Here is a 112,830-nt window from a genome sequence, read left to right on the forward strand (position 1 = left end):
GGAATTTAGCAGGAACTGGGTGCCTAAATCCCTCTAAGAATTTGGGCCTAAGTTCCTAAGGGATCACTGAAAAGTCTCAGCCAAGGTATCAACTTATTTACAAGTCACTGAGAGGTTCTCACATATTCCTTTTACTCAGGATTCAATCACCACTGATCTTCCTTCAAAGGAAATCCCAGCAAGCCAGGCTGCAAACTCATTAGACCTCTGCTACTTGTTAGCAGAAGGTCCGACAGCTCAAGAAATTCCTTAGTGTATTTTCCATCCTCTCAGTAAGTCTTAGAAAAGGCTACAATGATAACTCTCCAGAAAAAAAAAAAAAAAAAAAAATTTTGCATTGAGAATAGAGTAAGTGTGTTCAAACAGTCAGGAAGAAAAAATCCCTTGGAAAACAGAATCCTGTATTATCTCCTGATCATCTAAATGCAAATACTTGCCTAGCATTGTGAAGACATTAACCTTTATACAATTAATAATATTTAGAGTTTATGTTAATTTTCAATTTAAAAACCACTGCTAACAATAAAAACCAAGGATTTTGTCACTGGGCTGTATGTCAGTAGACAAGTTACATTAGAACTTCCTGGAGAGCTAAATGAATATAACAAGCTTCAGGTCTGTTTAACATTAGTTCTTCAGTCCCTTAAAAACTAAAGTTATCATACTGCTGCTCTATTTCAAAACAGTGAAAAGCGGTTTGTGGTGTCATAAATGAAATGAGGTGGTTATTTCCTTGAACAGATGAGCATGGCTTGGGATGCAGAAACCCCACCATCAACGCAGTAAGTAGTCTGTAGAAGCTGTTTATCACCTACAGGAACACACCACCATGAAACATTGATAAAAAAAGATAATGTAGCAAATACTCTTCCACAAAAATACCTCCATTGTGTATCGGGCAAAATATCATCACAAAACACGTTCTCAAGAACTAGAAGGTTAACTCATGAATAGTATCCTCAGAAAATCTTCTGGGGAACACTGTTCTGTCTGGATTCTTATCTGTCATACTTCAGGAGTTTTATCTCAGCATTAAGCAACAAAACAACATGTAATACACCATTACATTAAAAAAGCTATATAATATTCTACTTGAATTTTATTAGATTTAGTTCCAGCTTGTTACGGAAGGGTTTCACTAAACAGTCCTGATGCTGAGCTTCTTAGTAACGAGTCTTGAATTTAAAGCACAAACCAGTCTTTTTATACTGTAATTCTTCCTACAGCAGACAGAGTTTTGGTGTAATGCCACTAAACTGAAGACAGGCAACAAATAAGATCTAGAAGTTAACCAAAAACTAGGATTTTATTTAATAACCTACAGAACAGTAAATTTGAAGACATGCATATTTCTCTGGACCACGCTGAGATTACTCCTGTTGACAAACTGTAGGTATATTTGGATACAAAGATGGTAACACCATCAGAAATAGAAGGCTATATATCTAGGAAGTTACTGCGTGCAATATATGCAAAGTTGAGTTTTCTGTTTGACATTCAAATCAAGAATTAATGAAGTATACATGAATCTGTATGAACAACTGAATTTGAAGGTTCATCTAGGCTTCACACCCCAAGATTATTTTTGATACATTGTTTAAGTTTTCTTACCATGCTTAAAACCTACCAAGAGATTTTATTCTATTCAGTACAAACACAGAGTCATTTTACATTGGACTTGTGGCTAATCATCTAATCTTCAAAAAAAGGGAGGTAGCAAGTATGGGAATAAACATGTGTCTCTGGGAAGCTAGGTCTTATTTTCAAGCAACATTGGTATTCCCGAATTCCTGGTCATAATCTGTCCCTTCTGTTCAACTTTATTGACTTTAAGCTTGGAAAAGAAAATCAGAGGATAATATCAATATTTTAGTGCGTATTCCTCTATTAGAGAGAAACACATAAAGATGTATAAGTATTAAGAGAAAATGACATTGCAGTTTAAGGACAAAACTGGAATAAGGGTTGCTGTTACTGACAAAGAAATTCTACCAAGGTTTCAAGCACAGATTATACAATTCAATAAGCCACATCACATTAAAAACAGCCTCTTACCCTCTACCTCTAAAATATTGCCTCAGGAGAGGGAACACAGTTTTTTACTTCCATTATCTTTCAGCCTGCAGTAAGGAAGTGCCTTGGTCCTGAATCAGAACCCACAGGAATTTAGCAAGTGCTATTTCTGCTTGTAGTAAAGTCTTCAATATGCAATTTACATCTTGATATGTCATCATTTCTTAGTATTTAACTCAGTAACAGCTTCTCTAAAGTAGAGATTTTATTACATAAATTACGGAAGTAGCAGACTGGGTGTAGTGGAGACAGCATAAATTCCTGAATCAATACAAAATATGTCCCTGGTAGTAGTTGTTATTCTATGCAGGTGTGTTATTGATTACAGTCATAATGATCTCACTTTAGCTGCTGTCAATAACTCACTACTTGTATTGTCACACTGAATTAAAGAAGAACCAGTCTAAAAATACGTGGAGAAGTTATACCAGCATGGCATGACCCATCCTGTGGCACAAAGAAGCAGAACACTGCCAGTTTAAGTTAGGATTCATATTTGAGACTTCACTTGACATTACGTTGATAAAATAAAGTCAAATGTGATATTTATTCAGACAGAAGAGATTATGTCTTAAACATACTGGAAAAGTCTTAAATTTATAGCTACTGCATACAATAAAACTATACTTTCAATTCCTTGGGCTACTATTGATGTGCACTTACTGATATGCAAAATTGAATCAAAGTTTCACGGAGGGTTACTGTCATTTTACTGATCAACATGACTACAGCTTCCTTGCATAAGATTAAGAATTGTAGAAGGAATGTTACGACTATTTCACTTTTTTAAATAGAGCTCATTTCTAAATCAAAACTTGATAGCAATGTACAACAGCAGAATATTAACCATAAGCCAAAGATTTGTGCCATATTGAAAAGTTAAGTATAGATAATGTTATTATCACAGTTGTATGAAACACTTCATTAATATTAGCATATATAAGCATTTTTCTTTTAAGTAATTCAGAACAGACACATAGCAAAACAGAAATACTCATTGTCACTGGCCTATCAAAATGGATAAACAGATCCAGACATGAGCAACAGAAGACTTCCTACTTCCAGCAATCTGATCTTTATACCATTTTAACCCATTATAGAGGATTAACAAAATATTAGGATTGTATCTCAAAGGAAAGAGCAGAATATTATTAAAAAAGTCTACACCGTTAACTATTCTGTGCACATTCTAGAGAAGCACTGCAACATTTAACAAAACTTGCACTTCGTTTAAAAAAAAAAACATGACACAACATTTTAAAAGAAGATTGTTTTTAAGAGACACTTCTTTAACTGCATTTCCCATGTGTCTCCTGTTGATACTAGAGGGATTCTCCTTGACAAACCCCAATATAACACCGTAAGTCATGCTCATGCCCACCTTTCTCTCCATAGGCAGTGTTATCTAAGGTTTCCTTCTCTTTCCCAGGGACAGCAAAACAGAAACTCTTGCAGTATCAAGCTTATGTGTTCTACTAGACTGCTATGAGTGATGTTACGTCAATACACATCACAAGAAACTCAAACAACCATCAACAGAATTTTTTCAAAGTTCTGACAACTGCACAAAATGACCAAAATTATTTTGTTCCCTTCAACCTCATACACTTAACCTCATAGGCAAGGTGTATGAATAGTTGTCCAAAAAAAATTCAATCCATCAATGAGCAATTAAAATACTCACCATGTGAAAGTTCTTCAAAGTTTTGATGTATTCGTTAACAAGAATAATATTCATGCTGTCTCACTTTCAGCACCTGACATACATGCTTAATTTAGGAAGCTAGTCTCCATGTACTATCCACATTTGCTACTCCGGGGAGAGAGAGCCAGAGGCTCCTTCAAAGTGCCAGTTAAAACACTTGATTCAAACTCATAGACTGAATCAACCTCCAGAGAAGTCCATCTGTCTCTATCCATTGTTTTTATTTGCAGCCAGAAGTGGCTGCCCTTTCTAACTCAGGCATCGATTTGACATGCCTGAAGCTATTGTAACTGCCCCAACTTAAGCGTCACATTCTCAGATTCTCCTTCCCCAAGATAGTCCACACTTTATGAACCATATTTGAAGTTGCTCTGCAAATCACTTTCGTCTGGGGAACCTCTGCAACCTTTGCTACTCTACACACTGTCAAAAAAGATTATTATTTTTTCGTTTAAAACCTGCAAAAATAAGTCTACCCAATACCACTACATACATTCAGCTCTCATCAAGCTGTGAATCCAGTAGACGTGGACACTCTCGATTAGCCATAGGAATAATCCAGTAAAAGTCTGTGCAATTGCTACTGTCACTGTTCTGGATAGCAGTTACTTAAAATTTTATCACTACATAACCCAAATTAAATAGAGAATGTTTACTGTAATTAAAAGGTCCCATGGAGGAATTGGGCTGCTATACTTCCAACTCATGGGTAGAAATTATACCGCCAGAGCTGATAAGAACAGGCAATTAAATTACTGGAAGCAGTAGCTCTAGTTTCACTAACTTTACATTGCAACAAATGTAGATCAATTAAGAAAAGACTTTCTTAGAGCAACAAGTTAAGGTAGCATTATTCTGTACAAAAAAAACCCACGATCATTCCTTTTATGATAGCAAAAATAAGAGGGGAAATAAATAAGCTTAGAAAAGAAAAAAGGCATATATGACACACAGCCCAGATCCTGTAAAGATATTTTTTCTGGCCAGTACTCCAAATTAAGCCACTGCTCAAGACCTCAAAGTGAGTCGATACTACTGTACCTGTAAGAATTCTTACAGGGATTACTTCATTAGATAATTCCAAACATCCAATTAAGAATGCAGAAAGAATCCCCCAGAAAGTCCACTCTCAAGGATGACTGTGCAAAGGAAGCATTGATACCTAATTCCATATTCCCGAATTATTAAATTCTGAAAGAAATAAGGAAAAGAAGAAATATTTTGAGTTTACCAAAACTATACAGCATCAGGACAGGCCCCAAACTGATTTACTGACTTCTACTCTCTCACTGGCTTGCAACATTTAAGCTGTAACTCTTCAGTAATGTATTTCAGAAGACAGTAAATGCTTCACAACTCTTAAATAAACCATAAGCAGCTAAACAGTAACTGTTCTGGAGGACAAAGGCCTGTTGGCAAGGCACTAGACTTCAAGCTTCCAATGGCTTATGACAGCAATAATAAGGCAAACAAAATAAATAATAAAAATGAAATTGTGAAAGATACCTTGACAGTGTCCTTTTAATCTTCAGCCAAGTTGAGATGTCATGTAAGCACTGAAGCAGCAAAGAGATGATACTGCTTAGATAGCAAAATACCCCAATTTCTCCCTGACCTACAAATCATAAGCTAATACATTAGTGGTGCGCTGGCATATATCTGCACAGTAGCTCACAGAAACCCTGCTAAAGCTCCTGAGACAAAATGCATGTGCTCTGAGATGCAGAAAAACCATAATTATAAACAATATCAGCAGAAGCATTCACACAAGATTTTGACACTGCAGTCAAGGACCTTACGGAACAAAGATCCTAAACTGTCCAAGAAAGCCATCATATCTGCAGAGCATACTGCATGTAATTCAGAAACAGAAAGGTCTTCCCAGGGCAATATAAACTGGAGAGCACAGCAGAGAAGCACAATCCTGCCCATGTGTTCTTAACGTATCTTAGTATCTTATGGTAACTGCCACCAGCAGTATCACTGTTAGACAAGTGCTGGATGAAAATTACTTTCTTGAGCTACTCAGCCTGGAATCTGTGATCCAAACACTGCAGTTTTGCTCTTTCTAAATATACTCTATATTCAAAATCACTCAACTTGTCTCATGGTAATTAATATCAGCTGATTACAAAGGATTGAGTCTTGCAAAATCAGACCAAGAGATCCTTCGCAAAGGTACTGGAGGGATACAGAACTGCACATGCTCAGGCTCAAAGGTTCTTTCCTCAGTGTACTATTGCTAGTAAACATTTTCCATCCTGTGCAAGAAGTCTACACTTGAGAAAACACAGATTTAGATATCTACAAAAGTACCCACTGATTTTGTTTTTCTAGGTTAACTCCTCAGAGGGCCTGATTTTGAAAGATATGATTAAGCAGATCCCTTGACTTCATTGTGGCCAGCCTCTTAAAACGAACTTTAGATGGCTCTTTCTTGAAACCAACAGCATTTCTATCAATTTTCATCTAGATTGGACAACAAAAATATAAGTACATAGCAAAATATGAGAATATAAACACAGTATCAACTTTCACAGAATCTGATGAAGTAATCAGTTAAAAAGAAATCAATAAAGCCAATCATTTCAGGGTGCCTTACTTAGTTAAGATTCATTATTTTCAGAAAGAGGCCATTTGTTTCAATAGTGGTATGCTTCCAGTAATGACAACTATGGTAAGAAAATATATTCAGTCATGTTCTTTGTAAGAATGAGTAGTGACTATATATGACTTTCATTAACTAAATTGAAGTGTTCTCTACAAGAGATTAAAATAGTTAAAAATGCCACCCATATATACATCCCTATTTGGTCTCTCCGACATTTTTTTTACCCCCAAGATTAACTGATGTTCCAAGAAAGGCATGTATTTTGGTGGGTCAGAATGTCAAACTATCCTGAAAAACAGTGGCAATCAATGAGTCTCACCAGGACTCTAAAATGCTGGAGGTTTTTTGAGGTAGTGTGTATAAATTAATGATGAATAATAGATGCTGCCCACTTACTATTAAATTATCAGCCATTTACACACCAAAGATACTACTTCTTGAAAACGTGACTGTTAAGAGGGTTGATTGCCAGCCTTTCACAGGTTTATATATTACTAAATTGAGCTGCCTGTTCTTACAACATTGCAGAAAAGCAGACACATAGAAAGAATCTGATTCACTAGAATTAGTTATTTGTCTTATGTACTATTGAACATCCTAAGCTAATGCAGACGATCTAGATCTCTAGACCTCTAGAATCAGAAGCAGCTTTACAGCTTGTTTTGGATTGCCTGTGAAATGCAAAGGTAAGAGCGAAAAGGGCAAACAAGGAACAAAAAACTTGCACCACAGTTTTTCAGTTTTGGGTTTGTTTTACACAAGTTAGCTGAGGGAAATAAAAAACACTTCATTATGTAAGACAGTTGCTAGTTTTTTCAGATGTTGAGATAGGTGGGTAACCTTCTTGTTTCAGCACACATGTAGACCACATCCTACCTGGAATTTAAAAGAATACTTCAAGATCTCCTTGTTTTTATTTTAATGCTTAAACCCATATTGCTAATGCCCTTTTCTGAAGAAAATATGTTTGCCAAGTTACTTGTATACTCTAAATGTTTTGCATTATGGAAAGAACACTTTTTCTAAAAATACGTGGATTTTTAACTTAAAAAAAAAAATCTCATTGCTAATTTCCAGGCGACTCATATGAAGTCTGAATAAGGTAACTGAATGCAACACATCTGAAAAATACTTTCCCTATCCATATCGGTGTAACCCTAGAGTTGGTCTTTTTCCTCCTCTTCTGTAGAAACAGGCAATAAAGTAAAAAACATTACTTAACCTTTCTGCTTTGAAGATTACTATGATGGCTATTAGGAATAGAATGTTCTCACACTAGACAAGATACTGTCATACACTGGTTAAACTGTAAAGACATAAGCTAAATGTAATCTCACACTTAGCTGCTACAGCATTTGTTTACGATGTTTGTGTCAATGATTTATACTCACACAATAAAATATTAAGAGCAACGAATTATAAACCTGGTAGCACAAGAATTCTAACAGGTTTTCCTCGCAGTGTATCAGTTCTGACGCTAACCAAGATCCACCAAAAGCACCACAGAAATAATGTGTTGCATTACATAAAATCAAATACAGAAGCTTAGTTTTATATAACTGTAATATGCATGCAGATGGTCTTCAGGATAAGGTATCTTCTATAAACAGCAGTTTGTACAAAATTTGAAGTAGAAGCAAAAGGCGAGAATTCTACCGTTTCTAGTGCAGTGTCCTAACTCAATATCATGGAAAACTCTATTTGTAACTCCTACCAGTTCTTCCAATATTAAAGAATTGCTGACACTGAAATCCATTGCAGAGATTTTGAATGAATAGATTAAAATCAAAGAAGGGAATGATTTTTCACCCATTCTAGCTAAATAGCAGGTCAAATCTATGGTTATAATAACTGAAATCGAGTTATTTATGTTGACAGCAAGTATGGCATAAAAATAAAATCAGCAAAGTCAACTTTATAAAGATCACCAATGTCAAATAAAATGCATCTCTGAACAATACACGAGGACAAACTATGCAGTGAAACTATGCAGTCACACTGTATTGTTCTTCTAAACCTTGCCCTCCCAATACATTCCTTTAGCCAAACAATGGGAAGATAAACCCATTTGCCTAATGGGGCATATAATTTAAATATTTCAGACAAGCATTTACAGAGATGTTGCTTAAAATAAATTTAACAGCCATCCATCCAAATATCTTGCATGACAAAGACCATAGCATAGTTCACAAATTATTTTTTCTGTAGAAACTCCAAACTATCCAGCCCTTTCAGTTACTTTAGTCATCATGTATATATATCCTGTATTACATTATTATAACAAATCTTTTCCTTTCCACAACAGATATAATAGGAAGCTACAATATTTCTCTTTTGCAGTGCTTTGCAACATTTCTAAAGCCACTAAAATTTCAGATTTTACTACTGCACCATGCAGTCCTGCACAATTTTGTAAACAAAATATGTTTAAATTTATAGAACCTTAAAGGGCTAATGTACTTAATACAGACTGCAGCACTTCATCCACAGGAAGATGCAATCAGCTGATGTCAATATTCTCTCATTTAGAATCAGGATTTTTACCATAAAGTATTCTCTTTAATACAAAACAGCAGGGTTTTTTCCCCACAAATGTGTACCTAGTGTTTAAGATCTTATTGGTATAAAAATAGGTCTTCACTTGATGTAAGAAAAATCTGCTTAGTGTTTTTTTTTTTTTTTAACATGCTAAGAATTACATTTCATATTTTGACCTACCTAAGGCACAACACTACACTGTAAAAAGCAAAGTACACGTTATAAGAATTCCTCTTTCCACATACACAAGCAAGTGCCTACATTTAAAAAAATAAAAAAAGGGGGGCGGGGGGGGAGAAAGACGGTCTTTACTATCTGAATGCTAGAAGTGAACCTTTTAAAGAGTTGATCAAGTTTTGCAAGCATTAGATTTTAATCATGTACAGCAATACTGCAGAGAAAATAAAATAAAAAAATAACTAACTTTGGCTTTTAAGTCTAATAAATTTCACGTTTGTGAAAAAACAGGTTAGTTTTGTTTGGTCTTTGCTACAATGAGACTCATTTCCTATGCAAGCCACAAATAACCTGAGCAATGACTTCCCTCCATGACAAGAGCTGCCCATCATATTGCAGGATTTATACAATGTTGGTTTGTTTAGGGGCTGCTTGCGTATGTAATTTGAGCCATTCGTATACATCAACTCCTCGTTGCGTATCTCACGATAAACTGATGAACGCTGTTAAACCTTCAACAGCAATCTTTAGCAAACAAAGAAGGTTACTCTGCAACCGTGATGCAAAATCATCCCAAACCTGCGACACCCCGCAAGAACCTCTCCCAGAAAATAGCCCGGCAACCTCATTCATTCCCCCCAACCCAACGGTCTGCTCACCATCTCCTCCGTCTTCTCTGATTTCTCTGTCCTCAGCTTTTTTCCTTTCCTTCTGCTGGCTTCGAGGAGGCGGGTGTACCAAAAAAAAAAAAAAAAAAAAAAAAAAGGGGAGGTGGGGGTGGGTGGAGAAAACCCCCCCAACTCTTCAGTCGAGCACTCGGCAACCGCCGGGCAGCACATCAACGAAAGCCCCTCGTCTCCCTCTGCCCGCCCCGCCCGCCGCGGCCCCGCCGGTGCCCGGCTCCCCCGCTCCCCCGCGCATTCTCCCGGCAGAGCTGCCGGGCTGCGGCCGCCTCGCCGCCGTCTCTCTCTCTCCCTCCCTCCCTCCCTGCCCACCGAGGCGAGGCGGCCCACGGGGTCGGGCCGGTTTTCCCCTCCCACCTCCACATTCCTATTTACAAAGGGTATCCAAGACCATCTTTGCCCAGCCGGGGGGGAAGGAGGGTGTAGCAGTCATTAACCCTTTTCTTGCATTTATCTCTCCTACTATGATTTGGGGCTGCGTTTTTAAGGCACGCGGGGGGGGGAGGCGGGGGTCTCCTCTCTACAGACCCTTTTCCCGCGCACGCCACGCGTAACCCGAGCGGTGACTCCCCTCACGCACCCGCTGCCGCCGGACCCGGACCCGGGCCCGCTCCCGCGCCTCAGCCTGCCGGCTCCCCCCGCCGGGGCAGCCCCCGAGGCCGCTCGGAACGAAGGTCCGAGGCCAACGCTGAAAAATGCGTGCTCTTCCCAAACCACAGCTACAAAAAACCAACCGCCCCGCCCGAGCGCCCCTCAGGAGCGGCCCAGCGGGCGCGGGCACAGCACTTCCCAGTCAGCCGGTGTCTGTACCGTCTTTCCAACTCTTTTCTTTTTCTTTTTTCTTTTTTTTTTTTAAGTGGGGCGTTATCATTCCTCAACATTCACACCTCGGGCGCGGAGGGAGGTACGAGCGGAAGGGAAGAGGCGCCCGCCCCATCACCACAGCCCCCGGCGGGCTCGGAAAGGTACCGCAGTCGCTGCCCTCTCCCGCCGCCGACCCATGCCTCGCGCTGCCCGCCTGCGGCCGGCACACAAACCAGCGCGCTGCTGCCGCGCCGCGAATTTTCCTATTGGTTAGTTCCTCTGCCATCGCGCCTAGCAACCAAAGCCTCGTTGGTGCGTTTCCGCCTCCCCCCGATCCGCTGACTGGCTGGTCGCTCGGCGCGGCATTGGCCGGCGGGACTGTCCGTCCGAGCGGGGGGGGGCTGGCGGTGGGGAGGGACGCGGCACGGAGACAGGGCAGCAGGGAGCTTTCTGTCCCGTTACGGGCTGTTGTGGCTTGGGCGGCACAGGGTTAATTTCTCTTTCAGTAATTTGCAGTAAGGTCTCTTCCAACGCTTGGGAAAACTGCATTTTTAGAAGACCCCAGTGTCTGAATTTGTGAAGATGTTTCCTTTATGGCCAGTTATGGTGTGCGGGTTTCAACGCCTCCGTGTTGTCGAGCTCTCCAGGTGCCGGGATGGGGAGGAGCGAGACCGGGCACTTGACCCAAGCTGGCCAGCAGGATTATTTCATACCGTGAACATCACATTCAATATAAATTAGAAAGCTTGCTGAGGAGTTCTCTCTCTTCTTTGATAGAATAATTGTCTCTTTTGGAGAGAACTTTTCACAAGGGCATGTAGTGATAGGACGAGGGGGAATGGCTTCAAACTGGAAGAGGGGAGATACAGATTAGATCTCAGGAAGAAGTTTCTCACTCTGAGGATGGTGAGCCCCTGGCCCAGGTTGCCCAGGGAAGCTGTGGCTACCCCATCCCTGGAGGTGTTCAAGGCCAGGTTGGACGAGGCTGTGAGCAACCTGGGCTGGTGGGAGGTGTCCCTGCCCATGGCAGAGGGGTTGGAACTAGATGATCTTCAAGGTCCCTTCCAACCCAAACCATTCTATGGTTCTATGATGGCTGCCATCCTGAGAACTTCTTGCCCCAGTGCCAGAGCCCTGAGCCCTTCCCTTGCTCCCAAAGCCATAACGTGCAGTGTCCAACATTTGCAGTCCGCTGCTGGGAGTGCACAACTTCTACTGATAGATTTGCCTGAGTATAATCCCTGTATATTTTATATTGTTATTGGGATCAATATGGGTTCTTGAGTATTATTAATGTTAATTATCTAGTCTTATTCTATTAAATCTGTTTATATTTCAACCCTTGGGTTTCCTTGTTTTTCCGAGTTCCCCTTCCCAGGTGGGGAGGGATCATCAGGTGATAGAATAATTGTCTAAACAATAAATTGTTGTGGGTTCTTCAAACCATAACACAGGGTGGGTACACAAACCCGCACAGGGCAGCCTGCAGGACAGCTGGAGGTGCTGTGTTCTGGGGAAACCAAACGGTGCTCTGCTCGGCTGTAGGCTGGGAGGTTCCAGGCCCAGCTCGGGTCTGAAATGACAGCTGGGACAGAAGGCTGGGCAGGTGCGCTGCTACCAGGTAGCACTGGCCCATGATCCCTATGGATCTGCCTAGCTTGACCTCTTCGCCATTTGCAGTGGTCTGTCATCCCTCAGCCTTCTTTTTGAATAGCTTGAGCTTCCTAAACCGCTGTTTTATGTCTTGGCATCTATCCCTTTTATTATTTTTATGTTCCTCCTTCAAATTATTTCTAGTGTTTCCCCAACTGTGGATGCCACAAGCAGTGTGGTGTTCCAGCACGACTCTCACCAGTGCCATGGACAGAGAGGGTATCGGTCCTCTGTCTTCCCTATATATTCTGTATTTTATACATTAAGGGATTACATTAGTCCAGTTTACCACAGTATTACCCTGAGAGGTCATGTCGAAACATTTATATATAGTAACAGCTAAATTCTTTTCTGAAGTACTTCCTGCCAAGCTAGCCCCCAGCCCCACATTCTTTATTTCCAGCTGTGTTTGCTAGCATTTTCTGACATTAAAAATGCATTTTAGTGGACTGGGATAGTTTAATTTGGCACATCAGATGATTCTGTAACTAATCAGTTGTGAATTATCCACTCATCTACTCAGCTACAGATTTTACTAGTAAAGACCTTGCATCATCTAGACAATTGATACCGACATCAAATAGGGTCAGAACAAGAACTGATCTCTAGAAAACTCTGCCTGGGTCACTGATGTCTCCTCTTTAGCAACTACTTTTTGAGGGCTCTCAGGGAGAAGATTTAATCAATTTAAGGTGTGCTTTACACATTCCATATAGCACGCCTTCCAGCACTTAAAAGGTAGAACAAAGTTTTTAAACAGATGTCAGGGCCATTTTAGTTTTTGAGACGAACTCAGGACAATTCTACAAGCTTTTCACCAAGCTCCTTGTTTTCTAGTTGATAGCCAGTACCACTCTCTTTACTGAAGATACTTAAAGTAGATACAGAATCACTGCCTACTTGGGATCAGACTACGCGAGTTTGACAAACAATGGGAGCTATACACAGATCCTCTAGGACAAGGTCGAAAAGGGACAACAATAACAAGCTGGTTTAAGCAGATAGGCAGAACAAAAAGTAGACACAGGACACACAAGGAAGAGTCTGAATGGCCACCAAATGCAGTATTCACAAATCCCTGCAGCAGGCTGTTTTTGTGAAGCCTCCTAAAAAACATTTTTAAATGACTCTGAGTTATTCTAACTTCCCATATGTATTAAAAATAATGAAAAAAAAATCAGTAAAAACTAATACCATCAAGTTTTAAGCCTATGGACAGTTTTCCTTTTCTTCTTCCCATGGACATAACTGCTACTGAAGGTATGCAGACCTGTTATCTGAATGGGTATTTTAATGGGTATCAAGCATAGAAGCTAAATAATCTTTGGTCACAGTGATGAATCTATAATCTGAGAAATAGAGTGACAGCAAAGAACAATAAATTACATTTAATGTGCATGCATTTTACCAATTTTAACGTAATGGAGAATAGTAGAGTCTTATAATTTGTCTACTTATTCATCAGATAACTGTTTCAAATAACAGCTCTGTACCTGAAAACATAAATATATTTTAGCTTTGTGCGTGTCAAGGTTGATATATGTAATAACTACATATATATTATTATGTTTCAAAAGCAATAGTACAAATAGTGATAATAATATTCTCACCCAGCAATTTTCATCAGTAGATCTCAAAAGACCTTGCGAAGGTCAACGATATCATCCTGTTGTTGACAATGGAGAAAGAAAGTATTAAGATGAACTTGTTCAATGTCATACGTGAGACCAGTGGTAAAGCTAACAACTGACTTCAGGTTTTCTGCATCCAGGATGAAAGGTTTTGCCTTGCAAGCCACGTTGCACTCTCGTATACCCCGGAAGTTCTTTTCGTTAGTGTTCCGTATCTTGTGTGTACTGTGTTCATCAGTGTTAGAATTTAGAAGAGCAGTCGAGGCTTTTCTGTCTTCCCTTAGAAGCTTCACCATAAAACATTTTTAATTTACAGGGTCCAGTGAAACCCTTTATTGCCACCTGTAAAAAAAAGTCAGAAATAAAGTTTGAAATCTTGTTTGAAAAACCCACGATTAAGTTAATATGTCAGTATGAAAGGACAAAGAGGTGGCACAGATCCAATCCCAGCCTAAGTCTGCAGATCTAAGTAAAATTACTAAATGTTTAATTATCAGCTCTGAACATGCTGTGCTTAATAACTGAAAGCAAATTTGACTTTGTCACTGTTTTCCTCAATCCTCAGGAAAGCTGTCCTGGCCTGAATTCATACCATTGTAAATTCAGCACTCAACAATTTTGAGGCCTTCCTGGAAGCAGTCTCTCCTGAAGGTCGTCACGTTAACATGCATCCCACACAGTGACCTTACCTACAACCAAACTCACTAAGATTGTCAACAACCCAGTGCTGGGTGTATGAGCCCTGAGGTATGAGCCCTTCAAAGCTCAGATCAGGCCTTTTATATTATTATGTCATACATTGAAACAAAACATACTGGAAACGGGCTGAGGCAGCTAAGCAGCAGCCCATGTACTATACAGTACCAGAGTGGACTTCTCCAATCCACTGTGGCGGACACGGATACAGGCCTGTGGTGAAGGTGACGTGCCTTCAGCACCCAGTACCGCCTCCTCTCCAGACACCCCAGGCCAGCTCCTCCTCACGCCCGGCGGCAGGCTTCGGGGCCGGCCAGGAGCAGGAGGCCGCGGCCCCTCTCATGGCGCCCCGCGACGCCCGGGACAAGGCGGGGAAAGCGAGCGAGAGATGCCCACCGGGCACCTGTGTGAGAGCCAGCCAATCACAGCTTGAGGAGAAGAGGCGGGGGAGCAGTCCGCCAATAGAACGCGGGGAGGCGGGGCGCCCAGAACCAATAGGGGCGGGCGTTGTTTTGAACTGGCTGCGCTCCCGGAAGTGGTGCGGTGGGGATGTGGTGGTGTCGGCGGTGCGCGCTGGGTGAGTGGGGAGAGCGCGCGCTCGGGCTTCCTCTGAGGGGCCGGCGGGGTCCTGTGGCTCGGGCCCATTCTCCTTTGCGGTCATGGCCGAGTCACCTCAGTCGGGCGCCCCTTCCGCTTAGCGCTTGGATGGGTGGGGTAGGGGCCGGGGTCAGAAATGCCCTTGAGTCGCCTCAGCTGTCACGAGTGGAGAGCCCGAGACCGCAGCGCTCCCTTCCCCCCCCCCCTTTTTTAGGGCTGCGCCCCTACCCTCACCCTACCCGGTTTAGGGCTGCCCCCCCCCCCCCCCCCCCCCCCCCCCCTTTAGGGCCGGTCGTCGTCGTCCTCCCCCTTTTTAGGGCTGGTCGTGTCGTGTCCGTCCCCCCGTCCCCCTCCGCCGCCCTTTTAGAACAGTGTTGTCGTCGTCGTCGTCGTGTCGTCGTCCCCCCCCCCCCCCCTTTAGCGCCATCGTTATGGCACGAAGGAAGACTCTGCTCCCGAGTGCTTTTTGCGCAATAAACTTTTTGTCGTGAGTTTATTCAACAGAACTACTGCAATATTTTAAAGTGTCAACTAACACTTGTTTTCTTTGGTTATGTGGTGGCATTTCATTGTTTTTCATTCTTGCGCTGGTGGTGGCCAGGTGGTACTTGTGTCACATATAACAGTTTGATAAAGCAATCGTTTTAACATAGGGTGACCCTTTGGTGGCAGTTTGTCAAGAAATAGTCATGGAAAGACACTGAAAACTACTGAAATTTCAGTTTGTAGGTATTGAAAACACTTGGTTGGATGGAGTTTTTTTGGGGAGAGATTTGTTTTGTGATTATATGTGTCCAAGAGGGCACAGGCTGCTCTGAGACACGTTTGATTACTAGCTTGCTCTCCTCTATGTATTGTGCTGCTTTTAAAAGTTAAAGTATGTAGCAGAAACTTGACTTTTCTTCAGTTAAATTCAGTAACTTCTAGTTGAGTTGTTTTCAGGTTTCCCATAGTTCTTAGCAGCAGTTTGACTGACTTGATTCTGGCTATGCAGAGATTCAAGTATCTCGGGTCTAACTGAAGCCAACTTGCAATCTATTTTCATTAGAAATACTCAGTTAATATTTTAAATGAAGTGGCTAAAGGGTGGGCTACTATTTTTCTCTGTAACTGTTCTGGTATGTTTGGCAATGCTTTGGTGCAGTTATGCACCTCTCTTGTTAACTACTTAACACTTGTTCCAGATTCAGAAATAGGATGTTTACCATCACAGCAACTATGATTGTGAAAGTGGAGAGGGCCAGACATATAATCTACCTGCAGTAACGTAGGTAGATTCGGACACTGGTGTTGCCCTTTTGAGAGTAATTCCAAGTGAACCTGCTGAAGGCCGATAATGAGCAGTCAAATTACTTATGGGTGTGTTTTTTTTTTAAAGAGCACATTCAAATTACAATTAAATAAGGAACTTTAACAGCAGAACTAACAAAATTCTGTTGTCTTTGCCTTCTGTCTCCTAGAAGGATTATTTGAACTCAAAGCTTTGGTTGAAGCTCCTCTTGTGTTGGCAATGTTCATTTTGTATCTGCTGTCCTGAAGGAAATGAATGTGTTTTTTCTTAAGTAAGGATACTTGCAGGACTTCTTTCATCTCCTTAACCACTGTGGGTTTGTGTTTTTTCTTGATCTCTTCCTCCCCCCAAGTCTGCAGTTTGTCTGTAACCCCACGGCCCCTCCAAGTTTTGTTCAGGGGAGGTAGTAAACTCAGAGTTACTGTAGATGAGGTGGGAAGAGTGGGAATAAAACCACACTTATATAAGTGATGATTGCAGCCCTTCTGTCACAGGAAGTTAAGCTTGAGAATATAAGACCAGCTATACTGGGTCAGGTGCAAGGTCCATACAGACGGGTATTCTTTCTCTGGGAGGGTCTAGAGGGAAGGATGTAAGAAAAGAGCAAGTATACATGATTCTTCCACTAAGTATTTCCTCCAACTACTTGTAACATTGGCTTTCTATGAATAAGAAATGGAAAACAGATTTTCTTGCCCTAAAAAAGTATTCCTAGGTGGTTCCTCACTGAAGAAAATCTAAGAATAGTGAAAGCTGAAAATAAGTCTTTGCCTGAAAGAAGACATCTAACAAAATACTCTGGGTCTGCAGGTCTGTGGCAGAAGAGAAGCTAGCACACTTGAGAAACTGGGGGAAAGTCTGTCTTACTCCATCCCTTGCAAATGTTTTTAAAACTTAGTGTTGTGAAAGGTGATGTTTACTGGCCTTTGTTTCCCTTGGGAGCTGTACAGTGGACTTAATCTAGTAAGATGCCAGAGAGAAATTGAGGACGTAAAAATAAAATCAGCTCATTAAACTTGGGAATGGCATGCACATTACATGCTGTTTTCTGTGTTTTCATAAGTGTTCTGCTTTGCATTGCTGTCTCTTGCAGTGAAGACTGACTCTTCACCTTGCTAGGGTTACAAACCTTAGGTTATTTACAAATCGTCTTTGTATAAAGCAACCTGAAAGGCATCAGATTATGGATCTATCTGTTCCCTCTCATCTTTATCTTTAATGCTTAGTATGAGTACACAAAGCAAGTGCAAAAGCAAGTCAGTAAAATACTTTAAAAAATGTGGCTGTGATACACTTTTCTGGGGGAAAAAAGTGGATTACTTTTAAAAACTAATCAAGTATCTCTTATTTTCTGTGATTTTAAAGTTCAGTGTAAAAAAAAAAAAAAAAAATCTCATTCCACTACTGAAAGAAAATGCATCCAATTTTATTCTTTTATGGGCATTTGAGGAGTGTAGTTCTTGGTTTCCTTTGGACAAATTCAAAAGAAACAGTAAAATAGTTTTAGATTCCACTGACCACAAGTTGTTGCTGTGGTACATAAAACTATCAGAATCCAGTGACTAATGATCTTTAGCTGTCTCTTAGGCTGCATCTAAACAACAGTTTTGGATCAGTTGAGAAGCAATGGAGATCGCTGTGGTAACTGACAGATGTTATTTATGATGCTTCATTTGTGAAAACAAAATACATAACAAATGGCTTCATTTTTCAAAGGCTGCTACTGGGAGTTCTTAAGGGTAGAATGGTTTTATGCCAAATTGTGAACTGATTGCTTCTAATCAACCAGATGATGGTAGAACCCTATGAAAAGAACATACACAATCTATCATGTTTTGGTCTCTTGATAGTCTCTCTAAACGCTACCTTATGCTGGCATGTATCCACTCAGGCTTTTAACAGATCGTTAAAACGAGCAAAACAACACACTGTACTGTCTAACAGAGTACAGAAGCACAGAATAAGAACGTTAGTTACTTTAATGTTATTTCCAAATCAGCAGTGCCATTTGGTTAATTACAGGATGTTTGTAATTCTTGTCAAGCTGGTTTGTATGTATTAGGCATAAGTTAGTCAGCAAACTAGAAACATATTACAGAAAAAGGAGATTGTTGCTATCATTTTATCCTCGATAACTGTTGTCTTATTGACTAGGAATAATCAAACTAGACTTTATAAAAGCTTATTATCCAGAGAGCATTAAGTCTTCACTGTCTCCACCTTACAGTAAGTTTTTTTTCCACCATTCTGCAGACCTTGTCATGTTGCATGGTATGCATATTCTGGCTTGTATTGTCTTCAAAAAAGAAAACCAGAGGGCATGTGTTGTGCCACAACTTAGTTTGTTTTGTTTTGTTTTGTTTTTAAACTAAACCACCTGCTGTGTCTCCAAGGGTAGTTCTGAAGACACATTTTCTGCTGAAATGGAGCTAGAAAGTCATCGAAGCTTTTGATCAATCTTTGTCCTTGCTGTAGGATCAAGTTGCAAGCATGGAAGCCAGTGCTGACCTAATCTTTTTCATCTTCTCGATTTGTGGAAGACTAGCTGAATGACGAGCAGGCTAGGAGTTCAGCACATCTGCTTTGGAATGGCAGCTCTGTGCACTATGCCTGTCTCATCCTCATAGTTGCAGCACGCTCTTTTATGTGATGGTGAGCTTGAAAGAATGACACTTGTATGAAGATTTTTTGATTAAATGATTGTGTACTTATCATGTCTATGACAGCCCCTCTTCAGTTCTTTTTCCCCTTCTTAATGTTTGTTAATTGTCTCAAATTTCAGAATATCCAAATTTGAGTCTGACTCGAAATTCTTCAATAAGAACACACTAAGGCTCCCATCCAGCCCTGAGTATAAAAACACAACAGGTGTTGCAAATGCAGTGTCAGCTTTGATCAGAGCAGATACCAAAATACATTGGTTGCCTCCTTTGTCAATGAAGTATCACTGCTATTTTAAGGGGTAGCTCTGTTTTAGCTGGCTTAAACACTTCTGTCTGAGTAACAAAAAAGGTTGGACTGTTTATATAGGACCTAGGAACACTTACACTTGTTTCAAGGCTGGCAGGTGCAGCCCAAGATAAATATTACTGTTTTGATATTTGGAGTTACTAAAAGCACAAATATAACTGTAATAACATCAGGCAGAGTTGATGGGGTGACAGAAGGATACTTCTGTCAAAGCAGTAGCACCAAATAATAACAAATACGGATTCTAGAAAGGCATCAAAGGGTTGAAAATATTTGTTGCCCTAGATAACGGTGGTGGCGAGTGTTACAAACATTCTGCTGCTGGTTTCTGACTGGCAATTTTTGTGTAAGCTTTATGTTGACCAGTAACTTTGCACAAACAGCTGTACTGCATTGATTATTTGAAGGGAACTCAATAAATCCGCTAATGGAACCTGAAATCTGTTTATTAAAATAGTAGTCTTATGAGTGATTGTCAACAGTTTTTTATTGAGTAATCCATTTAATTATTTGAAAGGACACCTAATGAATACTGGGAGCCATATCTCCATAGTCAGCAAGAGTAGTCAGTGACAGTTACCCATTAAAATTGTATTTTATATCCCTGCTTTCACCAAGTGCGTTTCTTTGCACTTTACAAAGAAAAAAAAAAAAAGGTTTAAGGACTACCTACTGTATTCATGCTGATGCTATAAATGGGTACCTCTCAATGGAAGATTTGAAGGGAATCTCTTCTGAGCTATGAGTGTTGTTTCTGAAATAGTCTGGCATGGCTTAATATTTATAAATGTCAATCTTGATGCTTACACTGAGGAAAAGGTGAAAAGAATGAAGCTATCATATGTCTGTCTTTGTGAAGTAGGGACCAGTGAACAATAATGTACGCTGCTATTCTAGTGTATTGCTTGTGCCATGAACCACTCTGTTAATGCATTTTATTGAATGTGTTTTATGGACATAAGTTCATTCTGATGGGCAGCCAGTAATATAGCTTTGATAGCAGAAGCTGTAGCCCTTTACCTTCCGAAGGATATGCAAAATTGTAATTACAGTGGAACTCTTTATTAAACAGAATTGCAAGTCACTACCTTAATTTTATAACAAGTTGCTCAACAAACAGGCAAGAAATTGCTCAATCAAGATTTATTTTTTTATATAGCTTTTTGGTACACTTCTTAAAGACAAAGTAAAGCTCTTTGAGATTATCTGTCCTTTATTTTAACAAACATAATCTGTCCATTTATTTGTGGGATTCCACAGAAGATTTTGCAATGTGAATTCTCAGAGCCATGCTTAGGATCAGTCTTGTGCTGCTGCTTCTTTTGCAAAGGCTTTTCCATTACTAATTCATATCCTTTTGCCATCATCTACGTGCCACATGAGTCACTGGCTAATGCTTGGCTCCGGTGGCTTTCTGGTTCAGAGTCAGAAAGTTTTTTTTCCCCTGTAGGCTGCAGTTTGGGGAGAAAAGGAAAAGATAAGATAAAACAAAGATTTGAACTGTAAAATTGAAATCTGCATAATTGAAATCACTAGCATGTGATAAACTTGCTTTTTTTGGTAGAAGTGCAACTAGCAGTAGCAGATCTGAGAATGTATGTTAGAGTTTACATGTTCAAAAATGTGACTAACATGAAAGAGTGCCTCTTCAAAATGCTCTTACCAGGTTTAGCTTTCCTAACAGCTGATGTTAAATATGTCTGTTAACAGAAAACTCGTTGCTTTTCCTTTTTGGTGCAGCAGTTTATTTGCATCTTTACAGTGTGGCTTATAAACCCAGCCTGCGACTCTGGGTGGGATACTGGGGGCTGAGGAGAGGGGAGAGCAGTTCTCTACAGAGCTCCCCATCTGCAGACCCTGGACTGGGAAGGAGGACGTCTCACCCAGCATTGAGCCTGGTGCAGCACAGTTGTTCATTGACATTCCTCCTGCTCCCAATTTTACGTTCAGTCAAGTTGTTGTCAAGGACGGAGCGCAGTTTCCATTTACTCGCGGAGCTGTCTGTGAGAAGATTGCCTGAGGAACACTACAGCAGCAATCAGTCAGCTAAAATAAACCTTTGCTCTCAGTTTGACATTTATTGCAGTGTTCTAAGTGTAATGTTGGGAGTGGGGGTTGAAAGGTCTCATCTGTCCTAATTTGAGTCTTTCATCAGTAATGACTTCAGCAAAAAGATTCTCTTTTTGAAGGGGGGGGGAATCTGCTGTTTGGTTTCTGTGTAGCCTGTGCACTGAGTTACACGAACAGTAACTGCTGTGAGATTTGCATCGTTTGGGAAAGAGGGGCAACTGTTATATGCCCCAACCTTGCTGAAGGCTTATGTTACATAGGATTGTGTGACCTTGAGAAGATTATTTGGGAGCCCAGTCTTCTAACGGGGAAAATCTGCCAGACGTAATGATAGCCCAAGTTCCTACAGTGAGCCAAGGTGTAGTTCATCCGCTGGGCTGGTTGGCTTGACAAGTGTTTGGTAGAGACCTGTTTGGAAGGTGCCGTAGAATGAAAAGAAGTGAATAATCCTCATGACTATGTTCTGTCTACACAATAAGCATGCTGCAGAGCCTGAGTCATTGAAGAAACCCGTCTTCGTGTTCTTCTGGGGAGAGAAAAATTACCAAACAGAAAAATAAAATTCCAATGAGAAGGCAAGTATCAAGAGGCACAGTAGGTCTGAAGGTGAGAGAAGGACGTAAAGCAAGACAAGAAGATTCTGGACTGAGACAAGATAAGGTTAAAAGAAAGGTAGCTGGTGCAGAATAAAGAATGATGTAATGTTCCAGAGGAGAAATCATGAATAAGAAGATCTGCAATTTAAATCTCTTCTGGAAGAAGAAATGGTATCCCGAATAAAGAAACTGAGGTAGGGTATGGCATACAGATGCTGCAAGGTTATCTGGACAGCAGCAGAAATTTAAAGTAAAAAAATGAGTAGAAAAGGTTTCAGAAATACCTAGAGTTGTGTTATGTTATCTGGAAATGGCACTGTGCTCTAGTTCATAAGCTGTCTGTTGCTCTAGGAAATTTCTGCTCTGTGATTTGAACTGTGACTGTAATTTTGTTTTGCTTCGGTTTCTTTTTAAGAGTTAGAGTTTAAAGCATGAACAGGTCAGTGTTATTTATGCTTGGTGACATAAAGCAGCTGGGGTACAAGATCCTGAGTTTTGTGAAAAGCTAACAAGATCTGTATGTAGATGGTCCAAGTCTTCCAGAACTGGTAGTTTGGTTGTACAAATCCAGTATAATTGCAGTCTATTGAAATTTCAACAATAGGCGTCTGAGAAGGGTAATAACACCTTCTTAAAACTGACTAGGTTTTCTAAATAAAGCTGGCTATGGATCTTTTTAAACACCTGGCTAGTAAATCAGTTATCCAAAATTCAAGTCTGCATTTTCAGTTTATGATTAATTTTTAAACTAGTTATTTTGGGCTTGACTTGTTAGAGGCGATGAAAGCTTACGGTGTGATTTAATTCTGTTTTCCTTTTGTCACAGAACAGAATTTGAAATATTTTGTAAGACAGAGGTATGCACACACACACTCCCTTTCACTAATTTGTGCCTCAGCGAGGTGTCAGGAGCGTTGCACCTATTTTGGAGTTCTTTCATTTCCTGCAACAGAAGAGTCTCTTTGCAGAATATGAGCTTGCAAGACTGAACTACTTGTGCCATGACAGCAACAGCAGGCTAAATAACTAGTAGTGCTGAACTGTGACTTAACAGGAGCCAGCAGCTCCTGGCAAGCTATTAATTAAAAAAAAAATCTGTATAAATGCTGTACTTGTAGCTCTGGTAATATGAAATGTAGTCAAGATCATCTGTTTCCAGGTATCTCTTAAGGTAAATGATGTGGAAATGTAAGAGCAAGAGGGATATTTTTTACATTTCTGGAAGTATAGTTAAAAATCTAACTTTTTGTACAGAGGTTGCTTCAGTCACTGGGTTGCTCAGATGGCCTTAGAGTTGTGGTGTTGAATTCTGCCTGTCCCCCTCCCCTCTTCGCCTACCTTGAAAACTCTTGCATGGAAAAAAAAGCTCTCAGTAGCAATAAAACATGGGTTTGTGTGGTTGGTTGATAACTTTCTTATAATTGCTTTAGTGGCCACAAAAAGTAAAAATCAAGCTGCAGTTTTATTACCAGAAAAAATTTAATTGGGGCAACACAAAATATTTGAAAGCTGTTGATGTGGTTTTGAAATAGAAAGCACATCTGTCATACCATCTGAGCGTGGCCAGAATTTTAAACATACCACAAGTGATGGAAACTAGTCATCAAAATGTACACTCTGGTCCAGTATATTTTTGTCTGTACCTGATGTTTTTCTTGATGGTAAACAATAATACTTTCTCCTGGACTTTCGTAATTGGTTTTCCTAAAGTATACTTTATTTACAGGTTTGGGAGTGTCTTTGGTTAGGCTTTTTCCAGCTTCTGGAACAGTTTGAGTTTTGTTTTCTCCTTTATTCTAACAGAAGCATTTTGCCTTACTTAAAATGGGGGGAAAAAAATAGTGGTACTTTATTGGTAATGAACAGATAATTACATAATATTCTTTCTTTCATGTATGTCTAGACTTTGTCAGTATTTGCCTGATGCTTGTTTCTTTCCTAAAAGTCTGAATTAGACAAGCATAACTTTGAAAGAAGTACCATAAGAATTTTGGTAGTAAACCATTCATTTAAACAAATCTGTTTTGGAAGTCCTGTTTTATTTATTTATTTTTATTGTGAGCTATTAGTGAGAACATTACAATCTTTAAGCTTCAGCTTAGAAGCAAGGTTATCTTTTTATAATTTGTGGTGTAATAGATAATCTTTATTTACTTTGTAGGCTATTACAGAATGACCTTGCACTGAGCCATTGTGGAAGAAGCAAGATTTAAACATCAGTTCTTCAATGTGTATCCTTCTATTCAAATTTGACCCCCGACCAGTTTCAAAAAATGCATACAGGTAAACATGGTTCTAGTAAAACCAGATTTGTTTCTATAATTTTTTTATACAATTTATTTTTGTAGCCAATGTTTGAATTACAAACTCAAGTCAGTATTACGTGTTCAATTATGCTTTTATAATGTTTAACTTCATGACTTTCCCCATCGGAGGAGTTACTGCAACCTTTTGAGAACATACTGTCTTTAGACTATGTCAGAAGACTTGAACTTTGTAATCATGGACTTTTTGCTGGTGATCTATCATGTGCTGTAGGATAAATCCCTTAAATATTGTAATACAGAGTTTGAAAGTCCTGCCTTCTACTGTATCATTTAAGCTAATGGGAATCGTGTTTGGAGCATCACAGCTGTAGCTGTACCCTTCTTTCAGTAGGGTAGTTACGTTTAGGGCTTTCAGTTTGAAACCGACAGTTTGAATTTAGCCTGGAGAGTAATGGGCAGACAGTAGAGCAAAAGTGTTGCAGTTATTAACCACTGTATTAACTTCTCCTCTGTTAATATGTGCTGGTCCAGTCTTGTAAGTCTAGAGAGCAGTACACTATGAGTCCAAAAGGTACTAATACTGAAATTTAACTGCTTATGTAGCTTCTGAGCTTCTGGTTAACTTTGAATTGCCACTTTGTCCTGTTTCCTCCAAAGGACAGTACCTTCTTTTTCAGAGCGTAGTTCACTGCTCTGCTCCATGTTACATCACAGCAACCACTGCTCATTCTTCCACTGCGTTTTTGACAGAACTGGCTAGCTTACAAATAGGTGCAGTTGCTTTTTAAAAGATGGCTAGATGAAGTCAAACTACCATAGAATCATGGAATGGTTTGGGTTGGAAGGGACCTTAAAGATCATCGAGTTCTAACACCCTGCTGTGCGCAGGAACGCCTCCCACTAGACCAGGTTGCTCCAAGCCCCGGCCAGCCTGGCCTTGAACACCTCCAGGGCTGGGGCATCCACAGCTTCTCTGGGCAACCTGGGCCAGTGCCTCACCAGCCTCAGAGTAAAGAATTTCTTCCTAATATCTAATATCCTCATATTTATTTATGCCTAGCAGTTTGCTTTTGGGACAAGGTGTACTTAAAGATCTTCAGTTGCTGTTTGTTCTATAATTAAGTACTTACAATTTCAGAAAATTCTGGAAATCAAATCTCACTGCTTTCAAATTGGTTATACTCCTGTATCAATGTAAAACAAGTAGTGCTGTGAACTGGAGAATAAGGAACTTTTAGTAAGTGTCCTACCCTTTCTGCTCCCCCAAATCTGCTTGCAATTAAAATTTTAGGTAATAAACTAACAGTCATATTAAAATTTTAGGTAATTAAAAATAAAATTTAATTAAAATTTTAGGTAATAAACTAATAGTCATTTGTATGAAATCTTTAGCCAAAAGCTGAAGACATAGTAAGCATCCATGCTTCTAGGTAAGTTTTACTGGATGTGTTGATGTCATACAGTGAGTTTCCCAAACTTTAAACTTCTGTAATAATTTTCTGTCTCATTACAGCCCTTATTTTTAAAAGTTCATACCCAACATCAGTATCTTTGTGTACATTCTGTATGTAATAGAAAGATAACGCTTCGAGGCAGTAAGAAGACTAGAGTTCTATTGGTTTCTGTATTTTTACGTACTGTATAGGTTCCATATTACTTTGTGGGGTACAAGTATTGGTATTCATCCAGAAACATCAGAGTCTGTGTGCTCAGTAAATCATTCTGCCTTTCATTGACTTGTTTTTCTGCCTTTTTGTATTGAGAAGCAGATGCCATTCTATAGAAAGAAAGGAAATGGGAACCGAAAAGTCAATTGTCCATAGAGTGCATTCCTTTCTGCATCTGGAATCTGCCTAAAAAGGGGTTTTGTTTATGATGTGACTGGTGCTGAATTAATATATCCATTTATTTGGTCTAACTTTCTTTGTGTTGCTAGTTAGCAAAAGACAGATTCATCAATTTGATGCCTCTTGGGAAAATTCTTTGGATGTAAACTGTAGTTGCTTGCCAAGTGCACTTTCTGCCATGATCAATATTTAAAAGTAAAACTTACAGCAGTTTGCTTGCTATAAAAAATTGCATCAAGATTGAAATTATTGATTTATAGCAGAAAACAACTTGCTATCAGTGTCAAAACAGGAAAACACTTTTGAGATGCTCTGGCCCAAATTCAGGAATATTTAATTGTATTTAACTTTCTCAGTACCTTTTGTTAAGCGATGTCTTGTTCTATACCTCTGAGAGAAATTACTCGGAGCCATCTGTTTTGTTGATAAGTGCCAGACCACAGTGTTCCTGGTGTCAGATTTTTAACATCGGATACATAACTCTAGTCCCCTTTTTTCCTTAACACACCATAACTAAATCTTTTTGCTTTTCTTTATTAGGGAAAATGTTGAAGTTCTTTCTTCTTAACTTGTTCCCAAGGATTTTTCTCCTCTGCCTTAGCTTTCTGAAGGACGTAGGTCTGAGTATCAGTTGGGAATGGTAGCCAGCCCTCCTAATTCTCTGAACAGTATTCGAGCCATTAGACCAAGCTGGACCTCTCGATACTAGTCTCTTGCTAAGTGCAATTTCTCGTGACACCTCAGGTGTGTTACACTGTGCTATAGCTCTGTTTATTTCACGGTGAGGTATTGGAGCAGTTTTCCCAAGCAAAAGGGGATTCCTGCAGACATACTATGCATGCATACAGGCATCTACAATTACTTTTTTACTATTCTCTACTTTGCTTTCTGAACTTCCCTGCAAAATCATCTCTTCATTAACACAATGTTTTAAAATGTGATCATGAGGTGGCAGTTGCACATTAGAAATACTACAGATAAAGCATGGTAATCAGCTATAGAGAAAATAAAGGCTGACACAGAATCGCAGAATGGTCAGGGTTGGAAGGGACACTTCAATGCATCCTTCCTTTAAGGAAGATGCTTAGTATTTTGCCCAACAAAGTCAGCATCTGTTGGAAAGCACATCTCTAACTAAAAGAAATTGTCTAGGCATTAAAAGTTGAAAAAACAAACTGCATATCATTGGCGATTTTCTTGTAACCAATAAACTTTCTCAAACTAAAACATGTTCTCTGTAACGCTTAGGAGAATTTTCCATCCAGGTGTACTTTGGTTCCTAGAGTAGTACACTGGCCAGTTTTCATGAGCACCTAATTAAGCAAAAAGCTTACAGTTCGCCTTTGTGATACACTGATGAATCTACCTTCCTGTACCCTTACAACTTGCTGTTCTTCCCTTTTTCTCTGTGTTGTCTCCACAGGCTTATTTGTAGTAAAGTTTAGTGCAGTGTAACAAGCACTTTACTGTAGCCCATTATTATTGTCAAAGGTAACATTCTGCCTTTACATATTTCTGAACTATACTGTGCTTGTCTTACAAATAAATACATGTTTCAAGCTTCAAAGCTATAATCACAGAGTCTTTTTTTTATGGAACTGAATTACATTGTAGGAAATTGCTTTAATGGAATGATTTCTCATGTTTTCATCTCTCTGCCTCAACATTAAAATAAATCTCAATATGTAAATCCTAATATAGTTGAATTATTTTAGCTATAAAAATAGCTGAATAGGCTTTTTGCAATTTATTAGAGGATGAGGGTCACTTAATATTGCTCCTTTTCAGTATGATTATGTTTAATAAAAGACAAAATGAAGATGTTTTGATTATAGCAGTCCTGTATACTAGCCTTGTGCTAAATTTAGGAGTCTGTGTATTAAACTCGAGATGGGAAATGTTCAATCACACCAGAAAGGCTTTGCTTATTTTTAGTTTTTAGATACTATAAACAAAACGTGGTTTCACGTCAAGAATTATTGAAGGCAAAATATAATCAGAGCTTCAGGAAATGAGAAATGCACTTCAGCCAAACTATTTTTTAACAGTGGAGATGTTTATTTAAATAAAAAGCTGTAAAAGGAGGATGCGTGCTGTAAATGGAGAATATTCAAGCAAGATGGCAGAAATTTGGTAAGCGAGCTGAAAGCTTGTAGATTGTAGACTAGAATCGGCTACAAGAAGAGAAATAATGCAAGTCTGAAAGACCGATATTATGATTATTTGGCATTGGAAAGATAAAAATCTACACATGCTGTGCTTTCCAACAGATGCTATCTTTGTTTGGCAAAATACTAAGTATCTTCCTTACAGGAAGGATGCCGTTGAAGGGTTCGCCTTTTCTATTTTCTCTATAGCTGATTACAATTACAAAAGGGAGTACGCCCAACAAGTTGCTTTGTTATAATAACTTCTGCTGGATGAAATGGACAGAGAAATAGCTTTTGCTTTTCAAAGGCCAAGAACTGAGACTGTTCTGAATTCCTCAGAAGCTGTCTGGCAGTACTGACTCTTTAAATCTTACCTGCTTTACATTCACAGCCTGACTGGCTTGAACTGGTGTTACTGTTGAATTTGACTGATCTGTATTGCTGCCAAGCCTGGAACTTTTCAGGGAGACCTTTCCTATCTTGTATGTCCGCTGCTTTTTAAGCATCTTGTCAAACTTGGTCTTTCAATTCTGCAGGTGCCACTTACGATAATTATTAAAGTACAGAGCAGAGGGAACCAGGCATAGCTAGCAGAATTTTCTGTCGCTGCCGTTTCCTAATAGTGCCTGGTGGTTTTAGATATCTGTTTGTTTTCTAAAATAATCACATTTTAGATGGCACGTGAAGAGCTGCTGCAACACGCTTTTTGTTAGGACAGCCCTTGGTCTAGCAGAGTGATGCGTTTATTTCTAACTATAAATCATGGATTTCATCCAGCAGCATTTTTCAATTGCATATTATTTTTCATAACTTCTTCCTACCTCCTGAATGTGTATCCTCCAGGGCTGCTTGTAGTTTCTCTGCTTCGAGGGCTGACTCTCATTAACTGTTCAGCTATTTTGTCCTACTGTTCTGGTAGAACTCAGATTATGCCAGCAACTACACATGCGCAAAAAAAAAAAAAAAAAAAAAAACAACAAAACAAAACCAAAAAACAAACAAAAAAGTAACCCCAAACCAATAAAAAAATGGGGTAAAAAACCCCACCAAAATACTTCGATTGTTACAAAACCCCATGCCTTTCCCCTTTACTTCTCTGCCTCCTTCAGCATGCTGTCATTTCTTCAAACGAATTTCAGTGGTGCTGGACCTTTGAGACTGTCGCAAATTTGTCTCTGTTCTGGGTACTTGCAGACAAAAACATCTGACTTGTATCTTTGAACCACATAAATAGAGTTTTAGGTGTTAGATTAAAAAATACCATGACTTCATGATCCTAAGTAGTGATCCAATAAAAACACTCTCATGCTTCAGATACTTTTTTTTTTGTTACCTGTAAATCTGTGGGTTACCTTTACGTTTTCTTTAATTAAGCTGTAATTTCACATGCTGAGGAATCTTAAGATTGCTAATGCAATCTTAATCTCTTGCATTGGAAGTATTCTTTGAAAATGACAGCTGCCTCGTTCATGTAACAAGATAGACTTGCTGAATGTCTCAAGACAAAGAGAGAGAAGGCTGCTGTCAGATGTCGTTCGACCTTTACACTGAGTGATAAAGGTGAGATGAGAGGATAAAGGATGGTTTCATACTTAATGCTGTGGCAAGAATTGGATTCTGTTCCTTCCTGCACTGTGAGTTCCTATTTGTAAGTAATAGTATCCTTTTCCTCTTGTGTTCTACAGGCTTATTCTAGCAGCTAACAGGGATGAATTTTACCACAGACCATCCAAATCGGCAGATTTTTGGGACAGCAGCAATGAGATCCTTAGTGGTATGTATGTCGTCTTGGTTTGAGTGGTTTTCGTACAATTTATAAGGGAATTATTGCCTGGATTTTTTGTTATTGGGTGGTGGAGTTGCATTTCTAATAAGTATATACTTCTTCCCTGTACTTCTGGGGAAACCATGTCAAAAGTTTGAAAGATGAGTTGTGCTATTATTGTCTTATTTGAGTTTTAATATCTCGTGAGTTTTTTCCCGGTTTAAGTTCTTTAACTGATTTCAGTCCAAGCAGTGCAGTTAATTTGTCCATCACAAACGATTACTTTGTCAGATGCACTGAAATACTGTGGAATTAGTTATTCCACAGACTCATTGTCTGTAATAGTGACTTGAAATCATTAAACCGAGCCTCTAGAAGGCGAAAACTTTCTCATTTCATATCGGTTAATAGTTTATAGGCTACAGAATAATTTTAGTTATTGATCCATCAGTTTATTAGCTTTTGTGTCTACGTTTTGCTAAACTGATAGTACGGTCACTCAGCTGTCTGGTTCCCCTTTGTAGGGAATGTATCTGTCGTCGTTTTTAAGTATAATGAATACTTCTGCATTTTTTCAGACACAGAAATGAAGCTCTGGAAGACAAAACATTGTTTAAATGCAAAATTTTGACTTTGCAAATACTCTTTGCTGATGCCGTGTGTTACTGTCATTGGCAAGGAGGGCTGTGAGGACAAGTTGCTTGCACTGCGCTTCAACTCCTTTGCTTCTGAAGTTCTGGCTGACGTTTCTGTGTTGTGCCAGACTTTCTGGATGCTGCTTCCCCTGCTTATGTAGCAGTTCAAAACAAACAAACAAAAAGCTATCCTGAAAACTGAAGGGCCCTGAATTTTTGCCTTTTGTAGCCTTTCCAGCTCTGTCCATATTTGGCATAAGAAACTGGTATCTTCTCCATCTGGGGGTGTGTCTGTGGAGATCCCATGAATAGATGCCTTTGAGTTAGTAAAGTTATCTCAAATGAAAGCAGCAAGTTGAACCAAAATAAATCAAATTTATTCTTTGTGTGACTTAAAAATGAAAAAAATATTTTGTGCTTACAGCAGTTTTGGAAAACATGACTTGCTATATGTTAATCATTGGGCATTGGTCAACAAAGCTGTATGTTTTTCTTTTGTGTCGCTTTCAGTTAAGGTAGAGAACGGTAGTAAAATTGTTGTGTAAAGATGTGATATGGCTAAATTTGGTATTGAAGTTTTGGATAACAAAGAAAGAAAGAAGTTCCTGAATGAGGATCCAAAACCTGTTCTTTTGATTTTCTAATGAAAGTTATCTTATTACATAATGATTCAGAATTAAAACAGTGTACCTGTTCTATTTTTGCCATTAAATGCTTGCTGGTTAACATGAGCTCATTACAAATAGGTAGCAGGGATGTTTTTTTAAATTGTACTGTCTTTCAAGAGATTTGGTTGTGGGCTTCACTTTTGTGGGTAAATTACTGTTACCGGAGTCCAAGATCTTTGTCAGTTACCTGCCCTATTGTAAATTTTTCTGGTTACCTGTGAACTTAAACTTCCAAATAACATTAATCTGAGATTTGCTTTTGAGCTAACAAGTATTCTGAGCTCACGTAAAGTTTTATATGTATTTTAGCATATAGGCAAAGGTTATAATTTTGCTTTTACATTTAATTTTCTCATTATCTCTCATCTGTTATTGCAGCAGCTTGGGAAATATTTGATAGTGCAGAGTTGGAGGGTGGGTAATTTAAGTGGGCTTACCTCACTTGTCCAGGAAGACAGTCTTTTACGTACTGTGTTTTATCCAGCCTGACCAAGACTCAGGACTTGCATTAAGAAATTATGATTTAAGCTTGAGATTTTTTTTAAATTAATCTAATAGCCTAACTCTTACTTATTCCATTAGGTCTGGATATGGAGGAAGGAAAAGAAGGTGGGACGTGGCTGGGAATCAGTAAGAAAGGCAAGATGGCAGCCCTGACAAACTATTTGCAGACAAAGATTGATAAAAATGCAAAAGGAAGAGGTATGAAGGAGTAAAAATAAAAAAAGAAGAAAACAGACAAACAAGCCCTGGTGGCCCAGTAAAATAGTGATGATTGCAGTATTCTTTTTTTTTTTTTTTTTTTTTTTTAACACCACTTTATGGACAAATTAAATGGTTACATGCTGTAAACAGAATTTGTGAATTGATGAGTTTGAATACCTGTGTGGGGAGCTTGACTTGGATAGTGATTTCTAATGAAGCAGGTGAAAGTAAAACAAGATGCAGTGCTGAGAGCCTGAAGTTACGTTCAGACAAGAAATGCAGCACTAACTGTCTTCTCTTGAAAGTAATTCTAATTAACAGTCAGAACAACTAGACAAGCATCGAGATAGATTTAGATTACAGTAGACTTTTTAAAATGTGTATGTTCTTGTACAAACACCTAAGTCAGGGAAACAATGCAACTTGGATTATGCTGGAGGTTAACCTAAAAGATCATTGTAGTCTCCTCTCCCCTACACACTGATAAATCAGAGGAGCAGAAATAATAGGAAAAAAGCTCTTCAGAAAGAGCACATCTGTGGGGTTGGTTTTTTTAGTAAAAATAGGTCTGTTTGTAACTGTCATATGGTACTGCATTGGGAATACATTGCAATGGCAAAACATGTTATACAGAGAAACAAATGAACCATGTAATTTGTATTTCATTTTATGGTCATATATCAGGGAAATGAAGCAAGACAAGAAATAGTTCAGCAAGGTGGGAGGAGAGGAAAGGCACATCCAGTATAGAATAGTTAGTAAATATGAATTCAGTAGAAACTTTGATCAAGAGCTTTTGACTGAGTTCTTCAGTGTAAAAGACAAGCTCTTAATATGAACGAGATACAATGCTGTAAGGCTTTTAAAGACTGGCTGGTTGTTTGGTTGATCTTTTTATTTATCCCCCTCCCTCCCCGTTATACCCTGTTGGTAACAGGAATCTTGTGTCTTACTGTTTGTTTTACCAAACCTGTCAGAATAGTGAGTTCACGCATACAAGTTGCTCTATGTACTTCTCTTTCTTAGGTGCTCTTGTAACAAACTTCTTGACTGCAGATCTGGACAGCTACTCTTACTTGAAGAAAGTTTCAGTAGAAGGACATCTTTACAATGGATTTAATTTATTAGCAGCTGACTTGAAGTAAGTCTACAAAACATCACAGTTCAAATGTCAAAGGGAGAAAGATAACAGCAGTGACATACCTATGCTGCTTAGCACAGAAGTGTAACAGTATAGAAGCCTGTCACAAACTAAAGCTAGAGCTCTTTTTTGTGCTAATTGGCATGTAAGGTCCTAATGTTGCTCTAGTCATAATTTCCTTTGTTATTTTTTTCATCTTCCAAACACTGGAGAGCTATCTTGTATTCTAATCATTGCTTCCCGCAAAACATCTTGCGACTCTTTCCCTAATAGGTCATAGTCAATCTTTACCCTGAAGGCTATGTGGCTTGTGTTTTGGAGAAAACAAAACTTTGGCTCTATAATTTTTCAGAATTTGTTTTTTTCCTCTGAGAGGTGGCATGCTGTGGCAGGATTAGAGCAGCTGAAAGCTTTCAGGCTATTATTTCTGTCAGAGCGGCTGTATCATTAATCGTTGCTTAATCTTTGCTGCAACATTAAAAAAAAAAAATCAGTATGTAACAAATACCTTATTTTCTTCAAGTTTCTGTAGCTGAAGAAAGAACCTCAGATACTTGATTATAGCCAGTGAAGTTGGCACAATCCTTTCCACTGCACATGCATGTGTGCGTGCACAAGTATATATGCAGATTTTTCCTTGCATTATACCTGATCCAGAAGAATGGAAATCCAGGGCTAAGTTATCTCCAGACTATGTATCAATTCTCAGCTAGATGCATACTTCATGACCATAAGCAGGTATAAATTGCCAAGAGCGAGCACACTACTGCTTTGGCACACCTTCTGCAGAAGCATTAATCTTATTAGACAACCTGATAGTGCAGGGCTTTCCCCAGTCAGATTTTCTGCATGTTTCTGGGAAACCACATACACTTAAATCAGAAGGTCACAGTGTTTACTGTTTTCAGTGAAAATAATTTCTAGCACTCTATCACTAACTGGCCCTATGTTTATATTTTTCACTTTCTGTATTAGACCACTTTCATCTGGTGGTTCAGACTTATCAGTCATTTCTGCCCTACTCTCCCACTTTCCAGCAAGTGTTTTGTCATCTTTTTTTTTTTTTCCTGCCAGGCTATTGGTTTTCATTTTTTTAATTTGGTATGTTATGGTGGGATAGTGAAACGAGACATGATTTAAGTCTAAAAGGATGAATACAGAAAGGCAGACATGTGCTACCTGTTGAAGATACCAGGAGTGTATTTCTGCTTGGTCTGCCTGCTTAGAAGTAAACACATAGGTTATGTTTCCAGAAGTTTAATCCAGCAGCAGGTTAGGCAATTACAGGGTTTTCTGCTTTTCTGTTATTTTTACTCTATACTTTACTTTAAGTTTATTATAGCATCAGAGACTTTCCAAAATTTTCCTGCTGCTTAAATTAATTTTTACCATGGTCAGAGGATTTGACTTCTTGTGCTCTCTGCTGGTAGAATGGTTTGGGTTGGAAGGGACCTTGAAGATCATCGAGTTCCAACCATCGAGTGGCTTAGCAATTTTATCCGCCAGTTCCCTCAGGACCCACGCACATGTCTCATTAGGTCCCATGGATTTGTGCACCTTCAGGTTCCTTAAATGGTCTCAAACCTGGACTTCTCCTACAGTGGGTGGTCATTCTCCCAGTCCCTGCCCTTTCCCTCTGTGACTTGGGCGGTGCGGCTAGAGCCCTTGCCGGTGAAGACTGAGGCAAAGAACTTGTTGAGTTCTTTGGAGACTTCTCCATATCCTGGGTAAGCAGGTCTCCTGTTTCCTTGGGAGAGGGCCCGTGTTTTCCCTAGTCTTCCTTTTATCACTGATATACCTGTAAAAGCTTTCCTTGTTGCTCTTGATGTCCTTGGCCAGGTTTAATTCTATCTAGGCTTTAGCTTTCCTAGCCTAATACCTGGCTGCTTGGACAATTTCTCTGTATTCCTCACAGGCTGCCTGTCCTTGCTTCCACCCTCTATGGGGCTTCCTTTTCCTTTGAGATTGTCCAGGAGCTCCTTGTTTATCCATGCAGGCCTCCTGGTGGTTTTGCCTGACTTTCCCTTTGTTGGGATGCATCACTCCTGAGCTTGGAGGAGGTGATCCTTGAACATTAATTCATGTTGCTGCCTGGCTAGCTTTCATGAATTAGAAGGCTATCTGTAACTGAAAAGATAACAGAAGAAATAGTCTTGCTGTGTTTTCAAGCAAACATGATATTCAAGGTGTGGCCTAGCAAGCAGTAAGTAAGTTTGAGGGTTTGTTCTGATTTAGGTAAATAGAATAGTCATAACGGCTGCTAGTATAATGATATTAAAGTAGACTCAATTGACATTATTTGTTAAGGCAATCATTCATGTCTTGTTTTTGTTTGTTTTATTCCTCCATGCAAGGCTGATAGGGAATTGTATGCTCAATTGAATAGTCTTTCTGTGGTGGTGAAGGCCCTAATTCCTTGCTCAGTATCACTCTGAAAGCTGTATGTATTGATTAACTTTTCCATTTTGATGTGTCCTTAGCCTTGGGTACTCTGATGAAATGAAATTCTTGGCAAGCTAATGATGCAGAGCAATTTCTATAAGATATGTAAACTTGTCATTTTAGGAAATTAGAAGTAGTCCTGAGAGAAATATAGTATATAAATGGAAGCTACTTTTCTTATGTAAATAGAAAATGTTATTGTAGTTGATGCTATTTTGTTGGGTCATGTTACTGTTCAAAGTAAAGATTGAAGACTATTCTTAACATGTTCTTCTATTGTGCAACAAATAGCGATTGGCTCTGTCAGAGTGGTGTGAAATGGAGAGGAAACTCAAATTGAAAGTGTAAATGAAGCCCTGTTGGGGAAGGGTATATCTGAGCACAGGATACTGCTGACTGTAAGGAGCACGTTTAGAGAGAGATTTACGATGTTTGAGTTTTCAGGTACACATTTTGGGAAAAAAAAACCCTCTTATCGTCTCTCTGTATTATGATGGCAGTATGCTAGATGATACAGGTGCAGTGATGTGCGAAGGAGAGCTGGAAGCCACCATACAGGTTGTAAAATCTTGTTTATTTCCACAGCTTTGTGTGACTTTATTTTAAACATGCATGGGTTTTGACACTTCCAGTGTAATCTGTTTGCTTTGTGGCATCTCATGATGTCAATTTAAATGCTATTCATTTTTTTTTTTCAATAAGAGTACTGTATTGGAAAAAATACTTGTACTTTTAGTTTTCTGATCTCTTCAGCTTATCTTCCTGTACCTGCTGAGTATGAAAGTCATGAATACTTATCCTGTTATGCTAAATGTACTTTTATGTTGAATGTATGGCATATGGCAAACAGTGTCTGTTTGGAGTCTTGTGTGGCTGCAAAATTAGCTTCTAAGAAGGCAGTATTGCTACTCCTCCAATTTTGACTATCAGTAGGTCTGGTTAGAGAGGAACAAGGTTATTGGAGGCTGGACTGATCTCGAAGAAAATGTCTGCTTAAGATGCAGAGCAATCTTCCTTCTTTCTCCCTTTGTGATCATATCTGAAGTAATATAGTGAGCTGCTTTTGTTGATGATTGAGACGGCATTTCTGTCTTGAGGAAACCTGTGTTTATGTCCAACAAATCTAGTTGCTACAGTTGCTCAGGTTTTCATGGGTATCTCAGACTCATTAGGGCTGTTGTGGCAGCATCTCACTTGCGTTCCATACTGCCAAGTGTGTAATACTGCCCTGAAGGACAAACTGAAGTGGCAGCTTCTTGTCACTCTCCCAGCAAGTTTAGAGTCTCTGACAGGTTGTCAGTTAGAGCCCGTATTCTTTATGTGCAATAAGATCCCTGTGTAATAGGAGTGAAACACTTTCTCCATGAGGAATAGATGAATTGTCCCTTACAAAACAAGTCAAATGGAAGGAGAAAAAGGCCTTTCATGGAAGCTTTTCTGCTCTCCGCTGTGACAGGCAGTTTTCAACCCCTCCAGGGGAAATGTAGTAAACTATAGCATCACCTGCATTGACTAATTTGGTAATGTATTGAAAAGAGAGATTATGTTCTGGAATATATTCTTCATTTGATTTGATTTGACCCTTGATGTGATGATGGATAGGACTGAGTTCCAGTTGAAAATGCAGATCCACAAAACAATGGAGTTAGAGTGTGTGGGGGGGAAATAGATAAACAAATATGAAAGATCTGTTTAAAAGTGTTTATATATATAAATTTTATATATACTTTATATATGTTTTCTTTTTTAATGTGGAAATCTACATCTGGCTAGTTATGTAGCAACATCATTGATGAAGTAAAAAAAGCAAACTGAAGAAAAGGTGTTTGGGTGAAGACTTAACTGATAGTTCAGGGCTTCATAACATTAGATCTTCACCTGAACAGTGTGACCAGGTTTTAGAAACATGGGTTGTCTTGTTCAGTATGGTTATCAAGACAAGGCTACGTGGGAGGGATTTGATTGCTCTCCAGAGGTTAGACTTAGGAGCCTTTCCAGTGAGCAGTGAGGTAGGGTCAGACTGCTGGTGTGGAAAGAATGTAGATGGGCAAGTTGTCATGATTGCTCTGTAAGCTCACTTACATTTCTTCTCATGCATTGTCTGTCCTAATACCACCTTCTACAGAGTACAGCTGTCTTGCAGCTTATGACTTCCTCATGAAAATGAGGTGTCCGGGTACTTTTCTAAAGTGTTCCATACTACCACCTTTGAAATAGTTCTGCATAGATTCTCAGTCATTTGCAAGTCTAATGAGATGGACAGTCCAATGTGAAGAGAAGGAAAACTGCTTCTGAAAAAACTTTATTTTTTGTCCTTCTGGTGTCAATTTCTGCCTGGCTCAAAAAAATTAGGACAACGCCAAAGAAACGTTCAGACACTGACAACAAAATCAGAGTAGTGTTTTAAAGCAGACTCTGTATGCTCTGAGTATCCAGCAGTATTCTTTTCACGATGTTATTTGATGGTAGGTGGTATATGTACAGAAAAGTTCAGGCTTTGTAGTTGGTGGTTTGGTGCTTGTTTTTTAGCTTCAGAACAGAAAGTTTTCTGATTAGTTCATGAACATTGAAGAAAAGAAAATTAATCTGTGAACCATACTATTCAGTTGAGACTACTGTTCAGCATTTCAAGCTGCTAATTTCACCTTTTCTCCTTGTGCAAAAAATACGTGCACATGTTATTCATTAAACAATCCCATGTCCTTGTTTGTGAAATACTCACCCTGTTGGAAGATTAGAGCTCAGCGCCCAGGGGAATGGTCACTTGGTGATAACCACACCCTGTGGAACTTTACTGCCTTGTTACTTTTTTTCTTTTCTTTTCTGTATGTATTTTTGTTGAGCATGACTTGGAGCCGTCTTGAATTTGAAGCAGGGCAAGGGTGCGAAAGGACATTGCTTATATTTCATCAGCATTAAGAAGTCATTCTGGCAAACTCTGGATGGCTTTCATGTTGCTGTGAAGCATCTATTATTACTGAGATTTATGCTGCCTAGAATATTTTCTAGACTATTTATTAGTGCTTACTTTTATAGTCATCACTCTAATTACGCCTTTATTAATTCTCCAGTGAAATCGGTGTCCATACTTGTAAAGCTGGGAGGGAAGAGAACCGAGTCCAGGCCAGGAGTTTGAGGCTCTTGCTGTGATCAAGCTTACAGTAATTTTTTTCATCTTGGCTTCTGCCTTTATGTTCAGTACTGAGTATCTGTAAACAGTAGGAAGAGAATAGGCAGAGCCAAATGATAAAAGAAAGAGTAGCTGACTGGCACACTGAACTAGATTTTGGAAGTATCCCCATTTCAGAAGTCTCTTGGAAGGCTTCAATCTTCTTTTTGACAGAAGACAGCAGCAGTGTTGCAGTGGAGGTAAGTGTAATGGAAAACACACATCTGGGGGAATGTGGAATGTAGAAACAATAAGATACAGATGTCCTGAATTAGTGACCCTGCAGTTTGTATGTATTCCCCATCTTTTTGTTAAACTCCAGGGGATCTTGTTACTGAATTTCTCAGTCCCGAGAATCTCTGAACAGATGCTACATGATAATATTCTTTCACATAAAAAGCCATTGCTAGAGGAAGTCAGTAGTGCCTACTTATTCAGCATGTGGTCTCATTTATGACAGCACTTGTCTTACATCTGTGTTCAAGGGCTTGCTTGGGCCATTTGTCTACCTTTCCATCTAAAAATCTGTCTTTTGAGACATTGGTGATAACAATTGCTCTGATCTTTTTTCTTCATAGACCTTCCACAGCAGATACGGTTCAACAATTTGAAAAGAGAGAATTTAATGCGCCAATAAAACAGTTTGTGTAATTGCCGTTGTCTTAACTGAAAAAAAAAAAAAAAAAAAAAAAAAAACAAAACCCACAACCCTATAATGACTTGATTTTTGTAGTATTTGCTTAATTCATAAAATTCTTGTAGTACATTTATAATTGCTACTGTAGGTTTATTTTTTTAATTACCCAAGTGTTAATGTTAAAATAGGTCATTAGCAGCCAACTTTTCTCCTGTTTGTTAACTTTGGTTTACTTGTTCTCCCTGTGCTTAGTCATTGTCTGTATTGTATTAATTCTTACTTGTGGATTATATTTTTCAAAGTACTGCTTGTTGCTTTTGAGGTACAATAGAAATTGTTTGCTCCATGAAACACACCAATTCAGTAACTTGAGGTGACCTAAAATACTTTATTCGCACATTGCTTTTTCTATGCCCCCATTCATGGAAAATGCCATGTGCCAGTGTTATGGGGATATGACTTCTGGTATCCTAGTTTGTGACTGGGGCCAAGAAGTCAGACTGGTCTATGAATGACAGCTCAGCTCAATGCTCTCCTTTTTCAGCTGCCAAGGGATTCCTTCTGGTATTAGTACTAACTGTGTGCCAATTCCAAATGTACCCATCGAAACCAGGCTTGTAGGAACCAGGCTTGTAGGAAGGTGTCTAACCCCAGGTGGGATAGACAGGCATCATACACGTTAACATCACTTTATGCTAGCCGTTAACTGGCCATAAAGATAACACAAAGAATGCTGAGGAGAGGAAAGACCTGACATTGCTAAAATGGCCAGCTGGTCCTAACCTAACATTAATAAACAAGGACTTGAGAACATTAAGTGTAACTTCAATTCAGTTTTCAGCCTGGGCCTAGACTTTGTTTATGTAACGCTTTTCAAGGGCCATAACATGCTTTGAGCAAGATAATTAACATCATCCTGTTTTCAAAGGTTTCGGGTTTTGAATAACTGAACTCAAACACCCAGATCTCCTCATAGAAGGTCTGTTGGTCCTTTGAACACCATTCCTTTTTTTACTCCTGGAAGGTCCCAGGCGTCTCAGATACGTAGCTTAGTATTTGCAGCCAAATAAAGTATGGCTCAGCTTCTCTGGCTATGTCAGGGTTTTCCTGTCCCCTTGAAGACCTGGCAGAATCCAGTTAAGGGAAGAATGTATTGGAGTCTTGTATTTGAAATTTTAGAAAATTTGCAATAGTGTCCATCTAACTTAAACGCAAAGTATCTTGGTAGCTTACTTGAAGGAGCTGGAAAAAAAGTCAAAGACTTCTCATTGTATCTGATGTGACTATAAAAATAGCTTCAGGAAATACATCTCTTGCTCACTTTTCTCATACAAATGTTTCTGCAGATGAGTATACTGGCAAAAAAAAATTGCTGAACCAGTATATAGGTGAATATTTCATTAGAGTTTTTTCCCACTCTTCGAGTAATTTATTTATAATACTTAAGCTTACTCAACAAAGAAAACATTGTGTGTCCGGTAAAAACAGCTTTTCTTTTGATTGCTATGTCTACCTGCTTGTGAACAGACTATACCTGTTTTCTGTGTAACTTCTAATTCAGAACTTGTTTGTACCTGAAGGATTCTCAAGAAATAGAAGGGAAGTTCAAGTTGTTACTAATAACTTTTTTTTTCTTCACGTACTTTTCAGCAGCACTTTCTCATATTTATTGAAAATGCTATATTCTCTGCCTCAGTGTGTTTAAAAATAATCCTTTAGAACTCCCTTTTGTCTCTGATTAAGAAAATACAACTCTTTTAACAGATTCTGTAAATGGGTCAAATACACAAGTTAATCTGTGGTAGTGGAACATAAATTTGCATTCCAAGAAATTAAGGCAATTCAAGAAAATCCTGCTCACTTACTGTGCTTTGCTTTGCTTCAACTGCTTTTGTTATCGACTATGTAGGTATTCCCAATGCAAATAATCCAAATAGGATAAAGAAACAAATGGCCTTTTTACTAACATGCTTTTTTTATTGTTATTGATGGATAAGAATATTTTTACTGAATCACACGCAGTGCATTGACATGAGAACTCTAGCAGAGACTAACAGAAATCTTCAGTGCATAAGAATTAGGGCCACAACAGGAAGGCAGTGATCAATATTCAGTGCCTTGCTGAAAGTAAAGCATAGTACTTGTCACGATTCCGATGTGGGCAATTGTCTGGAGAGTTGGGGTGGTCAATAGGGAGTCCTGAGATCAGTATAAGGTAAATTTGAACAAGGATCTTAATGTTGAAAAGAAAATCAAGGGTAAGGAAAATAAATGTCTTTTAAGCCACTAGAAGAAAGTCCAAAAAATGCCCCATTTCTTTTAATAATAGGTGAATTGTAAATTGAATAACTGAGAGCTGCTTATGTGATATTTAATAATAAAATCAACAATACACAAATATCACCTGTTATAATTACTGCCTTCTAACTATGCCAAAAAACTTGGATGTCTTTCTATAAGGTACCAGAAGTGTCTCATGGGTTTAGGAGGAGGAAGAGTTGTGTGCAGTAGAGGAAAGGCAGTTTTATTTTTGCTTTATGTGGGTTTTTTTTGGTTTTGGTTTTTTTTTTTTGTAATCCTCCTCTTGCCTCTTCTGACTTGTATAATTAATAAGTTAATGTTTCCCTCTGCATTTGGCTGTCTTGCAAAGGATGCTCTAGAATGTCTTTCAGAATGGCTTTTTAAGAAGAATGTAAACAGCTAAATCAAGACTGTTTTGCTTGTTATTAAGGTTTGAGTAGCGGATGCTAACTTATGCAGAGCAATTTAACTTCCAGTACATCATTAATGAGATTGCATTCTATATACTCTTATTTGCATCAAGGCACAGATATATCTTTCTATCTTAGGAAAAAATGAGGAGCTGGAAATGGTTTCTCTACTGTATGATGTTTTATGCTACTCAATCCAAATCCAATCTTAACTGCAAGTTTTGTGCGTGTTTGGTTGCTTGTTGTTTTTTTTTATTATTATTTTTTTTAATTCAAAAAGTCTCTCTGCTGCGTAAGGAGCTAGAGCTTGAGGGACAAATTAAAAGCTGAACTAGGCAGAATGTATTTGTTGGTAACTGGAATAATACTCTCTTCCACAAGTAAGAACAAGTAAATCACTAGAGTGAAATACAGAATTATATGATCTCATGGCTGTGTCCTGGCAAATTAAAAAAAAAAAAAAAAAAGGCAATCTGAGGAATCACTATTTCTTGTCAGTGGATGGGATTGAGGGTTGTTGAGAGTGAACCATCTCATGGCAATCCATTCCCCACCCTCCATTTCCCACACAATACATAAGGCTTATTTATGACTTACTTTATTTTTCTTTACTTATCAGTTGATTTGGTATTTGCGTTGTCAGTATCAGTACAACTACTTAAAAATCTCTGTTATTCAGATGTGCTGATATCTTCTCTGCCAAGTGAGAGTTATTTGCAATGTTGGAAGCTGTCTTTGAATGTTATGTGAGATCCCCTTGCTAAACTGTGCACAACAGAGAGTGAGTGCTGAAGCCAGAGAGGGTGCTTACAAGCAGTAACTACAATTATCTGAAAATGGCCTGAAAATACATATCTGTCACTTAAAGGACTCAACATGCCTTACAACATTGCCATAAGTGGGCCTAAAAATTTACTTCTGCCAGATAAAATAGCCCACAGTAGTCAGCCTCTTAGAATGCAGTAGCGATTCAAAAGAGATGATGGGAAAACATTACTTGCTGTGATGGATGGATTGTCCTTTTGTTTTAATGTGCCCCCTTCCCCCACGTAACTAAATCTCCAGTTATTCAAAGCCATACAGATTTTTGCTATTAAGCCTGGCTACTTTCCATGCAGCCGTTCTGCGTTTTTACTGAATTTTATTACAGTTATGCTTAAAAAAGATAATGGTGCTATTTGACAGTGCTACAGCTAATACAGTATTTTGAGAGGAGAGTAATAGAACTCATCAATTAATCTCTGGGCTGTGGTGTCATAGTAGTAACAGTGGGAGAAACATCTTGCTGTGTTTGAAGATTGCATGAAATTAGAGCGTAATCAAATATAGAAGCTGATGGGTTTTCAAGGAGAAATTCTTATTTATATTTTTCAGTACCACCAAAGGAGATGTAATTTGCTACTATGGAAACAAAGGAGAATCAGAACCTGTTTTCCTAAGTCCTGGTAGGTTTTCTTTAACAAGGTCTGAATTTTACTCTGTTATTTTAAGGGAGTCAGAATGTAGCTGTATTGCTCTAGTAATTTAGCTATTTAAGCATTGTCTTTATTAACTTATTCTTTGCATTCTTTAAAAAAAAAAAAAATGATTAAATGTCCTTAAATACATTTAAGTATTTACTAATAAATTTCAGTAAAGAATCAATAGTTCATTAAAAGTTTCTATCTATGTCAGCGTACCTACCTGCACTGCAGTTATTAGGATCCTCCCTAGGTGACCGTGACTGAAGTACAGAAGTCTGTCTTGAGGAATGACATTTTCAGAGGTTCGTGTACTTGATCCCAACTCTTCTTACCCAGCATTGTTAAGGGCATAGTGTGACTATGCTTCCGTAGGGACAAAGTTAGCTTAAAATTATTTAAAAATGTCTGTCTTATCAAGTGGCTTGATTTAACATATTTAAAATCTAGTCCTTTGCTAGCCGACTGCATAGATCAATATTCCAGATTCACGGAATTTTCAGAGTTGGAAGGGACCTCTAGAGATCATCTAGTCCAACTCCCCTGCTAAAGCAGGATTGCCCAGAGCACATCACTCAGGACTGCATCCAGGCGGGTCTTGAAAATCTCCAGGGAAGGGGACTCCACAACCTCCCTGGGCAGCCTGTGCCAGTGCTCTGTCACCCTCACCGTAAAGAACTGTTTCCGTGTATTTGAAAGGAACTTCCTATGTTCTAACTTGTGCCCATTGCCCCTCATCCTGTCACTTGGAACCACTGAAAAGAGCCTGGCTCCATCCTCCTTCAACCCACCCCTTAGATACTTGTATGCCATAATAAGGTCTCCCCTCAGCCTTCTCTTCTCCAGGCTAAAGAGTCCCAGCGCTCTCAGCCTTTCCTCATAAGGCAGATGCTCCAAGCCCTTAATCATCTTAGTTGCCCTTCACTGGACTCACTCCAGCAGTTCCCTGTCCCTCTTGAACTGGGGAGCCCAAAACTGGACACAGTATTCCAGTTGTGGCCTCACCAGTGCAGAGTAGAGGGGGAGAATGACCTCCCTCGACCTACTGGCCACACTCTTCCCTATGCAGCCCAGGATTCCATTGGCCTTTTTGGCAACAAGGGCACATTGCTGGGCCATGGATAATTTACTGTCTACATGGATAATTTACTGTCTACAGAATTCATCACCAAAAAGCCTATTTAAATGGACAAGGACACATAGAAGGCTCTGAGCAATGTAGCTGGTTGATAACAGTTAATGACAGTGGCTCATTTTGCCTGCTTAGGTTAATGGTCAAAATGTTGCTGCGAGTATGCAAATAGGTACTGTAGCAATTGCGGCATAAATTCTTGGAAATAGCTGTTAGATTTTGTACAGCTGCAAGCACAAAATAGGGTTTAATACAAACAAACAAAAAAAACCCTTAAAAATCTGGCCGCTTGTTGTAATGAGAAACTGAATCACAAATTTTAGGTATGTGCAGACTGTAGCAAAGGTAATGCTGGTCTCCACGCTTCAACATCATTTTCAGTGTACGTGCCTGTCTTTAGGGAGAGCCAAGGTTTGGTAATCTTTGTGCTTATTTGTTTGGATTGTGATGAGAAATATAGGGTAGCTCTAAAAAGAAAGCTCCTTCTTGTCATCAAATGTTGCTTTGCAGTGTTTTTCAAGACTGAAATCAGAGGCGAAACCAAATTATGATTAATATAGCTAAACTGGAAAAGAGTAGACTGCGAAAACTATATAATTCTGTTGTAGCTTTTTCATAGTTTAGTAAATGAGAGGTTAAAAGTAACTGCTGCAAATATGGATTAGAGTAAAACTGTCAACCAAAGTACTGTGTATTATTAGCAGCAGAGTCCTGAAGCACAGGCGAGTGTAAGATTCACGCCCGCTGTAGTCTCCTCTTTAGGAATGGGGCATGTGTTTTATAGCATACCTGCTGATAAAGGTTAGCTGGGGAAACACTTAAGTTGTATTAAAATTTGTGAAGTCTGTAACGACAGCTGCAAATCACCACAATACTATTTCCAATTAAATTGATTTATTCCCCCCTCCTGAACATTATTAAGCATGTAGATACTCTGCAGCTAGAAGTGGCCCACAGGGGCTGGTCTGTAAACACTTGATTGTTATTGCTTTTAAATTTTAAACTTATCACATAACCTCCTCGCCACAGATGTCATGAAATTAATGAAATGTAAAGCTTGAAGGGTTAAAGTTGCTTCACAGAAATAAACTCAACATCATGATTACGAGTTATTTTGTGCTTAGGTTATGTAATGCCCTCATGTTTCTTTCTACTAGTGCTGTGTTCTGGAGGAAAAAAAAAAAAGGCTTTGATATTTCACCCGATTTCACACCACATTGTGTTAATAACAGCGTCGAAAATCTTAAATTCAGCTAATTTTAGTAAGCTTAAAGAAATGGTGCTCTGAGTCGGTTGTTTTGGAGGGGTATTTTTGTGGTTGTATATTGGTTTTGTGGGTGTTTTTTCCCCCTAATAAAACAGTCAGAAATAGTGGTCCAGAAGAGTTGTTGAGAAATAGTTAGGTTATTTTATTATGAGTTAAACACCTAGGGGATTCTTACTATCTGAAAATGTGTTGTATTTATTGTATCACATTATATACATCTTTGATACATAGTTTAATGACCTAATTTATTTTTGAAGCAAAATGAAAACTGGCAATAGGATGAATAAGCAAATTATTGTAAGAGATTCACGATGAATTTGCTGCCAGCATTTGTTTCTGTCCCTTAGACCATGTGGGATAAGATAATTATGACGGGTTTTTTTGCATAGTACATATGTTAATTTTCTTTGCTCCGGAGCTTGGTAAGTTGCTTAGATGTGTTGGTTTTGTTTGTTTGTTTTTTTTTTTTATGTATAGGAATATATGGATTGAGTAATTCTTTGTTGGATACACCATGGAAGAAACTTCAATATGGGAAGCAGCTTTTCACAGAAGTGGTCAAGAGAAGTCAAGACCTTAGCAAAGACGACTTGGTGCAGGAGCTTCTTACAGTGATGAATAATCAAGAGCCGTAAGAACATGATAGCCAGAGTTTACTCAAAATGCAATATGACCAGTTTAAAAATTGCATGTAGAAACTACTTTGACAGAAAAGAAACTTTTGCCTTATATTAATTGACTAGAGCTGGCTAACGAAGGGCAAAAGTAGTGTTCTTTCTCTCCACAGAGACTGACTTTCAACAATATTGATTTTTTTTAAGCAGCAAACACAGTAAACATTATTACTGCGGTCTTAGTACTCCTGGACTGTACACTGATTTCTCTGTGCCCTTTTCTTTTACAGATTGCACTGCTCTTAGTAAGGGTAATGAGAGCAAGACAAGGGATGTGTAAGTTGCTTGCCGTAAGCTTTGTGGAAGCTCCCTGTAGGATAAGGTTCAGTTCCTTACTGCACACAGAGTAAGCACGTGTTTACACGCGCAGGTTCATGTTAGTAGCTGCTAGCTATTCTGTATTGCTGCCCAGAGTAGACACAGAAGGTAGAGAAGTAAGCTGTTTTCCAAGTAGAACCAGCTGCCTTCCTCAAAAGTGCAATTATTTTAGGCTAAGTGAGGGAAGGAGGCAAGGGAGTATTTGCACAGTTCAGCTGTAGGCCTCTGCTCAAGGAAGTTCCCAAGACATGAGTTTGAGTATCTAAGTGAGGTTCCTGCACTCACTCCTGGCTGCACAGTGGACCTGAGCCCGTAAGCTAGATGTTTACAAGTAGAGGAAATTGATACCTTTTAAATGTCTGGATGTGGAGCAGGGTAAAGCAGATTCTGCGGTCTAAATTCATAGCATTTCTCACCATCCAGTCGCTTTCATGTTTAGCCTGACTTTTACCTGTCTAGGGGGTGATTTGTGTTGAAGCAAAGCTGTTTCTGATACATAGATCCAGTTTCCTAACTTTATCAGTCAATTTTAATGCCAGCATTCACATCTGTGGCATTTTTCAGTGGTTCAAAATAAATGTTTACGTAAGAACTCACCCATCTGAACAATGAGTAGTAATTGGGAAGTCCACTAAGCTGTCTTAATTACCTTTTTCATTTGACATCCAATCAAGTGATTTTTTCAAAAAATTGTTATACTTTACCTTTTACTAGTAAAAAGACAAAGGTGTAAGATACAATACAGTCAAATGATCTTCCCTTAATGTTCAGTACTTCAGTATGATTTCATCTGAAATCATCCGACTCTAAAATGGAAATAATTACTTACAAAAAGCAGTATTTAAAACTAAGACTGTAATCTTTCCAAAGCACACTTCAAGATGAAATGATCTTTTCATAATAAATATGAACACGTGTATATGCACTAGCTTCAAACTTTCTTAAACTATCTTACTGCATATTAGTTTGTGATGACTTTGTGTGTGTTATAAGAATTAAGGGGGTAAAATGGTTGCTGGTGCAGTATGAGACACAAGCTGACAGTTCTCACGGGCTATTTGCCTTCCCTGGTACATTGTGGTATGCTCCAGCCACGCGCCCGACACAGGAGTGAGAAGAGCTTAGTTGCTCTATTGGCACTAGAATTGCACCTGTTATTGCTTCTCCCTGAAACACCCACAGGTCCTCTTCTCCACCACAACAACAAAGAAAATGATCCCAGTTAGATGTAAAGGTCAGTTACAGTATAACAAACTGCTCAGTCTCCTCTGCAGATCAGGATGAGCTCTGAAAATGGGATTGAATTGATCGGTCTGATTTGTTCTGCCCTATTCCCCAACATTCACTGTACAGCTGATAGGCTGCTGAATTATTGTTGCTGTATAGGCACAACTGGGTCTGTGCTAGGAGGCAGAAATGAGATCATTTCTTCAAGATGGAAGAAGCTTAAAAACCGCAAAACCTGCTATAATAATAGTTAAATTAGACTTTGATTAAAAAAAAAAATGGAATCTTTAATTATTGAAATGGGAGGCTGTACTTATGGCTAGCATTTGAGAATACGTCCTGGTGGTGTGAATGGGAAGTCAGGGATGTAGGGTTGCTGCAGTAACTTTTGTGACCTTAGTGTCTCTTCTGTGGGATGCTGATATTTCTGTAATTACAATAAATGAAAATTGACGTGCTTTATAAGAAAATTACGTTTCTAAATATCTTTCAAGCTTTGATAGGAATATATCAGGACTCTTTATCAGGGAGGGGAGCGATAAGATGAGGGGTAACGGTTTTAAACTGGAAGAGGGCAGATTTAGATTAGATATTAGGGAGAAATTCTTTCCTGTGAGGGTGGTGAGACACTGGCCCAGGTTGCCCAGAGAAGCTGTGGCTGCCCCAACCCTGGAGGTGTTCAAGGCCAGGCTGGATGAGGCTTTGAGCAACCTGGTCTAGCAAAGGTGTCCCTGCCCATTGCAGGGGGGGTGGAACTAGATGATCTTTAAGGTCCCTTCCAACCCAAACCATTCTGTGATTCTATGGTGTATCAAGAAGTTTGGGTGCAAGCTCACCTTGTCCTCTGCTGCATCTTCACAAACTTTATTTTAAGGATTGTCCTAGGTATTTTCAAGTATTCCAAACAAGATCAAAGGAAGCAGAGAGGTCTTTCTTTGACACTGAAAGAACTCCTGGAGTCTAACTGGAAAAATGCTGGTTTATGGGATGTGCCTCAAATTACTTGATCGTTAATGTTTTAATTGAAACTAAAATACAGAGAAGATTCTAAAATACAAAGAATAACAAGGAAAATGGAAAAACTTGTCAAGATATAAGAAAATTTCTTTAAGTGAGACAAAAATTCAAGCCTTTGAAAGAATCTCTGTGGGAAGGAGCTTACATGCTGTTTTATCTTTGGTTTTCCTCATATTTTAAACACAGTTCACACTTTTGTACTTTTTGAAAAGTGATTGTTACTTATCAATCACTCAGTCAACACAGCTTGGTTCAAGAGGGATGAATGTGTTAATTTTTTTGTTATTTATGACTTTAATACTTACCTTTTTTTTTTTTTTCAGTCAGTTACCAGACCCTGCAATTGAAGACCAAGGGAAGGATTATATACGTCCTATATTGAACAAGTATGCAGCTGTATGTGTGCGTTGCCCAGGTTATGGAACAAGGTAAAAAATTCATAGGCAGAAATAGTTGTGTACTGGATCAAAGCATATCTCAAATCAAAATTATGCTGCTGTAAGTTTTAACTCTGACCACCTTTAATTTTTATTTTATCGAAACAGGAAAGCTTTGAAATCGTGTTTTTAGCAGAAAACCACAATTATCTTCTATATCTGAGGAACTGCAGAACACATTTCTCTTCCAAGAGCAAGAATAATTTCATCTGCATAGCTAACTAACTTAGAGGTTTCTTTAGGCATGTAGTTGTAAGATGTAGCTGCTGCTTTCATACATTAAAAACCTATTACTCTTGTTTAAAAGAACATGTATTTCCACTTTTCCTGTAACTGATGTTGCTGTTTTTACTGAGATACTCTCACTTTCTGCTCACCGTTCTACCAAGGCTGCAAGAATAGAATAATGCAATGCATCTTGCATTTAATCCTCAGGGGGACAAAATTACAGGTGAAGCCAGTTGCTGCTGGTAGGGAATTCCTGCTCTAAACTACTGCCAGCAATTTTGTCAGATTAGTCTCTGGCGTAGTCAGCTGTAGCATTTCCACTGCAGAGATGTAAATTGATAACCAGAGAGCATTCCTTTCAGAAAAAGTATTTTAAGTTGGTATTCTGAGAAAGAAACCACTGCAAAAACTGAGTATATCTAGAAAATGTATTCAAAGAACACTGTAAATATGGAATAATGAGGACTTAAAATAGTAAAGAAGCATTTTCCTCCCCTTGCTTCACAGGTTGCAGTGTAGCTATTTCAAGGGAAACGGGGATAACTCTGTAGAAAGACTGACCTCTTACTGGTGAATTAACACTGTGTCAGGTCTTCCCTGCTACTGTAATTCTGTGCTCCCACTTATCACTTATCTTTCCCTTGGCGACATGGCTTAGTGAATAGAGATTGTTAATTAGGCCTCACGATGTTCTTCTGCGTAAACTAAGCACTTTTTTATATGAGCGAACAACTTTGAAATGACTTGGGGAAGGCCACCACACCAGGTTGGTGGAAGACTCTTCCTTTTGTCAGTCATCTCTCTCTGGCAGAGTACTGCAGTGTCCACAGGGAAATAACAGTTTACACATGGCAAAGTGACATTGATGCATGAAAGGAATCTGCTTTTCATGACAACAAACTTCCTCTTTGGAAAGTTCCTAGAGAGAGAAAAACTTGTTTTTATGCTACTTCTGAACGGAACGCCTGGCCCTAAAGAAAGTTAAACTTTTTCTCATACTCTCTGTAAATGAGCAGCTTTGTGCGTCAGCTGCTGCAAGCACAACAGGGAATTGGAACAGCGGAATGACAGAAGAAGGGACTGAAGGTGCCCATTTGAACTTGTCAGGATGATTTCTGCCCTGCTAGTGGGGTGGTGATGTGGTCAAGAAAAAAAATGAGCTAAAACCTTTGAGGATGAGGGATAGGACCCTGCAAATTTATATACTGGACACAAGGCTTAACCTTCTACCCTTATGTTGTTTCAGGACTAACACAGTGATTCTGATTGATTCGGAAGGACGGGTTACTTTCACAGAGCGCACCATGATCAATGCAGATGTCAACCAGTGGAAAACAAGCACCTATGAATTCAAACTGCACACTTAACAACTTTCCATTTGAATGGTTTGTAATAAAAGCAATGAGAGAACAAGCCATTAAGCTCCAGTAAATGTTTTATGCCAGCCTCCACAAGCTAAAAATAGCAAGGAAAGCAAAAGTTCATATAAACTGGTAGCATACACTATCTGTCTAACAAATCCTTTGGATAAAACAAAAAGAAGAAACTGATTTTACATTAAGTAGCAACTTATAATCAGAAATAAATTTTTTAATAGCACCCTGCCTCCAAGGCGAGGCCATCTTTGCCCAAGACAAAGTAATTGCTTTTTTTGTGGGTGTGGTTGGTTTGGCTTTTTTTTTTTTTGTCAAAGATGTTTTAGGTAGACTCTTAAACACATTTACAGTTCCAAGGAGGGGAAGCATTTGCTGCTTTTATTGTTCTGTGTGAAGGTTTTACCAAACTTTGCTTTCCCTTCAACATAATCTTTTAAGATTGTGTAGCTGCTGCAGATGTGTATTAAGTGAATATAAGTTATCTTTGCAGCATCTAGTGCTTTAGTGACGTTTCAACTGTTCAGCAGTGCCATGACGCAGTGTTCTGCCTGGGGCGGACAGAGCAGGGGGGATTCTTTACATTTGTTTTCCTATACAGCATTCTATCTTATTTCTAAAACATAATTTGAGAGTAGATGGGAAATTTAGTTCAGTCTTTTCAGTTTTACTGAAAAAAAATCATGGGAGCAGATTTGCTTATCTTTGACCGGAATAAAATTATTTGTATTGTGACATCTTGTTTCCTGACAGTCTAATTAGCAATATTGGTTTTCTTATTTTCTTCCCCAGCAGGCAGGTAAGATATAGGTATCTGCAAACACAAGCTGAATATGACGTTTACATTTATCAGCTGTTTTGTATGTGTGCAACTTTGGCTTCATTTCTTTATGGGTATAATATGTTAAAGTCTGGAGTGACTACTCATAGATTTTTAGTAAAAATAGCTATTTGTTGTAAGGTGACGTTATTGCAGTCTTATATTGCTGGAAAAAGTTGCGTATTAAGATGCACTTCCTATGTTCTAACATCTGTGAATTAAAAAGCTATTTAAATGCATGCTTTTTTCAATTATTCAGTGCCAGTGTAGGTGATAGAAGATTCTAGATAATACCAAGATATTTTAAAACCCTAAGTTATTTTGCTGCTATTGGTGTTCTGGTTTGACTTATTTTGGATGCTAAATATAAAGTTACTAATGGACCACTGCTATAATTTTTTTTTTCTAAATATCTGAATGTGTTCTTTTTACAAGCCTCTGATTATTAATTAATTATTACAAAGTAGCAAAATTTCTGATACTCTTCAAAGCTGTGCGGCTATTCTTCTGTACTCAAGCTTGTGTGTTCAGACACTCTCACTAGTATGTGTGTGTCTGTCTGTCTGTAACGGAGGCAGCAATAAATTAGACTTGCTATTGAGGTGAAGTACTGTGAAAGGCCATTCCCAGTTTTCTAATTGCCAGGAGATGCTAAAGCAGCATTTAGTCAATTATTTCCTTTGTATTTGAATATTTAAATAGCTTCTAGTTAGCAGGACTGCTTGCATGACTAGTCACAGGTTGTTGATTCAGTACTATATAAATGACTTTTTGACTACCTTGGCTGCAAGACGATCGATACAGTCTTGTTGGGTTGCATGTGGTTTCAAACTCAGAGCCTTCCAGACTGTCTTTCTGAGCTGGAAGAAATGGTTAGCCCTCTTTTATTTTTTGGTGACTGTTTAAACCACATGTTTGTATGAATAAAAATGTTATTGTTATTTTTTTGATGCAAAGAAATAGCCATAGCTGTCTTAAATTTGAATTTTACAAATGTGTATTTAAAAAGAAAACTCTGCTTTGATGGCTTGCTCTTACTGAGACTTTGCATAGTAATCTTTTTTATATCAAGAAAAAAATCGCTGGTGTATATTTGAACAAGACATTCTCTTTGAAGACATTACCTAAATGGCAATCAAAATGCTTGCATGCCGTTTCATACTAAAAGCATTCATAAACCTTAGTTTTTATAGTAGTCCTGTAATTACTAAAATTCATTCTTATTTTTTACATATAGGCAAAAGAAAAGCAAGTCAGAGCTTAGATATAAAAACAGATTGTGGTAATGTATTTTGCTTTGCTTGAATCAAAATTTTAAATCTGGGACTTGCTTTTTCTGACAATTAAACAGTAAAGAACTGAAACCTCTGATGTTATTTTTTATTATGTCGGAGTAGTTAAAGTGAGTCTTTTTAACTTCTTTTGAAGCTTTTGACAGTTTTGTCATTGGCTTCAGTGGAAACAGGATCAGGACTGCGGTGCAGGTATCAGCAAATGGTGCTTGTCCATAGAAATGATCAGGTATTCATGAAGTGGATAATTTTCTGTGTGCAAATTATAGTTGCAGTGAATCCACTGGAAAAAGTAAACTGTAGCTAAATTTAACAAAGAAAGCATTTTATTTTTATAAAAGTATTTTTAAGAACAAAAGAGGATTTTAAATACCAGTTTTAAAGGATATAAAGGCAAAAAGTGTATATAGGAAACTATTGCGTGGCTTTTTACTAAGTTTGCTTATATATAACATCTTTTCAAAGTCATAAATTTGCAACATGTTTTTGTTTCCTGTCTTTTCCATCAAAATGGTAGTGGAAGAAATTTTAAAATATCTGCAAAAACTCAATTCTATTTTTTTTGCTTAAAGTTGTATCATAATTGTTGTTTTTACATGTGTGTTCAAAACTAGAATTGGAATAAAGTCCATCTGGTGACCAATCTTCGTCAACTTCAATAGATTGTGCATTTTTGCACATATGTTTATGTTAATTTGACCGTAATTTTGTGTGATAAAATGAAGTAAAATCTTTCATGAGGTATTAGAAATGAAAGAGCTTTAAGTTAGGTCCATTTCTGGTACTTAATTCCTTTTTAAGAGTGCTGTATTTTTCAGGGGTGTGTGTTTTTTTGTTTTGTGTGTTAGAGTGTTTTTTCTATGCTCTTGCATGGTTATAATTCTCTTATCCAGGTAAGAAATTGGAAAATATTTCTTCAAAGCTAGTAATCCAGGTTTGGGGGCATTTTGCTTTGTTTTCCAGGTTAGTAAACAGAATGTATTGGTTGGAATGTTCCCAGGCCAAGTATCACCGTAATGAACTCTCTGAAATACTGTCCAACTTCTGACAACCAGTATGTGCCCACCACCTCCCCTCCCCAAAGCAAATGTCCTCTCGTTACTAGCCCTGGCTGGATTCCACTCCAGGCACAGCAAGATCAGGTAGAAAACACAGAGGTTCTTAAACACTGAATGTCTGAAATGATGTCTGGAGCATCCCTCTTCCTGCTGTGACCTCAGGGTATGTGGATTCTGCCTTCTCCCTTGCAGACTGGAGTGGATCCTTCAAATCTTAATAGCAGAATGTGCCAAGCAGTCCCTTAACAGAAGAGGGGCTGGCATATTCTTGCCTATAAAATGGTGGAGCCATCTCAGCTAGTTTTAGCTTTACAGGCAGTGACCTTTTCAAACTGACAGTCACTTTGAGAAGACAAACAACTGCTATTGTCATTGTGAAGATGGCAACCGAGATGAAATCTAGGGGAATTCCCAAAATATGCAAAAAGAAAAGCTTCATTAACTCATGAGCCTCTAAAGTTGTCACTGCCAATTCTTGTCTATGCAACAAGATAAATTTGGTCTGGATTACCGCTCTTGAAATTAGGTGGTTGCATCAAATGTTTGTGGCAAGAGAAGTTGTTAATTCTCAGGGACCTTGAAAATAAGTATAAATATATGTTAAAAGTACTTTGAGGGGCTCAGGTTCCCCCCCTCCCCTCAAAGGGAAGTAATCACAGCAGAGATACAGTACAGATAATATGAAGGAAAAAAGCAAAACCAATGCTTCCTTAGTGAAAAGCCAGAGCCTCACCAAATGCTACTGAAGGGCAAGAATCTGGGTTTACTGTGGAAAAAATCAGATCCTGGGCAGATCCAAGACTTTTGTGACCCTAAGTTGACGCTACCTTCATGTTCTGCTGTACCTGGATGTAGCGGTGGAGATGTAATTGTCTTGTCTCTCTGTTACCAGTGGCTTTAATAAATACACTTTTAACAGACCAGAGAATGAATTAGTCCTTTGGAGGTCCTCAGTATGTTCAAAGCTTAACTGATATTTATTGTTACAAATGAAATATACCAAACTAAATATTACGACAAAAAATTGATAAGACTTGGAACATTGCTTTGCTAATATTATAAGGAAATAAGTAATTTCAAAATGAATCAATGAAGTACCAAGCAGTAATAAAGCAATAATTAAAGCATCTTAAATTTTAAATTTAGCTTGAAGAACTTAATGCATATTTATGGATTAGCAAGCATCCCTATTTATATGGCATATTAGCTACTAGCAATTAGTTTTATATTATTTGGATTCACATAATAGAACATTGCTAATGTTCTTTATCTGATTCATTTTCTGCAGAGAAGTCTTGTTGATAGCTTCTGAGGATTTAGGAAATGGTCTTGACTTGGTGAAAATAGAATCTGTATTGTAATCAACTGGAAAGGCAATGGAATAAACTGTGAGAATTGCATAACCCATCAGTATGACTCATGCTGTGAAATATAAGTTAAAGTGAAGAGAGGGAAGAAAATGTTAAATATATAAAATGAATATATAAAGTAACTCTTTTTGGAACAGCCTGTATCAAGAACTTAGAAACTGAATGAAAAAGCAGTATCAAATTAAAATACACAAATCTCCCGTCTCTCTTAAAAAAGAAGACATAAGGACTGAACTTAGGGTAATAGATGAGGGAGAAAAATAATAATTAATGTAAACTTTTATATTAAGTAGGGTAGGCAAGAATTACAATCTGTGTAAAGTATACATAACATGAATGGGGGGAAAAAAGCAATTTCTCTTCTGATTCACATTAAATTTTTGTGTCTTTGTGCTAGAAAGATAAATGGAGAAAAACAAATTCAAACTAAAAACAGCTCAGAAGTTGGAGAAATGAAGTGGAGGAGAAGGCCATGCTTAATTTAGCAGAGAACAAATATAATGAAGAACATCCATTACATTGAAAGATGTTCCGAAAATTATCTGAAAAAGCTTGGCTGGAAAAAGAGTGGCTCTTTACAAGTAGACAAAGATGGACAGTGTAGCTTTAAGACATCCAGGCTATATCAGGAATATTTACTGGCACTCTATTGAGACCTTTATTGTATATGTGAAGTTTTGTGTGGCCTGATTAAGCTACTCTTTTGTATAGAGAGATACAAATATATCATAGATTCCTACATTATATATAAAATATAATATCTATTTATGTGTATAAAATATATTTACAGAGAATTTGATGGACAATTTGGATTCATCATTAGAATGGAATATCTGTTCTAAGATAACTTGCATTGAGCCATGCCAAAAAGGTCACTCTACATAGAGAATTCTGTAATGTGTTGCTAGAGAGTGCATGTTTTTAAAAGTGGTTATAACACAAAGGTAAAATAAACAGTAAGTAGGACTGCAAAGTTGAAGAATACTTGATGGTGACTTCAGCGGAGGTGTTGGGTTTAGCAGATGAGTAAAACAAAATAACCTCCATATTCTGAATAGCTTTGCTAAAGTGGCACCTTTATCAGCATGCATTTAACTTGCATCTCATTCTGTGATTTATCTTACTTTCTTTCATTTTGTCTTTACTAAGTATCAGCTTGAATGGTCACATTATTTATTAGAACTGTAGTATTTGCATTATTAACTATTTGTCTCAACAGGCAAAACCTTCATTTTTTTTCCTAGAGCATTACAAAAATGCACGTGAAGTCCTGATCTCTCTCCTGAAGAGTTTGAGCTGGAAACAGCATTCAGTGATGTGTTCTTTTCATCAAAAAAAACCCAAAACCAAACAAACCAACCCACAAAACCCCCCCACATCCTCAAACAAACAAACAACCCCCCCCCCCCAAAAAAAAAAAAGACCACCAAACCAGAACAACCTCCCTGCGCACAGATTATAAAGCCTCCGCTCAAGCTGTGATTGTTACATAGGTATGTGATTTGAACTTCTTTAAATTATTTTGAATAGCGTAGGAGTAATTGTTATGAAAGTAATTCATGCAGAATACATTTTTATCTATGAAAATGAATATGAAATTGTAATTATGCTACTGAATGTTTTGGTCTCTGCAATTATGATTATGTAATAGTAACTTAAGAAAGAATTTAAGCAAATGTATAAGCTGCCCTTTCTGTGAGCACTTAACAGCATAGTTAATCCTCATTTAACTTGCTCTGAAATAACAGGACTTGAGTGCATTCTTGATAATCGTTACATGCTTAAGTGTTCTCAGTAAAAAGTCCTGGAGCTGAGCTGGTTTTTATGAGACTTTTTTTCATGAGCTTGTTCTTTTTGTGGCCTCTGAGGTAGGCCCATTCCTGCTGGCGCGGTGGGGAGCCTCGGGAGCCAGCCCCTGGTGATAGGGGCTGTTCCCAGGGCTGGCTCCTCCAGTGTGGCAGCCTGCGCAGGCACAGAGCCAGCCCTGGTACTGGCTTACCAGATTGCGTAAACAACATTGCTTGCTCCTGTTCGGAGGAGGAAACCGCACCGCTTTTCAGACGTTAATTAAGATAGATTAAATACTAAACTGGAGAATATGTGGAGCCGGTAGTTTCTCTTCTTGTGGTACAACGTTATAATTAGTATTCAATAATTGAGGCTTTTGCCTCTAGTTAAAGGAATGTGCTCTTCCAAGGAAAAGGTGAATGAAAAGCTAGGTGTTTTTCTTCCCCTGTACTAGCTCTGCTGGGAATAGCTGCTGGAAATAACCAAAGAGCCAAGGTCTTAGTCAAATGCATTTATCCATCTCATGTTTGTCATGTCTCACTTGAACGGCTGGCATTTAGAGAGGAATTAACTGTCCTTTCAATTACAGATGGGGCTACATTAGTACCTTAGTTTGATTAGTAGTGCCCTTACATGTTTTTTCTGGTAGTCCCTATTTACTGTTCTTCAGCTTGCATTTCAGGGCAACCTCAGATCACAGGGACTAGGCTGCTTTCAGACAGAACAGAACTGGTAGATGTGCTTCAGGAATGTGCTAAGTGTACTCCAACAGGTAATAGGTTTAGCCTGGAGCCAAACTGTCTGAAATGCACATAGCATGGAGATTAAGTACTCGGCACCAATTGTTTTGCTGCATAAATCTGCTTATGTTGGTCTGCTTTACTTATAGATGTAGCGGGTGATAGATGTGTGTTGTGTCGGTACCCTTGCAATATGGCAGCTGCAAATTTTTCTGTTTTCTTTAGCAATATATTGTGCCAGTCAAGTCTGAGTACTCTCTTGATATAATATGCATGTGTTTAGACTGGCAAAGCAATCCCAGAGTGGCAGTTACATAAAAAACAGCCATACCAGCACAATTGTGCTTTCACAAGCATAACTTATTTTGCCTCTGTTGGGGAAAACAAAGGGACTGACATTTATGGGTTTATTCATATAAGTGCAACTACACCTGGATTTTTGGCAGCCAAAGATTATGCTCCTGATTCACGTCTGCATGCCACCAGCAGTAAATATAGTACCCCAAGCTACAGAACTGGTGCAACAGTTTCTTAGCTGTAGTTCACAGCAGTCCTATGGAACAGTAAAGTATGCTTTGTTATCACAGGTTTGAATTTAAAACATCATGATGTATAATGACTCAGGAGAAAAATTGCCACTCACCAGAAGTCACTGGCTGGAGAGGTTTAGGAGAAGCCAGGGTGTCTAAAGTAGTAGTTGTCAATGTAGTGCTACTATAGCTCTTGAAAAGTAACTAAGATTGACTTGCAGGGTTAGTTTAACAACTGAACAGTAGCATATGGTTGAGATGTGTGACGTGAAAGCAGCCACAATGCTGGCTCAGAGGATTTTACTCAGAGGAATTTTTATGCTCAAGTTTATCTTTACAAATTGCAGAGAAGTATTATCAGTTCTAGAAAAGCGCTCTGAGCTATTTGGATTGAAAGGACCTATAGAAAGCAAAGTATGAAGTCTGGTATTCTGTCCCACATGGATGTTCTTTGTTTAATTTTTTTCTCTGATATTCTCATAGATAAATTTAGTGTACTTAAGAATGCTGAATTTTCAACCCTAGGAACAAGTTTGTTCAATTTGTCAAGAACAAGCAAGGGCAGCCTCGGTCACTGTATGACAGCACCAAGCCAGGTCCAATGGGCAATTGCAGAACATGTTACTCATGAGTGACATGTGCAGTCCAGTTTCTAATGTGAAGGTCACCTAGTTACTTAAAAATCAGCGTAGTTTTTCATCCCAATTTGGAATATCTTTTTAAAACAAACAAACAAAACCAGAAAAGGTTAATTAAACCAAATTGGTCAAAGGTGAATTATTGGATGTGGAGCTAAGTGCTCTCCTCCTGCCAGTTAGAAGGCATGGAACAGTACGCATATCCCAGGACAGATGAGAGGTGCAATGGGAAGGCTCTTTCCATGTCCCACATTTAAACTGCAGCTGCATCCACCTTGTAAATTTTCCACCATAGCAGTAGTGAATTTGATTGTTAGTGACTTGGCAAGGTCACTCAAAGTGTATAGCAGGCAGGAATTCAGATCTCCAATGTTGTGCCCAAATGCATTTATCACAAGAACATTCCATATATAAAATGTTTGAATATAATGATAGAGTAATTGAGGTGGGAAGAAAACCTGGAACAGAGAATTACTTGTAGGCTATAACAGGGAGGACTTGTTAATTTTTATTTGACCTCTTAGTCATCATATCCCACTTTAAGTAATACTTTCTTTAGAAAAAGGCTTGCCTTATTGCACGAAATGTGAACAGCAATCTGAAACGTCAGAGAAGTAACCAATTGACTGAAGTTTCTGCAACAGAAAAATCAGAAGTTAGATGCACTTATGTAGACAACACAGTTTAGTTTGCCTTAAATCTGTGTGGATGCCAAGTGCAAAATTAGTAATTCCCTGGTACCATTGAGCCAAAGGATGTGTCTACTTTGGTTCGCTGCCATAGCAATCAACCACCTCTTGACATTAGAGGCCTGATCTGAGCTTGCCTGGGGTCCCTTTGACATCTTTCCATGGCTGCCAGGTGATGGCTGACAGGGGTTAGGTTGAGGAGAGCAGATTTCGGCAAAAAGTGAGACACGAAAATACACAATGCAAGCAAATATCAGTTTGCTTTTTTTCTCTCCCTCTAATTCTGCCTTGGTCAACGTTCAGTGGCAGTGCCCATTTTGTTGTATGACACCCACTGTTTCCATTTAAGACTTTAGTGAATTTATTGTTCTCTGGCAAATGAGACAATTCATCTCAAAACTTGGAGAAAATCCCAACTCTACTGATGTCAGATTCTTTAAGCATATAACTTGGGTATCTGTATGAGGAATCTTAAATTCTCTTAATGTAATCAACGGGGAGGCTTACCCGCTTCTCTCAACACTTACGAACCTGCTTCTCCATTTTATGGGCAAGATAAATTGGATGCCTGAAGTTAGATGTCATGAACCTTCTGAGGACTTTTAATAAAGTCTGCAATATGTTTCCTTAGATGGGTGGACACTTGATTTGATACGGACTGTATTCAGACCAGGTCCAAACTAGAAATAAGTAATCTTTGTTAGTTTAGATGCCTCCACATGACATAAATTATTCTGAGATTCATCCTTGGGGTGTCAAAGAAATCTCACTGGACTCCATGGAGAGAATCCTGTTGGATGCTGATGTAATACGAATTGTGTTCTTAATACAACTAAAGTTAGTAAACCTTAAACGTTTTGCACCACTTCTTACTCCTACCAAAATAATTTTCCCATTAATTAATTCTTTCGGTTTGTTGATTATATATTTTTTTAATTGCATTTTATTTGATTTTTCCATGGTTTAGAGCTTTCCCAGACTTTCAATTTACATAGCTGTATTTGGAGTGCTACTTGAAAGTCCAGAAAGCCCCATCATTTCCACTGTGGTGCAGTATGACTGGGTACCAGGGAGACAGGCTCCGCAGAAGTCTTTCCCTGCTGAAGTTCAGAGGTTGGGCTGTGCAGAGCTGCAGGAGCCTGTATATAATCTGGAACCAGTGTGCCTCCCCCTCACTGCCCATGGCGCTGAATTGTAAATGCTGTATACAAATGGTCCCCTGAATAGCACTTAAATTAAAAATACCGGTTTTAATAACATTACTAAGGAAGTCTTTTTTTTTTTTTTTTTTTTTAAATATAGTTCCAGATATTTGAGTGCAAACGGGCACACACTAGGCTGTAGCTAGAGCAACTCAGCTCCATTAATCTGGTCATTATTGTTTCCATCAGGTTAATAATACATACTGTAAAGTACATGCAAATCTGTTTTGTACCTGAAATCTATTTTATGCCTTGATGATTTAAGTGTCTTTGGAAGGGTAAGTCATATTAATTTCTTTATATTTCACATCTTCAGAAAGTAAAATACCTTTTTTGCAGAACAGCTTCCTTTACTGAAATAAAAGTAATATGGGCTGAGCAAAACTTGTCTTCCAGTAGATTTTGCTGTTGGAACAGCGCCGTTTGTGCTGCAGTTACTGACATTGTAACTAAGAATATGAAAAAGACACTGGCTCCACCTAATTTTCATTCCGATGAATGCAGCCTGTTAACTTTATTAGGAAACTTGTAGATGTTTTCCTCATAGGCTTGCTTTCCCTATTTTGTGTTGACAGCAATAATTTCTGTCCAGCATTCCTATATCTTGCATATCAAAATCTTCTTGTCATTAGGAACTGATTGTTTGTTGATGATATTGATAATTCATGATACTATTGTAAATCCTGATTGCACTATGCAGGTGGACCTGCACGCTTCTAATTCCAAAGCCTGGATGGAAGATAATTTTTTTTGTGCACATTTGGGAAGTCTTTTGTCAGAAGTCCAGGTGATCAAAATTTTCAGGTGAATTTGCAACTTGTGAGATATAGCAGATCAGATTTAACTCTCCCGAGGTCACACAGGCCTTCTGGGTTAAAAATTTAACCATGATTTTAATATTGTTTGATGAAACCATTGTTTTGCTACTGGATTGTTATTCTTTTGTTTATGAAAATTTAGAAGAGTATTTCCCTGTAGTGTCAGTGTCTCAAAGAATCAACTGTTGCATTGTTGCTTTAAGCCCTAGTATTATGATTCTCTGAAAACCGCTGAACAATGGAAGGACTAACATACTAGTTATATTTTCACTTTGAAAGCACTTGCAGGCACTTCAGTTCTTCCAACTCTACACAAAAATCTGTGTTTGTGCCTCTTCTGATACTAACTGAAATGTTGCTGTTTATGTGTATGTATAAAAAATTAACCTATTTGCTGCAGTGTGCAATACTTTCAGTGCAATACTTCAGTTATACAGTCACGTAAATTGGATGCAAATGAGTCCTGATGCTTACATTTTCCTATATCACTTGAAAGGGACAATCTCCTGTCACAGTGTTAGCAATTTATGAGCTGACATGACACAGCTAGTTTACAGCGAATGCCAACATCAGCTCAAATTCTGTACTTAATAATATCTTTTTATTCCCTCATCTTTGAAGGTTGAAGTGTGATGTAAATGGCTGTTTTGCAAGCCATGGATATTTATTAAGTATGCATTCTGAAGTGGCTTGTTTTAAAATTAACAAAAGCAGTCATAATTTAAAAACACTCTAAAATAATGGCTTGAGTGCAGAAGCCTGTTATGAGGAATTAAAAATTTAGAAACTGCTTTCAGTTTTTGAGGGCAGCTTGCAAAGATTCAAACAAATTTTTGTAACGTTATGTGTTGATAGAGTACTATGGAACTATGTCCATATAAATTACCACCATATCATTAGGTATGTTGGTCCAGTCAAACACCAAGATGAAAGGCCTAACAGAGGTCTTCAAAATGTTATTTAAAATATTACTGTTATCTTCATAACAGTATTTGGGGACCTCAAAGACCTGAGTTAAATATCAGAAAAAGAGTCTCATGTCCTGAAATTGCATATGGAAACAAATAAAAACACTTATCATACTTAAATTCTATTATACTGTAGGTGATTAGCACTGGTGTATTATAATATTTGGTGTCTGACATTGATTTCAAATCAGTTGATAGTGAAGGACAGGGGAGGCAACCCTGTGATTTAAGTGTATCAGTAAAAGCTACTATAGTTCTCCATTTCAGGGGGTAAGTAAATTATAAAGTATCAGAGCAAATTAGAACAGCAAATGTTCATTAACCCTTTAGAAGTAACTTTGCATACATTGTGTAATTACAGGAAACTTCTTATTTAGGAATTGTGTCTAACCACTACAGCCGCATTTGGGGCTTATTCTGTGAACTGCTTGGTACATATGGCATGAAATATGGACCTACTTTGATTTATCCTTTGTAAGGAAATCCGTTTTGAAGGGATAATGCTGTAGTTGTGGTGCTTAAAGATATAAAGCAGTGTTTGTAGGGAAAAATGGCATCTTTAATTCTTCAGCTAGTTAGCGATACGTGTAGGGGGGAAAGCCTTCAGCAGCCCTTCCCTCAAGCGCCGCTGCCTCAGCGACACCGGCCGGCCCTGCCGCTCGCCTCGGCCGCCGCCCGCGCGTTTCCCCTCAGCGGCCGCCTTTAACGACCTCCTTCGGCACCGCTCCTTGCTGCTGAGGATTGCTGCCTCGACTGGGCTGCCCTGGAGCCGGCGGGACGACAGCGGGGCGGTGACCGGCTCGGGTGCTCGCCACGGCGGCTTCCCCTGGCACCAGACAAAGGAGCCCGGCCCCATCACGGCCGGCCGCACCCTCACGCCGCCAAGTCCCGCCCCCGCCTCCCTCTCATTGGCCTGCTACTGTAAGGGTGTATGTCTTTCGCGTCTCTATTGGCAGAGCCGGTTAACAAGCGAGGGAGTCCACCAATGGCTACCGAGATTTCAAATTCGTGGCAGAGGAGACTGGGAACGCAATTGGCTCGGCGAGGGCGAAGTCCCGCCTGCGGAGACTGGAGCGGCTCGGAGCAGGCGTTTAAAGATGGCGGCAGCGGCACGGAGCAGGGGACGGTTTTGGTGAAGCGGCTGCGCTCGCCCTCTGCCCCCTCTTCCCACTCACTCGCGGAGGAGCGGCAGGGACACCGGGGATGGCTCAGGTGGGCGCTGGCGCCGTGGGGCGGCGGGGAGGGCGTGCACGAGTGGGCCTGTGCGGCCCAGTCGCCGCCGCGCGGGCAGTAACCCCTCCGTCTCCACAGGCCGCAGAGCCTGCGGGGGCCGCCCGGCCCGCCGCGCTCCCGTGCCGCGCGGCCGCCGCTGCCCCGGGAGCCGTGAGGAGCCTTTCGCCGAGCAGCGGAGGCGAATGCAGCGACAGCTTGTCGGTCCAGGGACGGGGGGCTGCTCTCGCCGGCGAGGGTTGCCGTGAGGCGCTTACCCCCGTTCCCGGCTGGAGCGTCCTTCTCTCAGAGCTGGTGTTTTGTTTTGCTTAGGGTCTTTTGGGGGAATGGGGGTTGGGTTTTTGTTTCCCGCCCGCCCCCAGCCACCTCCCTGCTCGCTCCCACCGTGGAATTGTATTCAGGGTAGTAGAAGGGAAGGAAACGCCATGTCTTTCTGCCCTCCCGCACACCTCCTTGTCAGCGAGGTGATGGGGAGTATCAGCTCTGGCGTAAGTTTCTACACTGTATCGTGCCTCGCAGTACGTGTGTGTGTGTCTTAGGGTAAAGGGAGGGTTGGAGGGAGGATTTCCGCTAGACACATCCGTTAATGCAGGGGAGAAGAGCGTGTCTGCCTTCCTTTACAAAGTTAGGAAGAAACGGCAGCCCTTCACCAGCGTGTGTGCAGACGCCCATTCATTTTTTCTAGTTCTGGTACGTTGGGACAGTGAAGATAAGGTGGTGTGTCTGTCCATAACACTCGGGATTCTTCTTCACGTGTTCCTTCTATTAAAAGTGAAGTACACTTGTATATTCCACTAAATTGTTTTGTTCGGTCTCTAAAAGGTTTATTCTCCTAACTTTCTTCACCTTTTTGGCTGAAAAAATAAAAGTCTTTCTCTTGCACATCTTTTCCTTAGGCTTCAGGTTTATCTATAAAATCTGTTTGCCTGCTTAGAGGGTGGGACCCCAAACATCCAGTCATCACTCCCTCATAAAACTGGGATTGAGGGCTTCCTGGGTGAACCCATTCTATTTCTTTACTCCCTTAGGTTGTGAGTTACAGACATTGGAGTTAGATCTTTAATTTTTCTTTTGTAAGCGTACCTCTTTTCCCTTCCGTTTAGGTAACTAAACTTAAGGGTTCCAATTTTTAATTCTGGATTATGAGTTAGGTCACTAGTTCTTCTGGGCAGCACCTTTTGATTACCAGGATTATTTGTTTTTCTTTACAAGTAAGAAACTATTTGCAATGTGAAAGTAAGAATATTTTTTCTTCTTCATAGGCTCTGATTTGCAGTTGTTTTTTTTTAAAAATGGTTTCCCATTTTACACAATTAATTGGAACTATATAAACCCTGCCAGAAAACCGGTCAAGCTATAAAAGCAGCAGTGGCTTTGCCATTTTTGAGGGTGCCTTTCCAAACTTATGTACTCTTCTTGTTCTGAAATGGAATGAAGTCTTATGAACTAGATAAGTTATTTAGCCTTGTCTGTATTTGCTACTGATAATGTTATATTTAGGCCCTGACTGCCTTTTCTTAGGCTGCCTTGATGACTTACAGAAAGTGGTTGTTTCCTTTAGAATCTTTCTATTCTAAAGCTGATAATGAGGAGAAAAATGAGTTCCTGTGTGTAGTAGTTAACTTACAGACTATTTTTCTTTTGAGACATCCTGTTACGGTTTCAACAAAATAAATTCAGTTTCCTTGTTTTGGTGGGTTTTTTAGCCGTTGACAATAAATAGGAGTAACTTATTTTTAGGCCTGTGTGTATCAAAAAGATAAAATGGGTATAATAAGAAGGTAAATCATCAAAGTAATTACTCGCTCATAATAAAGGTTAAAGCTCAGTGTGATCAGTGCCTCTTAAATTCTGCTCTGCAGAGTTGCCATTTGGAGCCAGAGGATGAGGAAGACTTTGTATTTGGATAGCAAATATGGAGAGTTTGCTCTGAGCCACTCTTCCTTTTGAGATTCACTGAATGTGAAGTAAGCAGTTTCTGACAAGGTATCCAGTTGCTTTTTAAAAGTGATTTTTTGAAGAGATACTCTGGTATGCTGTTCCTTGTTCCTGATTGCAGCTACAGGTATTCATAAAGAAAATATGTTCTCTATTGAACTCACTTGTAAAACTGCTGACATGCTATACTGGGAAGGGAGTTCCTCTTTGAGTTTGGGCAGTGCTGGTTACAAATTTTAAGATTCTGTTTTTCTCCTGTCTTGAAAAGAGATACCTATTTCTCTATGTACTTCCCCCCCTTTCTCCTCCCCCCACAATCTGTCTGGTCCGATTGCAGGAATCGGCAGTGGTACTTATTAAACAAAGAAGTGGTTGTTTGGTGTTTTTTTCTTTCCGCCTTCAAAGAAAATCTGTAAGACAACCAAGCCAAGACATTACTTTTGTTGGGACCTTTGCAGTTTGCTACATTACCTTTAGGTGTCCACCATGTATCTGTTTCTTTGAGTTTACTTTGTGACACGAAACTTTTTCAAAATATAAGCAGGCAATTAAAAATGTGAAATTTCTATGTATTGATAATCTGCAGAACATGAGCTGTGCATTCATATTTCCAGCAGTTCATCCAGAGTTGCTTCCCTGTTTTGTACTGACCATTGCAGCTGTCAGTGGTGTTCCATATCATTTTGAGGAGTCCTTATGGAAACTGTCGATGGAACTTGGTGGAGCCCCGGAGAAGAAAATCTGTTCTTTCTGGGCAAGTTAGTTAAGGGTGACAATAGGTAGACTAACTTATTTTGTGTTCTAATACTACATAACCTAGTATGCTAAGTCTGGTTTTATACATGGGTGTTGGGTTTCCTTGATCTAAGGTCTATTTGGCTGTGTTTAACCTACAGGCTCTTCTAACTCATCCTGTCAGGTTTCATCCCTTCTGTCTGTCTTTTAAAATACGTGATATCTAAGGGAAAACCTTTATTGGCTTTGTTGTGTGAGGTTGTTGTTTTGTTGTTTGTTTGTTTTTTTCCCAGACCCTGATATAAAGGGCATATTGTAACATCAGTTGGCGAGGAGGGTAGACGGGCATTGGACCTGTGTCCCTGGCTTTTTGTAGCTTATAGGAAGGTATTGTAGCCCACTGTAACTGTAGAGCTGCCAAACACTGTTATCTCACTCTAGGGGTGTGGCAGGTTTATGGCTAGAAATGCAGAAGCTAGTTTAAACTCATCTTGGTGTAGTACTTCTTCTGCCCACAGTATGTGTACTGATGAGGAGACAATCCCTGGCAGTGATTTGGTATGCTATTCGTTTCAAGGCTAACAAGAATTTCATTGTTAATAGTGCTTGAATATAATCCAGACATCTTTTCCACAAAGAGCGGAGGTGTAGTATCAGCGAACTGCCAAAACTAGGCTGGTAAATATTAATTTCTTGTGTTTTGACATTGGCATTGTTAAAACACTCTTTAGCGTAGGAGCAGGATGTATATTGGGGATGTGGAAACTGCGGTGATGATCATATCTTATGACTTGTCAAAAATAGTCTTTCTGGTTAGACCAGGTAGCTCCTTGATCATATGGGAAGGCAGCACTCTTACAAATTCTAGAATACCAATATCAGTATTTCATTTCTGTATAGAATAATTCTGTTTGCTCTTTTAAAGAGCCTTCTAAAGACTCCTAAGGTGGAAAAATTAGATTACGTAGGCATTTAGTTTCCAGGAGTTACTGAACTTATACTGTGACTTTTGATTCTTTTGTTTGGAATTAACAATGAAGACACTAATGATTTATTGTGAAGAACTTGATAATTTGTCATTCACCATTTTTATTTCTTTTTTAATATGAAGATGAGGAAGGGGGAAGGTTATTAGACAAATATATTTCTAGGGACGTTCTGTATAAACATCAGGTGTTTCAGAACCTGTTGAAAGAAGAAGGAATTGATCACTGCTCAGGTGATTGTATGATTAACTTGTAGCATCAAATGGATTTAAATATGTAAAACAAGCAGATCTATTGGTGAACGAGCTGTTTTTCATTCTGGAAGATAGTATGTTTGTATCAGAGAAGATGGGATTATTTTTTTATCAAAACAGAGTATTTTCCCTTAGTAATTCTACAATGCATGTCTTGAATTTGTCAGTTTGGGGTATACTAAAAACAAACAAACAAACCCACAAAATAGGAACTACTCTGCTGCCCCAGCAAACTTTCTTTACTGCTAAATCACTAAAATAAAGAGTTTGCTCTCTTGCATATTTTGCTTTCTTCTAGCTCCCAGGTAGGTAGCTTATGTGTGCTGATGAATTTTAATTGATCCCATTATAACTCCTGATTCCCAACTTCCTGCCTTGCCCCATTTGGTGTTTGGATATTGCTGTTGGTTTCTTCTGTCTGGGCTGGCATAGAGATACATTAGAGAATTATATTTGGCTTCTCTAAGTCCCTCAAGACAACCCAGATGTTCTGCCCTGTTGCCTTCAAGTGTTACACAGCGACGCTAAGGACATGGAGCTTATATTTCTAGAATACTTGGGTAGGCTTTCCCTACTACCTGGAAATCCAGAGAAGATGCAGCCAGCTGTCTGTCTCGGGCAGAGTAACACTGCTTTATTTCTAGCTGGTAGGAAGATTTAAACCCAGTTTGGGGTGGTACAGAGGGACTTGGAGAAACCAAAATAGCAGGTAAGAAATTATGCTTCCTTTCCTCAGGTGCTTATAGTCCTGCACAGATGACAAAAAATATAACTGAAGAAGCTATTACAGACATGGTAGAAAGAAGCCTTTCAATGTAAAACAAAAAACAACAACAACAAAAAACCCAAACCCAAAACACATGCCCCTCACCCTCTGTAAGATTTCCTAGAGCAATTGTGTATTTTTGCCATTTTAAATTACCTAAAACATTCGTTTCTAAACTCCTTTGAGAATTAATAGGAATTTTTACGCTGTGTCTAGACCTGAATTCTTCAGACATAACAAATATATAGTACCATAATAGTATGGAATATAAGATCAAATGTCTAATATCTTGTCATCTAGAGAGTCATTTTGTGTGAGTTTTTAGTGAATTATGAGATTTCCTGTTAAAACTTCCAGAGAGGTTTTGAAAATATCTAAAAACTTAAACTTCAAAAACTATGTGTCGTATAAGACCATAGTTGTTAAAATCCTGTTGGTTTTGCAGATTTTCTTTAACCATAAGCTAATTATCCTTTCTGCTGCATGGGTAAGTATGACTCGAATACCAGCTTGTTTTAAATAATGGGAGAATCCCCCCAAATGCATAGTTTTTAGTCTGGTCCCTACAAACACCGTGCTTAATGCCCTGCCTGCTAACTGAGCAGAGATACTCAAATTATCCAGGCAGCTATGTGTTAGCAAGTTCTTGTGCCTAGTGTACAGTTCAAGCAGTAAAACCAATCTAGTTTCAGCCTCATTCAAAATGGTATCAAGATACCCTGCTTTTTTCACTGTAAAAATGACACTTACTTCTACTTGAAATTTATGCTAGAAGGAGTGACATTTTTTGTTTTTGCCTGGGATACTCTTTCCGTTGTTTTTTTTTTTTTTTTTCCTGTGACAAAGATTTTTTTTTTTTTTCTTCTTGTAGGTTGAAAGAAGAAAGGGAGACCTGCTTGTCCAATGAAGATGCAGTCTTAGTCTTCAGCTATTTAAGCTGAATGCATTGTGATTTCCAATAATTGAGACAGTGATTCTGAAAGCTGTCTACATTAATGAAAAGAACAATGTAGTCAGCTTAACTGAATCATCAGTGTTGCATATTGAATAGAACATGATAAACCAATCTTGATGGACTCATGCATGTTAGGAATATAGCTATAAACATTTATTAAAGCATTGTTTTTTTTAAACCAGTAGTTTTAAAAATGGAGAAATATGAAAATGTACCACCCCTCCCTAAAGAACCTGCAAGAGAAATGAATGTGGAGAATCATACTTGTCCCCCACCTCTGCCGCCTAACGAACAGCCTCCACCACCTCCCCTGCAAACGTCCAGTGACGCAGAGGTAATGGACGTTGGCTCTGGTGGTGATGGACAGACAGATACCCCTGATGGGGACACGCACAGTATCTGCAGAACACAGCTTCTCACAAAGGGATCTGCCTGCTACAAAAGTCGTCTTATAATAGACCCTAACAATAGTGACCAAAGCCCAAGAACTGCTCGTCATGCACCTTCAGTTCGAAAGTTCACCCCAGATCTTAAGTTACTTAAAGATGTAAAGATTAGTGTTAGCTTTACAGAAAGCTGCAAAAGCAAAGATAGGAAAGTTCTGTACACCGGAGTTGAGCAGGATTATAAGGCAGATACAGATTTTGGTATTAATAATGTAAATGGGGATTTGCATGTTTGTCCTTTTGGTGGTAGTAATGGTAAAGCTGTAGGAATAGGAGGTGACAATGATGACAAGAAGGATGACGAAAATGATATTGATCAGGAAAAGAGAGTGGAATATGCAGTTCTGGATGAGCTAGAAGATTTTACCGACAATTTGATGGAAATAGATGAAGAAGGAGGAGGGTTCACATCTAAAGCAATCGTTCAAAGAGATAAAGTGGATGAAGAAACCTTGAATTACTCATATGAGGTAAGTAAATCCAGAGGTTTTTGGTGGTAAGAGGTTTCCAAGTGGCTAGAAAAAATATGTAAAGATGTTCACTGAAACAGTCTCTTCTACAGCTGTGCAATACTTGATTAAAAAATGCAGAATTTTTAGAGACAGAACTTTGACCAACATAATTTACAAAAATTTCCAGCCAAACTTCTGAGTTGCATGTCAGCATCTATAGTCTTGTTTAAAAATAACATTTAAAAGGCTTCTTACACAATTGCAGCTCACTTTATCATGAAAAAGATAAATTCTCACTTATGAAAACTTATTTTCTTATTTTTCAGTCTTTTTACTGGGATCATTGGAAATTTCTAGTTTCTGTCTCTATGGAAGTACATAGAGAAAATGCATACTTCTTCTTTGCAAGGGGAAAGGGAGGTTAGTAGGCCCAGAAGGATTGTGTCTGATGAAGTCTCTTTCAGGATGACTTTGATAATGATGTGGATGCTCTGCTGGAAGAGGGTCTTCGAGCACCTAAAACAAGGAGACTAGAAAATGAGAAATATGGTGGTGAAAGTGATCACCAGTCTGATGGAGAAACAAGTGTGCAGCCAATGATGACCAAAATTAAAACTGTACTTAAAAGTAAGTCAATGTTCACTAAATATCCATGACTTTTTTTGGTGACTTATGCCTGTAGGACAAAAGCGAAGTGTAGTATAGCAATTCTTGTGAAGTAGCTAACGTATTACAGAATTTTATTCTTTGAAGTCTTTTTACTATAGGATAAGATTTTTCATGTTCCTGAACAGTGAAGTTGATTTTTGGGAGTGCTTTTGATCTTAATCTGTTGTGTGTAATGAGAATGTATTCTAGTGTGTTGATTTGGGGAAGAAGTATGAAGAACGTTACCTCAGTGGTGGGGAGGTGGACAAGGATGATATGTTCTCTTGTCTCCAGTACTGTGAAACTGCTGAAGACTATTTGTGGTCATTGTGAACTTCGTCCTACTTTAGTTGTATAACTTCTGTCGTTGAAATGGCTTCATGTGAAGCCTTTATGTGTGCAATACTAACTTAAATCGTTAGGAAAGTCAGTTTATCAAGTTTCATCATGTAAATATTTCAAACTACTAATAAAGAAGATCTGAGAATGTGAACCAATCCAGAAGAACATAACTGAAAATAGTCTGAATTAGAATTAAAATTTGAACCTGCTTTAGAGGAGTATTTTACAGCTTCACTATATATATTCTGGAATAAACCAAACAGAGGAAATTCACTGTTGAAATGAACAAATCAGTCTGCATAAAAATTAGTGCTACCCTTGCTTTTCAGTTGAAAACATAATGGAATGTGTAATTTTGCAGGATTTAATGTGGGTTGGAAGCATATGCCTTTTTATTAAAGCAAAACAAAATCTTTCTACAGAACTTTTTTAGTCTTGTTTCAGTGTCATTTTATCCTTTGAGACAGAAAAAGCCATAAAAATAAAAACGTTGATTCTTTTTCTGTTGTTCTAAGCAGTCTTTCCAATTTTAAAGCAATTCTTTGCTTTAAAGGTCGTGGCCGCCCTCCTACAGAACCTTTGCCAGATGGATGGATCATGACATTCCATAACTCGGGCATTCCTGTATATCTGCACAGAGAATCTAGAGTTGTTACCTGGTCTAGACCTTACTTCTTGGGAACAGGAAGCATAAGGGTGAGAGCTGTCAGTTACTTGCATACTTACTGAGATTTTAAAATTAGATGTGTTCCTGCAAACAGTTGAACGTTTTTCTGCTTTAGGAGGCTTCTTTTCAGGGTTAGAATTAAGATACCTGCAAAACAAACTCCTCTGTTTCTGAAAAGATGTGATTTTTCTTACGGTGTTCTGTTTTTCCTTTTTCGCAATGAGTTTGGGTAGTTAAAGTGAATGAGATGGCCTTGTTTGGTGCCTTATTGTTCTGGCATATGGCTGCAAGATGTTGGTTTTATTCTATCAAGAAATGTATTTAGATCATTTATTTGTAACTATAAACTAGCCTGAGCTGTGGCTTCTGGTCCACATTTACAGAAGTAAGCATGTGGTGTTCATGAATCCAAGGAATCTGCAGAAATTGGGTTTAATATTATGGGCTTAAACCCCAAGAGAGCTTAATGGATTTTACGAAAGCATGTAGTGTTTGCCTGTAATTGAACAGAACATAATTTGGATGTAAAACACACTTTGAAGGTTAGCATCAGTGTTACACAGTGCCAAGATACCATAGGAGTGGACATACTCAGGTCTTGAGTAGAATAAGATTGCTGACCCAAGAGGAGCTTGAGCCTAGACTAAATAAAAGTAACTTCCATCTAGTTTACATCTTTTGGTTTTGAGTTTTGCTTTTAGTGACCTTGAGGTACTGAAACCTTCTGCATTATTTTATGTTTGCAGAAACATGATCCTCCTCTCAGTAGCATTCCCTGCTTGCATTACAAAAAAATGAAGGAAAATGAGGAAAGGGAACAAAACAATGACATAACCCCAAATGGGGAAGTATCACCTGTAAAGCACCTAGATAAATCTTCAGAACTGGACTGCCAAACAGAGGAGCCAGACTCTACTGCTGCTGATTCTGGGCCTTTGGATGACAAAGACCCTTCAGGGGGAGATGCAGCACAAGGAGCCTTAGGACAAGTTAAGGCCAAAGTTGAAGTATGTAAAGATGAATCTGTAGGTATGTATGGAAGGTGGGGTCTTTTCTTGGCTAGAGCTGGGGTAACAGCATTTGGGATGAATATACTTTATTCCAGACTTGGCAACTGAATAATATCTTGCCAGACATCAAGTGGTCAGTTGTCTTTCTGCAGTTTTTTGTATGCAGAAATCTGGAGAAATGATATATCAAGTTTTAGAAATCAATTTTGGTTTTAACAGGAAGAGAAACATACTGTGGGGATTTTTGCTGAAGACTTGAAAGTCCAGATACAAAGGTTTTACACACAAAAATGTGAAAACTTTGAAAGTTTAGTCCTGTAGACTTTATCTCAGTTTAAGAATCAATTAAGTCAGTGTGTAAATATGAATTGCTGTTGTCAAGTCTATTTGTGTGACTTCTTAAAATAGACTTTTCTATGCAGTCTCTGTACTGGCTGAATTATATCCATTTCAGTGTGATATCTTAAAATAAATGGTGCAGTTAAGCTAGATTTGCTTATTTGCTCAAGTCTAGCAGAGTGAGGTATGCAAATATAATTGCAGTCATGCAAAGGGGTATGATGTGTCTTTTTTTTACTTATGCAAGTCTGATAGTTTTTATACAAAAAGCTGCCTAAAGATGTGATGCCAAAATCACTGCCAAACTTACAGATAAACTTGTAGAAAGCTCATGTGCCACTTAACGCAACTACGTACCTGAGAGTATCATCCATGTAAATTACTGCTGCTCAGAATACTGATACGGGTTGTAGCCTACCGCTTATCTTCATAGTGTTCAAACATAAAACTTGTCCTTGTCGTTACATGTGTCCTGTTTAGTCCAAAATCATGCCAAAAGATTTACAAAAAAAAAAATCATCAATATTTAGCTGCAAAGCTAAAACCAGTAAGCACTTATTTTCTACATGAAGTTCACCTGTCTATCTCTCTCTTTAAATAGGGTCTGTTCTGTATTACTGAAAAAAATACTGAGTGACTTGCATTTGGAATTTCTTGTGGAAGGAAACAATGCCAGCAGCTTGCTTTTGTGTTTACATCTTGGGATGCTACTCTTTATTTTTGCTGATTATATCTGCAGGAATATCCTATAAAGGAGAAGCAGCTGTACTTCAAGGGGGGGCAGTGTTTTAGTATTCTGTATGTGAAAATGTGTTCAGTTCTGTTTAGAGGCCAACAGATATTCATGGAGTTCATGGAGCATCATTATATAGCGTTTCATGGTACACTGTTTAATAAATAGGCAGCAATAATCAGTTTTGGCTTCAGGAGACCGAGGCTGATAGCATAACCACTGTTACTCACTGTATACCTTACTTCAGGTAATGAAAAAGTGAATAGGTGATTAAATAGAACAATTCCTAGTGTTTTGTTACCAATTGTGTTGGGTATTAGGCTGGTTAGGGCTTAATAAAATCTTCAAGTGACAGAATAAAATGTTCCTTTTTTTTTTTTTGTTTTCTAGTTTGCAAAATTTTTTGCATTTGACCCAGTAACAGGAAAACTTGTAATTAGTTCTGTTAGTATAAAACAGTATCTTAACCTTGAATATGTGAACTAAAGCCACTACTTTTGCTCCTAGTCTAAAAAATAAATGTAACATGTTTAAAACAGTGGAAATGGTGAACTTAATACTTGCTCCATGGTCAAGTAGAGAGAACAACTTGCTTGTGTTTCTTAGATCTGGAAGATTTTAGACGCTATCTTGAAAAGCGTTTTGACTTTGAACAAGTTACCGTAAAAAAATTCAGAACCTGGGCTGAGAGACGGCAATTCAATCGTGAAATGAAGCGGAAGCAGGCAGAATCCGAGCGGCCTATTCTCCCTGCCAATCAGAAACTCATTACCTTGTCTGTGCAAGATGCGCCTACAAAGAAAGGTTAGTTTTTCTACATGGACTTCACATGTTCTGTATCAAAGACTAATTACAGTTCTAAGCTTGATTGAAAAAATGAAACAATACTGTAAAGAGTCCACTTCTGTCTTGCTCTAGAATTCTGTGTTTGTGGATCCATTGCATCACACAGTAAAGGAAAAATGTCAAAATATACTTTGTATTAATAAAAATAATTCCTAAGCAAAAGGTTTTTTATTTAAGGTTGCAGTCCTGGTTACTGGTTACTACCTTTAGCTACTTGTTACTGTTGGTTGTTACTGAAAACCCTCCTGCCTAGTCACTCAGTGCTACTGCCTTCTCAGTTCTACACCACTTCTAATTGGTCCCAAATTAGGGACTGATTACAAATGTCAGGTTGATCTAGATTAAAAATACAAATTTAAAGAGATTTGATGGAAACGTTTAAGTCCTGTGATGCAAGGAGTGGATATCATGTCTGATGAATTAGCTGGGCAAATTAGATCTTATCTCTATTGGCTGTGTAGCCACAGTAGCATGTTTAACTGCAGTCTGTATTTAAAATTTCCATAAGTGTGTGATTTGGGTTTTGGTTTTGTGTTGTACATTGTCATGTTTCTGGGTTTCTTTCCTTTAGCAGAATTAAAGCTTATGAGCTGCATATTGACCACTCTCTGTTACAAGGAGGTGCAGTTGAATTTTTAGTTAACACACTTTATCTTAAATTCTGGGTTTAGAGCCACATCAAAACCATCTGAATTAAGGGCTTGCTTGCACTCTATCTAAATTCTAACTTTCTCTCCCATACTGCCATAGTGCTCACTGAGTCAGGGTTTGTGCTCTTGACTAACAATACTGTTGCAGAAGAAAAAAATAAAAATAGGACTTTCAAATAAAAAGAGCATGTTGAGGACAAGGGGACAGTGACCTGGTCTGTGGCTTGCTAAACAGGATTTTTTTGGGGGGGAAAACCCAGAGTGATTCTGGTTTGTGGATTTGAAGTCTACATGCTTATTGTTAGAAGGGAGGAGACATATGTGATACGACAAATTAGAGAATTTCTAATTGATGTTAGCTGCCAAAAATGCTGTGTGTAGGGGTCCAAAGACCATGGGACTGCGAACATTGAACATAGAATATTTGACTTAGCTCATAATTAGCGCACTTCCAGTTGTTGATAGAAATTTCTCACTTATTTCTCAATACTTTTTCAGAGAAAATGGACTTTGAGGTCATAATTACCCATGTCTGATGCAACAGCAATGCATTTCATTTGAGCAGGCGCTTATCCCTTGTCATTTATTTATTTATTTGTAGTAGAAATTGTCTTTTAAAGACTGGAACTACTTAGCTGTCTTCCCCTCCCCCCCTCTTTTTTTTTTTTTGTAGAATTTGTCATTAATCCCAATGGGAAATCTGAAGTTTGCATACTGCATGAATATATGCAACGAGTCCTAAAGGTTCGCCCTGTTTACAATTTCTTTGAATGTGGTAAGTCTTTTATAGTCTGTTATGTTTTCTAATTGACCACATGCTGTTTTGAAGCATCTCATGCTTGGATATCTTAAAACAAACAAACAAACAAAAAAAAACCACCAAAACAAATAAACCTGAAAATAAACAAACAAAAAAACCCAACCAAACAAAAAATGATGGACTCTTTTCCTAGGAGATGTCTTGAAAGTATATTGTGAGTCAAGTTCTAGCTAGGAAACGTTTTCTCTGTCTTAAACATTGCTCTTGAGGATATTTATTTAAAATAACAATATGGCTTTTCACTTGGAAAACTATGCCTGAGTAAAAATGGATTGAACTCATTTGCATCTTCAAGAATGCATCAGTGAAATATGGGCAATTAGGTTTGCTGACTGTGCACGATTAAAATTTGCTAAATTTTCTTGTCAATGATGTTCAGAAAATCTGATAAGGCACGCGTTGTTTATGGAATCATCAGAATCCTGGAAAAAAAAAAAAAGTTAAATGCTGAACCCAAATAGTTTCTGAAGAGAAATATGTAGGCCTTCAGTTATGAAGCTGTTAAGAATTTGAAAGATTTCTGCTGACACAACACCCTCTCTAAAGCTGCAATAATTTGAGATATTTTTGTGGTTCTGTTCTGGTTTTCTTCCAATTAACAAAGAATACAGTAGGTTTTTTAGATGTGTAGACTTTTAAAGTCCTTTAACTGTTCGAGTTACTGTATATTCTGATTGTTGTTGTCATGAAGGTTCATATTTTAATGTGCTTATCCTAAGGGTTTCTGTATGTGTAAATGTTGTTAAAAATGTAAATGTAAACCAGAAATGACTATGTAGACTATTTGTCATATGTGATTATTCTCTAAGGTCATTGATAAATTATAATTAATATTCATGGAGACATTACTAGTTAGGTGCAGGTTGCAAAAAGTTCATATGCAGTTGGTAGGAATTGATTTGGTATAAATGTTGACTAGCTTTGCTCATAGAAGAATGGAAATAGTGTTGTTCTACTGGACTAAAAGTAACTTACAGTGTTACTGAGGCTATGTTGTTCTGTGGTTAGTGGGGGATTTATGGGAAACGCTGGATGGATATCTCTTTGTTTTTAAACGGCTTTTAATTTTATTCTGTGTTAGTGGTGTGAGAGGTAGTTCCTTACTTAGGTTGTTCTGAGACTGTAAGTGGTGCTAACACTCAGAAAAACAAAAACTCAGGGAGAATTTTATTTTAGCTAAATGTTGTAGGGGAGTGTAGTTGATGCTTAATCGAGAATCTGAATATGTTACGTGGCAAATATAACTGGAATCAAAATTAAAGTTGGTTTTCCCTTTTTCTGTAAATTCCAGGCAGATTGCCTTATGTAGCTGCGTTTGAGATTGCTTTACAAAGTGGTATAGCATACATTCCTTGCATTTTTGCTTTTTTAGGGTTTTTTGGGGGGTGCTTTATGGAGGAGGAATCAATTGTACCTTTTTCAGCAGCAGGTTTGAAATGATTGAGCCCTGCAGTCAGCATCCAAGGAATTACAAATCAGGCACCTTAGTTTAGTGTGGAATCTATAATTATTCAGATATTCGTTATTCCTATATGTGCATTACATAATGTAAATGATTTTTCAATATCAGAATGTGTAATTCTTGTATTTACACTGTGCTAGTGATGCAAAAACTTTGGAATTAACACCTGAATTCTGGCAGATTACAAATGATCTCTTAAAATGTAAAAGTTCTTAATTTGGAAGAATGAAGTACATGGTGGTAAGTCTGTTAATGGAAAACTCAATTAGTTTTTCATATACTGGAGTAAGCAATTTTTCAGTATTTCAGAAGAGTAAACAATTTCTGTCTTGAAGTTGAAATGAAGAAGAAAACAAATCTTGATAGTGGTGGTATTTCATGTTCATGATGAGTATTTTACACTGGGAATTATGAAAAGCTTTCTTTTTCTTTCCTCCTCCATTTCCAGAGAACCCAAGTGAACCTTTTGGAGCCTCAGTGATAATTGATGGAGTAACTTATGGGGCAGGAACTGCCAGCAGCAAAAAACTTGCCAAGAATAAAGCTGGTAACATTTTTTCTTTCTTAATACAAACTGCTGAATTGTTTATCTGTTTTCATTTCTGCTTTGAAGATGACATATTTGCAATAGTAAGTAGGAATCATTTTGTTAATAGTGGAAGAAGGTACACTTGTGTCTTTTTGGTGAAAGAGATAAATACTGTGGCAGAGACTTTTCTGACAACCCTAAGTTCAACAATGTACTGGGATAGAAAACCATGAAGACGTTTCAGATGTTAACTTCCTGTGAACTGCTGGTGTGTACTGAGTAAGAGTGTTTGTCTCCAATGATCAGAACAATAAAACATGTTGGGGGTTTTAGATTGATAATGCCACCTGCTATAAAAACACCTGGTGTGTGGATTTTAGCAAAATGTAAGTCTTTGCCCTTCTTTAAAAACAAAACAACAACAACAACAAAAAAAACAAACTGAAGATTTTGTTTGTTTTGGTTCTCTTTTTGGTAATAAAACAATTATGCTGAACTATGTGATTATTGATTTCCAAGTACTTGCCTTCATTAATTAGTTCTAATTGTGTAAGTCTAACAAATATGCAAATAATTAAGATCTAGATGAGAATGTCTAACACATTAGAACTTCTTACCGATCTCCAGGTTTAAATATCTTTAGCACAAGGATCAAGAGAAAATAACTTCTGAAAATTTAAAGGTGTATGATGTATTTGTGGTACTTCCTGTGCTTGTAAAATGTGTCAGCATAGCTAAATTGCCAAAAGCCAGCCCATAATTGTTTGTGCACGAAAAAAGGTATTTTGTTGTGACCATTTAGACAAACACTGGGTGTGCTTTTTGTACAATACTAGGGTTCTGAGTGCCCTAGTGACACAATACTACGGTTCGGCTGCAACAACTAAAGGGTGATAACTTTCTAATTTTAGGTCCTAAGGGTTCCATGTCACTTTTAAAATGAGACTTGATTATTTTTTTTTTTTTCCTTTCATAGGCATTTGTAAAAAGCAGTTTCTTCTTAGTTTAATTAGTTGTGAGACTTTCATTATCAACTTGAACAAATAGAATTTTTTTTTCCTCAAAGTGCAAGTGATTATGCTTCTTACAAATAGAAGATGCCCATCTTATCTGTAAAGTTATTCTCTAATATGAGTGGATATCTCTAGGGGAGATGTGAGGCTTGCTTAAAGAGTGCTTTTCTGCTGGTTTTCTTTACAATCATTGTTTAAAATAAGTGTAATCAAGATGTTTAATCATTTTCTGCAGCTCGGGCTACACTGGAAATCCTTATTCCTGACTTTGTTAAACAGACCTCTGAGGAGAAGCCCAAAGACAGTGAAGAACTTGAGGTACTGAACTCTTGCTTGCTCGCTGTCATTATTGGAATCTGGTTTTAAAAACGTTACCTTCAAATTCAGAAATATTAATGAAAATTTGTAACATTGTTTTCTCAGTCAGATGGAAATGTGAAATTCTTCATTTATAGCAAGATCTATAACAATGAAAATACTTTTTTTTCCTGTTAGAATGGATCAGAAAATTTACTGTGATGCAGAGAGCTAGTCCTTTGTTGGAATACCAGGTCACGTACTGAAGACCTGAAATACATTCCAAGTCAGACTGCCTGTACTGTCCTGGCTTTCAGAATCCTCTGGTTGGTGCCTTGAAAAGTTCAAAGCTTGATGCTGTCTGGTTTTGTGTGATCATCTTAGACCAAGTAAGAATTAAAAGTGCCCAGGCTTCCGAGATATTTTCACTTCGCTGTGAAAGCTACTTAATGCCAGCTCAGACAGCTAAAATTTCAGACTTTAAGCAGTGATATTTGAGACAATCAAAGGAAAAGAAGCAAAGATCGTGTGCTCTATTTTTAGGTATTAGAAAGATGAAACAGTGATACGTTCACTTCCAATTCAGCATGTAACAGATCATCAGTAAGTAGTAAAGGAAAAATCAGTCATGGGCCTGAAAGGAATGTTGTCATTTTAAAAAGTGAATGAGTTGTCCATGCGCTTGCTTTAACTTAAAACTATATTGTATGCCCTACACTATTGAAATAGTTATTAAGAAAATGCACAGAATTTTTCCCATTGTTTTAAAATTAAATACAAAACGTTCCGGTAGCTGTTATGTTTTCTTTTATTAAACCACAGCATTTGGGTAAGTAGAATTTCATGATTAGTTAAATAAAATAGCCTTATCCTGAGGGAGAAAGGATGATAAAGAATTTGTAAGACTATGTTCATCTTGTATAATGTAAAATTGGAGTTAAAAGAATTATTTAAATTTCTGTCTGCAAATATATGATTAGATGTGGCAGTCTTAATGATGTTGGTAAATACCTCCGTTAATGGATTTAAAAATACTTTTAAAGTATTAAGCACAGAGTAACAGAACTTGTTTAATGTTACAAAGGAGAAACGATGGCTAAGAACAGTATTAAGGTTTAGTTGCACAAAAGCTCAATAATGCTTTTCAATTCCTTTGTAGTATTTTAACCATATCAGTATTGAGGACTCACGGGTATATGAACTCACCAGTAAAGCTGGACTCTTGTCTCCATATCAGATTCTCCATGAGTGCCTTAAAAGGTAAGGCTGCAGAATAAGGAGCAAATTCTGCTGTGTGCAGGTTTTTGGGTCGGAGCACATGGGTTGCCGCTACCCACAGTGTTTGTCGCTGACTTAGACATTTGTGGGCTGGCCAAGCTGGCTCTTGTCTTCTGAGATTAGGATTTAGTTGTGGGACATAGAAGTATATTTGTTTTTACTTTATACAGGCCTGCCTTTCCATTCAAGTCAAGTTCCTGATCTAAAAAAGAAATCTATTAATTAAATGTCTTAAAACTTACTATTGATGTATCTAATTCCATTGCAGTGACTGTCAAAGGTAACTGCAACCACTTCAGTTGTTTGTAATTTTATTTCATATCTCATACTGATTTTCTTTGTGCTTAAGAAACCATGGAATGGGTGATACATCCATAAAGTTTGAAGTGATTCCTGGTAAAAATCAGAAGAGTGAATATGTAATGACTTGTGGCAAGCACACGGTGCGAGGCTGGTGTAAGTACAGTACTCAGTGTGACCACTGACGGTATCTTCCTCTTTTCCTGTTCTCCTTTGTTGTCTGTTTCGTAGGTGCTCATTCAACTATCTAGCTTGTTGTAGGCTTATTCTACTCTTCTCTGGTATCTCAGTTTTGAATAACACAAGTAAATATTGGTGTTCATCTAATTACATAATGTGCCAGTATTGACACTTTTTCCTGATTATTTTTACAGGCAAAAATAAAAGAGTGGGGAAACAATTAGCTTCGCAGAAAATCCTGCAGCTACTGCATCCGCATGTGAAAAATTGGGGCTCTCTTTTGCGTATGTATGGTAGAGAGAGTAGCAAGATGGTTAAACAGGTGAACATGATTTTGTTTGATTGTAACCTACCATATGATTGTGGTTTTGCTTTTATGTTTTTCTGTTGTGGGGTTGGCTTGTTTTAGTTACAACAAAGCTTTTATGCTATCTGTTTTTGCATAATAGTGTTGTTTCCTGTCATGGTAAAGGCCGTGTGCGTTTCATGAGCGATTTTCAGTTCTTCTGAATTGATTCTCATACCTTGCTATTGCCAGAACATAAAACGAGTGCTTTCATTGACAACAGTAATTCTGTTAATCTCGCATCTTCCAGGCTGAAATTATATAACCTATTTAATATTTAACCAACTCGCGTAAATATATGTTATTAGTTAAGGAAGCACAGCTATCACAGATTAAACTCCTGCTCCACATATTTTAATTTATTTTTTTCATCCAAAAAAGCTCATCTGTTGCTGCTTGTGGTTCTGTTGAATAGGAAACCTCTGATAAAAGTGTGATAGAACTTCAGCAGTATGCCAAAAAGAACAAGCCAAATCTGCACATCCTGAACAAGTTACAGGAAGAAATGAAAAAATTGGCACAAGAAAGAGTGAGTATATGCTGGTTTGTATTTCTAAACGGGAAGAATGCCATGGGTCAGATTTACCAATTATTAGAATTTTTGCAAACTTGATATTGGGGGGAGGGGGGGGGGCTACTTTTAGAGAGATTTTCATCCTCTCTTTTAAATGGGCTTATAACTTAATTTTACCTACTTTGGTAACTTATTTTTGACACTGGAACAAGTTAGCCTTTCACAAAGATTGACACGTAGATTTGGCTGAAATTGTTCAAAATTGTAAAATGGTGTGGTAGTGCTATATTCTTTTTATGACTGTGGTGGGGCTTGTTTCATGTTCTTTTAGGAGGAAACACGAAAGAAACCCAAGATGACAATAGTGGAATCGGCTCAACCTGGTAGCGAACCTCTGTGTACCGTTGATGTCTAATAAGAAAACTTACAAGTGGGGAGCAATAACACAAATGGAGGAACTAGATTTTCAACAATTATTTAAAAATTGTTTGCTGCAGAATGCAAGATAACTTTTAAAATCCAAGCTGCTTCAGTTATGCATTGTTCTTTTTGCATCATCAGGGCAATATTACTTTTTCCTACTTTCTTTTTTTTTTTTTTTTTTTTTTAATACCTCTGAGATACATACATTTAAAGGATTGATCATTAAGATCTGTACTTGGGCAAATGCACAGAGGACAGGCATGTTCACACAGGATAAACTCAATCAAGCACTTTTTCCTGGAAAGCCATCCATGTTGTTTGAAATGGATGTGTTTTAAGGATGAAATTCAGAATTTCTATGTACAGGTTGAAGCTGATATATATATATATACACACACATTCATATATATATATATATATACACACATTCATATATATATAAAAGAAATATATATACATCTTCTTGTATGAACATGCCTAAAACTATTTTTGTGAAAAGTTTTGTTGCATTTCAGCACATAATAATATGCACTGATAAGACACTTTGGTGACAAATACATGAAAGTGAGCAATGTTCTTAATGCCACAGGATTAGGCCAGTAATGCTGTTTCTTTTGTTCTGTTTTGGGTTTTGTCTCCTGCCAGGCTTAGTTATTCAAGATCACAGTATGCAGATTTTTCTCTTACTTGAAAAGAACAAGTATACCTGGTAGTGTTAAGAGCAACAGGCTGGATATCCAAAATTATTGGCTTTTATTTTAAATGAAAAGAGCCTACATTAGTTTACAAATCAGTTGAAAGGGGAAAATATGGCCCTATTTATTTGATTAAAATAAAAACTGTACTTTGAAAGGCTGTTTTCAAAGCTTGGAGCCAAAACGCAGCTGACTCTGGTTGACAGTCTGAAGATATTTTGCCAATTAGGTGTTTAAAGACCTTCCACTCCCTTCTCCCAGCAATAAAACAATTTCTCATTTGTTTGGAGTCAGAATACATCTGACTTGGATCAATTAAGTCTTAATTATTTGCACAGTAAAAGCAAAGAATCTTAAAAAAAAAAAAAAAAAAAAACACCAACACAACCCTGAGAAATCTGAAATAACTGCAGCAATTTAGGGTTTTTAAGAAGTTTTTGGTTTTACTTTTTTAATTACATTTTAGTTTTTAAAGAAAAAGTATAACTTCTGCAATGAAAATTAGAATGTAGATTTGGAATATGACCTAGAGTAATGAGTAGAATGGGACCGTAACAGGTTATACTGATAAATAAGAAAATCACAAATGTGCAACTATTACAAAATACAATCTTAGAGAAGAGGCAGTACTCGCTATGTCATCCGAGGCTTTACTAAATTAAGCACAGAAGAAAAAGTTTTGGCTGTAGCGAAAGCACTGCTCTGTAGGTTTGGTTCTTCACTGGGGCTGCCCTCTGGGTCACGGCAGGATGTCTTCTCTTGGAACCGTCTCTGTGGGTTCTTTGCCTGGCTCCTAAAGAAGAGAGTGAAAGCCACGCTGGTGGCAGGGCTGCGGTGGTGTGTGTGGGAGTCGCAGGGCCATGTTGTGCACCCCTGCTCCTGGAGGAGGGAGAGCTCCGTGCGTTATCCTTGCTGCTGCTCCTGGTGCTTATCTGGACCGTGGTCTGGGGGCTTGAGGGGAGATTGGTTTGGGGTTCGGGTTTTTTTTTTACTATGTTACATGTAGAGTGCTGCAGTATAATGAATTTAGTGCCTACTGGATTTTAACAATATCGGCATCAGTATTGTAAGACCTCCTTTTAATATCGCCCATTATTTTGGAAATATGTGGGGTTTAGTTTATATCTCAAACTAATGTTCTCGAATATGTTGCATATAATGTTTGAGGTTAAATAGGAGGAGTCTTGGAATCTTACCTATTTCTGTGTTTGAGTGATATGCTCAGAGGTCTCTGCAAATATGAATTCACCCATTTTTTTATTATTATATTTAGCTTTTCAGTTCCACGAGTTGTAATCCTGTTAGAACAGGATACGGGTAGTTGGAAGACTATACATAAACTATTCTTTAAAGAAGTGGCCTATCTAAACAAAAACAAAAAAACACTGCCTCTGCTTTTTTTTGTATAGCTTTAATAAATCTCCATCTTTTGAAGGGTATGTAATATTGGTGCAGTAGTGACAAGCAGTGATTACTGTTTGTCTCTCTCTTTGTTTTTTTTTGGGTTTTTTTTGGTTTTTGTTTTCTTTTTATAAAGACAGGGCTTATATCTTCTATGCCTAAATGTATTACTCTTTTAGGTAGGTTTTACTTCAGCTTATGTGTTTTCAGCAGAAAAATCTGTACTTGGACAGCACTGTAAAAGACAAATCACCCGTGTAAATGTTTTTATTTTTCTGAAATCGGAATGTCAATGCATTTGCAGGTCACCTGCAGAATACCCATAGATGCCTCGCTTACAAATTTGTTTTTGTTCTTTTTGAGAGGATTGCTGTATTACCTCAGTCTGCCACTATCAGAATCACAAGGTGACCGTTGCCCTTAATTAAAACATCCAGAGATTTCATTGTGAACCAAAGCCTAGAACGTATATTATGCATTCTAAATAAAAACAAACAAAAAGATGGTATTAGACCTTGCTGCAGCCTTTAACTGGAGAGATGTCCAGAAAATAGCGCAATAACTGCTGGAACAAACAACTTAACTGCTGTTTATGTCATTGTGAAGTATTCTTGTGTTTTAATGTTTACTATTGTTTGGAGTGTAACAGTCTCGCATTTGCACATAAGCACGAGCTGCTGTGATAGAGGATAGATCATTGCATTAACTTCAGCTTCTGCATGAACACTTACAGTGTGATTCAAGATGTATCCTAAACTTGTCTTGTAACGCTTGTGTGTTTTCTAGGTAATCGGCTGTAAAGGTTTAGATCTTGATAGTATGAATGCATAAAACACCTGCTGCTTTTGTCACTGATATTTGTTATTTATCCCTTCTGTATCCAGAGGAGGATGGGTATTTCCATGGGGATGGAGTGTATTTTTAAGAACTGTTCCATCCTTTGGGAATTAGACAGTTTTTGCTTTGCATATTATGTGCTTCTCGACAAAAGTGTGGTATATTGACTTTAAGGATTAAATTCATGTGCATTCAAATCTTTATGGTACTGATGGAAAACTTACTGTGACTTCCAGTGACTAGTCAGATGCTACCTATTTAAACACCGGTCATCCAGCTTTTTCTTACGTATTTATTAAACAAAACTGATGAAGTAGTTGGTACTCAGAAGTTTGGAAAGACTATTATGCGTAAACTTAACTGTTGTATGTAAACTCCCACTTTCCTGTGATGCTGTTGGGCTTTATACAAATATATTTGTAACATCCAAGTATTTAAAAGCATCATGATTATCTTACTAATTCTCTCGACTGTACTTTGGTTCTGGAGTAAAATCCAGGAAGCGATAGTCTCCTAACTTTCCGTGGGAAGAAATGTGAAGTGCAAGAAGCCATGCTGTTGTTAACCAAATAAGATGAGCAGTTACAGTATTCTGATGCGTATGAGACAGTGGGAACACAAAACAAAACTCATTCTTGTTGCCCAGGCAGGTAACAGTGGTTGCTGTATGAATTGTGCTGGGTGCGGCTGCTTGACGCCAGTGCTGAATTGGTACAACTATAAAGCCTCATTTTCACTGAGCCTCTGCTTGCTTTTTTTCTGCACAATCATATATAGTCCTGTGTGTTTGGTCTTTTGAGTACTACATGTGTATTTTTCAGACAATTAGTTTTGAGCAATAAAGTTTGATATTATAAAATGCTCCAGTGTGATCAGTATTATGATAGCTTAAGCATATTTAGAAAAAGGTACTTTTATTCCTTGATTCTTGTAGGTATTTTTAAATAGAAATTAAATCAGTACAGGCTCAACGGTTATGGAAATAATTCATCGCTTTTTTGGTAAGGAATTGAATGTTTGCCTGGTTAGACATCAGTTGGAGTGAAATTGAGTTTAAACTTGTTCTTGAATTGGAATTTGTATTTTTACTTAGCTGATGTCACGGTTGGAAATGGTGCAACCCAAAGGTGCTGGGTTTGGTACCTGACTGGAAAGGAAGGGGAATGGCAAGTCTGTGCGATGTAGTAGTGGATTTTTTGTTCAGTCCCTATTAAATGTACATGAGAACTATGTTCAATGGCTTGAGATTTAAAATGATTATTCCTTCTAACAGTCAGTAGTATTGTTCGCTCTGTAGCATGGATCACAATCTGTTCAATTAACACTAGGTGCTGAGCATCTGCACGGAAGCGTGAACCCTGACTGGAGAGCGAGTTGTGCAAGGGCAGGAGGATCAGCCATTTTGTCCTCACACCCAGTATGTATACTGCCGTGCAGCTCAAGGTGCTGTGTGTCGTCGCCACGCGGCTTGTGGTCACTGTTTTGAGCTGGGGGTTGGCAGTACATGCTTACTGTGTTACAGTCTTGCATGAAATACAACTGCCTTTTTTTCTGCTGCACAGGGCTCTGAGGTGGTTGGGAAAATACCCAGGATAAGATCCATGAGTCTAAGGTAGAGGTTTGGTAGAAAGACAGAATGTGTCCAAAAGGATACTTCAGTTATGACCTCAAACGCTGAATAAGCTGAGGTTATGCTCCTCTTGCTTTCTCATTCTTCAGTAATGACTGAATTAGATGCCACTCTTCCATAACTGTATTTTCCATGAGGCTGAGGTTAGCTTTTGTAAAGCTACTACAGCACCAAAAAGCCTCAGTGGGTCTACAGGACTTCCTAGCGATCGCTTGACTCATGGTTTCCACGTCCGCAGAGTTACTAACAGGCTGAGAGGAAAATCAGCCTATCAAAAATGAAAAATTTCTTGCTTCCTCCTGCCACGCTGGATGGCCCCCACTGGTGTCTGCACAGTTCATTTCTGGCTGTAATTTTTTTCTGGTGAGGGTATGCCTAGAGCAAAGTCATCGCTGCTTTAGAAATTGTAGCATTTTTATTAGAATACAAGTTTGTTGCTTCCTAGTGATGATTTTTAGCAAGTGAACGGTTTACGAAGGTTTAAGATTGCTGAATGTTTCCTAGCTTACTCAAAAGACACGGCACTGTTGAGACAGGCTAGCAGAGCGGGAAAAAGGTAGTACGGGCAGTTGTAGGTCCCTGTAACAAGATTACCGGCTCTGGGACCTGGGTACTGCTGTCGGTTCCTGTGCAGGGCCCTCCTTGCTGGTGGGTGGCGAGTAGCAGCTACTCGCTAATGCTGCGAGTGTGGTGTGTTATACTCGCACTGGAAGGGACAGCGTTGCTTTAAAAATCAGCCCAGATTTCAAATAGCTGTATCTGAATATAGTTGCAGAATACTTTTATTTAAAGCTGTTTCAACTGTTTAAAGAGTAAGACCACCATATATATTACTTCACTCACCTAAATCTCCCTGAGGGTAGGAGGAGAAAAGCAGCATATGACCTGACAGTAGACACTAATTTAAGTTAAATTTCATTATGATGAAATAACTTGGAAGCCTTGCAACTACTCTGTTGTACAGAGATTTATTACCTGGATGTTACAGAAACAGTGTTATTGAAGCAGTTAACAAACAAAAGTAGTTTCTGGAGAGCATCTCTCAGGAGTTAAATCAATTCCTTCTCTTCAAGCGCAGGATCTGCACGTACAGAAGTTGCCTGGCTCCCGTCGCCATTTGGCAGGTCAGTGCCATCCATGCATGCCGAGTCAAATCCCGCTGCTGAGGTTTGAGCAGCACCAGGCGTTGCTTCAGCAGAGCTCCCATTCACATAGTCGACCCTTTCGAAGAATATCAGTAACTCACAGTGCCTGGTCTGCGGGAAGAGGTCCACGGCCATCGCTTTAATGGGGCGGAAGGAGGCTCCTTTCACTCTGTTGGAAGGGGCCCGGCAAAGGCTTGATGGGAAAGGGGAGGAAGAACACCATGAACATGTCACTGTACTGTTCATCACTGCTACTCTTCTAAGAGAGGTTTTTCTTCCCCAAACCTCATCTCCATGATAGGGTTATTCACTACCCCTAATATTTCCATTATTATTTGTGTATTGGGTAATACAGTTCCCAGCTTGCTGTGCAGCAGCTGTCAGCTGGTTCTGGGGACAGGTAAACCTCAATGAGTACGGCTTAAAAATCCAAGGATGGTCCCCCTCCCCAAGAAGCACATACTTTTCTTCTTGTCCCATTTACTTGGTTAACTTAATGCAAGAAATACTCACTCCACAAAGTTATTCATTGCAGCTCTGGGATTGCAGGACACATAGATGAGCTTCTTCAAATGTTCAGCTCTTCTTATAGCGAGAATTACCTTGGAATCTGGGTGAGCAAAACAAAGACAGCTGTTCACTAGCTCTGTACGCATCACCAGACTCGCAGAAACATGCCAGAACCAAACTGCTGCACTACCCTGCTGCTTTGAGCTACGCCTGAAGCCTCCCGCTTAATTTATCCCATTGGCGCTTGCTTAGGTTCACCACCGAACACCGATTGGGAGAAGAGAGTTAAAACGTAAGAGAAGGCAAACTTACGCAGTCCTGCTCGTGGTGGATCCACAATAGTAATTAGGTTCTGAGGTGCTAATATGTTAATTAGGGAAGGAACAATATCTTCAGCCTTCCCACAATGAAATTCAATATTATTCAGTTCTGTAAAAAATTACAAGACATTTTCAGAGTACTTATCCAGTCAAAGCATCTTTTAGTTCTTATGTCTTAGAAACTACAAGTTGTTTAGTCTACCCTGAAATCAGTGTAATTTAAACAATCACTGGTACTTCTGATCAGTTAAACAACAGTAACTGCAGCATCTTCCATTATCTGAACTAAAGCAAAACCCCACCAAAAAATAGCTACTGTTAATGTTTTATTTATGAGGGCAACTGTGGCTTCATCTCACTTTTACACTGAAATGGTTTATTTTTGGAGGGAGGAAAAAAAGCAGGAAAATTGATCTCGCAGATTAACATAGTATTTGTTTTCAAGGGAGATTAAATATTTAAAATGGACAAGATTACTATCAACAACATGTAATTCCAAGCTGCTTAGATAATGTAAAGAGGAACTTGCTATACAACTACTGTAGTTCTTAACAAACAAAGATCTTGGTGTTTTAGCTTAACTAACCGTTAATCTGGGCATTCACTTTGGCGTCCTGCACAGCCTCTTGGCAGAGTTCAATTCCAATCACTTTCTTTACTTTCTGTAGAATGAAGGGAAAGAGAGCTGTTTGTGGTACGTAAATGTAACCGCTATTCATAGCATCAGCAATTCACTACTAGGCACAAATGCTGACCAGTACCTGCTCAGAGAATTAGTGCCTTGCAGCCAGAAAAAGGGTGCGAAGGGACCTGTGCAAATAAAGTGGGACTTTCTAGAGTAAAACTGTGGGACGAACACCGTTTATCTCAAGCTGTACGTCACAAGACTCCAGTTAGGCTGGCGTCTTTTTTGGGGGAGGGGGGCAGACTTCCTTATATGGTCTAGCAAGCTCCACTCTAAAAATGATACAAGAAACAGTTATTCATCAGTTAGGTGGATAGATTCTGGTAAATTTTGGCTGTCCTACAGAACTACTGCCTCTCTTGACTGAATTATTTTCAAAATAATTTAGGCTGCTTGACACAAGGGTGAGCTTTCATAATGATCTGATAAAACAGCTGCAGGCAGTTTAATTAGAAATTAATAATGTGTTTCAAGTGAATCAAGTATTTTCTTTCTGTAAGCACAACTGAAGACCTGCATCTGTTAAAAGTAGATTATATCCAGGAAGAGAAGTTACTTGCCTTTGCCAGAGAAATCCCAATAGTTCCTGTGCCACAGCAAATGTCAAGTACAGTGCTCTCGGGGCTCAGCTGTGCCCACTCCCCAATGGTGGTATACAAAACTTCTGCAGCTTGGGTGTTTACCTGTGAAATTACGTGTCAAATAGGTCTACTTCTTCACAAATACTAAACGTGTTTTAATGAGTCTTAGTAAAGCATGTTTTCTTTTCCTTGTTTCTAAGAAACAAGCCAACTTCACCTGTAAGTTAAAATCCCGTATAACTGAGCTAGCCCTGCACACCATTCCATTGTTGAAGTTTCACTCAATTCTGAGAAGTAATGTTTTGTTATCTATGTTCTAGTAAAAACATGACTTGTTCTACAGTACCTAAAAAGTTTGGAAGCTACAGGAGCCAACAAACAAAATAATTAAGCAAAATGCTAAGCAATAAAGCGAAGACTGGAGTTTGAAAATACTTCCTCTCCTTGAATAGGAAGTAGTAAAGATTCAAAACCAGGAGAATATAACCATGACAGTGCACTCAGCACGCTTTATTTTAACCTTGTTGGTTAACACTGCTTTAAACCTAATGCTGTAATTACACACTATGGTTAAGGATGCAGTGTATATAATAAACTTTCTAAACCAGTGCCTCTAGACCATATTCTTTGTCTTAAAGAACAAGCAAAGCACACTGTCAGTAAAAAGAAGTAGCCTATAATCTGTGGCAAATAATAGAAAATACAGTTCAGCTTCAACGTATTTATGATACCAAGTGATAATACATTTCCTTCCTATTTCAATAATACAGGCTACCTGCTGTGGCTTTAAAGGGAAGAAGTAAGTTTTGGAAAAACAAACAAAAATTAGTACCACGAAGATTTCTGAACTGCATATTGCATGTCCTCTGTACGGTTCAACAGGAGGCAAATGATACTGAGTTAGTAAAAAGAAAAAAGAGGTTGTCTCCAACATGCCCCCATAAAGTTTACACTTGTTCGCTGTTTGTTTTTAAAGCCAAAGGTAATACTCAAAGGTATTTAATCACACCAAATATATAAAAGATTAAATCTCTAGGCATGTAACATATCGCTACACAGCATTAGCCAAGCTTAAGGGCATTAATGCAAATGCAGTTAAATTAACAACTTTGTATCATCCTTACTTGGAAAAATGCATGAGGAGAAATTCTAAATTTTAGGCCAAGAAGTTCTTCATATATGTACTTATCGCCAGCGACGTGCTCCAAAGGTAAGTCTTCTAGATTGGGAGATTTCCTAGGGAGGCAAAGGGGCAAGGCATGGGGAGACAGAGAGGGGGGGGGAAAAAAAAAAGGAAAGACAAACATATTTGTTACTATTTTTACCAAAGCTGTAGTTATCTTAAAAATTGCAGTACTACAGACTAAGCAGTAATTTATAGCGGCCCAATATTTATCACATCCTTTTAGAGATTATCTTCTTGCACATTTTTTTCTTACGGGGTACAATTGTTCCATTGATGTAAGCAGTACAACTGCCACTGTCTCTAGATGAAGACAGCATGAGCCTTGTGCTCTGTGGAAGAGTAGGGGAAGATTAAAAAATCACATAAAATAGGGAAGAAAGGAGGCAGAAGTTACTTGATGATAATAATAAATATCCATCTACCGCAGTGAACGCCTCTACAGCTTGACAGCCAGCAACTAGCGGTGGCTTCGCCCACTGAACTGCCCGCCTTTATCCAGTGAACTCTACAGGAGAATGGGAAATATCCAGAGTCTCTTGTAGAAAAGGTAAATAACTGTCAATCAAATTAGGAACACTGCTGCTACTTTCGTGAAATAGAGAGGATAACGGTGTGGAAGCACTACCTACTTTCCTGTTGCAAACACCAAAAATCCAGCCACCAGCAAAATCCCGCACAGCAAAGTTGGCTCCCTCACCTCTGTCCTTCCTCCACAAAGTACAGAGAAGTAACGCCGCTGCTCTTTCCCATCCCTTCTGTGAAGTATTTTGTCAGAGAGCTTTTCAGGTCAGCTAGCTCTTCTTTACTTAATTTCTAAAGGTTTCATTTGAAAGAAGGGAGAATAATCATCTTAGTGACTTCAAGGTATGATTTAGTACGTGCCTTCTATATGCACATTAATTACTTGTTCATTTGCACTGATCAGACTAGTCTAAACAGAAGAGTAGTAAGGCAAGGTAAATTACACCAAGTAATTATCCTATCTCTCTTTTGCATGCACTATTCATAAAATAAAATTTATTTAAGTTTAAAGCTGTGTGTCTGTGCTGCACATTATATATCAACTTAAATACCTGAGGATTAAAATAAACAATTGCCATAATGTGGCCATTCCTGCTGGTACGGACTGTGAGCTGTTTCCAGTGACCTTCATAGGTTTCTGGGCTGTAAACCGAGTATGGAGTTGACCTGCAATTTTCAGAAGCTCAGTTACTTTAAATAGAGAACTACTTTTTTGCATAACATTCAATAGTTTATTGAAACAAAAGAAGCTCATCATGCAAAGTGATGAAAAACGTTAAGTACAAACAGAGGCTACATTGATTAAGAATGACTTCCACATCTTAATTAAGAAAAAAGAAACTGATTAATAGATCCTATCTCCTAGTGCAAAAGAATCTGTCCCTACTTCTCACAATCCTCTTACCCGTTTTAACCCATCCGAAATCATAGATAGGATATAGGCAGCTTCTCATCACATTCAGAGAATGACACAACTTTTTGTAATGCCTTCATTGGCTTCTGTGCTTTATACCAAGTTCAAGCTTTCCATCTTCGTGATTCTTCTGAGGTTTCCATTTTTGAGGATTTAACTGCCTTTTAAAGAAACCACTCCTTTTTCTAAAAAGCACTGGTGCTTAAATTTACAACTTTTGTTTTATTCCTTGTTGTAGGATGATTCTTCTCTTCATCCAAGGAAGCAACTGAACTTTGTTATTCAAATTCCTCTTTTAAAAAGCCTTTTTCTGAGTATTTCTTTACAGTTAGCGGAAGAAGCTCTCAAATAACAGAAACTTTTTATTGTAGACTTACACATCCCATTTCTTGCAATAAAGCTACGTCCAGCTGGTTCTGTCCCTCTATCTCAGAACAGCTGAGCCAGAGCATGGGAAAAATACCCAGTGATCTAGGCACAGAATGGCTGAAAATTGAGACTGGTATATCATAGGTCTCAAAGCTCAGAACAAACACTAAGCTTTTCATAATATTTAATTTTATAAATATTTTCGAGTAAGATATCAAAACCTTTATGGATAACTCATTTTACTTATGCTCACCTTATGTAGTCTTGGAAAGCTTTTACTACTTTTTTGGCAATAGCAGGAATGTGAATAGTATCAAATGGCTCCACTACAGCACATGTACCACCCTTATATTTGCCAAGACGACAACCCACAGTTTTGTCTTCTTGATTTACACCAATCCCAATCAAGAACTCACATTTGTTGCGATATTCGGTCTAGATTTAAAATAAAGTTATGTAAGATATTTACACAGCAGTTATTTGTACATGCCAAGTTTCTCCTGAAACATCCCTCATATGGTTAAATGTTTTTGCAAATGGACACAGGACATTTAGTTTATATGGAAGATATTAATGGATTTTGATGCATGAGAACTAACAGCAATAACGAAAAAGTATTAGTAAGTTGTGTTAGTTAACGAGCAAAATATTGCCTCTTGAAGAGAAGAATGTTTGTATTAGCTTGTACAAGCTTGCAGGGACAGCATATTAAAGTTAGACTATCCATTTAATTGTAACTATTATTCTGCTTCCTGTAAATATTTCCACACAATATTTACATGAAAGGCAACAACGTCTAACATTCATCATTCATTACAAGTAGAAGTCGAATGCTCAGTTTGTCCACTTTCTCTTAAGACCAAATAACTAATTTAACCCCAAGCTCATTAACCCCATTCCATACTTGACCTAGGATTACATTACCTGTAATGGTGATGCTTTTACTCCCTCTACTGGACAACACAATTTATTATACTTCTGTTTCTGCAGGAACAACCAAGGAACCAAAGCTCTGTTGTTGTTTCCTATTTCCCTGCCCAAATCAGAAACAAAAATTGTAAATTACACATTTAGAAAAACTGAGGCTAAAAGCTGCACAAGACTCTTTTTTTTCCCTTTTTTCGTAAAGAACATAAAAAAGTATCAGGTTATCAGATGAAGAGTATTTCTTCCAGAAGAATTTCTTAACAGGCAAACCCCCTCCAACTTTATAAAAGCTGTAACCTGAAAAAATAAGAGTTAAGTGTAGTTATAAAGGTACGCATTAGATTTATCAACGTACCCATGCATGAAAAGAATGCTAATTTTATCTATGTAAGAGAGTCAGGTAGGAGATACAAGTGACATTTTGATCTACAAAGACCAGGAATAAAAATTTGAGGGGATTTTTAAAGAGAAAATTATAATAATTTACCATCTCTACAGATTGATTACCATTTGACAGTGCCAGGTTTTTTTTTTTAATTTAAGGGTACAAATATCCTTCTGCTTAGGTATATGGAACGACTGACTTTAAAACAATGCCCCTTCATTTACCAATCTTTCGAGGCTGACCAAGAACGGCAATAGCAAGTTTTGTCAGCTGGAACGGTTTTTAGGTCCTACCATCGCAGGTTATCTTTTATTTACTTTCTTGGGCGATTTGGTTTTTGACCTACCTCTAACTTACTGTATTTTAGAGATAGCAACTTGTGCAAATTTAGCTATATCCCAACATACAGCCAAGCCTCGTAAACATTACGGTAGCTTTACAAATGGGAATTACTTTGTCAGCTTCTGCAGCACTTGCTCACATTCCTGCTTCTTTTTGGCCAGCTGCTCTTCATAGGGCATGTTCCACAGCGGGGTCACAACATCCGCGATTTGCTTGCTCACAGGCTCCTCTCCACTGGCTTTGGAGGGAGCCGGCCGCTTCGCCTCTCCCTGCTCCGTCTCCTCCTCCTCTTTCTTCCTTTTTTTTGCAATGGGGTCAGCCTTCGGCTTGGCAAGCCTCACGCTCAGGTGCCGGCTCTTCCACAAAACCCCATGGAGGACTTTCATGGCCTTGTCCCTCTCCTCCTCACTCTTAAAGGTCACGAAGGCGAACGTCTGCTTCCCAAAAAGTTTTATCTTGTGAGGATTGAGTCCGTATTTGGCAAGGAACTTTTTCACGTCATTAAACCCGATGTACTTGGGAAGGTTTTGTATTTCTACTTTATAGATCTCGGAGGTGAACAAGTCTCCCTTAATGTATCTGTACACGTCGGGGCAGGCTGCGGGGCCACCCCCGCCTCCATCGGCCTTGCTCCCCACTTCAGCGCCATCGTCAGCCTCCGGCGCAGGACCCGCGACGCGGCCGGGGCCGCAGCGATCGCCCTCCTCCTCCATGCTCCCGCCAGCCTCCCCTCCGCCCGGACACCAGGGCAACCCCGGCCCGCCCGGCGTCCCCGACGGACCGCCGGAAAACGATGGGGGGGGGGGGAGAGAGAGACGATATATATCTTTTAAAATGCCTGCCCCTCACCGCTACCGTCCCTTGTGTGCGGAGTCAGCCGCGTCCCTTAGAAATGATAATAACGGCGACTAAAATACTGCCCGGCGTCCGTCACGCACGTGGCCGCCATCTTGGCTCGGGACGCGCGGCGGCCGCCGCCATGCCGCGAGGGCTGATGGGAAGCGTCTCGGGAAAACGGGGCAACAACCGAAAAAAAAAAGCTTCGCCGGGGGCAAGACGGGCCCTGGCCGAGGCCCGGCGGCGCGGGCGGGGGGGTTGGGACCGGCGCCGGTGCCGGGGTCGGTGCTGGTGCAAGTCCCAATGCTCTCCCGGGGCCGGGCCCGGCAGCCGCGGCGCGCCGGGGGCGGAGCGGGAGCTGAGGGAAAGTGGGTGTTTCCCATCGTGCCTTTCGGCGGCGGCGGCGCGGGCTGCGGGAATGAGGTAAAGGCGGGAGGGGCGGGGGCGCGCGGCAGGAAGCGCGGCGGGCAGGCGGCGAGCGGAGCGGAGCGAAGCGAGCCCGGCCCCATGGCGGACACCAAGGTGAGGGGAGCGGGCGCGGTCCTGGTTCTGGTTCCGCGGGCTGAGGCGGGAAGGCCTGGCGGTGAGGGGGGAGGCGGACGGGGGAGTAACGGAAACAGGTGGGGCCCGGCCGGGGGGGAGAGGCCTGAGGGCCTGCTGGGGTTGAGGGGGGGTACGTGGGGCGGCCGAGCTGAGGCGGGCGAGGGCCCGAGGCCGGGCGAGGCCCGGGGCCGGGAGGGACGCGCTGTGGGCCGCGCCGGAGGGCCCGGCGCGGCGGGACCGGGGGCGCCGGGCCGTTTCAGGCGGCTTGGGCACGTGTGCCTGCTGCGGCCTGTCCGCTGGTGAGGCCGAGGCGGCCCGCGCCCGGCGGCCTCTCTTCCCCCATGCGAGGAGGCCGGAGCCTCTGGCGGGCGCCGCGGCTCCGGCTGCGACCCGGGCGCTTTCGGGCCATCCCGCTCCATGTTTCCCTCCTTTCTTCTCTTCCTCCTCCCTCCCGCCCGCCCCTCCCCCAGCCCGGCTGACCCGAGCCCTTCATGCCGCGGCCCGGCGGGAGGAGAGCCCCACGTGCTTTATATCGTGGCCTTATATCGTGATAACGGGATCTGCTTTCTCTCACATGTGGCCGTTGTGAACTATGCGTTTCTTACGGCTTCTGTAATTAATTGGTCAGGCGAAGAACGGATGATGAGTTAAGATACGGGATGTGCTGCTTACTACTGGAGGAGACAATGTGTAAAAGTCTGGCCAATGCTTTTCCTGTTTCTTGAAAACAGATGTGACTTAATGTTGTTCTTGCTTTTTTTTCTTGCATGCTGGAGTACTGGGGACATAAAACTAATGTTAAGTGGTGTGATGTTGACATAACCAGAATTTATTTTGTACCATTTCTTACCTAATTCCCTTTTGCCACATCCACCCCCCTTTTTTTTTTTCACTTTTTAGTAAAAATGGACTGCTTTGTTTCAGCTGCTTTATGCACATGTGGTGTGTACCTGCTCTGTAAAGGATATTCTAAATAGAGCCTGTAGGAGTGGACTGCTACAGTGAAAATAAGATTTGAGGGTCTTCAATGTATAGACTGTTTTTCCTTTTTCTATTATTCAAACAAGAAAAAAAAAAAATCAGTTCCCTTGACCTGAGATAGTTGTTTGTGGCCTCATTAAACTATTAAACTTGCAGATGAATCTCCCTTCTAGGCTTCTCTACTGAATGCTTCTTAGCAGTGCATATGTATGAAGTATTAGGGATGTTTATCATTTACTTGTCACACGCTAAAAACAATTCTTAAACTTAATGAACACTATGGCAGATTCCTAAATAACTAAATAGGAATTAGTATTTTGGCCATTTATCTATAACCTAAAGTTCCCCAAAGAGTCTGAAAACATAAAACTTATGAGTGTTGCAGCTGTGTTTCAAAAATACCTTTGATTATGGGTGATTCTCATACATAAGGCTAGAATAATGAGCTTCTGGATGTAATGTATACCTTAAGTTGGGGTGGGTGATTGCTTTGGTCTTGTAGTGTGGTGTTTTTTTTTTTCTTTTTTTCCCATTAATGTTAGGTCATTAGCTACTAAGAAATAGTAGCTTTAGTGGTATAAAACACATTATATAGGAAAAATAGTTGAAGAAATTATTTTTCCATAAGCAAGAGCTATTGCTCCAAGGCCAAGCCTCTGCACAATTAATAAGAGTGGCAGTCTAAAACATCTAGCACTGCAAGAGCACTTTTTTTTTCTTTTTCCTTAGTATGTTGACTTTAAAGCCATTTGTTCTCAGCTGTAGTAATTGTTCTTTGTTGTTACAGGGTATTTCAGTTACTAAGATCTAATTGCTGAATAGTCACAAAAGTTTTCATTGTAAACACAGATAGGAGTACTTCAGATTTTAAGTACATAGCAAGTTTTGTGGGTTGTGTTTTTTTTTTTTCATATTTTTTTCTTCTCTCCAGGAAGCACACGAGGAGCATGATACTTCTACTGAAAATGCAGATGACTCTAACCACGATCCTCAGTTTGAGCCCATAGTTTCCCTTCCTGAGCAAGAAATAAAAACTCTGGAAGAGGATGAGGAAGAACTCTTTAAGATGTAAGTAATATACAAAATATTCTATCTAAATGTTTATTAGGCTTACACTTGAATGTGTTTATAAAAAGCTAGATAACTTGTTAGGAATCTCTGTATGAAGTGGTAATCTAAGTTGGGTGGTATTTACTGTGGTGGCAGAGATTGAGTGGGGGGATGATTGATAATAATGCCCCAAGAAACTCTGAAGTCTGGAACAACAAAAGGGAGCTGGTACTATGAATCTGGTTTTGGTATTGTTTAGCCTAAAAGTAAACATTAACTTGGATAATAATTAGACGTTTGAAATTGTGTGGTTGCAGTATAAAACAAGTATGTTGAGGGAAAAAATGAGATATAGTTGTAAAGGGTGATGTATGATATACTGAAACAATAAAAGCAGCAGATGCAGTATAGTATTGAGGCATTTGTGGCAGTACCTTTCTGTTGTCTTAAACCTAGTTTTGTCCTTAGATTGGGCTTATTGTCAAATCAGGATAGCTTGCTTAAGATGTATGATCTGCCTGAAGAAACATGTAGGCTAAAGGCTTAAGCAGTCTTTTGAATTTGATCCATGTGTTTGCCTTAAATAGGTTTAAAAAATACTGCTTTTACTTAATCGCAGAGTGCTATTGTTCATCTAGAAGAGAGATTTGAGTTTTCCTGATACAGACTGTTAAAAACTAAAGCGATGGTCAATTTCTGACAAGTAGCATGGTGAGATCTCTGACCATTAGGTCTCTCTGCACATGTGATGTGCAGAATCAGATGGCAAGAAGAAATTTTTTAATTGGCGGGGGGGGGGGGGGGGGGGCTGTAGCAATAGCGTAAGTTCCAGTGCTCTGTGGTTCATTTTCACATCTACAAAAGGGTGAAGGAGGAAAGGAATCCTTTTTTTCAAATGCTGGTTGCTCTGATAGCTAAACTTAGGGGAACCACCTACTGAATGCCAGCTGGACTCGGAAGGAAGGACTTTCTTTGGAACAGAGTAGTTCATCTGCATCAGAGCATCTGTTAGAGTAGCTTGCTCCAACGTCTGACACCTTCCCTTGAAGGACCCGGCTTATTACAAGTCCCTATCCCTTGCTTTTATAGAAAAACATTTTTTTGTATATATCCTGTAGTGTGAGCAGGTGCTTCCTTTCCTATAGCAGTGTCTTAAACTCCTCAATAGCAGAGATCAGACTGTCTTTTGGGTCAGGTCTGACTAACGTCCCAAACTACTCCTGTTTCTCTTTTGGCACACTGGCATCTTGGAAGATTAAACAGTGATGTTCTGAAGCAGGTATGTTGCACTGCTGTGCAGCACTAAGCTTCCTTTATTCCTGATTTTAAGAATAGCACCTAGGTTTTTAGAGTTAGAAGGAACACTAGAGGGTGAGGCACTTTGTTAACAGTTGATCAAACATTGGGCTTGGACTTACACAAGAGTCTTGACTTAGCTTCAAGCTGCTCAATTTCTGGAATTAATAAATACTGCTGATTAGAGGTAGCAGTTGTATTCATAACGTATATAAGAACTCTAGCTATAGCAAAACCTCTTAATTAGCTTAATGTAAAAGGTTGCCTACACCAAATATGTTTATCATCCCCCAGAAGTGCGTCCAGAACCTGTTGAATTTTAGTATAGTGATTACATAATTCTTAGTAGTTTGGTATTAAATTTTCTAAATTTGTATGCTGAAGTAAGTAGAACAGGGAACCTTACAAAAGGAATTGTCTTTTTTGTGTGTGGCTTTTAAAAAACCAGCAGTACTGTTCAGTTGAGTATGGTGTTTCGATAAATGTTTCTATGTGCAGTCTAACTTCTTAAATTCTCTCTTCTTCAAGGCGAGCAAAGCTATTCCGATTTGCATCTGAGAATGACCTTCCAGAATGGAAAGAACGAGGAACTGGTGATGTAAAACTCCTGAAACACAAGGAGAAGGGAACAATTCGCCTCCTCATGAGGAGGGATAAAACCCTAAAAATCTGTGCAAACCATTATAGTATGTTATACTTCTTATTTTTGTTTTTAAAAAATAAGCTCGTAGAATTGTACATTGTAGATTATGAGCTCAGTGGCTTTTTAGTAGCAGCTAGAGAATTGCTGTATGTCTTTAAACGGGCATCAGACTTATATTAGACTGTAAATATAGTTGTCTCTTGCTCTGCGCACAAGGCTACAAGGTTCAAAAACAGTAAGTGCTTATTTTTATTAATGGAAAGAAGCTGTAGTTGGTTTTGGTGATTGCCTGCAAGGCTGAGCCTTAGTTGTTTTTTATCTTCAGACTTGGATAGTGTTCTAAAGACACTTCAAAATTTAGCTGAGGTAGACAGACATTATGTGATTGCTCCTGGTGTGTGGGTTTTTTTTTTTTTTAGTGTTTAATAGAGTGTAGAAAATGTAGGCCTTAATACTGTTTAATATAAGAAATTAATGTATGCTGGCTTGTTTTCATAAAAGAATGGGAAATATGCAATCATGTAATGACTTGCTACTTTGAGTTAAATTTTTGAATTGGTAGACGCAATTGCTTAACCATCAGAAGACATACTGAGGTGCTAAACTAATCTGTGGCCACTTTTCTCTACTTGTGAAATAAACTGAAATGAACGTGGTATATTCAGCTAACTCATTCAAAAAGAATATGTATTGAGAGCTGATGGAGCAAGGGAGATTTGTTCCGTTGAGCCTCTTCAAATAAAAATAAACATAAAAGAGCAAGACAGACTTGAGACTCCATACAACTAGCAACGAGTAGACTAATTGGGTAATGCTGTGTTACTTCCTTGCTTTGGTAATACTCAGGTTTTTATATGAAGAGTATATAGTGTTCTGTGGAGTTAAACTACATTTAGGTAACTTCAAATAAATTGTTTGAAGTAGCTTAATATAAATCTGAAATCAAAAGCAATAATGTTTGTTTTCTTTGGGTAGATCTCTTCAGAAAGTCAGACTGTTCAGAGGACAGGGGTGTTCCTGTTTAGTAAATGAAATGGCAAACTTGGAAGCAGTGTAGTCACCAACCAGTAAGAATAAACCTTTTGTTTAGGAAAATAAATGTTGCACCTGTGCAAAACAGAATTGGTAAATTTATAGTGTTTATGTCCAAAGTTGTGGGTTTGTTTTTCCCTTGGGAAACCTGCTTTTAGTATAGATTTCTTTATTGAATTTATGCTGACTCACAGGCAGACAGGACTCTGCAAAACATTAAGTGAATGAAACAAAATGTAATTTCATCTCTAAAATTTAAAGAAATGCAACAAAATGAGTAGACTCTTCAGATTTCTCCCAAAATTAACAAAGGACCCAGGGGTCGGGGAGAAAAAAAGCCCTGCTTAAACTTTTCATGTGTGCAATATAAAAAGTCTTAGAGTAGTGCGAGAAGTAACATTCCAACTTCTCCAATCAGTCAGGTGAAGTAATTATAGTGTCTTGGAGGGAAAGGGCTCCATTTACTGGGAAGGAACAAATGGATTGAAAATATGCTGTGCACATCTGTAGCACTGCAGAATTCTATAATACCTTGTATTAGAGCTTTAAACTGATGGGAGAGAAATAAACCTGATTTAATGACCAATTGTTGTAATAATGCTTTTTTTAAAATAATTTTTGTAGTGTGTAATATTTTCAGTGTGCAGAAGAAGAATGAATGCTGTTTGTCTGGATGCCTTTTTCTCCTAAACCATTTGACTGTTCTTCAGAATTGACCTTAGTGACTGCATCTCTCTTAGTATCATAGTCATCTGTTTTAAACAAGAATTGAATCAAACTCTCTGTTTCTTAACAATAGGGAATCTAGCATTCTTTTATACAGTAATGGTCTGGCATCATTTTATTTGAGGATGTAAGGAAAGATATATATGGGCACCATTGTCTTTTGTTTGTCCAAAAGTAATTCTGTGTAAAGTGCTTTACATAACCATTGCAGTCAGCTGTTGATAAGATTTATGGAGGCTGGTGTGGAAAACATTTACTATTGTGCTGTGTACATCTCTTAATGCTTTCTTTTCAGTCACACCCTTAATGGAGCTGAAGCCTAATGCTGGGAGCGACAGGGCATGGGTCTGGAACACACATGCTGACTTTGCAGATGAAAGCCCCAAGCCTGAACTTCTGGCAATCCGATTTTTAAATGCAGAGAGTGAGTGGACTGGCACTGAACTTACATTGATTGTATACTCTTTATGTTACACTACATGTCTAAACACTACTGTAAACTGCTGTTGTAGATATGCTGTATCTTAACACTGCATAGTAGTGTTAGCTGATTACTGCTTTAACTGAGAGAAGTCAGTTAATCACTTAACCATATGTGTTGACAAACTGTGTAATAATTAGGTCTCTGGTAATATTTATAGAGCTTTCTGCCCTAGGTGCTTTTTTTAACTTAAGCCATTTCATACAAACATAATGCCAATTAGAATAAAACCAAAAGCAATAATACTATGGGGTAGAGATTAATACATGCAGCTTGCTTTCGTTTATCTCAGGTGCTCAACTGTAATTAAGATTACATTTTTGCATTAGAAGCAAGGAAGTAATGACCTGAGATTTCTGGGCCATCTGCATTAGCAGAACATCTGATTTGTTGTTTGTTTTTTTTTTTTTTTTAATGAAGTATCTAGTATCTTTTGTTTTGATTAAATGGAATGCTCAGTGAAAAGTGCTAGTCAAGCCTAACTGGCGTACTAGTTGGTGGGTTTTTCTGGAGTGACCATGTTGACTACCACAACAGAAAGCAGGTCTGTAGTTGCATATGGATCAGCTGGTGAGGCTGAATGACAGTGTAGCTTTCCCAACTCCTTAGGATTGAATCAAAGAAGGGGCATTTTTTTCTTGAAAAAGGCAGCAAAATTAAAGAGGAAAAATGGTGTTGCATTTCCTGCTTTACCATTTGCCACACAAGTTCAGTGTGTTAGCCCGCTCTTCTCCCCTCGTGGTAGACAGCTAATAAAATGGCTGTATATACTAGATGGATTTGCCTACGTCTGGGGAGACCTTAGTATGTCTTGCTTGCTTCCTTGTCCTCAAGTCTCCAACGTCATATAGTTTAGCCAAATAAATCTTTCTGATCCACCTGCTTAGTGCTTGCTTCTTTCTTAATCAAATATGAAATTAAAGGGGTTTAACTATTTGCTCGTCTTTGAAAAATCTTTTTCTGGTAGAGGTTGTTCAGCTTACTGAGAGTTTTGTCTTGAGGGAGTAGTCCTCTTTGCCTGTTTACCCTTTGTGGTAGACGACAGGTGAATGACAGTGTGCCCTTCAAGTATCTTTCCTTTTTGAGATGCTTGAAAAGGAATCAATACAAATACTTCCTGGACTAGTTTCGTAGTGGCTTCTGAATTCCTGTGGGGCAACAGTGACCTCATGCGGTCAGTCAGACCAAGATGGTGTACCAGGTTACTTTCTTTATAGTTTTGGTGTTAAAGTACCTTGCCTGATCCACTTTTGTGTCTCATTGCTTGTATTACTTGTGTAGAAACGTTACTGTAACTTGATCAATTGCTTGGAATGGCTGTTAAATCAGGTGGTGGCTTAGGCCAAAACATAGTGAAGGTTATGCTTCCTTAGCTATTGTAGTCAGGAGCAGTTCAGTCCAGGCCTTTGGGTATTGACTCTGAATGCTGTACCAATGAAATGGGCTTTATCTTCTGTTCTTGATGCTAAGAACCCTAAGTTATGGTAAGGATGTGAAAGTCTTTTAGGGAGTAATGTAGCTGACAAGGATTGTAGTTCAAAGATAATCTTCAGTCTTTCCCACACAGACAGTCACATTAGCAGTATCTGACAACATATTCTTATTCCTGTAGGCTAGGGACAGCTGGGAGTTGTAATAACTACAAACCAGCTCCTTCTGGCATTATGTTTTAAACATTTTGCAAAATAAGCTGCTTGAATAAACTTGCTAAAGAGAATAAACTGCTTCTGCACAAAGATGTGATTCAAGAACTTTGCATAGTGTGTTGAATGATTTTAAACTAGATTACTTTATAAGTGCCTGCAGGTTTTGTTTACACAACTTCTCGGGTATCTTTTCTCAAGATTGGAAATATTTGATGTTGGAAGGAGGTAAAACTAATGAAAAAAATTCTATCTTTACTGAAACAGATGCACAGAAATTCAAGGCAAAATTTGAAGAATGCAGGAATGAAGTAGACAAGAGAGCAAAGAAAGGTAAGATTAAAAGTCTTAAGTGTAGTGCCATGCCACTTTTTCTAGCTGTTTGAGGGGTTATAGCTCCCTGGAGTATCATTGTGTTTTAGCAGACTCACTCTGTGCTGAACTGCAGTCTTCAGTTCAGGTACTTTTTCAGTCTGCGACAGTAATAGTTCACAGGAGTGACAATTGCCTTCTTTCTTGTAGAAGGCTGTTACAGTTGCTGTTGGGACATTGTTTTTTCGAAGGTCTACTAAAGAAGCATTTCTGGTTTATAGTACACAAATGAACTGTGAACACTGCAACCACAGTGATATTTCCTCCTTCCAGTTCCTCTTCCTAAATTCCACAAATATATAATCATGCAAATAGAATACTTAATTTTTGTAGTTGTTAACATGTATGAAGTTTAGTATTTTTTCACAGGTCTCTATTAAATAGATTAATGCACCTCATAGAATTGCCTGTGTGACAAGATATCTCACCATGTAAAATAAACAATTCCATCTTTCTAAAGCACAGACTACTAGTGGTCTGCAGTCAGTGCTCTTCAAGATATTTAGATTGGAATCTTTCAGTCTTAAGAACTTCCCCTTCAGACTGGGAAAGTGGACTTGATTTTTGGTTAAAATAGACAAGAAGCTAGGGACTTGAGGCATTTACTTGACTGGACACTGTATGGAGTCTGTTACTAGTAGCAGTAAAGCTGAACAAATGTTAAATGTTTTTCAGTCACTATGATTAGGCCACTGTTTAGTGATTAAAATATGCAAGTGGTATTTCTTGAATTCTGACATCTCAGGTAATTACAAAAGGAAAAGAAATGGAATTAATCATTCCAGTGCTTAGTGGAGAATTTCTTTACTTTTGTATTATTCTAAATACCATCTGCCACTCCCCACACCCCTTACCCTCCACTTCTCTACTCTCCCTTGTAACAGGGAAACCCATTACTGCCTGTATGTAACTTTTTTTCCTAATCAATCTCTTAGCAGGCACAGACAAAAATGATAGTGCTGATAAAGTTGCTGAAAAACTAGAAGAGCTTTCTGTAAAGGAAGAGAGCAAAGAATCTGAGAAGAAAGAGACCAAGGAAAAAAATGAAGAAAAGCAATAAATCATCCTGGGCCTTGCAGTTTTTCCTTTACTTTTTTCTTTCTTTCTTTTTCCTTTTTTTTTTTTTTTATTTTTACAAGGGACTTTATAAGGAACTGAATTCAACATTCAGGTTGTTTTTTCTAAGCTCTTTTGCCCTTTTGAAGATGTCTTCAGAAAATCCATTCCCCAGTCATGAAAATGTACTGTGCTAACTTTCTTTTCCATAGTGGAAACACTTATTTATAGTCATCCAAAAGAGTGAATAAAACAAACTTGAAAACAGCATCAGAGGACAGAACTGAGTTTTCTATATACTTAAAGGCTTATTGTTTCATTGGGTGTTGAGATACATATCATCATACCTGTGGATTAACTAGGTTAACAGACTTTATAAACAGGGAAGATTAAGATTGCATACGTGTTTCTTGTATGCAATCTAAACTGTATACAGTTCTAAAACTGTAACATAACAGCCCGTTCACACTTTTTCTGCTGTGTGTACCTGAGCAGGGAACGTGCCTGTGATTCTTGAAATGCAGCAGACTTCTGGAATCAGGTGATAAGAGCATTCCTGGCACACTATTGATGTCCCATCAGACAGTGAAAATAAAGGTGGGGGGAGAAAATGTATTACATGAGACTTGAGAAGTATTTTCCTCTTAGAAAACAAAATCTCTTCCCTCCCTCCCCCCCCCCCCCCCCCCCCCCCCCGAATTTCTTAATATTAGATGCTTGACTAGCACAAAATTGCTGCTGTATTCCCAGTTTTTCCACAATGTGCAACTTGTTGACTGAAGGCAGTAGCAGCCTCTTACACTCCAAGGTGTATACAAAGGAATATTAACTGTTTGAGTACCTTACTATGAGATTCCCTGTGTCAGTGTATCATAAAAGTTGTACTCTAAAATTTATACCCTTTTTTCAGGGCTTTGGAGCTTGCATTGTTTTTACAAATTGGAAGGTTTCTGAACTTTTAAGATGCATGGTGGGAGGCTGTCCCTCTTGGAGAGAGGCAATCTGACATTCACTTTTGAACAATTAATTACGTTGTACACACTTGAGGAACACTCTCCTTGCCAGAATGGGCAAATTCTGGTCAAATCTCTTCCCTGCAAATATTTTCTGTTTATCCGGTTTCACGTTAGTGCTAGAGAGTAGGAAGATTAACTATAGTAAGCAATAAAATCAACACAATTTGTGAGTCTGATAGATTAATTGAATTTTGTTGTTAACCACTAATACAAAGATAGTGTTAGGGTAGGGATGGAATTCTGTAATACTATTTCCAAAACAGTTATGAAAACTGAACAAAGCTTGCTAAATTTTAAGACTGTAGGATGTTAACATTGGATGGCAAGACCCTACTATCTTCATAAAGAGGCTTTCCAAGTAGGTCAGGCTTTGCAGTCTACCTGAGGAAAATATATTTTTTAAAAAAATCTTGTCTTTCTACTTAGCACTGCCTTTGATGCTACAATGAACTAGTCTTAAATCTGGAACTGTAATTAAGGTACTCGCTTCATTCGAACAAAATAATTCCTTTGGTGTTCTGCATGTTCCCCTTCAAGTACAGCAGATATCAAGTCTGTTAATTAACAAATGGTTGAAAGGCAAAATAAAATGCTCTTTAGTGTTTCTGGTTTGGAAATAACAAGACAAAGCTATTCTGAACTACTTAACATTTGAATGTAAAAGCCAAATCTTGATCCGTGAGTCACTGTAAATTCTCTGATCTGATAATGTCAAACAGTGTGTCTAAATTGATAGAAATGACATTTAAAAATTTCAAAATAAATGTAAATTTTCATTTAAAGGATTTGCTTTTTATTTAAAGAACTCTTACTGGGAATGCATTTTTAGCCTGCAGGGGCAAAGTGATGCAGCAAAATGGGTGAGTTTGATTTCACTGTCAAGCACTGTATAGAAGAGGGGAGGAAACACTTGAATGACTTCATTTGTCTTAATCTTAGATATTAAAAACTGCTTAATATTATTACCTTTTCTTCTTCCCCTCTTTGCTTATTCATGCATGCTTAAATGATTTCAAGACATTTCCATTCCTGTTTAGGTTAACTGATCCATGCTTACAGTTCATGGATCACAACCATCCGTAACGCAAGTCTGCAATCTCAAAGACCCAAGTTATGAGGGACCACTAAGTAAAATAATTTCTCTGGATAGCATTTGGCTGAAGAATGTCTTAGTCTCCTAAACTAAAGGATGAGTAGTCAGTGTCACTTTAGAAGCCATAGGAGTGCTGTTCTACAAATTAAAAAGCAGTAAGTATTTTTAAAGTTGATCTCAGTGAAATAAGGCTTTATTTGTGAAAGTCATTCTAATGATAAACTTTCCTGTATGTAACATAGACTACCAAGGAATGTCCTTGAAATGTTTTTGTAGCTTTCTGTATACTTAGTATTCTAGAATTTTAGCTGATGTGTTGTCTTGTCCCCCCTGCCCAGGTCACCAGGCATTCGTGCTTTCCCACCATCCTCGCTGTTAACAGGGTTATTGAGATGATAGAACCGAACCTGTCTTGTCAGGCAATAGAGAATCTTGAAATAATAACTTGGCTCAAAAATGGAAATAGTCCTTTGACAAAATAGTCCTTCCTGAATTTGTGGGCAACTACTAAAATATGTCAATTGCCTTATACTTGTTTCTGAAATGGCAATAATTTCAGGTGACTTAAATATCTGAACCTGTTTGAAGGTACTGTGTCGTAGTAAAAATGGATCATGCAGAAACTTTTGTAGTCATTGTTCAGATACAGTACAGAAATTCACTGACTCTTTAATTTTTGTACGTTATAGGGGTGTGTTGAGACTTAATTTGTCTCTAGGATTCTAGAGACAAATTGAGTTCTAGGCTATCTTAACACCTGCAGTTGAATAGTGGCTACTCTCCCTTTTACTCCTGGTGAGGCAAGGTGACTCCTAGCATGTTTAAATGTAGACTAAAATAATGGAGAATGTGGTTTTGTTAATGCAGCTGACTAGAGAATAAAGCACTTCTAACTTCAGTAACAGCGTTACTGAAAATATGGCTGAATCTTTCAGAAGGAACAAGTAAAGATTTTTAAGAGGTTTTGATCCATTTTTTTGTAAAAATGGAAACTGAGATGATCAGTAAAGCATTCACAGGTGCTAAAGTCTGCAATTTGTACAAATTCTGCTTGCTTCAATAGCCAGGCTTAACCCAGCCTTTGTTGGTACTAGTGGTTTTGTGTGCATAAAACTGGATGGATGTCTGAGGACACCTGAACCATGAATTTAACTTAGAAACAGTTACATTTTGATGAGCATCGAAATAGTGTCTTAACAGGTAATTAAGGGTTTTTAAAAGTAAACAAGGTGTTTTTTATTATAAGAAGAAATTAAAAATAGTTCTCTCTAAATCCTGTGTTAATTATTTTGAAGGCAACACTAGTAGGTTGGGTTTTTTTCTCCAGGAATAAGCTTGTATTAGTGATACTAAATGTCTCATTCACAAATTGCAAACACCCCAATTTACTGTATTTTAACACTGTAAATGATGATTTTTTTTTTTTTTTCCCCTGTGTAATTAAGGTAGCATGTATCAAACACAAGTTCTCTGTGATACCAAAACTTAGAAAATTAAAATCTTCTCAACACTGTGCAGACATGAGAATGTTGTGAATCTTTATTATTTTTGATAAAACACGCTCAAGACATACCTGTATGTAAAGGGCAAAGTCTGAATAGTTCTTTCAAATGTGTTACTAAATGTCTTGGAACTTGTTTAACTTAAAAATTGGAAGGATGTAGCTGAAAAATGAGGGATTAATTTGTATGTATACCTTTATAATAGAAAGAATTCTGATAGGGCTGTGCAGCGGAGGGGTGAGGTTTGCAAGTATACCATCTCTTTTCTCAGTATTCTGTGGGGAGGTATTTGATTTGGGAAGCATCTGCAGCCGGGGCAGTACTTCCCTGCCTGTGAAGGAGCGCCTGCAGCCCAAGCCAACTGTACTAGTTAGGAGTATGGATTTGCCAGTTTGAGAGTCTCGGGTCCAGAAGGTGTGGATGCTGTGCTTCATGGCTAATGATGAGGCATGCAGAACTCTGACTTCCCACAACAGAAATGCTCTGTCTTATGCTGCTGCATCTCCATGCATTCCCTTCAATAACTTAATTAAAAAGTTTAATGTTACTAGAAACTTTTCTCTAAAGACAAGACTATCTGATTCAGAGTTCAGAAAACTCAACTTAATACCTTATTAATATTGAATTGCAACTATTTGTGTAGAAAGGGAGATTGTGGGGGAGATAACATACATTATGAACTGCTTTTTTTTTTTGGGTGGTTTGTTTTTTTTTTTTTTTTTTCAATCTCCTGTACAGATTGCCATCAGCTTTCAAGACTGAGTATTTAAACAGTGGTGTGGTTAGTTAAAACAAACCCAAACCTCTTTCTGGTTAAATCTCTGTAGCTGTCTTCATTTATGCCCTTCTGTTCCCAGTACACCTATCTGTTCTGGCTGGTTCAGCTTGTTTCAAGCAAGCTGTATTTTCTAAGGTGTCTATGGCAAGCTAGTGTCTTAATTTTGATTAGCTAAACTAATGTCAAAGTGTTCTTAAATTGCTGAGGTGTTGTTTATGTGTAAACTTGCCCTAGCTTAGTGAAGTGAGGTGTGTATAAAGGAATTTTTTTTAATTTTTGCTTTTATGATTGTTTATTTAGGATTTACCTTAAAGGTCTTCCTAAATAGATTTAGCTAGAATTACTCTTTAAAATAGAAATAAGAGGAATTAACCAGTCTTTCATTAACCCTAACTAAATCTTTGACAACTTATCATTTTCAGAGTCAGGAGATAACAAGAACTAACTGCAACAGATCAGAATTATTTTGCTTGATGAGGGAAAGTTTGAACTAAGCAGCTGTAGAGCGGATTGTACATGTAAGTGATTTCTCAGATTGTAGTTCATGTGAAAACAAGGTGCTCTCGAGGAAGCAGCTTGTGCGATTATATAAGGAAATTGTTCCTGAAGTTGTGAAAAGTGACAAGCACAAGAGCAAAAATCAAACCTCATATTTAAGAGTTGAATAGCTATTAATATCTACAGCTATGCATCAGATTTATCACTACTGTATTTTTCCAATATGCAAATTTAAGTATGGAATATCTTTGTCCACTTCTATCACATTAGGCATTAACCACTGACTTAAGACCTGTTCACGTACAAAAGACTTGTTTGTGTAACTAGTTTGCCACAGTCTCCTAGTGAAAAGGCAACCTATATTACGTTCTTAAATAGATGACATTTGTAGAAATAATTTAAGTATAAATGGTGAAGCTGGGGTTTGTGAAATATGGTTTGTCTGTTCTGCTTTTAACCAATTTAATAACAAATGTTTTAAGTACAAACCGGGTGCTAGCACAATTCTGGATTAGATGTTGTGTACAGCAAACTTTTTATTGTGGAAGGTGTCTGACTACTGCAAGTATTTAATGAACTTTACAGTCTTAAATTTACTTTCAACTTTCAAGCTGGAGAAGTCCAGCTTTTTGTTATTGTTGTTTATCAGTCTTGACTCTACAAACTTGCATCAACTGATTCACTCTATTGTAGATATTAACTGTTGTATCAAGATGCGCAATTTACTTATGAGTTAACAGAGAGGCTAATGGTGTTGCAAGTTCTTGCCCATTCATGTTGGACTATCTGTCCTCATTTCAAGTAGCTAAAAGTATATAGTTTTCTAATGCTGTTTTTCCATAAAAGCGATTATAGCTATGTAAACACCAACAAAGACAGATTGGACATTAAAATGACTGAATATTTTGCATTCTTTTGAGGATATTTCTCAAGACCATTCTACTAGGTATGATTAAAGTTACATTGGTTCATATAAATAGTGCTTATCAGTTTTAGTAATCTTAATTTGTTTGCTGGTACGTGAATCACTGTTGGCTTTCTGAGTTTCAGCAGCATCATTTAGAGTGATGTTCCATCCCAGTGGAGGACAATTACACTTTATTAATGGTTTTAAACAGGATGTTTGGTGAATCTTCAAAACTATTCAGAGGCCTACCTTATTCTAACATAAGATGGTTTAGGAATTGGTCTGTAAATAAAGTGATCAAAGTCTTATAATACATGCAACTTGACATGCCCCATCACTGCAGTTAGAAAATACATGTTACGTGGGTTCTGTTCTAAACAAATGCTATTCCATGGAAAATATCTTTTGGAAAAATCTAGAAAACGATGTGGGATATCTGTTTAGCCTACTGAAAAGTCACTATTAGGCAATAATTTCTTGATATATCTAGT

At 38.6% G+C, this 112,830-nt stretch overlaps 4 protein-coding genes across 4 annotated transcripts; 3 read left to right on the plus strand and 1 right to left on the minus strand.

The window, feature by feature from the left end:
• Positions 1-15,101: 15,101 nt before the first annotated feature.
• On the plus strand, positions 15,102-51,407 carry TANGO2 (transport and golgi organization 2 homolog). Its single transcript, XM_082491827.1, has 9 exons — positions 15,102-15,148; positions 24,257-24,378; positions 30,045-30,133; positions 32,010-32,129; positions 33,159-33,273; positions 43,607-43,677; positions 46,569-46,722; positions 49,651-49,755; positions 51,239-51,407. Exons 2-9 carry the CDS (start codon positions 24,323-24,325, stop codon positions 51,357-51,359), a joined length of 831 nt encoding a protein of 276 aa, XP_082347953.1. The 5' UTR covers positions 15,102-15,148; positions 24,257-24,322; the 3' UTR covers positions 51,360-51,407.
• An 18,815-nt stretch (positions 51,408-70,222) lies between these two features.
• Positions 70,223-83,833, plus strand: DGCR8 (DGCR8 microprocessor complex subunit). The gene is made up of 13 exons (XM_082491648.1): positions 70,223-71,058; positions 71,505-71,667; positions 72,584-72,726; positions 73,444-73,726; positions 75,386-75,583; positions 76,949-77,050; positions 79,006-79,104; positions 80,335-80,417; positions 81,556-81,656; positions 82,024-82,130; positions 82,349-82,476; positions 82,916-83,029; positions 83,346-83,833. The coding sequence occupies exons 1-13, from the start codon at positions 70,336-70,338 to the stop codon at positions 83,427-83,429; spliced, it is 2,328 nt and encodes a 775-aa protein (XP_082347774.1). The 5' UTR covers positions 70,223-70,335; the 3' UTR covers positions 83,430-83,833.
• Positions 83,834-88,745: 4,912 nt separating this feature from the next.
• Positions 88,746-96,598, minus strand: TRMT2A (tRNA methyltransferase 2 homolog A; the record flags this gene model as incomplete). Its single annotated transcript, XM_082491756.1, has 11 exons — positions 88,746-89,338; positions 89,659-89,755; positions 89,968-90,084; positions 90,562-90,637; positions 91,221-91,343; positions 92,366-92,477; positions 93,125-93,240; positions 93,501-93,615; positions 94,485-94,666; positions 95,156-95,264; positions 95,997-96,598. 11 exons carry the CDS (start codon positions 96,596-96,598, stop codon positions 89,050-89,052), a joined length of 1,938 nt encoding a protein of 645 aa, XP_082347882.1. The 3' UTR covers positions 88,746-89,049.
• A 553-nt stretch (positions 96,599-97,151) lies between these two features.
• RANBP1 (RAN binding protein 1) lies at positions 97,152-108,375 on the plus strand. Its single transcript, XM_082491576.1, has 6 exons — positions 97,152-97,244; positions 99,178-99,314; positions 101,121-101,278; positions 103,289-103,417; positions 105,385-105,450; positions 106,425-108,375. Exons 1-6 carry the CDS (start codon positions 97,230-97,232, stop codon positions 106,547-106,549), a joined length of 630 nt encoding a protein of 209 aa, XP_082347702.1. The 5' UTR covers positions 97,152-97,229; the 3' UTR covers positions 106,550-108,375.
• Positions 108,376-112,830: the final 4,455 nt, after the last annotated feature.

Source organism: Vanellus vanellus (assembly GCF_965231255.1).
Source record: "Vanellus vanellus genome assembly, chromosome: 16".
NCBI lineage: Eukaryota > Metazoa > Chordata > Aves > Charadriiformes > Charadriidae > Vanellus > Vanellus vanellus.

What these genes read in the sequence shown, in the direction of transcription:
- TANGO2 (XM_082491827.1), top strand. Translation starts at nt 24,323, where the DNA reads ATGTGTATCCTTCTATTCAAATTTGACCCCCGACCAGTTTCAAAAAAT. An exon ending in ACCTGTTTTCCTAAGTCCTG is followed by an intron (nt 43,678 to 46,568) that starts GTAGGTTTTCTT and finishes TTTTATGTATAG; the next exon opens with GAATATATGGATTGAGTAAT. An exon ending in TGCCCAGGTTATGGAACAAG is followed by an intron (nt 49,756 to 51,238) that starts GTAAAAAATTCA and finishes ATGTTGTTTCAG; the next exon opens with GACTAACACAGTGATTCTGA.
- DGCR8 (XM_082491648.1), top strand. Translation starts at nt 70,336, where the DNA reads ATGGAGAAATATGAAAATGTACCACCCCTCCCTAAAGAACCTGCAAGA. An exon ending in ACTTGCCAAGAATAAAGCTG is followed by an intron (nt 79,105 to 80,334) that starts GTAACATTTTTT and finishes CATTTTCTGCAG; the next exon opens with CTCGGGCTACACTGGAAATC. An exon ending in GTAGCAAGATGGTTAAACAG is followed by an intron (nt 82,477 to 82,915) that starts GTGAACATGATT and finishes TCTGTTGAATAG; the next exon opens with GAAACCTCTGATAAAAGTGT.
- RANBP1 (XM_082491576.1), top strand. An exon ending in GAGGAAGAACTCTTTAAGAT is followed by an intron (nt 99,315 to 101,120) that starts GTAAGTAATATA and finishes CTCTTCTTCAAG; the next exon opens with GCGAGCAAAGCTATTCCGAT. An exon ending in AATCTGTGCAAACCATTATA is followed by an intron (nt 101,279 to 103,288) that starts GTATGTTATACT and finishes CTTTCTTTTCAG; the next exon opens with TCACACCCTTAATGGAGCTG.